Genomic DNA, 144,179 nt, shown 5'->3' with positions numbered 1-144,179 from the left:
GAGCAACGTGGCCCCAGCCTGCTCCACTCAGCCAGCTCCCAGCCACGTGCTCTGCTTCCTGCCACCAGTGAGTACGGGGAGGTTGAAGAAAGGACGCCTGCTGTACTCACCTGCGTTGGGAAGTGGAGCGACGTGGCTCCAGCCCGCTCGGCTTTCCTTGCCCCGGCCCGAGCCGCATCGCACTCACCTTGTTGCCAAGAAGGCCAATGGCATTTTGGGCTGTATAAGTAGAGGTATTGCCAGCAGATCAAAGGACGTGATCGTTCCCCTCTATTTGACATTGGTGAGGCCTCATCTGGAGTACTGTGTACAGTTTTGGGCCCCACTCTAGAAGAAGGATGTGAAAAAATTGGAAAATGTCCATCAGAGGGCGACAAAAATGATTAGGGGACTGGAACATGTGTTTCTGTTATAAAGTAAACACAGAACTGGTGAAAGATTCCTTGAGAGCTAGATGCCTCTTAGACTTATTTCTGTAGATTCAGTATTTGCATCAATGCTTACAATGAAGCTGTTGGTAAAGGATCTATTTTCTTTGGAAAGCAAGTGTAGAGAGAAAATAAATGAATGTCACATCCAAAAAAAATCCGTTCTCAAAATTTTGCTCATTTACTTCCCAGCCAAACCACTTTCAAATGATGCTGACAGTACAGTACAGACTGTATTATAATGCACATGTTGACCGAATGCAGTAGTTACTGAAATTTATTGTTGTTATTGTGTTTGTTTGTATTATCATAGAGTGCTCAGGATATTGGCTTGTCAAAAAATCAGAGAGGCCTAACTAAAATAGGGTGCCTAAAGATTTGATTTGTGTTTATTACTACTAGGAAAGGAAAATAGTCTCAGGACCTTGTACTGTGTTTATATGGAAAAAACACTATATGGTTCAGAAGCTATTATGAATATGAGAGCAGAAATATCTTCAAATAAAGGTTGAATAGGGAAAAATTGGTGCATTAGGATTACATAAAGTCTAGACTGTGCCCCTGTCTTCATCAGCTGAGCAAAGCCAAACTTATTCTGTGCTTGGCTCTGAGTAAGGACTGCTCAAAGTGCAGATCTAGTTACAGAATGGAGAGGAGGTAGAAAGAAGAAGCAGGAACTAGACCTCCACATGCTCTCTTCTACCAGCAATAGGGCAGGGTCTAGGCATATTTCACAACACTACTTGTTGGCTGGGTTGCAGGGGGTTGGGAGTGCGGGGGGAGGGCGTGTAAGTAAACTGTGCCATTGCAAGAAGTGCAGAAACTAACTTCTATTTGCCCTATAGAGTGGAGCAGGGGAGGGATTAAGCCAGAGGTAATCAATTATTTTTTGTCAAGGCCCAAATTTCTTGATCAAGGTTCAGACTCCAGAGAAAATAATAACAACAATAATAATAATTATAAGTACATAAAAAGATTCCGCTGACTGTTCAAAAGCATCTGGCAGTCCAGATTTGGCCAACGATCGACTTGTTGACTACCCCTGGATTAAGACTTAGATTCTCCTAGTCATAATGCCTTCCAGGGCAGTGCCGCTTCCATACAATCTTTTGTGAAGGCTGTGCCACACTCAGCTGTGACCCCAGGGGTAGTTGTATTGACACTGGCCTCTAGGCCATGCTGCTTTCAGCCATGTTGGACTAAGTATTGTGTAAATATTCTCATTTCTCTCTCTCATACATACACTCTCTTAGCACAGGCCTTTAGTGTTGTTTTATTGTGGAATTTATTTTTCAAGAACCTGAGAGTATTTTCTATGGACCAGTGGTTGGATTTTTAACTCTTTGACCGTATCTGAATTGTCTAGATAGGATGCAAAAGTGGATGGGAATCTGGGAGGCAGTGACCATGAGTTGGTTGAGTTCAGGATCCTGACACAGGGAAGAAAGGTAAGCAGAAGGATACGGACCCTGGACTTCAGGAAAGCAGACTTCGACTCCCTCAGGAAACGGATGGGTAGGATCCCCTGGGGGACTAACATGAAGGGGAAAGGAGTCCAGGAGAGCTGGCTGTATTTCAAGAAATCCCTGTTGAGGTTACAGGGACCAACCATCCCAATGTGTCGAAAGAATAGTAAATATAGCAGGCGACCAGCTTGGCTTAACGGTGAAATCCTAGCGGATCTTAAACATAAAAAAGAAGCTTACAAGAAGTGGAAGACTGGGCAAATGACCAGGGAAGAGTATAAAAATATTGTTCGGGCATGTAGGAATGAAATCAGGAGGGCCAAATTGCACCTGGAGCTGCAGCTAGCGAGAGATGTCAAGAGTAACAAGAAGGGTTTCTTCAGGTATGTTGGCAACAAGAAGAAAGCCAAGGAAAGTGTGGGCCCCTTACTGAATGAGGGAGGCAACCTAGTGACAGAGGATGTAGAAAAAGCTAACGTACTCAATGCTTGTTTTGCCTCTGTCTTCATGAACAAGGTCAGCTGCCAGACTGCTGCGCTGGGCATCACAACATGGGGAATAGATGGCCAGCCCTCTGTGGAGAAAGAGGTGGTTAGGGACTATTTAGAAAAGCTGGACGTGCACAAGTCCATGGGGCCGGACGAGTTGCATCCGAGAGTGCTAAAGGAATTGGCGGCTGTGATTGCAGAGCCATTGGCCATTATCTTTGAAAACTCGTGGCGAATGGGAGAAGTCCCGGATGACTGGAAAAAGGCTAATGTAGTGCCCATCTTTAAAAAAGGGAAGAAGGAGGACCCTGGGAACTACAGGCCAGTCAGCCTCACCTCAGTCCCTGGAAAAATCATGGAGCAGGTCCTCAAAGAATCAATCCTGAAGCACTTACATGAGAGGAAAGTGATCAGGAACAGTCAGCATGGATTCACCAAGGGAAGGTCATGCCTGACTAATCTAATTGCCTTCTATGATGAGATTACTGGTTCTGTGGATGAAGGGAAAGCAGTGGATATATTGTTTCTTGACTTTAGCAAAGCTTTTGACATGGTCTCCCACAGTATTCTTGTCAGCAAGTTAAAGAAGTATGGGCTGGATGAATGCACTATAAGGTGGGTAGAAAGTTGGGTAGATTGTCGGGCTCAACGGGTAGTGATCAATGGCTCCATGTCTAGTTGGCAGCCGGTGTCAAGTGGAGTGCCCCAGGGGTTGGTCCTGCGGCCGGTTTGTTCAGTATCTTCATAAATGGTCTGGAGAATGGTGTGGATTGCAGTCTCAGCAAATTTGCGGATGATACTAAACTGGGAGGCGAGGTTGATATGCTGGAGGGGAGGGATAGGATACAGAGGGACCTAGATAAATTGGAGGACTGGGCCAAAAGAAATCTGATGAGGTTCAATAAGGATAAGTGCAGGGTCCTGCACTTAGGACGGAAGAACCCAATGCATTGCTACAGACTAGGGACCGAATGGCTAGGCAGCAGTTCTTCGGAAAAGGACCTAGGGGTGACAGTGGACGAGAAGCTGGGTATGAGTCAACAGTGTGCCCTTGTTGCCAAGAAGGCCAATGGCATTTTGGGATGTATAAGTAGGGGCATAGCGAGCAGATCGAGGGACGTGATCGTCCCCCTCTATTTGACATTGGTGAGGCCTCATCTGGAGTACTGTGTCCAGTTTTGGGCCCCGCACTACAAGAAGGATGTGGATAAATTGGAGAGAGTCCAGCGAAGGGCAACAAAAATGATTAGGGGTCTGGAACACATGACTTATGAGGAGAAGCTGAAGGAACTGGGATTGTTTAGTCTGCAGAAGAGAAGAATGAGGGGGGATTTGATAGCTCCTTTTAACTACCTGAGAGGTGGTTCCAGAGAGGATGGTTCTAGACTATTCTCAGTGGTGGAAGAGGACAGGACAAGGAGTAATGGTCTCAAGTTGCAGTGGGGGAGGTTTAGGTTGGATATTGGGAAAAACTTTTTCACTAGGAGGGTGGTGAAACACTGGAATGCGTTGCCTAGGGAGGTGGTGGAATCTCCTTCCTTAGAAGTTTTTAAGGTCAGGCTTGACAAAGCCCTGGCTGGGATGATTTAATTGGGTATGGGTCCTGCTTTGAGCATGGGGTTGGACTAGATGACCTGCTGAGGTCCCTTCCAACCCTGATATTCTATGATTCTATGATTCTATGATGCATCTGCTCTGCTGATGCAGATATTGGGTATGTTACAGATATTGGTTATGTTAAGTGCTAACATTCCACGGATGGTGGCACCACAGCAGGTGCCATGGAAAGGACAGGGAGATGGGGTGTGCATATCCCGCACTGGGCAAGAGGGGGTTAACTCCATGCTATGGGCAGCAGAAGTCCCACCCCTCAGACCATAGTGGGCATGCTCCAACTGATATCTTAGTATAAAAGGGAGCAGCCCAGCTCATTCTAGACCTACCACCAAGGTGAGAGGACGCTTGGTGGAAGCTCTAGGCCAGGAGCTGCTAGAGCCACGGACTGCAGGAGGCCAAGAACCCGGAGACCAGACTTGTGACATGCTACCCTCAGCGAAAGGCCAGGAGTTGGACTTCCAGAGAGATATCCCCCAAGGGAGCCCAGGAGTCCCAATGGCATATCAGCTGCTACCTCAGGAGTCACATTAGGAAGTTGCTCAGGGAGGCTGGGGGAGTGGTATCTACTGCCTGAGCAAGGTCAGCATGTTGCGGTTGGGTACCCTGCTGACTGGGTGACAATCACTCCAGTCATCAACAGGGCCCTGGGCTGGGACCCAGTGGAGAGGGAGAGCCTGGGTCCTTTACCACGGCCGCCACCCGCCCCTAGGTGGCAGCCCACTCCCCTGGCACTGGCTGCTAGGCCACACAGCCCTGACCCTAAGGGCAGTTATATTGATGCCAGCCACTAGGCCACACTCAGTTGTGACCCCAGGGGTAGTTGTATTGACACTGGCCTCTAGGCCATGCTGCTTTCAGCCGAAGGACAGTCTGGTAGACTACAAGCATGGTGGTATCACACTCCACCCCACCCCAAAGAAAGATGTGGTGTGCTTATCCCTCAACATGTGGTGGAGAACATGGGCAGCGACTGTTCCTTGCTGAAAGGCCCTAAGAGGAAGATTTTGTTAGCAGCGTAATCCTCCTTTGCCTGCCTCCTTGTCGTTCTGCCCAAGATGGAGACTGTCAAGATTCTGCAATGATTGTTGGAAAGTCAACAGCAACAGGATACCCAACATCAGCAACACCAGACACAGCTGTTGCAACAAATCACGGCCCCATAGCAACAAATGATTAAGGAGCTGGCATTGCAAACCAGACCCAACAAGAACACCTGATCCAGCAAATGGCCACCCTGATGCACCCAACGGGCATGCCGAACCCTGGCCCAACTGGGCAGGATGTGGGGGGCCCTGCCCCCCAATCTGCCAATATGACTGTCAAAAATGAGATCCAGCAATGACCCCAAGGCTTTTCTGGTGATGTTTGAATGGCTAGACACCACCGCCAAGTGGCCACCAGAGAACTGGGCTACAATGTTAGCTCCCTAACTGATGTGGTCAGCCCAGGCAGCCTACCGGGGGTTGGACCCACAGGATGCACTAGTGTATGAAAGAGTAAAGGCTGCCATTATGGACTAGGCAGGAATTAACCTTGACATGCATCGCTGGAGCTTCCAGTAAGAAAGGTACCCGCCAGGGGCTAGACCCCGGGTGGTAGCCCAGTGCCTGCAGGATAATGCCTGGCAATGGTTGGAGTCAGAGAAACCGTCAGGGGCCCAAGTAGCAGAGGTCGTTGTCCTTGAACAGTTCACTCAGATCCTCCCGAATGCAGGGAAGGAGTGGGTGCAGCAGCACTGACCGACAACGCTGGCAGAGGCCATAGAACAGATGGACGACTACTTGGAAGCCAACGGGTTGGAGGCACGGCCTCGGAAATCCGGGAGCCTGAGGAGGAGAGATGGGCTGGCTGGGGGATTCCTCCCAAGATGGACCCAGAGGAATCCCGACCCCTCTCCCGACCACCCCTCCACCCTCGAATGCCAGCGTCCAGTCAGTTGGACTTGGACCAACAGGGAAAGAGACCCTCAGGAGGGACAGAGCCTACCAAAGGTGGACCTTGGGACTGGGGGAACCCGAGATGGCTGCTGGGAGTGTGGCCAAGAGGGAGACTTTCGGGGGGGACTGACCCTACATGGATTGTAGTTATGGGCAAGTCTGCGTAGCCAGCCCTCAAGCCCAGAGGAAAGGTCCGGAAAAACTTGTAGTCCTGGTTCTAGTGGAAGGAATCTCCACAACAGCCTTAGTAGACTCAGGCTGTAGTCAGACAATTATTTGGGAGGGACTCGTTCCCGACCTTGAACTCTCCAGGACAAGGATACACCTACAGCATCCATGGGGATATACGGCCTTAAACAACCACCTGAGTAAGACTTGAGATCTACAGCTGGGAAGAAACCCTCCAAGTCAGCATAGCTCCCAGGTTAGCCTACCCCATGACATTGGGGTAAGACTGGCCGGAATTTGGGGAAATCCTGTGAGACCATGGTCGACAACATCTGGGAGGAGAGGAAGGAGGATCAATGAGGGGGGAACTCTTTGGTCACCCCTCAGAACCCAACCCCAGTGAAGGGCCGTCTAACCCCCCTGAGCGACCCATCAAATCCCCTCCAGGCGTGGAGCACCCCGTCAAAGATGCCCAGGTGGAGTTGGAGTGTGACGGGGACTTTGTCCAAGAGCAGAGAGAGGACCCGTCTTTAAGTCAATCCTGGGAGCAGGCGGTGACCCCAGACCAAGAAGGAGACAATCATAGAATCATAGAATAATAGAATATCAGGGTTGGAAGGGACCTCAGGAGGTCATCTAGTCCAACCCCATGCTCAAAAGCAGGACCCATACCCAATTAAATCATCCCAGCCAGGGCTTTGTCAAGCCTGACCTTAAAAACTTCTAAGGAAGGAGATTCCACCACCTCCCTAGGCAACGCATTCCAGTGTTTCACCACCCTCCTAGTGAAAGTTTTTCCTAATATCCAACCTAAACCTCCCCCACTGCAACTTGAGACCATTACTCCTTGTCCTGTCCTCTTCCACCACTGAGAATAGTCTAGAACCATCCTCTCTGGAACTACTTCTCAGGTAGTTGAAAGCAGCTATCAAATCGCCCCTCATTCTTCTCTTCTGCAGACTAAACAATCCCAGTTCCCTCAGCCTCTCCTCATAAGTCATGTGTTCCAGACCGCTAATAATTTTTGTTGCCCTTCGCTGAACTCTCTCCAATTTATCCACATCCTTCTTGTAGTGCGGGGCCCAAAACTGGACACAGTACTCCAGATGAGGCCTCACCAATGTCAAATAGAGGGGGACGATCACGTCCCTCGATCTGCTCGCTATGCCCCTACTTATACATCCCAAAATGCCATTGGCCTTCTTGGCAAGAAGGGCACACTGCTGGCTCATATCCAGCTTCTCGTCCATTGTCACCCCTAGGTCCTTTTCCGAAGAACAACTGCCTAGCCATTCGGTCCCTAGTCTGTAGCTGTGCATTGGGTTCTTCCGTCCTAAGTGCAGGACCCTGCACTTATCCTTATTGAACCTCATCACATTTCTTTTGGCCCAATCCTCCAATTTGTCTAGGGCCCTCTGTATCCTATCCCTGCCCTCCAGCGTATCTACCACTCCTCCCAGTTTAGTATCATCCGCAATATGCCACACCATCCCCAAGGACCACAGTTTGAGATCTGGGGAGACTGCCTCTACCAAGTGGTACAGGAACCCCGAACACGGGAAGTTATCTGACAGCTCTTGGTGCCTCAGAGTTTCCTGCAGCTGGCTCATGCAGTACCCTGGGCAGGACATCTGGGTAGAGAGAAGAACCTCCATAGGATAGCACTCAAGTTCTTTTGGCCAGGCATACACCAGGAGGTAAGGGTTTATTGTGCATCCTGCCCTGAGTGCCAGCGGACTGGACTGAGAGGGGTACCCAGACCCCTCTTGTATCTCTCCCCATGGTCAGCATATCATTCAAATGAGTTGGCATGGAACTCATCAGACCTCTAGAGAAGAGCCAGACAGGGAATTAATTCATCCTTGTACTTGTCGATTATGCAACACGCTATCCCGAGTCCATCCACTTGTGTGTGGCCATGGCCTCTAACATCGCGACATAGTTAGTGAAGATTTTCACTTGTGTCAGGATATCCAAGGATATCTTAACTGATCAGGGCACCAATGTGTCCTCCAAACTGATAGCCAAGTTATGCCACCTCATGAATGTGTAAACCCTCAGGACTTCAGTGTACCACCCACAAACTGATGAGTTAGTCAAATGCATTAACAGAACCCTCAAGTCAATACTCCACAAGTTTGTAGAAGATGATCCCCGACATTGGGACTCATTGCTGCCTGATCTACTGTTCACCGTGTGGGAGGTCCCCCAAGCCTTGACCGGGTTCTCCCCCTTTGAGCTCCTCTATTGGAAACAACCTTGGGGCATTCTCCACCTCCTGAGAGAGGACTGGGAGTCACAAGAGACACAGGTTCTGGGAACCACCCACTATGTGTTTTGACTCCGTGAACGTCTCCAAGCCTTGGGAGTCTTCGCTATTGAGAACCTGTTACAAGCCCAGCGAACCCAGGATCAACAATACAACAGGGGACTAAGGTACACAGCTTTGAGCCTGGGGACTGGGTCCTACTCTTATTGCCCTTCACTGAGTCAAAGCTATTAGCCAAGTGGCAAGGCCCCTTTGAGGTGTCTCGTGGGGTGGGACCAGTAGATTACGAGATCAGGTTGCCGGGACGACAGAAGGAATTACACACACATCACATGAACTTGTGGAAGGCCTGGAAGGACAGTGAGGCCTTATTCATCTCACCTTCACCCCAGAACTGGAACTGGGACTACTAGTGGGAGAACCTCTGGACCCGAAGTCAGTGGCAATGGGAGCAAATCTTAGTTCCACACAATGAGAACAGTTACAATATCTCATGCAGAACTTCCCGAATGTCCTGTCAACACACCCAGGGTAGATCAATATCATAAGTCACTATACTGCAACAACCCTGGGACAGAGGGTGAGGGATGACCACCAGTCCCTTCCCAGGAAGATGTGGGATGTTGTCCGCCAGGAATTAGAGACAATGCTGGAGATGGGGGTGATAGAAGAATCTCAAAGTAAATGGCAAAGCTTGATCGTGCTGGTTACGACACCAGATGGGGCCATCTTGTTTTGCATTAATTTTCAAAAGGTCCATGCCATCTCCCATTTTGAAGCATATCTAATGCCCTACTACAAAGAGCTCCTGGAATGACTGGGGGGATGCAAATATTTGTTGACACTGGATTGAACAAAAGGGTATTGGCAAATACCCCTGATGCCTAGGCCCGTTGATAGCAATTCTGGGTGCCAGGGCCAGGGCCTTCCCAAGAGGGTGCAGGGCCCGGGGCGGAAATGATGAATCTGTCACTTCTGGGATCGACCCATCATTTCCGGGACCAACTGGACTGGCCCACAGGATGCCCCCAAAGTGCAGATCCTGGAGCAGTCGCACGCGCCTAGGAGCCCTGTGGCCCACCCAGGCGATTTAAAAGGGCCCGGGGCTCCCGACAGCCACCACTGTTTCTGGCGTGATGTTGCAGTGTGGGGGCTTGCCCTGCTCCATCCACCCAATCTCAGCAGGAGCGCCAGGGGCTGGGGTGTGGGCCTGGATGCTAAGTGGATGGGCCACGGCCAACCAGGCCCGCTCATGGCTATGCTTCATGGCCACACAGCCCTGACCCTAAGGGCGGTTATATTGACTCCAGCCACTAGGCCATATGACCCCAGGGGCAGTTGTATTGATGCCAGCTTCTAGGCTGTGCATTTGGCCAAAGGATAGTCTGGTAGACTGCAACCGTGGTGGTATCACATCCTGCCTCGCCCCAGAGGAGGACAGGTTGTTCATATCCCTTGACAGGCAGTGAACAGGTTCAAGGTCTGAGTTAACTTTTAAAACAAAATTAGTAACTAAAAAAGTTTCAAAGCTTTAAAAAGAAATCTCTCTGAATCCCTTGGTCAGTAACATCATAGAGGTAGGTCTAAAAATGAAAACAAAACAGTTAAAAATCAGTTTGCCCTTTGCATAGTTCTCCAAACAACTGATTGCTAATTGGTTGGTTGTGAAGCCTTTCCTGTACCATCAGCAGCATCTGAAAGACAAACACACCACCTGGAATCTGTGATTTGGGCCCATATTCAGGAAAGCAACCCAATTCAGGACCACAGGTTAGCACATTCTTAGCTTTAATGTCAATGCAACTTAAGCACCTTTGAAGTTAAGCTTAGGTTTAAGTTCATGCTTAAGTGCTTTCCTGAATCAAGGCCTTGACCTGCAAATGAAGTTGGATCTGTATTTTGATGACCATCTGAAACATTCACAATTTGTTCTACAACTTACAGATCCCTGCATTTTTCCATTACCTGAACTATTGTCCTGTGTCTTGGCTTGTCTTTTGGATTCTCTTAGATTGGAAGAGGAATGGAATGTGTTTTAGTCTATTTGTAAAAATGAGAATTTTGTGACTCTGTTACTCTGAGAAAGGCCATATACATTTATGGCACTGTATGGATCGTACAAACATCTGTGCCTGCAATTATTTGAAGGCGTGCCAGGTTCTCAATACAGGCTCTTCATTTTCTAAAATATTTCATCAGTGATGTGAAATTCTTCAAAGTATCCAGAAAACAGACTAGCATGAATACAGGACATGACACTACAGCATATTTTAAACATGATCCAGCAAATCCTAGTTTAATAACAAAATTTCCTTGCAGTCTGCATGCCCCGTAACGATGACTGAACTGGCATGAGACTAAGTTCACTTGTGTCAAGGTTCCTCCCCCACTCTGAACTCTAGGGTACAGATGTGGGGACCTGCATGAAAAGCCTCCTAAGCTTATCTTTACCAGCTTAGGTCAAAACTTCCCCAAGGTACAAAATATTCCCCCCGTTGTCCTTGGACTAGCCGCTACCACCACCAAACTAATACTGGTTACTGGGGAAGAGCTGTTTGGACGCGTCCTTCCCCCCAAAATACTTCCCAAAACCCTGCACCCCACTTCCTGGACAAGGTTTGGTAAAAAGCCTCACCAATTTGCCTAGGTGGCTACAGACCCAGACCCTTGGATCTTAAGAACAATGAACAATCCTCCCAACACTTGCACCCCCCCTTTCCTGGGAAATGTTGGATAAAAAGCCTCACCAATTTGCATAGGTGACCACAGACCCAAACCCTTGGATCTGAGAACAATGAAAAAGCATTCAGTTTTTTACAAGAAGACTTTTTAATAGAAAATAGAAGTAAATAGAAATAAAGAAATCCCCCCTGTAAAATCAGGATGGTAGATATCTTACAGGGTAATTAGATTAAAAAAACATAGAGAACCCCTCTAGGCAAAACCTTAAGTTACAAAAAAGATACACAGACAGAAATAGTTATTCTATTCAGCACAATTCTTTTCTCAGCCATTTAAAGAAATCATAATCTAACACATACCTAGCTAGATTACTTACTAAAAGTTCTAAGACTCCATTCCTGTTCTGTCCCTGGCAAAAGCAACATACAGACAGACACAGACCCTTTGTTTCTCTCCCTCCTCCCAGCTTTTGAAAGTATCTTGTCTCCTCATTGGTCATTTTGGTCAGGTGCCAGCGAGGTTACCTTTAGCTTCTTAACCCTTTACAGGTGAGAGGAGCTTTCCCCTGGCCAGGAGGAATTTCAAAGGGGTTTACCCTTCCCCTTATATTTATGACACGCCCCCCAAATCTCAGCTAGGGTGAAACACTGGCTGGGATTTCTTCCTGGAGCTCTAGGAAAAACAGAGTTAATAAGACACATGCATCTCTAAATATACTACCAAGTACATAAAGACTAACAATATTTTCCACATCTTAAGGACGATTTTAACCAGTTGATTCTGGGAAACTTTCACGGGAGAGTGCATCAGCCACTTTGTTAGAAGCTCCTGAGATGTGTTGGATGTCGAAATCAAAATCTTGGAGAGCTAAACTCCACCGAAGAAGTTTTTTGTTAGTTTCTTTGACGGTGTGAAGCCATTTTAGTGCAGCATGGTCGGTTTGCAGGTGGAAACGCCGTCCCCAAACATATGGGCGTAGCTTTTCCAGAGCGTAGACAATGGCATAACATTCTTTTTCAGTGACTGACCAGTTGCTTTCCCTCTCAGACAGTTTTTTGCTGAGAAACACTACAGGGTGGAATTCTTGATCAGGTCCTTTTTGCATTAAAACTGCTCCCACACCACGCTCGGATGCATCTGTGGTTACTAGGAACGGTTTGTCAAAGTCTGGGGCCCTTAGTACAGGGTCAGACATGAGTGTCGCTTTAAGCTTGTTAAAGGCCTTCTGACACTTTCCAGTCCACTGAACAGCATTTGGCTGTTTCTTTTTGGTTAGGTCTGTCAGTGGGGCAGCGATTTGGCTGTAGTGCGGTACAAATCGTCTGTAATAACCGGCCAAGCCTAAGAAGGATTGAACCTGTTTCTTTGACTTTGGGACAGGCCACTTTTGGATAGCATCCACTTTGGCCTGTAGGGGGTTGATAGTTCCTTGACCCACCTGGTGTCCAAGGTAAGTCACTCTGTTTAGGCCTATTTGACACTTCTTAGCCTTAACAGTTAGTCCTGCCTCCCTTATGCGCTCAAGGACTTTTTGTAGATGTTCCAGGTGGTCTGCCCAGGAATCCGAAAATATGGCCACATCGTCAAGGTAGGCGACTGCATATTCTCCTAATCCCGCTAGGAGACCATCTACAAGTCTTTGGAAAGTGGCGGGTGCATTTCGCAGCCCGAAAGGGAGTACATTAAATTCATACAGCCCGAGATGTGTGATGAAGGCTGACCTTTCCTTGGCAGATTCATCTAGCGGTACCTGCCAGTACCCCTTGGTTAAGTCCAAGGTAGAGATGAACTGGGCCCGTCCCAGTTTCTCTAATAGTTCATCTGTGCGTGGCATTGGATAGTTGTCTGGGCGAGTTACAGCATTTAGCTTACGGTAGTCCACGCAAAAACGTATTTCCCCATCTGGTTTGGGAACTAGAACCACTGGAGATGCCCATGCACTTTCAGAGGGGCGGATTACACCCATCTGTAACATATCCTGGATCTCCCATTCTATAGCAGTTTTAGCTTGAGGAGACACCCGGTAAGGTTGGACCCTAATTGGGTGAGCATTACCTGTGTCAATGGAGTGGTATGCCCGTTCAGTCAGTCCTGGGGTGGCTGAGAACGTTGGCGCGTAGCTAGTGCACAGCTCCTGGATTTGCTGTCGCTGCATACGCCCAAGGGTCATGGAGAGGTTCACCTCTTCCACACCACCAGCACATTTCCCTTCGTAGTAGACACCTTCAGGCCATTCAGCATCATCTTCTCCCTGGGCTGTAAACTGACAAACCTTTAATTCTCTGGAATAAAAGGGCTTTAGAGAATTAATATGGTACACCTTAGGCTTTCGGTTGGAGGTGGGGAATGCTATGAGATAATTAACAGCTCCCAGGCGCTCCTGGACCGTGAATGGCCCTTCCCACGATGCTTCCATTTTATGGGCCTGGAGCGCCCTTAAGACCATGACCTGGTCTCCTACTTTGAAGGAACGCTCTCTGGCATGTTTATCATACCAGGCTTTTTGCTCTTTTTGAGCATCCTGTAAGTTTTCTTTAGCAAGGTCTAAAGAGGTTCGGAGGGTGTTTTGTAGGTTGGTTACAAAGTCCAGAATGTTAGTTCCTGGAGAAGGTGTAAATCCCTCCCATTGCTGCTTCACCAACTGCAATGGCCCCTTAACCTCACGGCCATATACAAGTTCAAATGGGGAAAACCCTAAACTGGGATGTGGTACAGCTCTGTAGGCAAAGAGCAACTGCTGCAACACTAGGTCCCAATCATTGGAGTGCTCATTTACGAATTTACGTATCATGGCCCCCAAAGTTCCATTAAACTTCTCCACCATGCCATTTGTTTGATGGTGGTAAGGAGTGGCAACCAAGTGATTTACCCCATGAGCTTCCCAAAGGTTTTTCATAGTTCCTGCCAGGAAATTAGTCCCTGCATCTGTGAGGATGTCGGAGGGCCAACCTACCCTGGCAAAAATGTCTGCTAGTGCCTGGCATACACTTTTAGCCCTGGTGTTGCTTAGAGCTACTGCTTCCGGCCATCGGGTGGCAAAATCCATGAAAGTCAGTATGTACTGCTTTCCTCTGGCTGTCTTTTTCGGAAAAGGACCCAGAATATCCACAGCTACTCGCTGAAATGGAACTTCAATGATGGGGAGTGGTTGTAGAGGGGCTTTGACCTGGTCTTGGGGTTTTCCCACTCTTTGGCACACCTCACAAGACTGGACATAGGTAGAAACATCCTTGCCCATTCCCTCCCAGTGGAATGACCCCCCCAAACGGTCTTTGTTCCTGTTCACCCCAGCATGGCCACTAGGGTGATCGTGGGCTAAGCTCAAGAGCTTGGCCCGGTATTTAGTTGGAACTACCAACTGTCTCTGAGGATGCCAGTCTTCCTGGTGTCCACCAGAAAGAGTTTCCTTGTATAAAAGTCCTCTTTCTACAACAAACCTGGATCGATTAGAAGAGCTGAGAGGCGGTGGGTTGCTCCGTGCCGCTGTCCAAGCTCTCTGGAGGCTTTCATCTGCTTCCTGTTCGGTCTGGAACTGTTCCCTTGATGCTGGAGACATCAGTCCCTCATTGGATTGTGGACCTAGGCTTGGTCCCTCTGGAAGCAATATAGGGGATGGAGCTGTTTCTGTTGACTGTGAACCGCTCTCCGCTGGTGCACTATGTTGGGATTCAGGCTCCGGCTGAGCCTCTTGTGTAGGGTTATCGGCTGCTGCCAGTTCAGGTTCAGTGGGGCCCTCTGGTGTTGAGGTTGCAAGTACTGGATTCAGTGCTGACACAGGGTCTGGTGTTGGTTGTTCGGCTGGTTCCGGTTCTGGGACTGGTTCCGTCTGGGTCTCTGGGACTGGATCCACTACTGCTGTTGCAGACATTGGCCTAAGGTCCAGGTCCATCACCTCTGACTGGGTCCTGATAGCAGTTTCCGGAACAGAGCTAGGCCTCACGGCTTGTTTAGCCTGGCTGCGGGTGACCGTTCCCACCCTCTTGGCCTGCTTCACATGTTTGGCCAAGTCTTCCCGCAACAGCATGGGGATGGGATAATCATCATAGACTGCAAAAGTCCACATTCCTGACCAGCCCTTGTACTGGACAGGCAACTTGGCTGTAGGCAAATTGAAAGAGTTGGACTTGAAGGGTTGAATCGTCACTTGGATCTCTGGGTTGATTAAATTGGGGTCCACTAAGGAAGCATGGATAGCTGACACTTGTGCTCCGGTGTCCCTCCACGCGGTGACCTTCTTCCCGCCCACACTCACAGTTTCCCTCCGCTCCAAGGGTATCTGGGAAGTATCTGGGCCTGTGGACCTCTGGTGTGATTCCGGTGCAATGAACTGTAATCTGTTGGGGTTCTTGGGGCAGTTGGCCTTTACATGCCCCAGCTCGTTACATTTAAAACATCGTCCAGCTGACGGGTCACTGGGGCGAGGAGGGTTGCTGGAGAACGGGGTGGCAGGACAATAAGGGGTCTGGAGGGTTCTTTGGGAGGTAGGTGGGGCCTTGGGCGGCCCCCGGTAATAGGGTGTGGTCTGGGGTGGTCCCTTCTGGTCTCCGCTCCAACTGCGACCAGTTTTCTTCTTCTCTGCCACCTCCACCCATCTGGCTCCAATCTCTCCTGCCTCGATTACAGTTTTGGGTTTCCCATCTAGGATGTATCTTTCTATTTCCTCAGGAACACCCTCTAAGAATTGTTCCATTTGCATTAGGAAGGGCAAATTTACTGGAGATTCAACACTTGCTCCTGATATCCAGGCATCCCAGTGTTTCACAATGTGGTAGGCATGTCGGGTAAATGACATGTCTGGTTTCCACCTTAGGGCTCTGAACCTCCGACGAGACTGCTCGGGTGTTATCCCCATTCTGACTCTCGCCTTGGATTTAAACAGTTCATACTTGTTCATGTGTTCTTTAGGCATTTCAGCTGCCACCTCAGCTAAGGGTCCACTGAGCTGCGGCCTCAGCTCTACCATGTATTGGTCAGTAGAGATGTTGTACCCAAGGCAGGCCCTTTCGAAGTTTTCTAGGAAGGCCTCAGTATCATCGCCTGCCTTGTAGGTGGGGAACTTTCTGGGATGGGAAGTGGTACTTGGAGAAGGATTACTAGGGTTTGTTGGGATATTCTGCTGAGCCTTTATCTTCTCCATCTCCTCCACATACTTCCTCTCTTTTTCCTTCTCCTCCAGTTCTTTGTCCCTCGCTTCCATAGCTCTCCTGTGAGCAGCCGCTTGGTGTTGTTCTGCCTCCCTTTCTTGTTCCTTCTTCAGCTGCATGAGTTCTATCTGTCTTTCATGTTCCCTTTGTCTTTCCTCAGCCTGAAATTTGGCTAATTCGAGCTGTAGTCGAGCCGCGGATTTTGCCATTCTAACCTCTCTGTTTTTAACTAACTTTACAGCCGAGGTTTAGAAATAAACAAACAAAACTTGGCTGTAAAATTTTGCTGTGCTGGAATAGAATACCTATTCTCTGATAGTGATTGTCAGCCTACAGAAAAAGACAATTCCCTTGTCTCTGCTCTGGGCCCAAATTAAAGCAAAAAACCTCCAACTACTTGGAAACCTGCTTACCCAGCCCAAAGAAAAAAAAATTCCCTTTCAAACCTGTGCTCCTTGTAAAACAAAAAAATCAAAATCCTAAAAAAAACACCCTGCCACTTTTGTCTCCAGGCAAATGGGTAGAGCACACCCCCCCTATTTACTTTTTGGAAGAAAAGAAAAAAAAAACTCTGGGTTGGAAGACTGTGAATTTCCCTGCAGGAGTTAAGTACCCTGCCTCCAGGCAAAGAAAACCTGCAATTCACAAAGATAATCCCCTTTTGTCTCTGCTTGGCCACAAAGCAGGGAAAACCCAAGCTGCTTTCAGTTTCAAAGCTGCTTCAAAGCCACAGGAAAAAAAAATTCCTTTTTAAAATCTGTATTTCTAGTTCAAAAAATCTCAACTGGATCTCAAAATGATTTCAGGTTAATCCCACCACTATGCCACCATGTCAAGGTTCCTCCCCCACTCTGAACTCTAGGGTACAGATGTGGGGACCTGCATGAAAAACCTCCTAAGCTTATCTTTACCAGCTTAGGTCAAAACTTCCCCAAGGTACAAAATATTCCCCCCGTTGTCCTTGGACTAGCCGCTACCACCACCAAACTAATACTGGTTACTGGGGAAGAGCTGTTTGGACGCGTCCTTCCCCCCAAAATACTTCCCAAAACCCTGCACCCCACTTCCTGGACAAGGTTTGGTAAAAAGCCTCACCAATTTGCCTAGGTGGCTACAGACCCAGACCCTTGGATCTTAAGAACAATGAACAATCCTCCCAACACTTGCACCCCCCCTTTCCTGGGAAATGTTGGATAAAAAGCCTCACCAATTTGCATAGGTGACCACAGACCCAAACCCTTGGATCTGAGAACAATGAAAAAGCATTCAGTTTTTTACAAGAAGACTTTTTAATAGAAAATAGAAGTAAATAGAAATAAAGAAATCCCCCCTGTAAAATCAGGATGGTAGATATCTTACAGGGTAATTAGATTAAAAAAACATAGAGAACCCCTCTAGGCAAAACCTTAAGTTACAAAAAAGATACACAGACAGAAATAGTTATTCTATTCAGCACAATTCTTTTCTCAGCCATTTAAAGAAATCATAATCTAACACATACCTAGCTAGATTACTTACTAAAAGTTCTAAGACTCCATTCCTGTTCTGTCCCTGGCAAAAGCAACATACAGACAGACACAGACCCTTTGTTTCTCTCCCTCCTCCCAGCTTTTGAAAGTATCTTGTCTCCTCATTGGTCATTTTGGTCAGGTGCCAGCGAGGTTACCTTTAGCTTCTTAACCCTTTACAGGTGAGAGGAGCTTTCCCCTGGCCAGGAGGAATTTCAAAGGGGTTTACCCTTCCCCTTATATTTATGACAACTTGTATGAAAAATAATAACATGAATTGTGAGAGGGGTTGCAACCATGTTATTGCCAGCATTGGTTTGCATAGAAGTACTTACAGCGTTTCATTGGACTGTTTCCTCACTGTCACATTGCTGGGAGAAGCTGTCAAAAATGAAAAGTGAAGAATTTTGTCTGAAGGGCAGAGGGAGGAAAAAAGAGAGTTGAGTTTTCAGTCTGGATGTGGATCCTGTTTGCCTTGCCCTTGCAAATGACTTCAGTGGGATTACTCATCTGATAAGGGGCGCAGGTTTGGCCTCATGTCTAGTTATGTCCAATTAACCCAAATTCTTTTACCTATTATATCATTGTGGGTTTTTTTTTTCTGATTCATTGTCCTAAAGTAAATAATTCAAGTTGTGGAAGCTTAGGGTATGTCTATACTAGAAATGCTACATTGGCACAGTTGCAGCATTGTCAACATTTATGACAGAGGCAGAAGGGATTCTTCCGTTGCTGTAGGTAATCCACCTCCCAGAGAGGCAGTAGCTAGGTCAACGGAAGGATACTGCCATTGTCCTACCACTATGTACACCTGGGCTTAGGTCAGCTTAATTACATCACACAGGGAGGAAATTTTTCACAGCCCTGAGCCATGCAGTTTGCTGACCTAACTTTGTAGTGTAGACCAGCCCTTAATGTTAGCCTGGTTTTCCTGTTTAGATACACCAGTCCTGTGTGTATATACTTTGTAGACCTCTCTGGGGGGGAAAATCTTACACCTGTCATAAAAAAACAAATTCTTTACTGTTGACCAGAAAACTCAGTAGCTCAGTAAGTCTCATGCTTCCCAGTTCTCCTGTCTGACATCAATGGCTCCTGGCTGTGAATGCTACTCTGTGTTGTGAACACTCCATAAAAAGTTATAGGCTGAGTGTTACTAACCACAAAAATCATGAGATTGGCATAGTCATGAGATTTTAAGAGCAGGATGTGGTGGGACATGGGAGAGTGGAGAGGAGGAGAGGGAAGCAGTAGCAGTAGGGGATGGAGGGTTGAAAGGAAAAGTGGGAGAGTGGGGTAGCCATGGAGATATGAGAAGCAGGCCACGGAGACAGACTTGGGCATGATCCCCCCCCGCCCAAAAAAAAATAAAAATCAGCCCGAGGCAGACACCTGATGTGTAGAATTGCAACCCAAATGGTTAAAGTTTGGCAAAATTATCAGCAACTGAAAACAGGGATGCGATGTGACAGGCAACCTTAGGAATAGTTAGTGCTACCAGCCCCACCTATAATATATATTCTCACCTTTTGCATTACTTGGTGTTATACAAACACACAAGCTCCAGTCAGCTGTTTGTTATAAATAGGATCTCACACATATATTCTTTAGCATATATTTTTAATAACGTCACTTTCATTTAAAGCAGCGTGATTGGCTTGAGTGCTCTGTTTTCTATTGGTTTATGTTAAGGATGGGGGCATAGATGATTAATTGAAGGTGTACCCTGTTTATCAGATCAAAATTTTGATTGTCACTAAATAAACTCCAAGACTGAATGTTACAAGAAGTCCTTTGTTTAGGATAATATCCTAGTAAATTGTGATGGAAATTGAACATATGAAACGTTTTCAGTGAGCTAAAGACTCTTTTGATTGAGATACTGGAAAAAGCCACATATTAAACACAATCAGAATAGTCTTCTTACTGTGTTACTAGGTGGCTATAAGACAGATGAAGCCAAATTCAGCTCTGACATAACTGGGCATATGTCAATTGTCTTCCATAGTGGTGTGCTTACTTTCATGCCAGGGTTGTATAGGGCCCATACTGTTTTGGAACTGGACTACTTGTCATCAAAGTTCATGAAAGTCAGAATGCAGAGGCACTGTTCTGGAATTTCCAAATTGCTGTGATACAACAGCATACTATTTACACTTACTCTTACATCCTTAGGTTTCTAAAAGCACAGCAGTAGTTGGGATAGGTTAAAACAGCTTCCAGAAAATTAACAAATTTGTCCAATGGTGGTAGTCTCTTTAGAGAGTAAGACGATATTGCATTTAAGACTTGAATGGCCTCCAGTCCATAAGTAGGTAGTTATTCCAATGATGTTGAAGAAATATCCCTGGAAATAAGGAGAAATCTCTCTTTTCTTCTGATACATATAAAATACCTTAAGAAAAAAAAATCCTATGTATCATAGGGCCTAATCTCAAAAATTCTTTCACACAAAAGAGATCCTTACTCGTGAAAACAGTCCCATTGACTTCAATGGGTCTACTCATGGGAGTAAAGACTGTTTACCTAAGTAAGAATTTGCAAGGTCAAGCTTTTAACTTTTTAGCAGAAAAATATATATAAATAAATCTAATTTAGAAAAGGCTAAAAATGCTACAGTATTATTAGGTATGCCACATACTGTAAAGCACCAGTAAACAATAAATTTACAAGCATGATACAGAATGCACGTTTTACAAAACTATCTATTGTATTTTACTGTACAGAAAACAGTCCATTGAGTTATATATAGTAAGGGCTATCCTCTATTGAGTTCCATCTCTGATCAATAAAGCATGATAATGTGATTTTATAATTTTTTTCAGTACACGGCTAGCACATATAATTAGGCTTGGCAGAATTTTACTTTTATTTTTTTGACACATAATACCAATATTTATTTTAAAGCATTTCTAAAGATTTTAATTTATTTAAATTTTCACAGTTGCGTGAAATTATAGGTTAAGCATTTTTTAATTTTTATCAATTAAAATTTTCACAGTTGCAAGAAATTATGGGGCCATCAGACAATGGGGGGGGGATCAGACAGTAATTATTTAGTGACTGTGGATGTTGAGATTCAAATAGTTAAAACTTTATAACTGTTAAACCACAAACTATCAACATCTCATATCAAAATATACAAAGTAAATATCCTTAAATCAAATTCTAATAAGTTCTCAACCAGTATTTCTCTTACTTTTCCTATCTGTAAATTTTAGTTATTATTGATGGAATATTTTTTCATGTGTGTGTACGGTGAAATCAATGTGTATGATGAAACCAACATTTACCAATACAAATCTAATCCTTCCGAACATATGTATAATTAACTATTTATTTTTATAAGGAATAATAAAAATATACATAAAATAGTAAATTATGCTCATTATCCCAAAAGCCAAATTACTTTGTAGCCTCAGAATCCACAACATAGAGGTGGGAAAACTTAGAAAAATTCATCTGAGGCCAAAATTAGTTATGGGCACATGGCATCCAGAGAGGTCAATACTAATGCTGCTTGGAATTGCTTGGTAGATATCTATCATTGTACAAACACTGAGCCCTCTAATTCTATCGCATGACACCTCTATCAAAATAGATCAATTCAGGAAATCAGAGATCCAAGGTCCTTCCTCAATCAAAGAAACAAAATCTGTCTCTCTACTGAAATTAGATACTTCATTTGTTACAGTACAGTTCACTTGCAACCTATGTAAAAGTGAAGAGTAAAACATACAAAATATCTGGCTCAGTGGCCCCCTTCAGAGCATCATTGTGTATTCTTCTGAGGTTTATATTGTTCTTTAAAATCCTGTGGAATTGAATATGTTAATTCTTTACTTTACCTTTTAAAATTTCCCTTTTTTAGGTCTGCTCTTACTGTGTACTTGCTGTGAGTCTCTTTTCCAATCATAGCTAGCTGTTGCCTTTGTGCTACTCTAACATGAAGATACTCATATTTCACAACTGATAATTCATTTCTCTTCGACCATCAAACAACATTCATTTGGCAATAGTTCTGATCACTACCAGTTTAGGTTGAATTTGAACCAGTGACAAAGGTGAGAGGTTTGCTTTTTAACTTCCTTAACTACTGCAAATATCATTATTGCCAACACCAGGAGTCAGGCACCAAAAATTAAGAGATTATTTTAAAAATCATGAGGTTTTAAAAAAGTAATAATTTGGAGTTCTTTTATTTGACTTCTATAGAGTTTGAGTATTTTGGGTCACATTTTCAAAGTTTTCATTGCAAACTTGAAGCCTAGAAACTTTATATATTTCTTTTTAAACTAAAGATGAGATTCTCTCAGAATCATAGAATCATAGAAGATTACGGTTGAAAGACATCTCAGGAGGTCATCTAGTCCAACCCCCTGCTCAAAGCAGGACCAACCCCAACTAAATCATCCCAGCCAGGGCTTTGTCAAACTGGGCCTTAAAAACCTCTAAAGATGGAGATTCCACCACCTTCCTAGATAACCCATTCCAGTGCTTCACCACCCTCCTAGTGAAATAGTTGTGACGGGTTGGATCACAGAAACCACCTTGGGGCTGCCAACTGATGTGCCAAGACTACTTCTGCCCCTGCTTTCCCTGCCAGCTTGGGCAGAAGTAGTCTCGGCACACCTCCCTTTCCAGCACCCTGTCTTGCTGAGCCAGACACACCAGTCTGCTCCAACCCAGACCCAGGGTCTGAACCACATGCCCCAAAGCTGCAGACTTAACTGAAAGCAACTTAAGAAGTGATCCTGTCTTTAACACTCAGATGCCCAACTCCCAATGGGGTCCAAACCCCAAATAAATCTGTTTTACCTTGTATAAAGCTTATACAGGGTAAACTCATAAATTGTTCACCCTCTATAACACTGATAGAGAGATATGCACAGCTGTTTGCCCCCCCACCCCAGGTATTAATACATACTCTGGGTTAATTAATAAGTAAAAAGTGATTTTATTAAATACCAAAAGTAGGATTAAAGTGGTTCCAAGTAGTAACAGACAGAACAAAGTGAATTACCAAGCAAAATAAAATAAAACATGCAAGTCTAGTCTAGTACAGTAATAAAACTGAATACAAATAAAATCTCACCCTCAGAGATGTTTCAATAAGTTTCTTTCACAGACTGGATGCCTTCCTAGTCTGGGCACAATCCTTACCCTGGTACAGCCCTTGTTCCAGCTCAGGTGGTAGCTAGGGGATTTCTCATGATTGCTGCCTCCTTTTTTCTGTCCCACTCACTTATATATCTTTTGCATAAGGCAGGAATCCTTTGTCCCTCTCAGTTCCCACCCCTCTTCTCAATGGAAAAGCACCAGGTTAAAAATGGATTCCAATTCAGGTGACATGATCACATGTCACTGTAAGACTTCATTACACAGCTGCCAGCCCACAGATATACAGGAAGACTTACAAGTAAAACAGAGCCATCTACAGTCAATTGTCCTGGTTAATGGGAGCCATTAAGATTCCAAACCACCATTAATGGCCCACACTTTGCATAACTACAATAGGATCTCAGAGTTATATTTCATATTTCTAATTTCAGATACAAGAGTGATACATTTATACAAGTAGGATGACCACACTGAGTAGATTATAAGCTTTGTAATGATACCTTAGAAGAGTCCTTTTGCATGAAGCATATTCCAGTTACATTATATTCACACTCATTAGCATATTTTTATAAAATCATATAGAGTGAAATGTCACAATCATTTTTCCTAATATCCAACCTAGACCTCCCCCACTGAACCTTGAGACCATTGCTCCTTCTTCTGTCATCTGCCACCACTGAGAACATCCTAGCTCCATCCTCTCTGGAATCCCCTTCAGGTAGTTGAAGGCTGCTATCAAATCCCCCCTCATTCTTCTCTTCAACAGACTAAATAAGCCTCTCCTCATAAAAGTCATGTGCCCCAGCACCCTAATCATTTTTGTTGCCCTCTGCTGGACTCTCTTGATTTTGTCCAAATCCTTTCTGTAGTGGGGGGCCCAAAACTGGACACAGTTCTCCAGATGTGGCCTCACCAGTGCTGAATATAGAGGGGAATAATCACTTTCCTCTATCTGCTGGCAATGCTCCTACTAATGTAGCCGAATATGCCATTAGCCTTGGCAACAAGGGCACGTTGTTGACTCACATCCAGCTTCCAGATTGGACAAATGACCAGAGATGAGTATAAAAACATTGCTCAGGCATGCAGAAGTGAAATCAGGAAGGCCAAATCACACCTGGAGTTGCAGCTAGCAAGAGATGTTAAGAGTAACAAGAAGGGTTTCTTCAGGTATGTTAGCAACAAGAAGAAAGTCAAGGAAAGTGTGGGCCCCTTACTGAATGAGGGGGGCAACCTAGTGACAGAGGATGTAGAAAAAGCTAATGTACTCAATGCTTTTTTTGCCTCTGTCTTCACAAACAAGGTCAGCTCCCAGACTACTGTACTGGGCAGCACAGCATGGGGAGGAGGTGACCAGCCCTCTGTGGAGAAAGAAGTAGTTCGGGACTATTTAGAAAAGCTGGACGAGCACAAGTCCATGGGGCCGGATGCGTTACATCCGAGAGTGCTAAAGGAGTTGGCGGATGTGATTGCAGAGCCATTGGCCATTATCTTTGAAAACTCATAGCGATCGGGGGAAGTCCCGGACAACTGGAAAAAGGCTAATGTAGTGCCCATCTTTAAAAAAGGGAAGCAGGAGGATCCAGGGAACTACAGGCCAGTCAGCCTCACCTCAGTCCCTGGAAAAATCATGGAGCAGGTCCTCAAGGAATCAATTCTGAAGCACTTAGAGGAGAGAAAAATGATCAGGAACAGTCAGCATGGATTCACCAAGGGCAAGTCATGCCTGACTAGTCTAATTGCCTTCTATGACAAGATAACTGGTTCTGTGGATGAAGGGAAAGCAGTGAACGTGTTGTTCCTTGACTTTAGCAAAGCTTTGGACACTGTCTCCCACAGTATTCTTGCCAGCAAGTTAAAGGAGTATGGGCTGGATGAATGGACTATAAGGTGGATAGAAAGCTGGCTAGATCCTTGGGCTCAATGGGTAGTGATCAATGGCTCCATGTCTAGTTGGCAGCCGGTATCAAGTGGAGTGCCCCAAGGGTCGGTCCTGGGGCCGGTTTTGTTCAATATCTTCATAAATGATCTGGAGGATGGTGTGGATTGTACCCTCAGCAAATTTGCAGATGACACTAAACTGGGAGGAGAGGTAGATACGCTGGAGGGCAGGGATAGGTTACAGAGGGACCTAGACAAATTGGAGGATTGGGCCAAAAGAAATCTGATGAGGTTCAACAAGGACAATTTAGAGTCCTGCACTTAGGACGGAAGAATCCAATGCACTGCTACAAACTAGGGACCAAATGGCTCGGCATCAGTTCTGCAGAAAAGGACGTAGAGGTTACAGTGGACGAGAAGCTGGATATGAGTCAGTGTGCCCTTGTTGCCAAGAAGGCCAATGGCATTTTGGATGTATAAGTAGGGGCATTGCCAGCGGATCGAGGGTTGTGATCGTTCCCCTCTATTCGACATTGGTGAGGCCTCATCTGGAGTACTGTGCCCAGTTTTGGGCCCCACACTACAAGAAGGATGTGGATAAATTGGAGAGAGTCCAGCGGAGGGCAACAAAAATTATTAGGGGACTGGAACACATGAGTTATGAGGAGAGGCTGAGGGAACTGGGGATGTTTAGTCTACAGAAGAGCAGAATGAGGGGGGATTTGATAGCTGTTTTCAACTACCTGAAAGGGGGTTCCAAAGAGGATGGCTCTAGACTGTTCTCAGTGGTAGCAGATGACAGAACAAGCAGTAATGGTCTCAAGTTGCAGTGGGGGGGTTTAGGTTGGATATTAGGAAAAACTTTTTCACTCAGAGGGTGGTGAAACACTGGAATGCGTTACCTAGGGAGGTGGTGGAATCTCCTTCCTTAGAAGTTTTTAAGGTCAGGCTTGACAAAGCCCTTTCTGGGATGATTTAGTTGGGGATTGGTCCTGCTTTGAGCAGGGGGTTGGACTAGATGACCTCCTGAGGTCCCTTCCAACCCTGATATTCTATGATTCTATGATTCTCGTCCACTGTAATCTCCAGGTCCTTTTCTGCAGAACTGCTGCTTAGCCACTTGGTCACCAGCCTGTAGCAGTGCATGGGATTCTTTGTTCCTAAGTGCAGGACTCTGTTGTTCTCCTTGTTGAACCTCATCAGACTTCTTTTGGCCCAATCCTCTGATTTGTCTTGGTCATTCTGGACCCCTATATCTACCCTCAAGCGAATCTACCTCTCCCCCACAGCTTAGTGTCATCCGCAAACTTGCTGAGGGTGTAATCCATCCCATCATCCAGATCACTAATGAAGATGTTGAACAAAACCAGTCCCTGGGGCACTCCGCTTGATACGGCTGCCAACTAGACATCATCTGGCTCAATGGGTAGTGATCAATGGCTCGATCTAGCCAGCTTTCTATCCACCTTATAGTCCATTCATCCAATCTATACTTCTTTAACTTGCTGGCAAGAATACTGTGGGAGACCATATCAAAAGCTAAATCGCAGGATTCTAGCAGCTTCAGTTTGAAGAAAACCACCAAATATTACAATATCACAAGAGCTGGCAACAGTGAAATATGCATGGGATCTGCAATTTTCTATTGGATATCTATTCAAATTAAGATAGTATCAGGAGATACAAGGTACAACCAGTTGTGCTGGACAAGGTTCCTTTGGTTGTATTTTAAGGGTAACAGAGTACTTTGTAGTCAAATAAATGTATCTGTTCATTAACAAATGGGGGAAATGTATGCTCACAATTGATTCAGTTTTGTCCCATTGAATGCATAGTTAGAATATTTTAAAATCCATTTTTATAGAGTTTGCTGAGAATAAAAACAACATATAAGGAAAAAAGATTTGAAAAAAGGAGAGATTATAGTACTGAACTGCAGATTTTAATTATCAAAGCCAGACTTATTTTCCTTAAAGATCCAGTTCAAGATCCCCTATTGAGTCAGATCCATTTGATCTACCAAGTTGTGGGTTCGAAAATGGTTTGAGTATATTGCTTTTTCCCCTTTAAATTAGACATGATAAAAATTGTCTACATTTTGCACCTGCCCATTTTTGTCTGTTGTGGGGACAGTTTGACCGTGTGCTTGACTGTTTGAAAAGTGTGAATTGGGAGTGCTTTGTTCCAGGTGAGCCGTGAGTGGGCCCGACTGTTATTAAAAGCCAGTCCGTTGCAAACCAGCTGAGCGGTGAACAGCAGAGAGGCTAACAGAGGGAATTTGCCTGGGATCTGCCTCAGAGGAGGTACGCTAAGGGCTGCATTAGGGAGGCTGTGTTGGTGAGTATCCGAGTGTCTGTTGTGGGGACAGTTTGTCAGTTTGACCATGTGCTTGATTGTTTGAAAAGTGTGAATTGCGAGTGCTTTGTTCCAGGTGAGCCTTGAGTGAGCCTGACTGTTATAAAAAGCCAGTCAGCTGAGTGGCAAATAGCGGACAGGTGAACAGAGGGAGTTTGCCAGGGAGTTCGCCTGGGGAGAGCCCACTGAGGTTTTCATCTTGCAGGCTTCTCTGAGTAGTTACTACAACACCTGAGGAAGCTCGTAGAAGGAAGGTAATATGGATGGTGAGCGTTCAGCTGTTGTTACCTGCACAGGATGTGCCATATTTGTCTTTCTTCCAAGGGACAGAAGCGACTTTGTGTGTACAAAGTTCAAGCGGGTCTCCATATTGGAAGAGAAGTTTCAAGGTCTGGAGAAACAAGTATCGACCCTGCATTGCATAAGAGAAACTGAAGATTTCCTTTACAGAGGTCAGGATATGCTTCTACAGACACAACATTCTGAAGATTCAGAGCAGGCTGTGCAGTGGGGACAGAAGGACGGTGAAAAAATTTGGCAGCATGTGACTCTAGAAGAAGAAAGGGGAGCGTCCATGTACCAGCAATGCAGATACAGGTAAGCAACCGTTTTCATGTTCTCTCCACAGGTACTAATGCGGAGCGTGGACTAGATGATACATCTGAGGGAAGGGAGAAGAAGGAGACTCCATCGATTGGAAGGCACGAGATGCACTGTCCTAGGGATGGGGGTTCCCAAGAGAAGGAGGCGGGTGGTGGTGGTCGGGGACTCTCTCCTCATGGGGATTGAGTCATCTATCTGCCGCCCCGACCGGGAAAACCGAGAAGTCTGCTGCTTGCCAGGAGCTAGGATTCACAATATGATGGAGAGACTGCCGAGACTCATCAAGCCCTCGGATCGCTACCCCTTCCTGCTTCTCCATGTGGGCACCAATGATACTGCCAAGAATAACCTTGAGTGGATCACTGCAGACTACATGGCTGTGGGAAAAAGAATAAAGGAGTTTGAGGCGCAAGTGGTGTTCTCGTCCATTCTCCCTGTAGAAGAAAAGGCCCGGGTAGAGACCATCTAATCGTGGAAGTCAACGAATGGCTATGCAGGTGGTGTTGGATGGAAGGCTTTGGATTCTTTGACCATGGGATGGTGTTCCAAGAAGGAGGAGTGTTAGGCAGAGACGAGCTCCACTAAATGAAAAGAGGGAAGAGCATCTTCGCAACCAGGCTGGCTAACCTAGTGAGGAGGGCTTTAAACTAGGTTCACCGGGGGAAGGAGACCAAAGCCCTGAGGTAAGTGGAAGTGAGAAAAAGCACAAGCAGGAGAGTGCAGGAGGGGAGGGCTCCTGCCTCATACTGAGAAAGTGGGATGATCAGCAAGTTATCTTAAGTGTCTATACACAAATGCAAGAAGCCTGGGAAACAAGCAGGGAGAACTGGAAGTCCTGGCACAGTCAAGGAATTATGCTGTGTTTGGAATAACAAAGACTTGGTGGGATAACTCACCTTAATGGAGTACTGTCATGGATGGATATAAACTGTTCAGGAAGGACAGGTAGGGCAGAAAAGGTGGGGGAGTTGCATTGTATGTAAGAGAGCAGTGTGACTGCTCAGAGCTCCGGTATGAAACTGCAGAAAAACCTGAGAGTGTCTGGATTAAGTTTAGAAGTGTGAGCAACCAAAGTGATGTCATGGTGGGAGGCTGCTATAGACCACCAGACCGGGGGATGAGGTGGACGAGGCTTTCTTCCGACAACTAACGGAAGTTACTAGATCGCTGGCCGTGGTTCTCATGGGGGCTTCAATCACCCTGATATCTGCTGGGAGAGCAATACAGCGGTGCACAAATAATCCAAGACATTTTTGGAAAGTGTAGGGAACAATTTCCTGGTGCAAGTGCTGGAAGAACCAACTTGGGGCAGAGTTCTTCTTGACCTGCTGCTCACAAACTGGGAAGAATTAGTAGGGGAAGCAGAAGTGGATGGGAACCTGGGAGGCAGTGACCATGAGATGGTCGAGTTCAGTATCCTGACTCAAGGAAGAAAGGAAAGGAGCAGAATACGGACCCTGGACTTTCACAACCTCAGGGTACTGATGGGCAGGATCCCCTGGGAGAATATCATGAGGCGGAAAGGAATCCAGGAGAGCTGGCTGTATTTTAAAGAATCCTTATTCAAGTTACAGGGACTAACCATCCTGATGTGTAGAAAGAATAGTAAATATGGCAGGCAACCGGCTTGGCTTAATGTTGAAATCCTCACAGATCTTAAACACAAAAAAAGAAGCTTACAAGAAGTGAAAGATTGGACAAATGATCGGGGAGGAGTATAAAAATATTGCTCAGGCATGCAGGAGTGAAATCAGGAAGGACAAATCACACTTGGAGTTGCAGCTAGCAAGAGATGTTAAGAGTAACAAGAAGGGATTCTTCAGGTTTGTTAGCCACAAGAAGAAAGTCAAGGAAAGTGAATGAGGGAGGCAACCTAGTGACAGAGGATGTGGAAAAAGCTAGTGTACTCAATGCTTATTTTGCCTCTGTCTTCACGAACAAGGTCAGCTCCCAGACTGCTGCACTGGGCAGCACAGCATGGGGAGGAGGTGACCATCCCTCTGTAGAGAAAGAAGTGATTCAAGACAATTTAGAAAAGCTGGATGAGCACAAGTCCGTGGGGCCAGATACACCACATCTGAGGGTGCTTAAGGAGTTGGCAGATGTGATTGCAGAGCCATTGGCCGTTATCTTTGAAAACTCATGGTGATTGGGGGAAGTCCCGGACGACTGGAAAAAGGCTAACGTAATTCCATCTTTAAAAAAGGGAAGCAGGAGGATCTGGGGAACTACAGGCCAGTCAGCTTCACCTCAGTCCCTGGAAAAATCATGGAGCATGTCCTCAAGGAATCAATTCTGAATCACTTAGAGGAGAGGAAAGTGATCAGGAACAGTCAGCATGGATTCACCAAGGGAAAGTCATGCCTGACTAACCTAATTGCATTCTATGATGAGATAACTGGCTCTGTGGATGAGGGGAAAGCAGTGGACATGTTATTCCTTGATTTTAGCAAAGCTTTTGACAGTATTCTTGCCAGCAAGTTAAAGAAGTATGGGCTGGATGAATGGACTATAAAGTGGATAGAAAGCTGGCTAGATTGTTGGGCTCAACGGGTAGTCATCAATGCGTCTATGGCTAGTTGGGAGCCGATATCAAGCGGAATGTTCTAAGGGTCGGTCCTGGGGCTGGTTTTGTTCAATATCTTCATAAATGATCTGGAGGATGGTGTGGATTGCACCCTCAGCAAGTTTGGAGATGGCACTAAACTGAGAGGAGTGGTAGGTACACTGGAGAGTCGGGATAGGATACAGAGGGACCTACACAAATTAGAGGATTGGGTCAAAAGAAATCTGATAAGGTTCAACAAGGAAAAGTGCAGAGTCCTGCACTTAGGATGAAAGAATCCCATGCTCCGCTGCAGACTAGGGACCGAATGGCTCTGCAGCAATTCTGCAGAAAAGGACGTAGAGGTTACAGTGGACGAGAAGCTGGATATGAGTCAACAGTGTGCCCTTGTTGCCAAGAAATCTAACGGCACTTTGGGTAGATCGGGCAACATGATCGTTCATCTCTATTTGACATTGGTGAGGCCTCATTTGGAGTACTGTGTCCAGTTTTGGGCCTCACACTACAAGAAGGATGTGGAAAAATTGGAAAGCATCCAACGGAGCTCAACAAAACTGATAAGGGAACTGGAACACATGATTTATGAGGAGAGTCTGAGGGACCTGGGATTGTTTAGTCTGCGGAAGAGAAGAATGAGGGGGGGATTTGATAGCTGCTTTCAACTACACCTCTACCCTGATATAACATGGTCCTTGGGGGACAAAAAGTTTCACAACCTTATAGGTGAGACTGCATTATATCAAACTTGCTTTGGCCGCCCCGTTCCTTGTTCCCTGCCTGTCCCCTCCAGAGACCCCCATCCCTAATCACCCCCAGGACTCCACCCCCTACTGAACCCCCCTGCTCCCTGTCCCCTGACTGCTCCAACCCCTATCCACACCCTCCACCCCCTGACAGGCACTTACTGGTAGTGGCGGGAAGTGGAGCAACGTGGCCCCAGCCTGCTCCACTCTGCCAGCCTTCAGCCACGGCTCTCCAGCAGTTCTGCAGAAAAGGACGTAGAGGTTACAGTGGACGAGAAGCTGGATATGAGTCAACAGTGTGCCCTTGTTGCCAAGAAATCTAACGGCACACTGTTGACTCATATCCAGCTTCTCGTCCACTGTAACCTCTACGTCCTTTTCTGCAGAACTGCTGCAGAGCCATTTGGTCCCTAGTCTGCAGCGGAGCATGGGATTCTTTCATCCTAAGTGCAGGACTCTGCACTTTTCCATGGAGGTTGAGGAAAGGGCACTTGCCGTACTCACCTGCGTCGGGAAGCGGAGCAACACGGCCCCAACCTGTTCCGCTTTCCTTGCCCCGGCTCCAGCTGTGTCACTGACGGGCGTTGGGGGCGGTGGGGAAAGGTCCTGTGCTCACCTGCGGTGGGAAGTGGAGCGCCATGGCTGGGAGCTGGCGGAGTGGAGCGGGCTGGGGCCGGGCTGCTCCGTTTCCACTGCTGTCAGTGAATGCAAGGGGATCTCTTGCCCCAAGCCCCCTCCCCCGAGAGACATGGCTGGGGCCAGGGTGAGGGAAGCAGAGCGGGCTGCTCCCAGCCCCCCTAATCCCCTGGGCCACTCTGGGACTGCAGGGCTCTCAAAAGTGCCCCCCCCCACAGCTCCTTCCTCCCAGACCTTGGGGAGGCGGGGAGCCCCTGACCACCCCCAAGACCTTCTGCCCCTTATCCAACCCCTTGGCCCCAGCCTGGCCCGGCACCCTTAATACACTGCTCAGAGCAGCTTGTCGGAGCTTTACTGTGTTGTATGCGAATCCGCGTTATATGTGGTCGTGTTATATCGGGGTAGAGGTGTACCTGAAAGGGGGTTCCGAAGAGGATGGATCTAGACTGTTCTCAGTGGTAGCAGATGACAGAACAAGCAGTAATGGTTTCAAGTTGCAGTGGGGGAGGTTTAGGTTGGATATTAGGAAAAACTTTTTCACTAGGACGGTGGTGAAGCACTGGAATGCCTTACCTAGGGAGGAGGTGGAATCTCCTTCCTTTAAGGTTTTTAAGGTCAGGCTTGACAAAGCCCTTTCTGGGATGATTTAGTTGGCGATCGGTCCTGCTTTGAGCAGGGGATTGGACTAGATGACCTCCTGAGGTCCCTTCCAACCCTGATATTCTATGATTTGGCATGTTGCTCTCAAAGTCATTTTATAATGGGAGTGGAAATCAGGAGCAAGGTGCAACAGTGGCCTGAAAACACAAAGAGAAAACACCATTCTGAGCATTTAAGACCAGTGGGCCCAATTCTTTGCTAGCATCAATAGAAGTTTATACCAGAAATGAGTCCATTCCTTTGAGCAATGTGCCTCTGAGCTTACTCATAAGCATACATGCATCATTCCTTTTATTACCAGCCAGCTGGAGGGGACTGTACTAACTTTTCATTATAGAACAATAACACTTGATGTTAGCACATTTTCTATTGGTTCTGCATGCCTTAATTCCTTTAGCATGTAGCACTGTAACTTGAGGGTGGCTTGCCCCATGGGCTAGAGACCCTGGGGCTAAACTAGCTCTGATTACAGGGTGAGCCACACCTGGCTTGAACCTGGAGTTCCCAGGATACAAAGAGCAAGCAGTTGCGGAAAAGTGGGGGAAGTTCAGGCAATTGCACCTAGGTCTGTAACTAGTGCAGGTAGTAAGGAGGCTCTGAGTGAGCAGGGACAGAAGCTGAAGAAAAATAGTTTCCAGAAAGGGAGGCCTGGGAGAGACTGTAAAGGCTAGCTGGGATGAAGACTGAATGAGTTTGTATTTTGTGTTATTTTGGATTAATCAGAATACACTGGACTGCTTGGGGTCTGGAGGGCCAGTGTGTGTCAGAGAACTAAATAAATAGGACCCCTTGTGAGGATTGTTTGAACCATCTTTGAACTGTGAATTAATAAAGGCTCTGAAGAAGGGGAAACTAGGCAGTGTGCTGCAGAGTGACCTCTGGCCACCAAAAGGTGACTAATATTAGAGGCACCAAATTTTTTTTATTAAACAAATTATTGTACCGGTTTATGTAGATCAGGAGGCAAACATAGCCAGAGTTGATGGCTGCCCTGATTTTTAAACATGCAAACTGTCAGCTTTGTCTTCATTGGGCCATGTACCAGACCCCCAGTGCAAACAGAGTATATGTGCATGACCAAATCACTGTAATTACCTGATTTATATATGCAGTTAGCTAACTTGTACACCTAATCTAATCATAATAACTGCACTTGCATTTTATTTGCAGCTTTGTACCTAAATGGCTTATAAACCAGGACATCTAGGTCTTTGTGTATCATCCAAAATCTGTATAAACTGCTGTAGCAAGTAAAAAAGTATGGATTGGATGAATGGACTATAAGGTGGTGGATAGAAAGCTGGCTAGATCGTCAGGCTCAATGGGTAGTGATCAATGGTTCGATATCTAGTTGGCAGCAGGTATCAAGTAGAGTGCCCCAGGGGTCGGTCCTGAGGCCGGTTTTGTTCAACGTCTTCATTAGTGATTTGGAGGATGGGATGGATTACACCCTCAGCAAGTTTGTGGATGACACTAAGTTGGGGGGAGAGGTAGATATGCTGGAGGGTAGGGATAGGATCCAGAGGGACCTAGACAAATTAGAGGATTGGGACAAAAGAAATCTGATGAGGTTCAACAAGGACAAGTGCAGAGTCCTGCACTTAGGATGGAAGAATCTTATGCACCGCTACAGACTAGGGCCCGAGTGGCTAGGCAGCAGTTCTGCAGAAAAGGACCTAGGGGTTACAGTGGATGAGAAGCTGGATATGAGTCAACAGTGTGCCCTTGTTGCCAAGAAGATTAATGGCATATTGGGCTGCATTAGTAGGAACATTGCCAACAGATCAAGGGAAGTGAGTATTCCCCTCTATATTCAGCACTGGTGAGGCCACATCTGGAGTATTGCATCCAGTTTTGGGCCCCCCCACTACAGAAAGGATGTGGACATATTGGAGAGAGTCCAGCGGAGGGAAATGAAAATGATTAGGGGGCTGGGGCACATGACTTACGAGGAGAGGCTGAGAGAACTGGATTTATTTAGTCTGTAAAAGAGAAGAGTGAGGGGAGATTTGATAGCAGCCTTCAACTATCTGAATGGGGGTTCCAAAGAGAATGGAGTTAAGCTGGAGTTTTGCTAATGGGCTTGCAATTTCATGTGCCTGTTCCTTTAATATTCTTGGATGAAGATTATCTGGGCCCCCTGATTTAGTCCCATTAAGATGTTCGAGTTTGGCTTCTACCTCGGATGTGGTCATGTCTACCTCCATATCCTCATTCCCATTTGTCGTCCTACCATTATCCCTAAGCCCCTCATTAGCCTCATTAAAGACTGGGTCAAAGTATTTGTTTAGATATTGGGCCTTGCCTAGATTATCCTTAACCTCCACTCCATCCTCAGCGTTTAGCGGTCCAGCTTCTTCTTTCTTTGTTTTCTTCTTATTTATATGGCTATAGAACCTTTTACTATTGGTTTTAATTCCCTTTGCAAGGTCCTTCTCACTTTATCCCTACATGTTCTGATCTCAATAAGATAGCTTTCCTTGCTGATCCCTCCCATCTTCCACTCCTTGTAGGCTTTCTGCTTTTTTTTAATCACCTCTCTGAGATGCTTGCTCATCCAGCTTGGTCTACAACTCCTGCCGATGATTTTTTCCCCTGTCTTGGGATGCAGGCTTCTGATAGTTTCTGCAACTTTGACTTGAAGTAATTCCAGGCCTCCTCCCCCTTTAGATCCACAAGTTCTTCAGTCCAATCCACATCTCTAACTAATTTCCTTAATTTTTTAAAGTTAGCTCTTTTGAAATCAAAAACCCTAGTCGCAGATCTAGTTTTGTTTATCCTTCCATTTAGTTTGAACTGAATTAGCTCATGATCGCTCAAACCAAGGTTGTCCCCTACAAGCATTTAATCTAGGAGGTCTTCAGTACTCACCAAAACCAAATCTAAAATGGCATCCCCTCTTGTTGATTCAGGAACTACTTGGTGAAAGAATCCATCAGCTATCGCATCCAGGAAAATCTGAGCCTATTATTATTACTAGCACTTGTCCTCCAGTCTATATCTGGGAAGTTAAAGTCTCCCATGATCACACAATTCCCATTAGTATTTACTTCCTTAAACACATAAAAGAGGTCTCTATCCATATCGGATCCCGGCAGTCTATAGCACACCTCAAGCACTATCCCTGGGGAAGAAAGCTACTAGAGCCTCCCCTATGTGATTTTTCCCCAGACAGACTCTGTCTTATCCATTCCATCACTTCTTATTTCTTTACAGTCTACCACAGCATTGATATACACCACCTTTGCCTTTATTTCTGTCTTTCCTAAACAGCACTTACCCTTCAATACCTGTACTCAAGTCATGACTACTATTGCATCATGTTTCTGTTATCCCTATAATATCTGGTTTCACTGTCTGCACCAGTAGCTCTAGTTCCTCCATTTTGTTACCTAGGCTCCTCGCATTAGTGTACAAACATCTTAATTTTTGCTGTTTGGTCTCACTCACATTCTTTACCCGATTAGGCACAGACATTCTACCACCAGTATCACCTGTTAGATTGGTACATACACTACCCTTCCTCCTTATGTCCATTCTCCTACCCACGACTGTATCCTTTCTTACTTTGTTTTCTTCCCTTTCAATGTTAAAATCCGGTGTGGAGATTGCCTGGACATCTCCCAACCATCTCCCCCGAATGCCTAGTTTAAAGCTCTCTTGATCAGTTGTGCCATCCTCCATCCTAGAAGTCTATTTCCCTCCTTACTCAGGTGAAGTCCATCCTGAGAGAACAGTCCTCTGTCCGTGAATGCTTCCCAGGTGCCATACAATCCAAATCCTTCCTTATAGCACCAGGGCCTGAGCCATCAGTTGAGCATGTGGTGGAAAATTAACCACGTTTTGTGTTTGGATCAGAACAAATCTGAGGCTCCTTTATTCAAGCATGCGCATACAGGGAGAGTCAGCAGGAGCTGCTCTGGCGTAAACAGAAATACAGGAGCTTATATTGCTGAAAACCACAATTTGTCAAACCCACTTCCTTCAACAGCATTTTCCTTATTTGTCATATAGTGCAAGCTTCAACAGTAGCTTTGCCTTACTTGGAGTTTAGCAAAGCAAACTTTACCTGTTATTGACAGGTGTTTCCTTTGCAGTTAACGGTTTTTTCTAACTTCTAGCAGTTATGGTTACATTTCTTAAGCTGTGCTGTTGCAATTTCCCCTTAATGGAATTTTCCTCACTCTTCTTATGCTTCATATACACAGTTAGCTTGACCAAAGGTTTAGGCCTATTAGTTTAGGCCTACTAGATTTTTCCTTCACAAGCCTCATAATCTTATCACACCTTTGTTGCCCTTCTCTAGGAACAGGCAGAATCCCACTGAAGATCACCTGAGCCTTGATTTCCTTAAGTGTCTTCCCCAGCCTGGCACAGTCTCCCTTGATACGTTCCAGCAAGAATCTAGCCATATAATTTGTTCCCACATGAAGGACAATCAGTGGATTCTTTCCCACTCCCATTAGGATCCTCTTCAGCCTCAGGTCCACATCCCATATCTTAGCACCCAGCAGACAGCACACCCTTCTGTTCTCTGGATCAGCTCTGGTTACAGGCCTGTCTATTCTTCTCAGTAAGGAGTCCCCAATCATGTAGACCTGCCTTTTCCTGGTGATGGTGCAATTCTCCGGTCTTATCCCCTGTTCCCTCTGGCTGCAAATCCTCTCGATTCCTATTGTCCCTTGAAATCCTCTGCAACCCATCCCATATTCTCCTGAGGCTCATATTTGGTGTTGATATCTCCATTGACTCTTGCCCTCTTTCTATAGGACTAGCTGCTCCTCTCTTCTTCCTTGCCCTCTCACCTTCAGTGACCACCTGCTGTGCCCCTTCATTTTCCAACTCTGCAAACCTTTTCCTGAGCTCTGTTTCTCCTTCACTAGCCTGTCTTTTCCTCTGCCTGGTTCTTAGTCACATGCTTCCACTGTCCACTTTCCTCACCCAGCAATCTCCCCTCAGAGTTCTTTGGTCCTGCTTCCAACTGCAAGTCTGAGCTTTTCCCTTCAGCCTCCTCATGTCTTTGCTCCATCATCTGCTCAAACCCCCTTGTAAACTCAACCAGAGTTTCCACCTGCATCTCCAATCCTCGGATCTTTTCTTCCATCAGCTCTATCAGGCTGCACTTCATGCAGACTAAACTCTTTTCAGGTACCCCCTCCAGGAACAAGTATTTTCTTCATCCAAAGTATCTTAAAAAAAAGCAGGGCATATTAAACCTAAAACCACATCTAGGTAAGAATGAAGGATATTTTCTAAATAATTTGAAGGTATTTGTCATATCAGAGTTGGTTGTGTCACCATATCCTATAAGGTACCTCATTTGGATTATAATTTCAGCAATTCCTTTGGGGGCTGAAATGTGGTAGAGGATTCTCAACACAATTTATCAAATAAAGACTAGAGTAAAAAAGTATTTTCTGAAATATATTTATTCTTATAGTAAGTCTGGTCTTGCTTTGTTTCTTCAATAATCAGAATTTGCTGACAGCTTTTCACTTAGAATGCGGCTTTTGATATTTGGATAGTTTAATGTGAATGAGAAACCAATGTAGAAGAAGTGGCACACTGAGGCCCTGATCCTGCAAAGACTTACCCAGATTTTTAACTTTATGCATTGGGTCTACTCAGTGTGTAAAGTTAAATGTATACTTGCAGGATTGAGCCCTGAATTTTGATCATTCCACACAGTTTCCAATGTCCTTGCAGCCTTGCATTCCTGAGTACTTTGAGGCAGTGGGGATGTTATATCATCCAATTTGGACCTGTCAAACAAATGCTAATATGAGATGAATGGCCAAATATCTGACTTACAGAATGTATAGGGTTTTTTTTTTAAATTGCATCTTTTTCAAGTAGCATTAAATCTTGATAAAATTATGAAGTGCTAGATTTTTCTTTCACTTAAAAGCAATGAATTCTAACATGCTCATTCTCTGAATTATATTAAGGGGACATGAAAAAAAAATCAGCCATATGATCTCTTATCATATTATCTCTTTGTATGATGGTAAAATGTCAATATACACAACACACTAAGTGTGAAGAAGAAGCAAAAGTGTTATAAATATTGTTCAGGAAAAACATCAAACCCTGTATATTAAATAAGCTTTACAGGTTTACATAGACCTCCCTCCTGAAATGGTAAATTCTAACTCCAACATTAAGCACAAAACTAAAATACAGTCTAGTTGAGATAACTCATTGCTGTTAGTAATTGATTAAAATAGCAGTCATCACGTATTAAAATGCTTTATGGTAATTAATACAAAGGAGCAAATTCTATGTTGCTTTACACCCTTTGGGATTGCAAGGGGTAGATTTTGGTGAATAACTTGAACAAAATATTCAACCAGTAAGCAGTAAAAGCAACTCTATGTAGAATATAAAAAATGTAACAAGTGGAAGAAAGGGGCAGGAGATAGTCATGAATATAAATCAGAAGTAAGAAATTGCAGAAAATTGATAAGGGAAGCAAAGGGATATAAGGAGAAATCTATGGCCAGCACAGCTAAGGACAATAAGGAGTTTTTAAAAGTATATTAGGAATAAAAAGAACCCTAACATTGGTATTAATACATTGCTAGATGGAAATGGTAGAATTATTAATAATAATGCAAAAAAGCAGAAGTGTTCAATAAATATTTCCATTCTGTATTTGGGGGAAAAGATGGATTCATATCACACGATATACTTTCCACTCCAACAGTAACTAAGGATGATGTTAAACAACAGCTATTAAAGTTAGATATTTAAAAGTCAGCAGATCCAGATAACTTGCACCCAAGAGTTTTATAAGAGCTGGCGAAGGAGCTCATTGGACCATTAATGTTGATTTCTTTTTTATTAATAAGTTTTGAAATGCTCAGGAAGTTCTGGAAGAAAGATAATGTTTCACCATTTTTTAAAAAGGGTAAAACAGGATAACTTAGGTAATTATAGGCTTTTAAGTCTGACATTGATCCCCGGAAAAATAATGGAGTGGCTGATACAAGAGTCAAATAAAGAATTATAGGAGAGTAATATAAGTAATGCAAATCAACAAGGGTTTATGGAAAATAGATCCTGTCCAAATTAACTTGATAATCTCATCCGAAAAAGTTACAAAATTGGTCGAAGGTATTAGTGTTTATACTTATGTAAGGCATCATGATTTAAAAAAAACTAGAATGATATAAAAGTTACATGGCACACATCAAATGGATTAAAAACTGGCTAACTAATAGATCTCAAAATGTAATTGTAATTGGGAAATTATCAAATACATATGTTTCCAGTGGAGTTCTGCAGGGATTGGTTCTTGGCCCTATGCTATTTAACACTGTTATTAAATACCTGGAAGAAAACATAAAATAATCACTGATGAAGGTTACAGATGACCCCAAAATTGGGGGAGTAATAAATAATAAAGAGGACAGGTCACTGATATCACTTGGTTAACTGCATGCAAGCAAACAATATGCATTTTAATATCACTAAATGTAAATATATACATCTAGAAACCAAGAATGTAGGCCATACTTGCAGAATGGGGGTCTCTATCCTGGAAAGCAGTGATTCTGAAAAAGATTTGGGGATTGTAGTGGATAATCAGTTGAATGTGAGCTCCCAATGCGATGCTATGGCCAAAAGGACTAATGCCATCCTTCGAGGCATAAACACTGGAATCTCGAGTAGGAGTAGAGAGGTTATTTGGCACTTGTGCTACCACTGCTGGAATACTGTGTCCAGTTCTGGTGTCCAAAATTCAAGCAGGACACTGCTAAATTGGAGAGGGCTCAGAGAAGAGCCACAAGAATGATTAACAAATTAGAAAACATGCCTTATAGTGATAGGAGGGACCTCAATTCTTTAAGCTTAACAAAAAGAAGGTTAAGAAGTGACTTCATCACATTTTATAGGGGACTATAAAATAATCCAATAGCTGGAAGCTGAAGCTAGACAAATTCAGACTGGAAATAAGGCATATATTTTTAACACTGAGGTAAATTAACTATTGGAACAACTGACTGAGGGTTTTGGTGGATTCTCTGTCACTGGCAATTTTTAAATCAAGATTGGATGTTTTTCTAAGAGATCTTCTCTAGAAATTATTTTGGGGAAGTTTATGGTCTGTGCAACACAGCAGGTCACACTAGATGATCACAATGGTCCATTCTGGCCTTGGAATCTATTCTCTTCAGGCTCTTACATTTCCCTCATCACTAGTATCTGAGCACTGTTCAGGAAGTGCATTAAGTGATGTGACTAGCATTTGTTACATGTGGGTCTCTTTTTTTCCTCTCTCTCTTTGTCCTCCTCTATGGGGAACTTATGGGAGAGTTTTTATTCGTGAAAGCAGGCCAAAAAGTGCACCCTTGTATCTGGAATGGAAAGTGCTGAGGTTTCTGCTAGTTCTTAGATTCTGTAGGAGTTCATTCCTCAGTCTCTTGCACAGACAAATGTTACCTGTGCAGTGGACAGCTCCATTGTGCTTGATGTGTAAAAAGATAAAACCTGAAAAAGTAATAATGGCTGCAACCTTTCAGTTGGATATAGGGTTGCCAATTTTGATTGGACAGATTCCTGAAGGTTTCATCACATGACATCTTTGGTAAAAAAAAAAAAATCTTTAATTCCTGAAGATTCCAGGACAAAACTGTTGGCAACTAATTGAACTAATGATGTGAACAGAGTTGCAAGATTGGAGCCCTAAGATTTCAAACATGTTTTAAAACTACCCAAAGAATCTGACAGAGGAATGGCAAAGAATTAAAAGTTTAACCAAGCATGGACTAAGTGTGCACAGTCATTGTACTTGGGAAATACAAACTGAAGGTGTTGGAATTATAATTACTCCACTGACACTAACCATAAATTTTTTTATTAAATCCAAAGGCAAATGGTATTTGTATAATTGCTCTAAGCATATCTAAAAGCCAAAATAATAAGCAATTTACTACATCCAAACAGTAACAAAACATTCATAAGCATTTGATCAAGATATTTACAAAGGGGCTAAGACCCATATTGGTCAGCTCCACTATGGTCAGGCAGGTATTAGCAATGAACCTTCAAGAGTTCACTTTTTTATACCCTTAACAACAAAGTGATGTCACTGCTAAGATCAGATGAAACAGTTTCTTATAGCCAATTATTTACTGCCCCTGGTACCTCATGAACCATGTGTTTATGTCTATTACTTCAGTCCAAACCTTAAATAAGATAACTCTGGTGTTCTGAAGGGTCACTACAAGTTTAACACAACAACTCTTACTTCTTATGATCTTATTCTTTTTGGTCACATGTTTAGGATCAATTGCTCATGCTAATGTCCCAACTCAATTTAAAACCACAGTTCATCTAAATCTAATGTGGGCCTACATTCTACAGAAGGGTCAAAGGGCTCATTCCTGACAATCTTTGCCCATATGAGTAGTCTTGAATATCCACTGAAATGAATATGCTACAGACATCAGTCAGGACTACTTGCTAGGGTTGCCAGGGGTCTGGTTTTTCACTGAAATGCCTGGTTGAAAAGGGACCCTGGCGGCACTGGTTGGCACTGCCGACCGGGCCATTAAAAGTCCGGTTAGTGGCGCACCAAGGGCCTGGGGCTAAGGCAGGCTCCCTGCCTGCCCTGGCTACGTGCTGCCCCTGGAAGCGGCCACCAGGTCCCTGCAGCTCCTAGGCAGTGGGGAGGCCAGGGACTGGGAGGCTCCGTGTGCTTGCCCCCACTCCTAGCGCCAGCTCCACAGCTCCCATTGGCCAGGAATCGTGACCAAACTCCAAACCCTTTCCTCAGCCTGGAGTCCCCTCCTGTACCCCAAGCCCCTCATCCCCCACCCCACCTCACTCCCGAGCCCACAACCCGAGCCGGAGCCCTCACCCCCTGCTGCACTCCAATCTGCTGCCCCAGCCTGGAGCCCCCTCTTACACCCCAAATCCCTCATCCCAAGCCCCACCCCCAGCCAGAGCCCTCAGCCTCACCACACCCCAACCCCTTGGCCCAGACTGGAGCGCTCTCCTGCACTCCAACCCTCTCATCCCCAGCCCCAGCCCAGAGCCTGAACCCCCAGCTCAGAGCCCATATCCCTTCCCGCACCCCAGCCCCAGCCCAGTGAAAGTGAGTGAGGGTGGGGAAGAGTGAGTGATGGAGGAAATGGGGATGGAGCGAGTGGGGGTGGGGCCTCAGAGAAGGGGTGGGGCAGGGGTGTTTTGTTTTGTGTGATCAGAAAGTTGGCAACCCTACTACTTGCATAGTTAGGAGTTGTCAGGCTTGGGTTCAGAGTTAGCAAGATATAGTCTAATGTCTGGACTCTGCAAAGATTTAAGCGTATGCTTAAATTTAAGATGTAAATACTCTCACTGAATTCACTGGAACTACTTATGTGCTTAAAGTTAAACAAATATGCTCTACTCTTGCAAGTATTTTCCCAAGGAAGATTCTAAATCATGACTGAATTGTCTGATTTTATTTCATTTTTGAAAAATTACTGTAATCAATAAAGCTATTAATACTTAAGGCTATTTGTTTTCATTTTTTTCCTGATTTTAATGAAAACTTCCTGGGCTTTAGAAAAGCTGCTATTTGTGTTTTTACAAACTTTCACCTGAATTTTAGATCACTCAAGTATATGAAAATACTGATTATGTTAAAATCAGTACATTGCATTGGTAGATGACTATGTTAATAATAAAATCTAAGTGTAAACAGGAAGCTGTCTATTAAAGTAAGGTAACGTGGTGGAAGGTACACATGCATATGTGCATATATATGTACTGTTAATTTACACTTATGAAATAACCATAGCATTAACTTACTTTTCTCTGTGTTGCTTTTTTCTGTTTTCCTGTCCCCCACTATTAGCCCTGAAAACTGTGAAGTTAATATTTTGTACCAATTTTCAACAAATTTTTAATTTTTGTAATAAACACTGAAATTCCTGGGAAGCTTTAAACAAAATAAAATCTGAAAACAAAGGGCCTTGTTAATATTGGACACGATTTTTTTCTTCACAAATTTATTTTATTGTGCATACCAATATTCTCTTGATGCACAATAGAAACTTGTGGATATTACAAGGGGTGAAAGTAACTTAAAAGTCTTACTGATACGGGGGCCCAGCTCTGGGCCCCCGGAAGAGGCAGGGCCTCAGGCAGAAGGGGCAGGGCCTCAGGGTCAGCCTCTCCCAGCCAGCTCTTCAGCACTGCCCGGCTCTGGCTGCTGTGGTAGTGGCGGCGACAGCCGGAAGCCCCGGGCCCTTTTAAATCGCCAGGCCCTTTGGCGGCTGCCCCTTTTGCCCCCCCCTCGGCGGCCCCAGGTTGGGGGTGGGCAAAAGGGGCAGCAACATTAAAGCACTGACATGACAACGCTTTAACGTTGGCTGTGTACAGGCCCGTACTCACAGCCACTTCTTACCGGTATGCTGCGCCGACCACTTTCACCTCTGATATTACATGAAAATGTATAGTGATGGAATGTAACTTAGCTATCATTGGAGCAATAATATTTTATTATTGAAATCTATCTTCTGTACCACTCAAAATGCCTATCGGTTATCAAAATGCATCCAATTCTCTGAAACATGATTAATATTTCATTATCTGCTCTTAAACCACTATTAAAAAAATCATACCACTTTCCAAGAACCTTTTATGGTATACATATTTTAAATAGCATTTTTAGCCACATTTCTCACTTACTGTAAAAGAACGACATTATGGGGTTATTCATAGAATTTCTTTTGAACAATTAATGGAAAAAGTACATTAACATGTTTTCCATATACAACTTACATTATAAAGGCCTCTCTAAGTCCCTTAAAACATGTGATGGGATTACTCTTACAGGGAGATGGGTAAGTGATCTGGGGGTAAAAACGGTAGGACAAGTTTTTTTAGAAAGTGTACTTGTTTACAAATCATTTTTCTACCTAGTTATTGTGTTTTCAGTGTAAGGCTACCATATCTGCAGTAAAGTCTTACAGTATAGGAAAAAAAGCTACTGTACTCTGGCTACAGTCTACTTGTACTTAAGGATCAGAGGGGTAGCCATGTTAGCCTTTAAGGTGCCACAGGACTCCTCATTGTTTTTGTAGATACAGACTCATTTATTTGGGCATAAGCTTTCATGGATATACATATTATATATATATTGTGATGGACTCAGACCAGAAATCTATAAAAAAGTAGTCCTGTTGGGATCCAGGAAGTGGGCTTCTGACTGCCCACTACTAAAGGACCTCCCCCCAGCCTAAGGGGGGTATCCACTGGTCCGGGATTTCAAATAATTGCAGGGAACAACTAATGATATAACAGGAATGGGAGTAAGGTCACAGGCCTAAATGCAGGGCACCTGATGGGGACACCGAGCAGAGAACCCCGGACAGCGCCCACTGCTCCTCGGAGGTGTCAATGGAGCCAGTGGATGCCACCCAGAGGAACTCTGCCCAGATGCGTGAATGGACTGAGGAGCAGCAATAGGCCCCACAGTCGCAGGAAACCCTGTCAGCCAACCTCCCCTCCCTGGTTTTGTAAATAACCATTTTGGCCAGAGCTAGGAGGAGATTGACAAGAAGGGCCTGCGACTTTGTGGAGCCACAGATAGGGAGTGCGTAAATGAGAAGGTGAGGGGAAAAATGCAACCAAAAACATAATAAAATATCTAATGGAGCCGAAATAGGGGCTGCAACCTGGCACACTCCAAATAAACGTGCGCCAGGGTCTCCCTCACACCACAAAAGGGGCAGGTGTCTGGGAGGGGAGTGAACCATGCCAAGTATACGCCCATGCTCATGGCTCCATAAAGGAGCCACCAGCTGTTTTCCCAGCAGGCCTCGGGACTAGGGTGGAATATAGGCTGGCCCACCGGGCCGGCTCCTCACACTCCAGAGGTGGCGGGAGGTCCTGCCACTTTGTCTCAGGGCAGGACGTGAGGGTGAGGACATGAAGGGTGTGGCGCACGAGCGTGTACAGATGTTTTCTTCGCACAGTCTGGAACCGAACTGGCTGCAACTCATGCAGCTGGCTCACAGTAAAGGGGCGGGATGGCTGGGAAGGTCCACGGGGCAGGGGCCCAATAAAAAGGTCCAGAGGGCCTTGGGTGTCGGGTGGGCAGGGCATGCCCTCTCACAGGACCCGGTCGAGGAAAACCGGAGCAGTGGGCAGTAAAGCAGCCCTCACCTCCTGAAGTATGTGCCAGGGAGTACGAGGTCTGCAGATCCCATTCGCTGAGCAAGTGTCAGGGGATCCAGCCAGTCTCCCCGGTTGTAGTCCAGCAGGTCTCCGACCCTGATGACTTCTGCCAGGACCAACCTCTGGCACACCGAGGGGGACTCCGCCATCTGCACACGGAGCTGGGGGTTGTGTAGCAGGGGCTCCACGAGGAGATCCTCCCCCTCGGTGGCCGCCACAGACCTGGTCGCCTAGAGCAGTTTCCAGGTCAGGAGGAAGTCCTGGTAGAAGACCGGCAGCCTGGAGAGGTCTCGCAGAAGACCTCTTGGCTGGAGATAAAGCAGCTGCCAATCATATCAGAGACCTTGGAAGTGGCATAGGAAGGTGTGCACCAGTGTGCTCCAGACTACCTGCACCATAAAGGAGCCTCTGCAGGGCCTGGAGGCGGAAGACATGGACCTGAGTGCGCAGGCACTTCAGGCCCTGTCCTCCCTCCTCCAGGGGCAGGTGGAGGACTCCTGCAGAGACGCAGTGAAGTCCTGGCCAAAGGAACCCCAGAACCAGCCTCTGGAGATCAGCCAGGAAACCCAGGGCCAGGACCAGGGTGTTGAGCTGGTGCCAGAGCATGGACAGGACTAGATGATTAAGCAACCAGTGTCCTCCCTCGAAGGGAGAGGCACCGGAGTAGTCCTGTCCATTTCTGGAGCCGCTCTGTCACCCTACCCTCTAAACCATACCAGTTCTCTGGCGGAGAAGGATGCGTGGCAGAAAGGTAAACGTGAAGATAGAGCAGTGGACCCATGCTCCACCAGATGGCTTGAAGCGTGGGTGGGAGGGAGCTCGCCTGCCACCCATCCCCGACCACCAGGCCAGAGCTCTTGACCCAGTTGACCCGGGTGGAGGAGGCCTCCGAGTAGATGGCGATGGCCTGGCAAGCCTCCACCCGCACCAGGTTGACCGGGTCCTGGACCATGAGGAGTATGTCGTTGGCATATGCTGACAGGACCAACCGCAGCTCTGGCTCCCAGAGTGCCAACCCCATCAACCTCCAGCGGAGGACACAGAGGAAGGGCTTGATCACGAGAGCATACAGCTGGCCTAACAGCGGACACCTCTAATGCACCCCGCGCCCGAAGCTAACTGGTTCAGTAGGGGTCCAGTTGAGCTCACCAGACACTCTGTGGAGGCATACAGCACCCGTAGAAAACCCATGAACTGGGGCCCAAAGCCAAAAGCCAGCAGAGTGCCCAGGAGATACCTGTGCTCCACCCTGTTGAACGCCTTCTCCTAATCCAGGGACAGAAGGGCGAACAACAGACTGTCCCTACACCCGAGTTCCAAGAGATCCTGGACCAAGTACAGATTATCAAAGGTGGTCCAGCCTGAAATGGTGCAGGTTTGGTCGGGGTGGACTACGACTACCAGCAGCCCCACGGGGTGGACTACATTCCCAGCCGCTGCAAGATGGCCTTGCTACGACCTTATAGTCCATGCTGAGGAGCAAGATGGGACGCCAATTCCGAAGGTTGCGGGGGTCCCCCTTCTTTGGGAGCAAGGCGAGCAGGGCTCGCCTGCATGACAAGGGGAGGACCCCACTCTCCAAGGACTTGGCCCAGACGGTGACAAGGTCTGGGCTGAGGATGTCCCAGAACACGTGGTAGAACTCCACGGTCAGCTCATCCATGCCTGGGGATTTATTGGTGAGCATGCAGCAGAGGGCTTCTGAGAGCTTGGCCAGAGCGAGAGGCAGCTCCAGCCGGTCTCGGTCGCCCACGCTGGCCATCACGAGTCTGTCCCAGAGCACTCTACAAGCGTCAAGATCTGTCGGATCCGGGGAGAAAAGGCTCATGTAAAAGGCCCTGGCCCTCCCACACATCTCCTCCGGATCTGTGAGGGGCGCCATCCTCTGCCAGAAGGCAGGTGATATGCTTCTTAGCCCCCCTCTTTTTCTCCAGGGCATAGAAGAAGCAGGAGCCGCGATCCATCTCCCGAAGGAGGTGGATATGGGATTGAATGAAGGCTCCTCGGGCCCGATGGTCCTCGAGGGCCTGGAGCTCCTCCCGCTTCTCCCGGCACGCTCTGCAGAGGAATGGATCCTCGGGCTGGTGGCCAGATGCCTCTCTAGCTCCAAGACCTCCCATTCCAACAGCTCTATAGACACATCCCTCTGCCGGCTGGCGCCCCAGGTGTAGTCACGGTAGAAGAGCTGGGCGTGCACCTTCCCCACGTCCCACCACCGCCGCGCTGAGGGAAAGGTGCACCACTGCCCTAGTCAGGCCAGCCAGAACTCCTGGAAGGACACCACAAAGCCCACCTCCTCCATCAAGCTGTTATTAAAATGCCAATAGGCTGGCCATGCTGAGAGAGGCCATCATGGTCATCAGATGGTGATCTGAGAATGTGGCTGGCTGGACGCTGGAGGAGTGGGCCTGTGAAAGGTGACAGCATGACAAGAAAATGCTGTCCAACTGGGAGTGGGCATCAAGACGTTGTCTGGGTGGTGGTCACGCCCGACATCCACCAGGGAGTGATGGTCGACGATCTCCCGGAGGACATCCATGGTGGCTGGACACTGCTCCATCCAAGTGATCCTGCTCCTTGAGGATGGTGTTAAAGTCCCCTCTCAGGACCAGACACTCGCAAGGATCCAAGGAGCTGAGGAAGGTGGATGCCTGCTGAAAAAAACTGCGGCTGTTCTGGGCCCGAAGTTGGGGCATAGACGTTAATGAGATTGACCACCAGCCCCTCCACAGCCTGGCCCAGCACAGCCTTGGCAACCCCCAGCACCTCGGGCCATAGGTCGGGGGAGAACAGGATAGCCACTCCAGCTGTATGTCCCCTGACTCCAGCTGCCAACTGGCTTTGGCGGCCGGATCCGTACAGGTCTCCTGCAGGAAAACCACAGAGTATCCCCCCTCCCGAAGGAAGGGGAGCACCTGGCAACTGCGGAGACCCACCCTACAGCCCCAGGTGTTTAGTGCAGTGAAGGTGGTGGGTGCCATAGGGAAGGCTGGGGGGGAATCCTCACCAGCAGGGACGCTCGTGGCCACCATTGGGACACGCAACAATCCGTGACCGACCCCATAAGTAAGCAGGGAGTCATGGAAGCAGTAGGTCCACTGGTAGGCCGAAGCGCCCAGCTTCCTCGGCCCTCTACCCTCCCCCAAAATGGCCCTCACGGCCTGGAGGATCTCATGAAAGTTCCCCCAGAACTGGAGAGCGAGCTGCACCTTGTTCCAGGACTCACGGGCATCCTGGAGGAACTCTCACAGCTCGTCTCGTAGCCTATTGGGGGTGGGGTTGCTGGCTGCCCTCCAGCAGGGCCCCTGTCGAAGCCCTGGGGCCTACCAAGATGGGCAGGAAGGGGACAGACCCCCAGCGTGGCACCTGATGTGCCTCGGACCCCAACTCAGTGGGGAGTGGCAGAGAGAAAATAGCAGGCCGTAGGGGGTCGGGACAAGGGAACACAAAGACCACTCCCCGGGGGTCATCCTCTGGGAAGGAAATGGCCCCAGGGGCAGCAATAGCAACACTGGAGGTGGAGGGGAAGGGGGCGGCATCAGGGGCAGGGGCAGGGCAGGGGTCGGGCAGGGGTCAGGAGCAGGGTTGGGTAGAGGTGTGGAAGCGGGAATGTGGGCCCCCAACAGCCGAGCTACTGGGCGGTGGCACCTCTCAGTCAAGCTTAAGGGTCTGTGGAGCGGGAAGGGGGCCCTTGGTGGTGCTAGGCTCTGGCTCTATGGCAAGTGTTTCAGCCATGGCATCGTCAGATGGACAAGCAGCAGTGGGACCTTGTCAAGGTTCCTTCCCCACTCTGAACTCTAGGGTACAGATGTGGGGACCTGCATGCAAACCTCCTAAGCTTACTTTTACCAGCTTAGGTTAAAACTTCCCCAAGGTACAAATTAATTTTATCCTTTCCCCTGGATTTCCACTGTCATCACCAAACTTTAACTGGGTTTACTGGGAAACATAGTTTGGACACGTCTTTCCCCCCAAAATCCTCCCAACCCTTGCACCCCACTTCCTGGGGAAGGTTTGGTAAAAATCCTCACCAATTTGCATAGGTGACCACAGACCCAAACCCTTGGATCTTAGAACAATGAAAAAGCATTCAGTTTTCTTACAAGAAGACTTTTAATAGAAGTAAAGGAATCACCTCTGTAAAATCAGGATGGTAGACACCTTACAGGGTAATTAGATTCAAAACATAGAGAATCCCTCTAGGCAAAACCTTAAGTTACAAAAAAGACACACAGACAGGAATAGTCATTCTATTCAGCACAGTTTTTTCTCAGCCATTTAAAGAAATCATAATCTAACACATACCTAGCTAGATTACTTACTAAAAGTTCTAAGACTCCATTCCTGTTCTGTCCCCGGCAAAAGCAGCATACAGACAGACACAGACCCTTTGTTTCTCTCCCTCCTCCCAGCTTTTGGAAGTATCTTGTCTCCTCATTAGTCATTTTGGTCAGGTGCCATGAGATTACCTTTAGCTTCTTAACCCTTTACAGGTGAGAGGATTTTTGACAGGCCTCCTCCCGGGAAGGAGGTCGGCCACCATGCATTGGCGAGGGATACTCCTAGTAACTCTGGTCCCGGCCGTGTGGCACTGGCTGTCACCTCGAGTGGCTCGGTGGCTGGTAGTGGGGTGCCATCCATGGCTGGGTTGGTAGAAGAGTCCAGAGGCCCCTCAGAGGCAGGAGCAGAAGCAGTGCTTGGGGGGAGGGAGCATGGGGAGAGGGGGGCCGGGGTGAGGTCGCCCAGATCAAGGCCCACTGGCAGAGGGTCGTCCGCCCCCTGGGTGACTGGGGTCAGACCCAGGGACTCAATCTCCTCGAAAATGGAGAGAAGATCATCACCCACCACCCCGATGACCTCTTCGCTGGTGCCCGAAGTGATGCTCGCCTTGGGGCTCGCAGGGGCCTTAGGTGGCAAGGGGGAAGGAGGGGCTATATCGGAGGCCCCCTCCAAGAGGGACTCCGGAGGAGGGGCAGTGCTACCCTCCATTGCTGCCACATCATCCCCAGCCAGCTCTTGCAGATGGGATGCACCCAGGGGCAAGGTAGAAGGCTCGGTGTCAGTGGCCCCTTTCCAGGTCTTACGAGGGGCCTCCGCATCAGATGGGAGGAGTAGAGCTCGAGCCTTCTGCTTGCCCTGTTTCCCCTGAACTTGGATCCAGCCCTCCATGGTATCGTCAGTGGGCTGGTGAACAGGGGTTGGGCCAGGGGGCAGGGGCAGTGGCATGGGAACTCAGGGAGGTAGAGGTGGGGTGGCATGAGGGAGGGAAGACTCCCCCTGGGGTGGGTCCTCTCCCATGCCCGGCGGTAATCCCTCCGCACCCTCCTCCACTGGCCCTGCCAGACTGCATGCAATGGAGGTGGGGCCCTGCTGCTTGTCTGGACTCACTGAGGGGGGTGTCCCCAGGGCCCAAACAAGAGCAGTGGTGGGCTGGGGAGGAGGAGGGGCAGCTCCAGGTGCCGGGCAGCCAGGGGGGCTGGCAATGATGGGGCTAGTGCCCTGCCAGGGCTCGGGGGTCCTGGATGCTCCTCCGTGCTGGGCCAAGGGGCAGTCCCTCCAGATGTGCCCCATTGCCTGGCAGAGGTAACACCAGGCCTCCCCCGTAGAATAATACACCCAGTAATGGGCCCCCTGGTAGGGGACCAGAAAGGACCCCTCGAGCGCCTCTCTCTCATGTGCCACCAGCAGCAGTTGAAGCTGCACCTGCCAGCAGAACGAGAGGACATGATGGAGGGCAGGGTCTTTGCAGCCCAGTGAGAGAGGACTGACTACAGAGAGGGGTTTCCCCAGGGTAGAGAGGCAAGGCAAGAGGGCAGCATTAGGGAGGAACAGAGGGATGGAGGTCAAGACCAACTGGACGCCCAGGTCCTCCAGTGGCTCCAGGGGGACGAACACGCCCCCCCACCACCAAGCCCTTCTCCACCGCCTCCTGGGCGGCAGCCTCCGATGCCAGGAAGACGACAACCTTCCTGTACATTTTGGAGGCCGCCACGATGGCCGTGGGCCCCAGCATCCTCACCAATGCCCTCACGTAGGTCTCCACGTGGGGTGACACGGACACCTGGAGGCAACGGACATGGTGCTTCCTGGTCAAGGTCAGGAAGGGGCCCTGGCTGCCAGAGATGGTAGCAGAGGTGGTGGCCAGGAGAGATGATGTAGCGGCAGGTGGGGGAGCCACCGCCGCCATCTGGGCTTATGCCCTCAGGACCGGGGGAGGGGCATCTGCAGAGCTGGTGGAGGGAGCAACAGGGAGGGATGCCACGGCTGGTGGCGGGGGGCAGCCCCTACCATGGAGGGGTTCACTGTTTTGGTGGGGCCCTTGCCCTTCTTTTTCCCTTGGCCTGTACTGCCAGCTAGGGGGGCAGAATTGGAGGGGGCAAGGGAGGTGGCAGCAGTGGAGTCCACCCCTTTGCCCGCCTCTGCCTCAGTGGGGGCTGTAGCAGGTGGTTTGGCAGTGGTGGGTGTAGTGGGAGCCACAGGGAATGACGGGGGGGCAGGTGGAGGAGGGACCGTGGGAGGTGACCGAGGGGTCCCTCCCACCTTGTCCCCCGCCATAGTGAGCAGGGATGGAAGGGAAAACACCAGGGGGGAGGAGGGGAAAGGGGAACAGGTCAACCACTCCTCCCTCTAGGCTGCAGGCAGGGGAGGAGGGCGCTGGAAGGGGAGGGCTGGATCTGGGGGCAGAATATCAAAGACGGGGGGGGGCCAGTCACCAACACAAGATGAAATACCGTCTCCTCTAGCTCTAGGGGAGGGTGGCTAGATTAGTATGGGGGGTGCAGTGAGACAGGGGTCAACTGAAATGGGAGGAGCACAAGCCCATGGGAGGGGGGCATGGGCACACAGAGTGAGGGGCTAATCAGGGCAGAGGGACCGCAGTGTGTGTGTGGGGGGTGGGGGGAACAACCAGGCTGGAGGTAGGACAGGGAAGCCAAGTGGCTAGCCTCAAAGGCTAGCCTCAGAGGCTGGGCGGGGGCAAACAACAAAAACCGCAGGGGGAAAAGAGCAGGGCAGGTAAACAAACTACAGCTGCTGTAGGGCTAGGGCAAAGGGGGGGGAAGCAAATGCTGCAAGGGGCAGGCAGTAAAGGGAAAAGCTGGGGGTCTGCTGTGGGGGGGGGTCAGTCCAAGGGGAGGGGTACGTGTGCTTGCAAAATGTCAATGTTTGTTGACTGCTGCTCGAGGCCCAAACAGTGGTAAAAGGGCATGGCAAGCCAGGTAAGCAACTGAGTCCCAGAGGCAGGAGCTGAGGCAGATGGTAAGTGGCCAGTAGGGGCAGTGGAGGGGGCAGCGGTGGTGGTGGGGACACATGGATGAACCAGGGGGCAGACTCCACACCCACCCCCTGCGTCCCCACAAACACAGTCAAGACCCCCCACTACAAGAGCACAGTTGGAAAGTTACTCAGACCTTTTCTCAGAAAGTTACTCAGACCTTTTACTCAGAAAGTTACTTGACCTTTTCTCTCTCCATAGTATAATAAAAGAGCTAATTTAGACTCAATTGAAAGTCTTGTTACATACTACAGAGCTGAAATCACTGATATGTAGATCTAAGTATTAGACCTACTTTGGGACAGTGTCTCTATTGCAAGAGATTGCCCAGTGAGCACTAGCAGTGAGGCTTCCCCACTAACAGCTAAAATCACTGAGAGCTGTGTTAAGTGGAAGGGGGCCCTGAAGACATCTTGGCATGCAACCAGCAGGGAATCTGGTGGACAGGCATGGCAAGCAGCCAACAGAGAAGCTGGTGGAGAAGGCCAGAGGAGAGCCCCACAGGGGCTTGGCCTTTGTGGTGACAAGTGAATGCCCAAGTAGTGGAGCATGTAAGGTGCCTTCTTACCCTCCCCCTGCCTTCCACACAGGGTGGGAGGTGAACTCTGTGGCTGAACCTCTGAGCTCTGGGGCTGCACTGGCCAAGGACAGTAACTGTGAGAAGGGTACAGAGAAGGGACTTTTGGGTTGCTGGATTTAAGACCCTGAGGGGGAAAGGACACTTTTTTTACTTGGGGGTGGGTATTTTGCTCATGGTTTGTGTTTATGAGCCCTAGTTGCAGTGTTTTCCCAAATTAATGCTGAGTTAATTCCCTCCTCTTATTAAAAGTTTTTGCTGCACTCCAACTCTGTGCTTGCGAGAGAAGTATTGCCTCTTAGAGGCGCTCAGGTCACTGAGTGGGGGCTTGAGCCAGTTTTGTGTTGTATTGTTGAAAAGGAACCCCTAGGTACTGAACCCGGCCCTTGCTTTTGCTGGCTTCACCTGGCAGAAGGGTTACACATGATTTAAACAACTGACTTGAGCAATGTATTAAGTCCATTTCTGAAAAGTGTACAATCAGTTAACACTGCAGTAGTTCTTGAGGTTATTTAAACAGCACCCCACCAATACTAGGCTATTTGGCATGTTATTCTCAGATTTGTGCTATAAAGAGAAAATTCAGGGCCTTCAAAATTCCTTTTGAAGTCAGTGGGAGTCTTCAACGAGTTCATTGATAGTTGAATCAGACAACTATGGGTATATCTACAATGCAATTAGACACCCCTGGCTGGCCAATGCCAGCTGACTTGGACTCACAGGAATCTGTGGTTCCAGAGCTTGGGCTGCAGCCTGAGTGCAAAGGTCTACACTGTAATTAAACAGCCCCTTAGCTGGAGCCCTCTGAGCCCAAGTCAGCTGGCATGGGCCAGCTGCAGGTGTCTAAGTAGGGTTGCCAATCCTCCTGGTTTTTCCAGGAGTCTCCCAGAATTGGGCTATATCTCCTGGAGGCTACTGAAGCCAAACCGAGAGATTTTAGGCCACTAAAAGTCTGGCAGCGTAGTGGGGCTAAGGCAGGCTCCCTGACTGCCTGGCCCCATGCTGCTCCTGGAAGTGGCCGGCATGTCCCTGCAGCCCCTGGGGAAGGACCAGGGGGTCTCTGCGCCCTGCTCCCGCCCTGAGTGCTGACTCCGCAGCTTCTGGACCAGAGGCTGCAGGGTTAGCTAATTAGAAACAACTTGTTTAAAACTACAGTGTTCTCACTGGAGACCTCACAAAGCTGTGGAGGATAGAAGTGTATTATTGAGCAGCATTTTGCCGAAACGCTATAGTGTTTCTGCAGACTAATTTATCTCACCATGTCCACACTTCATCTGATACATAGGAAAATATTTAGCATAATTTAGAACACTAACTTTGCTGCAAATAGAGAAGTTTTTTTTTTTTAAATTAAAGATATCCAGTCACAGCCAGTTTTCTGTCTTTAAAAACACATGGTGTTGGTTCCTGGAGTAAAATGTCTATCTGCTGTGTCTTTAAAGTTTTTCTTATGGGTCATGATCCCTCAAGAGAAGATAAAGCAAAAAACAAATGTATCTAAGTTCTTACATATACATACTGTCCATATGATAAAATAATGTAGGGTGTCTGTATAGTCTTGCGGCTAAGACTCTGGACTGAGACTCAGGACTGGGACTGAGTCTACTGGAGTTCAGTTGCCAGATTTGCTGCAAACTTCTTGAGTGACCTTGGGCAAGTCCCTTACTTTCTCTGTACTTCAATTCCCCATCTGTAAAATGGAGATAATACTTTTTCAGGGATATTGTGAGGATAAATATATTTGTGATACCATGAAAATAGGGGGTCATATCTGTCCCTAGGCAGATGATAGCATGTTCTGGTGTATGCATACAAGGGCTTTGTTTAAATGAGAAACTAAATTGTTATACATTTTTCAAAATATAGATCACTCCTCCACTTACAGAGAACCCTGCAGTGGGAATCACTAATTTGAGCCAGCAGGATAACCTCCGAACAAAAGGGAAAGTAGTGCTTGAGAGATGATTATTTTACAGCCCTGGAAGACAGAACCTCTTTATAACAATACCTGGAGGAATCTCCACTCTCTTCTCCATACTCTGAGGAGATCAACATTGTGCTGTCAGAAACCAAAAGCCAGAAAGGTGCAGGAGTTGTTGGCATTCCTACAGAGTTTCTCAAGAACCTGGGGAGACGGGGATGGGAATAGCTGGCAGCCCTTTTTACCATTGTGCATAGAACCAGAGAAGTGCCAACAAGCTGGCAATAGGCAACAGTTGCCCTTCTGAAACCTGGGAAACCTCCAGAGGAGGCAGCCAGCTGCCATCACATTGCTCTCCTTTCAACCACCAGCTAGCTCATGGAACAAGCACTGCTCTGCCATCTGTTTGCAATTATCAAAGACATCCTCACAGCAGAGCAGACAGGATTTTGCCCGAAGAGGAACTGCTGTGACCAAGTAGCTGCACTCACTGGCCATACTGAGGCAGGATGCCAATATAAGTTGAAGACAGGGATCACCCTTGTTGATTTGACCTTGGCATACAACACTGTCTGGAGACAAGGCCTCCTCCTCAACGTCTCCTGCATCATTCACTGCCGGCAAATGATCTGTCTCTTGGTGGTGATGACCAGGTGGGCACTGTTTCAAGGTACACCTTAATGGCCAGGTCAGTAGACCAAGAACTCTTAACTCAGGCAACCCTCAGAGCTCCATCCAGGCCCTGATACTCTTTAATCTATACACTATGGATATACCAGCAACAGTGTCAAGAAAATTCATGTATGTGAATGACCTTGCCCTAGCTGTTCAGCACACGAGCCACCATACCACCAGCTGCATCCTAACCTGAGATCTTCGCACAATGGCTGATTCTAGCATTGGAAATAGTTTTAGGCCTAACCTGAAAACTGCTTTCAATCTGAACAATAAAATGGATAATACCAAACTTGATGTGCTGTTCTGCAGTGAGAGCGTCAGCCATGAGGCTAACCCAAAGTATCTCAGTGTTACATTGGACTGGAGTCTGACCTTTCAATAACACCTCGAACACCCATGATAAGGTCAGGTCTCATGTCATGCTTATCAGGAAATTGGCTGGAACATCATGAGGATCCAGTTCACAGACCTACAAACTGCAACAATTACCTTGGTATAGTCTGTGGCTGAATACTGTGTGCCAGAGTGGTTTCACAGCAGTCACACTAAATTCTTTGATACTCAACTCAATAATGCCATGCACATAGTATCTGGGATACTTAAATCAACTGGCTCCTGTAGTCCTATAGCACATCCAGCCTCCACAGATTAGAAGAGCTGCCCAGACATCTCGCTTTCTCAAGCACGTCAATGCAAACACCAGGATCCCACTGCACCATGACCTGCAGAACCTACCAAAGACAAGATTAAAATCCCACAACCCTATGAAACTGCATCAAGACCCTTACACTCAAGTTTGTCACTGAGTCTCACTGGAGAGTGACCTGAAGCATTTCGACCACTAAAAATAAGCAGCTTCTTGTTGATGCTTGCTGAGGAACCACTGGGTTTTGATTTATGTTGAAAAGACTGGTGCCGATTGAATCACATCAGGACATCTTATGGGAGATGTGGACAAACCCTCTTAAAATGGAAAATGAGGAAAATGAAAAACAAAGTGACTGAGGTCACCAGGCACAAACAATGGAGCCCCTTCATTCTTTTGCTGGGGGCTGCAGCAATGTTCTGGCTAGCAAACATAGATATAAATTTGCAATCATTGCTATATACCCAAGCCATAAGAAAGACACTACTATCTGTGTTCTATAATATTTGAAGCCCTCCCCATTTGGAGGGCTGAAGTAGCCTACACCAGTATTATATGCTACCATTGAAAGGCCCTCTGTGCAACAATGTAAATTATAGATTGCTAATGAGGCCTCTTTCCTAATTCTTGTAATAGAGGTACTTCCAGTTTAAAAGGTATACTACCCAGATCTTTTTTTAAATTGAAAGAGATCAAAGTGGGCCCCAACAGATTCCTCATGCAAAATAAGAATACAAACAGCACATTTCCAGTTTATATACCACACAACTATATATGAACAACATGCACAGATTTAGAAAGTGCTCTCTAGGATCCTTGTGCATTTGTAGTTTGTGTATAACCCTGTTTGCGTTAAGCCAAACTGTTCTTCATTTAAATGGATCTTGTTTGAACCCATGTATTATAAGGTGGATCCTTTAAAAATACAGGGCCAAATTAGCCTGGATGTAAACATTTTAAGTTAATGGAGTTTTGTCTGCTATTTCAGGCTTAATTTGCCCCCAAACACAGGGTGAACTTGGCTTTGTCCCATCTGTTAAGTCTCTTTGATTAACTAATGCTTATGACAGCACACATTGACACCCAAGCACATGCTGGAAGGAATAAAATATAAATTGCTTTCTAATAACACAATTTGTGACATTCAGATGTGACCAGATCTGCCAATGCTAAGAAAGCTTTAGAAAAAAGAAACTAAATTGGTTTTAGGAAAGCCACAAAGTCTTTATAGGTCCAAACTTATTTTCACCACTAACCTGGACTCCATAGCCCACTAGCTTTTTCCTTAGACATACTGTCCCTCTTTGGGCCATGTTGTGGTTTTAGCGCTGGAGCGGGATGTGTGAAACAAAGAGGAGTTACATGTGGAATGAGTATATCGTCGTCCATTGAATGCAATTTACTAATATAATAATAGAATCATAGAAGATTAGGGTTGGAAGAGACCTCAGGAAGTCATCTAATCCAACCTCCTGCTCAAAGCAGGACCAACCCCATCTAAATCATCCCAGCCAGGGCTTTGTCAACCTGGGCCTTAAAAACCTCTAAGGATGGAGATTCTGCCACCTCCCTAGGTAACCCATTCCAGTGCTTCACCATCCTCCTCGTGAAATAGTGTTTCCTCATATCCAAGCTAGACATCCCCCACTGCTCCTTGTTTGTTCATCTGCCACTACTGAGAACATCTGAGCTCCATCCTCTCTGGAATCAACTTGAGGTAGTTGAAGTCTGCTGTCAAATCTCCCCTCACTCTTCTCTTCTGCAGACTAAACAAGCCCAGTTCCCTCTGCCTCTCCTCATAAGTCATATGCCCCAGTCCCTTAATCATTTTCATTGCCCTCCGCTGGACTCTCCAATTTGTCCACATCCTTTCTGTTCTGGGGGCCCCCAAAACTGGACGCAATACTCCACAGGTGGCCTCACCAGTGCCAAAAAGAGGGGAATAATCACTTCCCTCAACCTGCTGGCAATGCTCCTACTAATGCAGCTCAATATGCTGCTGCTTTGGCAACAAGGGCACACTGTTGACTCATATCCAGCTTCTCATCAACTGTAATCCCCAGGTCCTTTTCTGCAGAATTGCCAGTCACCCTGTAGCAGTGTATGGGATTCTTCCATCCTAAGTGCAGGACTCTGCACTTGACCTTGTTGAACCTCATCAGATTTCTTTTGGTCCAATCCTCCAATTTGTCTAGGTCCAACTGGACCCTATCCCTACCCTCCAGCATATCTACCTCTCCTCTCTCCCACAGTTTAGTGTCATCTGTGAATTTGCTGATGATGTAATCCATCCCATCATCCAGATCACTAATGAAGATGTTGAACAAAACTGCCCTTAGGACCAACCCTTGGGGCACTCCACTTGATACCAGCTGCCAACTAGACATCGAGCCATTGATCACTATCCATTGAGTCCGACAATCTAGCCAGCTTTCTATCTACCTTATAGTCCATTCATTCAATCTATACTTGCTGGCAAGAATACTGTGGGAGACCGTGCCAAAAGCTTTGATGAAGTCAAGGTATATCACATCCACCTTTTTCCCCATATCCACAGGGTCAGTTATCTCATCCTAGAAAGGCAATCAGGTTGGTCAGGCATGACTTGCCCTTGGTGAATCCATGTTGACTGTTCCTGATCCCCTTCCTCTCCTTCAAGTGCTTAAAAATGGATTCCTTGAATTGCTCTATGATTTTTCTTGGGACAGAGGTGAGGCTGACCAGTCTGTAGTTCCCCAAATGGAGGAGACCCGTTTTTAAAAGATGGGCACTATATTTGTCTTTTTTCAATAGTTTGGGACCTCCCCTGATTGCCACAAGTTTTCACAGATAATGGCAAATGGCTCTGCAATATCATCAGCCAATTCCCTCAGCACCTTCGGATGCATTGCATCCGGCCCCATTGGACTTGTGCATATCCAGATTTTCTAAATATTCCTTAACCTTTCTTTCACCACTGAGGGCTGCTCATCTCCTCCCCATGCTGTACTGCCCAGTGCAACAGTCTGGGAGCTGATCTTGTCTTTGAAGACCAAGGCAAAAAAAGGATTGAGTACTTCAGCTTTCTGCGTATCTGTCACTAGGTTGCCTCCCCCATTCAGTAAGGGTCCCACACTTTCCCTGATCACCTTCTTGTTGCTAACATACCTGTTGCCATAAATATAAAGGGAAGGGTAACCATCTTTCTATATACAGAACTATAAAAAAAATCCCTCCTGGCCAGAGGCAAAACCCTTTCACCTGTAAAGGGTTAAGAAGCTAAGATAACTCCGCTGGCACCTGACCAAAATGACCAATTGGGAGACAAGATACTTTCAAAGCTGGAGGGGGGGATGGCAGGGGAAACAAAGGGTCTGTCTGTGTGATGCTTTTGCTGGGACCAGAGCAGAAATGCTCTTCAGAACTTCTGTTAAGTTAGTAAGTAAGCTAGCTAGAAATGCATTAATTTCCTTTTGTTAAATGGCTGGTAAAATAGGTTGTGCTGAATGGAATGTGTATTCCTGTTTTTGTGTCTTTTTGTAACTTAAGGTTTTGCCTAGAGGGATTCTCTGTTTTGAATCTGATTACCTTGTAAGGTATTTACCATCCTGAGTTTATAGAGGTGATTCTTTTACTTTTTCTTTAATTAAAATTCTTCTTTTAGGAACCTGATTGCTTTTTCATTGTTCTTAAGATCAAGGGTTTGGGTCTGTGGTCACCTATGCAAAATGGTGAAGATTTTTATCAAGACTTCCCATGAAAGGGCGTCTAGGGCTTGGGGGGAGGGATAGTTGGGGGGAAGACATCTCCAAGTGGGCTCTTTCCCTGTTCTTTGTTTAACAAGCTTGGTGGGGGGCAGCATAGGGTTCAAGGACAAGGCAAAGTTTGTACCTTGAGGAAGCTTTTAACCTAAGCTGGTAAGAATAAGCTTAGGGGGTCTTTCTTGCAGGTTCCCACATCTGTACCCTAGAGTTCAGAGTGGGGAAGGAACCTTAACACCTGTAGAAACCCTTCTTGTTATCCATCACAACCCTTGCTAGCTGCAACTCCAATTGTGCTTTGGTCTTCCGCAATATTTTTATACTCCTCCCTAGTCATCTGTCCAAGTTTCCACTTCTTGGAAGCTTCTTTTTTGTGTTTAAGATCAGCAAGGATTTCACTGTTAAGCCAAACTAGTCTTCCATATTTGCTATTCTTTCTACACAGCGGGATGGTTTGTTCCTGAGCCCTCAATAGGGTTTTCTTTAAAATACAGCGAGCTCTACTGGACTTCTTCCCCCTTCATGTTATTCTCCCAGGGGATCCTGCCCATCAGTTCCCTGAGGGGGTCAAAGTCTGCTTTTCTGAAGTCCAGGGTCTGTATTCTGATGCTCTCCTTTCTTCCCTGTGTCAGGATCCTGAACTCTACCATTTCATGGTCACTGCTGCCCAGATTGCTACCCACTTCTACTTCCCCTGCCAATTCTTCCCTGTTTGAGCAGCAGGTCAAGAGGAGAACAACCCATAGTTGGTTCCTCCATCACTTGCACCAGAAAGGTGTCTCCAGCACTCTCCAAAAACTTCCTGGATTGTCTGTGCACTGCTGTATTGCTCTCCCAGAAGATGTCAGGATGATTGAAGTCCCCATGAGAACCAGGCCTGTGATCTGGATACTTCTGTTGTCCAAAGAGAGCCTCATCCTCCTGGTCTGGTTGTCTATAGCAGATGCCCACCACACCATCACCCTTGTTGCTCTCTCCTCTTGTCAGGGTTCCTTCCCCACTCTGGGGTACAGATGTGGGGACCCACATGAAAGACCCCCTAAGCTTATTTCTACCAGCTTAGGTTAAAAACTTCCCCAAGGCACAAATCCTTCCTTGTCCTTGGACGGTATTGCTGCTACCATCAAGTGAGTTAGACAAAGATTCAGGAAAAGGACCACTTGGAGTTCCTGTTTCCCCAAAATATCCCCCGCAAGCCCTTTCACCCCCTTTCCTGGGGAGGCTTGAGAATATACCAACCAATAAGTTAACCAAGTGAGCACAGACCAAACCCTTCGGTTTTTAGTGTCTTAAAAAGTCATCAGCTTCTTAAAAGAACTTTATTATAAAGAAAACAAAAAGAAGCACCTCTGTAAAATCAGGATGGAAGGTAATTTTACAAGGTAATATTTAAAACCTAGAAGATTTCCCTTCTAGGCTCAACTTCAAAGTTACAAAACAGGAATAAACCTCTCTCTTAGCATAGGGAAAATTCGCAATTTAAAACAAAAGATAATCTAATGCATTTCCTTGCTTTAATTACAATTTTTGTAATCTTAGATGCTTATTTCAGATAGGGTTTTAGGAGAGGTGTTTTTTCCCCTGCCTGGTCCCTCTCTCTGTCCCAAGAGAGCACAACAAAGAGCACAAACAAACCTCCCCCCCCCAAAAGACTCAAAAGGATCATCTTCCCTTATTGGTCCTTTTGATCAGGTACCAACCAGGTTATTTGAGCTTCTTAACCCCTTACAGGTAAAGGAGGGATTTTATGCTACCCTTAGCTGTATGGTTGACACCTCTAAACTTAACATGAAGACTCTCAACAGGCTTTTCTCCGGTTTCATACTGGAGGTCTGAGCAATCCTACTGCTCTCTTACATAGAGTGCAACTCCTCCACCTTTTTCTCTTTCACCTGTCCTTCCTGAACAGTTTATACCCATCATGACAGTACTCCATTCATGTGAGTTACCCCACCAAGTCTCTGTTGTTCCAATCACATCATAGCTCCTTGACTCTGCCAGGACTTCCAGTTCTTCCTGCTTGCTTCCCAGGCTTCTTGCATTTGTGTATAGGCACTTGAGATAACTCGCTGATCATCCCTCTTTCTCAGTATGAGGCAGGAGTCCTGCCCTCTCGCATGCTCCTGCTCGTGCTTCCTCCCGGTATCCCACTTCACCACTTAACTCAGGGCTTAGGTCTCCATCCCCCAGTGAACCTAGTTTAAAGCCCTCCTCACTAGGTTACCTAGTCTGCATGTGAAGATGCTCTTCCCTCTCTTCGTTAGGTGGATCCCATCTCTCCCTAGAAATCCTTCTTCCTGGAACAACATCCATGATCGAAAAATCCAAAGCCCTCTCTCTGCCACCATCTGCATAACCACACATTTACTTCCACATTTCGATGGTCCCTGCCTGGGCCTTTTTCTTCAATAGGGAGGATAATGCTCTGGGCTAGCTTAAGGCTAAGTGGTCCATTCTTAGCTTTAAAAAATACAATTATAATATTTGAAGTATACCATAATTCATTATTTGTATCATTTCATTACCAATAATAGTTATTTCTAGTTGACAGATGGCAAAATGGAGGCTAATGCTAAACTTTTCAAACTTGGGCACAGGGAGCTAGCAATGGGAGGTAGCAAGCAAATGGGAGCCAGACTTTCTTAGGAGTAACGAATGCTCAGTGCCTCTGAAAATAAGGCTTCTTTAAGTGTGTCAGGGTTCCTTCCCCACTCTGAACTCTGGGGTACAGATGTGGGTACCCGCATGAAAGACCCCCTAAGCTTATTCTTACCAGCTTAGGTTAAAACTTCCCCAAGGCAGATTCCTTTCTTGCCTTGGGAATGCTGCCATCACCAAGTGATTTAACAATCAGTGAAAGGACCACTTGGAGTCCTATTCCCCCCCAAGCCTACACCCCCTTTCCTGGGAAGACTTGAGCATATATCCTTCGCTACCCCTTCCTGCTTCTCCACGTGGGCACCAATGATACTGCCAAGAATGACCTTGAGCGGATCACTGCAGACTACGTGGCTCTGGGAAGAAGAATAAAGGAGTTTGAGGCGCAAGTGGTGGTCTCGTCCATCCTCCCCGTGGAAGGACAAGGCCGGGGTAAGGACCGTTGAATCGTGGAAGTCAATGAATGGCTACGCAGCTGGTGTCAGAGAGAAGGCTTTGGATTCTTTGACCATGGGATGGTGTTCCATGAAGGAGGAGTGCTGGGCAGAGACTGGCTCCACCTAACGAAGAGAGGGAAGAGCATCTTTGCGAGCAGGCTGGCTAACCTAGTGAGGAGGGCTTTAAACTAGGTTCACCGGGGGAAGAAGACCAAAGCCCTGAGGTAAGTGGGAAAGTGGGATACCGGGAGGAAGCACAGGCAGGAACATCTGTGAGGGGAGGGCTCCTACCTCATACTGAGAATGAGGGGCGATTGGCAGGTTATCTCAAGTGCCTATATAGAAATGCACAAAGCCTTGGAAACAAGCAGGGAGAACTGGAGGTCCTGGCGAAGGCAAGGAATTATGATGTGATTGGAATAACAGAGACTTGGTGGGATAACTCACATGACTGGAGTACTGTCATGGATGGTTATAAACTGTTCAGGAAGGACAGGAAGGGCAGAAAAGGTGGGGGAGTAGCACTGTATGTAAGGGAGCAGTATGACTGCTCAGAGCTCCGGTATGAAACTGCAGAAAAACCTGAGTGTCTCTGGATTAAGTTTAGAAGTGTGAGCAACAAGAGTGATGTAGTGGTGGGAGTCTGCTATAGACCACCGGACCAGGGGGATGAGGTGGATGAGGCTTTCTTCCGGCAACTCGCAGAAGCTACTAGATCACACACCCTGATTCTCATGGGCGACTTTAATCTTCCTGATATCTGCTGGGAGAGAACTACAGCGGTGCACAGACAATCCAGGAAGTTTTTGGAAAATGTAAGGGACAATTTCCTGGTGCAAGTGCTAGAGGAGCCAACTAGAGGAGGAGCTTTTCTTGACCTGCTGCTCACAAACCAGGAAGAATTAGTGGGGGAAGCAAAAGTGGATGGGAACCTGTGAGGCAGTGACCATGAGTTGATTGAGTTCAGGATCCTGACACAAGGAAGAAAGGTAAGCAGCAGAATACGGACCCTGGACTTCAGGAAAGCAGACTTCGACTCCCTCAGGGAACGGATGGGTAGGATCCCCTGGGGGAATAACATGAAGGGGAAAGGAGTCCAGGAGAGCTGGCTGTATTTCAAAGAATCCCTATTGAGGTTACAGGGACAAACCATCCCGATGTGTCGAAAGAATAGTAAATATGGCAGGCGACCAGCTTGGCTTAACAGTGAAATCCTTGCGGATCTTAAACATAAACATAAAATAGTAGCTTACAAGAAGTGGAAGATTGGACAAATGACCAGGGAAGAGTATAAAAATATTGCTCGGGCATGTAGGAATGAAATCAGGAGGGCCAAATCACACCTGGAGCTGCAGCAAGCAAGAGATGTTAAGAGTAACAAGAAGGGTTTCTTCAGGTATGTTGGCAACAAGAAGAAAGCCAAGGAAAGTGTGGGCCCCTTACTGAATGAGGGAGGCAACCTAGTGACAGAGGATGTGGAAAAAGCTAATGTACTCAATGCTTTTTTTGCCTCTGTCTTCACGAACAAGGTCAGCGCCCAGACTGCTGCGCTGGGCATCACAGCATGGGGAGTAGGTGGCCAGCCCTCTGTGGAGAAAGAGGTGGTTAGGGACTATTAGAAAAGCTGGACGAGCACAAGTCCATGGGGCCAGACGCGTTGCATCCGAGAGTGCTAAAGGAATTGGCGGCTGTGATTGCAGATCCATTGGCCATTATCTTTGAATACTTGTGCCGGACGACTGGAAAAAGGCTAACGTAGTTTCCATCTTTAAAAAAGGGAAGAAGGAGGATCCTGGGAACTACAGGCCGGTCAGCCTCACCTCAGTCCCCAGAAAAATCGTGGAATATGTCCTCAAGGAATCAATCCTGAAGCACTTACATGAGAGGAAAGTGATCAGGAACAGTCAGCATGGATTCACCAAGGGAAGGTCATGCCTGACTAATCTAATCACTTTCTATGATGAGATTACTGGTTCTGTGGATGAAGGGAAAGTGGTGGATGTATTGTTTCTTGACTTTAGCAAAGCTTTTGACACGGTCTCCCACAGTATTCTTGTCAGCAAGTTAAAGAAGTATGGGCTGGATGAATGCACTTTAAGGTGGGTAGAAAGTTGGCTAGATTGTCGGGCTCAACGGGTAGTGATCAATGGCTCCATGTCTAGTTGGCAGCCTGTATGAAGTGGAGTGCCCCAAGGGTCGGTCCTAGGGCTGGTTTTGTTCAATATCTTCATAAATGATCTGGAGGATGGTGTGGATTGCACGCTCAGCAAATTTGCGGATTATACTAAACTAGGAGGAGTGGTAGATATGCTGGAGGGCAGGGATAGGATACAGAGGGACCTAGACAAATTGGAGGATTGGGCCAAAAGAAATCTGAGGTTCAACAAGGATAAGTGCAGGGTCCTTCACTTAGGACGGAAGAACCCAATGCACTGCTACAGACTAGGGACTGAATGGCTAGGCAGCAGTTCTGTGGAAAAGGACCTAGGAGTGACAGTGGACGAGAAGCTGGATATGAGTCAACAGTGTGCCCTTGTTGCCAAGAAGGCCAATGGCATTTTGGGATGTATAAGTAGGGGCATAGCCAGCAGATCGAGGGATGTGATTGTTCCCCTCTATTTGACATTGGTGAGGCCTCATCTGGAGTACTGTGTCCAGTTTTGGGCCCCACACTACAAGAAAGATGTGGATAAATTGGAGAGAGTCCAGCGAAGGGCAACAAAACTGATTACGGGTCTGGAACACATGAGTTATGAGGAGAGACTGAGGGAACTGGGATTGTTTAGTCTTCAGAAGAGAAGAATGAGGAGGGATTTGATAGCTGCTTTCAACTACCGTAGAGGTGGTTCCAAAGAGGATGGTTCTAGGCTATTCTCAGTGGTAGAAGAGGACAGAACAAGGGGTAATGGCCTCAAGTTGCAGTGGGGGAGGTTTAGGTTGGATATTAGGAAAAACTTTTTCACTAGGAGGGTGGCGAAACACTGGAATGCGTTACCTAGGGAGGTGGTAGAATCTCCTTCCTTAGAAGTTTTTAAGGTCAGGCTTGACAAAGCCCTGGCTGGGATGATTTAATTGGGGATTGGTCCTGCTTTGGGCAGGGGGTTGGACTAGATTACCTCCTGAGGTCCCTTCCAACCCTATATTCTGTGATTCTATCCTCACCAATTGGTTACAAAGGGACTATAGACCCAAACCCCTGGGTCTTAGAACAATGGAAAAATCAGTCAGGTTCTTGAAGGATTTTGTTTAAAGAGAAAAAAGGTAAAAATCACCTCTGTAAACTTAGGCTGGTAGTTAACCTTAGAGTAGCAGAAAATTCAAAGAGCACAGAGGAACCCCCTCTAGCCTTAGTTTCAAAGTTACAACAAAACAGGGATAAACCTCCCTCTAGCAAAGGGAAAATTCATAAGTTGAGAAAACAAAGAAACTAATACGCCTTGCCTGGCTGTTTCTAAATAAGTCTCTCATATTTCAAACTTGTAAGTAAGATTTGGAGAACCTGGATTGATGTCCAGTCCCTCTTAGTCCTAAGAGCAAACGGCCACAGAAACAAAGAACCCAAAACAAAACCTCTTCTCTCCCCATCCCCCCACAAGATTTGAAAGTATCTTTTGTCCCCATGGGTTCCTTTAGTCAGGAGACAACCAGGTTACTTAAGCTTCTTAACCCCTTACGGTTAAAGCGAAATTTAGGCTACCCATATAGTTATGACAAAGTGCCTAACTTTTTCAAGCCTGGGGGCCCAATGTTGGCCCAAGTGAACCCAACATTGCACAAGAAGACTGGTGAGATAGTAATAGTACCCAGATCCTGTACCCATTCTTTAGCTGGAAGACTATCTCCCCTTTTAGGCAGTAATTTTGTCTCTTTATTTTCTTTTTTGAAATGAGTGGTTGATATATTTTGTCAATGAACTGCCTCTTTCTCCATTACAACATATTTCTTTCATTTTTATACCTGCAATCACACAATTAGCAGCCACTGAGGACCTCAAGGAGAAGGCATAACAAAAGTTTGGGATTTCCAACAGTAACTATAAAGGTTGGAAAGATCAGTTTAAAAACTCAGATGTTTATTGCAAAGATACACTGGCATCAAGCCGCCATATTCCTTTCCTGGGTTCCTACTTTACTCAGTTCTATAATAAGCATTCTTTTTACAACATGAACATTAAAACAAAGTTGATATAACAAGTGCAACCTGACTATACTTGGCAATAGTGCCTTTTTATAAAAGGCACTATCTTCTAACTGTTAAAAGAAATCCATGAGCCTGACCCTTCTTTTCTTACCCAAAACGCCTACAGAAGCCAAGAGAGGTGCACAAGGAATGCAGGATCAATTGCAATCTTACTGATTAAGAATCAAAGCCTGATTCAGAGCTAGTCATTAGAAAGACTGAATTTTTGGAAATAGATGGGATTAGTTCATATAATAACAAAATCAAATGATCAAAGCATATTACTTTCCTGCTTGTTTAATCAGACTTGTGACATTTACTATGAATGTTTGTTCTAGTTGAAACAGTTGTCAAGACTTTGGTATTAATATTTTATAGGGCTGTACTAACTCTAAAACCAATAGACAAGCACATGAGAAGTTCTCAATAAAGGTGACATGGATTTTATTCTCTTGCATCCTTGAAACTTAACTCAAAATAAATGGTCATTTTCAATATTGTATCATGTTTTCCTGGCTTATCAGCTTCTAGGTACAATGTAAGGGGTTGGTATTAGTGTCTTTTGAAAGCCCTATATGAATTGTAAGCTAGCTACCTGAGATACCAGTTCCTTCCCTGCGCCATAACATAGTGGTATGTCTTGCTAACAGCCACTAGATATTTTCAGCTGAGGACTGGTAAGAGGGTGTCTTCTGTGGACAGGAACTTGCTTATGAAACTCATTTCCTCTACTGCTCCAACTAAGTCCAAGTTTGTTAATGTTTAGAGCACGATACAGAGTGTGTCTGTTCAGGCTTTGGTCTGGAGGATCTGGGGTGGTATATTAATTCTAATCAGGTTTAACTCACTCTAGTGCAGAAGGCCAATGTGAGGCCCTACAAACAAACCACAGAGCCTGGATACAAGTGCTAAGAGTCTGTTTGAAAAATGTGAATCAGGAGGGGGGAAAAAATCACAAATTTGGCTAAGGATCATGACTATATTTAAAACACAATGTATTTTGGATTCTTCTTCTTTGCCTGCTGGTTTCCAAGCCTTTATATTACAGTTGGTCATGTTTTCAAGCTTTTTCTTCATCCATGAGGAAACACTTCCTTTTCTAAAGAAAATCTGAGATTTCCTCTACTATCAGGGGCTGTCAGTAAAACCAAATGTTGTGAGACTTGTGATAAAATTGCAAGAGTTGGCAGTACTGCTTGTATATGGGCCTTCTGCACAGAGGTGAACTTTAACCCAACATTTTATGAGGTAAGGCTGGAATTTTCAAAGGTACTAAGTGTAATAAGCCCCCACCTCTCACTGACTTTCAACAGTAGTTGGGTGCCTAACTCATTTAAACTTTTTGATAATCTCATTCTACATATTGTGCAAAGAGACTCATGATGGGTACACTTCAAATGGGGAAAAATAAGGAAAGTTTTTTGTTTAATACACCATTATATTTTAAAGATCTTTCTGCAGTGGGTAAGAGCCCGTTATTAATGTACCCAAAGTGCTATACAAATAATGGAGTTTCTAAGTTTGTAAGATCTAAATTTAAAACCTGAGCCTGGGAGCAATGTGATCAATTGTGTGTAAAGCACATTATTCTGCAACCTGCTGTAGTCTAATCAGTCTGAAAACTCTTCTAGCAATAATATGACCAGAATAAATCTGGTAAATAAGAGCTACTGAAACTTCACTGGGGGACAAAAGTTCATTTGGAAACACAAAGTGCTACAGCATGAGGGCTTGAATTAGTCTGGTATAGCTAGTATCTCATACTGGCGCTCTTTTCTGGCTGATTATATTAGTTATAACTGGGGCTATTCTGAAACGCCTCATATGATCTAGCTTTTGCACGATGATGGAGCCAATGCTAGAACAGAGACACCCCAAGCCCTTTTATGGGAGAAGAGATGCTTGCAGACAGTAGAAATCTGAAGTGGGCTGGATTCACAAATCATGAAGGTAGCAACAGGAAAGAAGGGGGCCTTGCAGCGCTTGGAGAAATACTTATTCTAGATGTTCTAGACCTCTGGAAGATGGGCAATGAACTTGACTTGAGAAAAAGAGCATGAGACTAGGAATTTGTCTGCATGGGGAAATTGACTAGAATAACTACTGCAGAATAAACTATTCCACAGTAGCTATTCCAGGATAGTTCCCTATGTGGGCACTTTATTCCAGAATAAAAGTATTTTTACTCTGGAATAATTAGTGCACTTTTTGATTAGGGTATGCTCTAACCACCACTCTCTGGAGCTGAGTGTGGAAAAGAGGCCAACATCAACACTAAGAACATTAGCTGATGAAGTGAGCTGTAGCTCACGAAAGCTTACGCTCAAATGTTAGTCTCTAAGATGCCACAAGTACTCCTTTTCTATTAGCCAGGATAATATCTTTTTTCTGAACTCCTAAATCATCTGGTCTTCTCCCTTCTCCCAGTTTGAACTCTTGCTTAAAGTTAGGCTGACTGGACCCATCTTCTTCCATTACTGGTTTCCAGCAAGGATGTCAGATCTGGGACAAAGTCTATGCTGAGAATCACTCCATGCGGAGATGGGGGCAAAAGAAACAAGGAGCTAACTTCTGTGCAGGGGTGATGTCAATCCTGCTGTTTGTTGGGGTGGAGACTAAGGACCTGCTTGGAAAGGTCTTGTTGCGGAACTGAAAGGAACTAGACTTAGGGAGGAATACTGGGGCTGTCGCCAGGAAGAAGAATGAAAAGAGACGACATTAGGGCCCTAAAAATGAAAGGTAAGGGATCCTGTGATTCTACTCCTGCTCTATTTAAAAAAAAGATGGGCAAATTTTAATATTTACTGAACAGTATGAATATTATCTTCAAGCTAATTATTTCCAAATGTCTACTGGAAAATGTTTGGCTGCTGGATATTTGAGCGTGCATGCTACTGTAAAATGAAATTAAGATTTCCAGCTCTGGTTGTAAAGTATTGCATCGTTAAAAGTAACTTGATCTCAGCCAGACATCTGAGGTAAGTGGGATACCGGGAGGAAGCACGAACAGGAGCGTGCGAGAGGGGAGGGCTCCTGCCTCATACTGAGAAAGAGGGACAATCAGCGAGTTATCTCAAGTGCCAATACACAAATGAAAGAAGCCTGGGAAACAAGCAGGGAGAACTGGAAGTCCTGGCACACTCAAGGAATTATGATGTGATTGGAATAACAGATACTTGGTGGGATAACTCACATGACTGGAGTACTGTCATGGATGGATATAAACTATTCAGGAAGGACCGGCAGGGCAAAAAAGATGGGGGAGTTACCCTGTATGTAAGGGAGCAGTATGACTGCTCAGAGATCAAGTATAAAACTGCAGAAAAACCTGAGAGTCTCTGGATTAAGTTTAGACATGTGAGCAAAAAGGGTGATGTGGTGGTGGCAGTCTGCTATAGACCGCCGGACCAGGGGGATGAGGTGGACGAGGCTTTCTTCTAGCAACTCATGGAAGTTACTAGATCACAGGCCCTGGTTCTCATGGGAGACTTCAATCACCCTGATCTCTGCTGGGAGAGAAATACAGCGGTGCACAGACAATCCAGGAAGTTTTTGGAAAGTGTAGGGGACAATTTCCTGGTGCAAGTGCTGGAGGAACCAACTAGGGGCAGAGCTCTTGACCTGCTGCTCACAAACTGGGAAGAATTAGTAGGGGAAGTAAAAGTGGATGGGAACCTGGGAGGCAGTGACCATGAGATGGTCGAGGTCAGGATCCTAACACAGGGAAGAAAGGAGAGCAGCAGAATATGGACCCTGGACTTCAGAAAAGCACACTTTGACTCCCTCAGGGAACTGATCGGTAGGATCCCCTGGGAGAATAACATGAGGGGGAAAGGAGTCCAGGAGAGCTGGCTGTATTTTAAAGAATCCTTATTGAGGTTACAGGGACAAACCATCCCAATGTGTAGAAAGAATAGTAAATATGGCAGGTGTCCAGCTTGGCTTAACTGTGAAATCCTTGCTGATCTTGAACACAAAAAAGAAGCTTACAAGAAGTGGAAGGTTGGACATATGACCAGGGAAGAATATAAAAATATTGCTCGGGCATGCAGGAGTGAAATCAGGAAGGCCAAATCACACCTGGAGGTGCAGCTAGCAAGAGATGTTAAGAGTAACAAGAAGGGTTTCTTCAGGTATGTTAGCAACAAGAAGAAAGTCAAGGAAAGTGTGGGCCCCTTACTGAATGAGGGAGGCAACCTAGTGACAGAGGATGTGGAAAAAGCTAATGTACTCAATGCTTTTTTGCCTCTGTCTTCACGAATAAGGTCAGCTCCCAGACTACTGCACTGGGCAGCACAGCATGGGGAGCAGGTGACCAGCCCTCTGTGGAGAAAGAAGTGGTTTGGGACTATTTAGAAAAGCTGGACGAGCACAAGTCCATGGGGCCGGATGCGCTGCATCCAAGAGTGCTAAAGGAGTTGGCGGATGTGATTGCAGATCCATTGGCCATTATCTTTGAAAACTCATGACGATCAGGGAAGTCCCGGAAGACTGGAAAAAGGCTAATATAGTGCCCATCTTTAAAAAAGGGAAGAAGGAGGATTCTGGGAACTGCAGGCCAGTCAGCCTCACCTCAGTCCCTGGAAAAATCATGGAGCAGGTCCTCAAGGAATCAATTTTGAAGCACTTAGAGGAGAGGAAAGTGATCAGGAACAGTCAGCATGGATTCACCAAGGTCAAGTCATGCCTGACTAATCTAATAGCCTTCTATGATGAGATAACTGGCTCTGTGGATGAGGGGAAAGCGGTGGACGTGTTGTTCCTTGACTTTAGCAAAGCTTTTGACATGGTCTCCCACAGTATTCTTGCCAGCAAGTTAAAGAAGTAAGGACTGGATGAATGGACTATAAGGGGGATAGAAAGTTGGCTAGATTGTCGGGCTCAACGGGTAGTGATCAATGGCTCCATGTCTAGTTGGCAGCCGGTATCAAGTGGAGTGCCCCAAGGGTCGGTCCTGGGACCGGTTTTGTTCAATATCTTCATAAATGATCTGGAGGATGGTGTGGATTGCACCCTCAGCAAGTTTGCAGATTACACTAAACTGGGAGGAGAGGTAGATATGCTGGAGGGTAGGGATAGGATACAGAGGGACCTAGACACATTAGAGAATTGGGCCAAAAGAAATCTGATGAGGTTCAACAAGGACAAGTGCAGAGTCCTGCACTTAGGATGGAAGAATCCCATGCACTGCTACAGAATGGCTTGGCAGCAGTTCTGCGGGAAAGGATCTAGGGGTTACAGTGGACGAGAAGCTGGATATGAGTCAACAGTGTGCCCTTGTTGCCAAGAAGGCCAATGGCATTTTGGGATGTATAAGTAGGGGCATTGCCAGCAGAGCGAGAGATGTGATCGTTCCCCTCTATTCGACATTGGTGAGGCCTCATCTGGAGTACTGTTTCCAGTTTTGGGCCCCACACTACAAGAAAGATGTGGAAAAATTGGAAAGAGTCCAGCGGAGGGCAACAAAAATGATTAGGGGACTGGAACACATGACTTATGAGGAGAGGCTGAGGGAACTGGGATTGTTTAGTCTATGGAAGAGAAGAATGAGGGGGGATTTGATAGCTGCTTTCAACTACCTGAGAGGTGGTTCCAAAGAGGATGGATCTAGACTGTTCTCAGTGGTAGCTGATGACAGAACAAGGAGTAATGGTCTCAAGTTGCAGTGGGGGAGGTTTAGGTTGGATATTAGGAAAAACTTTTTCACTAGGAGGGTGGTGAAACACTGGAATGCGTTACCTAGGGAGGTGGTGGAATCTCCTTCCTTAGATATTTTTAAGGTCAGGCTTGACAAAGTCCTTTCTTGGATGGTTTAGTTGGGGATTGGTCCTGCTTTGGGCAGGGGGTTGGACTAGATGACCTCCTGAGGTCCCTTCCAACCCTGATATTCTATGATTCTATGATATGATGAGAATACATAGTGTCCCCCCCAGTACAGTACAGAAATATTTATTGAACACTTCTGCCTTTCTGCATTATTATTGATAATTCTACTATTTCCATCTAGTTATGGACCAATACCATGGTCAGGATTCTTTTTGTTCAAAATATATATATTTTTTAATTCCTTGTCCCTTACTTTGCTGGACATATATTTCTCGTGTCCCTTGGCTTCTCTTATAAATTTTCTACAATTGTTAACTTTATTTATATTCTTCCTCCTTCCATTTGTTATATATTATGTGTTTATTACAGCTGCCTTTATGGCCCCTCTAAATTAGGTCATTTTTAACTAGTATGGCCTTCCTCAGTTGTGGCTTTTTGCGTATCTAGTAATGTGTTCTTAAATTATTTGCAATTCACATTTTTGTGATTAAATTCTTCTCCCCGCTGATTTGGCTCATAATTGATTTCAGCTTTGTGAAATTGGCACCAAGTTTTACTGGTCTGGACTTTTTTCTGCTTGCACATTATAGATGTGATAAGTCGTAATTACTTGTACCTATGCTACTGTGACGGTGCACCCCATAAGGCTTTATGGAAATATGCTTATGAGTGTGTATATATGACATAACTGGAATATGCTTTATGCTACATATGCCATATAACATCTCTGAAAAGATTATTATCTACTGAATCTGTTCTTCCTATTTGTATGCATGTATCATTTTTGTATTCGAAGTTATGAATATTGACTGTGTACCTGCTTGACTTTAAGTAGCCTAGTAGAGCATTTTGTCAGCTTCTTGAGAAAGGAATAGGCAAATTAAGTGCCCAATCAAGAACCACTTAAGCCAACAATGAACTTGAACATCAGAGCTTTCCCAGGAATGTGGCTTGGCTGGTAAGAAACTCAGTCATGCATCGACATGTGACTTGCCCATTTGACTCCAAAACTCCATCCTATCCCTACCCTCCAGCGTATCTACCTCTCCTCCCAGTTTAGTGTCATATAGTGATAACACTTTCCATTCCACTCATGTTTCTGGTGGATGTTAAACAGAAGCTAGTAAATTTAGACATTTTTAGGTCAGCAAGTCCAGATAACTTACTTCCAAGAGTTTTAAGAGTTGGCTGAGGACTGTTAGTGTTGATTTTGCAATAAATCTTGGAGTACTGGGGAAGTTCCAGAAGACTAGAAGAGACCTAATGTTGTGCCAACTTGTTTAAAGGGTAAACAGGATCACACGGGTAATTAAAGGCCTGTCAGTGTGACATTGATCCTGGGCAAGATAGTGGAATGGCTGATAAGAATTAAAGGAGGGTAGTGTAATTAATGCAAATCAACAGGGGTTTATAGAAAATATGTCAAGTTAGATTGACACAATCTCTTTTCTGATTAGCTTACAGGTTTGGTTGATAAAGATAATGTTGATGTAATATACTTAAGTCAAACATCTTATGGTAGCTTAGTACCTCATTCCACTTTGATTAAAAAAACTAGAACAATATAAAATTAACATGTCACTTTAAATGGATGAACAAATGGATAACTGATATGTCTCAATTGTAACTGTAAATGGGGAGTCGTCATCAAGTGCATGTGTTTCCAGTGAGGTCATGCAGCAGTTGCTTCTTGGCTCTACTATTTAACTCTTTTTAAAAAATCAATGACTTAGAAGGAAACATCAAATGATCACTGCTAAAGTTTGCAGATGACACCCAAATTGGGGAGTAGTAAATAATGAAGAGGACAGGTCACTGATTCAGAGAAATCTGGATCTCTTAGTAAACTGGGCACAAGCAAAACAGTATGTGTTTTAATATAATGTAAATGTATACTAAAGAAAAAGAATGTTGGCTATACTTACATGTTGTGGGACTCTATCCTGGGAAGCAGCAACTCTGAGAGACTTGTGGGTCATGGTGGATAATCAGGTGAACATGAGCTCAGACTGTGATGCTATGGCCAAAAGAGTTAATGCAATCCTGGGATGCAAGCAGAAGCAGAGGTTATTTTACCTCTATATTTGGCACTAGTGTGACTACTGTTGAAATACTGTGTCCAATTATGGTTCTCAAAATTGGAAAAAGGATTTTGGCATGTTGGAGAGAGTTCAGAGAAGAGCCATGAGAATGATGAAAGGATTAGGAAATATGCTGTATAGTGATAGATTCAAGGAGCTCAATCTATTTAGCTTAAGAAAGAGAAGGTTAACGGGTCACTTGATTAGTCTGTAAGTATCCATGTGGAGAATAAATATTTAATAATGGGCTCTTCAATCTAGCAGAGAAAGGTATAACATGATCCAGTGGCTGGAAGTTGAAGATAGAGAAAATCAGACTGAAGGTCAGGGAAAGTGTGGGACCCTTACTGAATGGGGGAGGCAACCTAGTGACAGATGTGGAAAAAGCTGAACTACTCAATGCTTTTTTTGCCTCAGTCTTCACAAACAAGGTCAGGTCCCAGACTGCTGCACTGGGCAACACAGCAAGGGCAGCAGGTGAGCAGCCCTTAGTGGTCAAAGAATGGTTAAGGACTATTTAGAAAAGCTGGAAGTGCACAAGTCCATGGGTCCAGATCTAAAACATCCAAGGGTGCTGAAGGAATTGGCTGATGTGATTGCAGAGCCATTGGCCATTATCTTTGAAAATTTGTGGTGATCAGGAGAGGTCCCGGACGATTGGAAAAAGGCAAATATAGTGCCCATATTTAAAAAAGAGAACCTGGGGAACTACAGACCAGTCAGCCTCACTTCAGTCCCCAGCAAAATCATGGAGCAGGTCCTCAAGGAATCCATTTTGAAGCACTTGGAGGAGAGGAAGGTGATCAGGAACAGTCAACATGGATTCAGCAAGGGCAAGTCATGGCTGACCAATCTGATTGCTTTCTATGATATAACTGGCACTGTGGATATGGGGAAAGTGGGGGATATGATATATCTTGACTTTAGCAAAGCTTTTGATACAGTCTCCCATAGTATTCTTGCCAGCAAGTTAAGAAAGTATGGATTGGATGAATGGACTATAAGGTGGATAGAAAGCTGGCTAGATTGTTGGGCTCAATGGGTAGTGATCAATGGCTCGATGTCTAGTTGGCAGCCGGTATCAAGTGGAGTGCCCCAGGGTCAGTCCTAGGGCTAGTTTTGTTCAACATTTTTATTAATGATCTGGATGATGGGATTAATTGCATCCTCAGCAGGTTTGCAGAGGACACTAAGCTGGGGGGGAGAGGTAGATATGCTGGGAGGGTAGGGATAGGGTCCAGAGTGACCTAGAGAAATTAGAGGATTGGGCCAAAAGAAATCTGATGAGGTTCAACAAGGACAAGTGCAGAGTTCTACACTTAGGAAGGAAGAATCCCATGCACTGCTACAGGCTGGGGACTGACTGGCTAAGCAGCAGCTCTGTAGAAAAGGACTTGGGGATTAGGGTGAACAAGAAGCTGGATATGAGTCAGCAGTGTGCCCTTGTTGCTAAGAAGCCTAACAGCATATTGGGCTGCATTAGTAGGAGCATTGCCAGCAGATCAAGGGAAGTGATTATTCCCCTCTATTAGGCACTGGTGAGGCCATATCTGGAGTATTGTGTCCAGTTTTGGGCTGAGGGACAGTTTGTTTAACTGCAGCGTCCGCAGGTTCAGTCAATCGCAGATTCCACTGGCTGCGGTCCCCCGTTCCATGCCAATGGGGGCTGTGGGAATCAGCGTGGGCTGAGGGATGTGCTGGCTGCTGCTTCCCGCAGACCCCATTGGCCTGGAGCAGCGAACTGTGGCCAGTGGGATCTGTGATCGGCCGAACCTGTGGATGCTGCAGATAAACAAACCAGCCCACGAGTGGATTTCCCTGATGGGCCACGTGCCAAAGACTGCCTATCCCTGGACTAGACGATCACAGTGGTCCCTTCTGGCCTTAGAATCTATGAATACAAGCCTAAGATGTCTGTAGAAACCTGACTTCAGAGGAATTACTCCATGAGCAAGGGTTTTTAGAGCCAGGCTGTAAAGTCATATTCTTGCTTAGCCATTAGGTTAGAAAGGAAGGAGAAGGTCAGAGTCAGAATGGAGAGGTAAAGGGTCACAAAAATATCTAACGTCCCCTGAGTTCAGAAAACCTATTGGTGATTCTTGCTAGATTTGTCATTGCGTCTTAGGGTTTTATACTGATGCCCATCACTGGAGTATCTGAGCACAAAAATACAGAGTATCTTATCAGTTTACTGTGCAGACAGGAATTGAACTGAATGGTCTGTAATAATTTTCATTAACGAAAAGTTAAACATTTGCCCTCAGTCTGTCTAAGAGGAATTGCCCTCTGCAGAGAATGCCAGGAATCTGTTCGATTTATTAACAAATTGCATGTAACTGGAAACACTAAGCATTTCTGGGCAATGGGCACATAGAAAGGAAATTATTAAATTTATGCAAAATTACTGATGTAGTATGGAGCCTACAGCTATGAACACTATTCCTTCAAAGCCATATATGAACACAATTCTTTATAACATTAATGCTTCAGATTGTAAGCATCAAAACATTTAAATATATATTTCTAAGAAATGTCTTATCTGTTTTACTAGTGTATACATACCAATTTATGAGAACATGAAAGGATCACTAGGCTGGGGCAAGGTCAAATGTGTGGAGCTTCTGTGAATCAGATTTGGTTTAAGTTAATTCTAATCCCCTGCAAAGCATTCATAGGAAGAAAGCCATTGGACTGCTCTACTAAGAGCTCTGTCCACTATCCAATGAAATCAATCTGAGAGTTTCAGCTACTTCAGTGGGAGATGGTTTGGGCCCTAACTCACCAAGGTGTTGGATCCACAAAACAGGCAAAGTTTTACTCTGGGAATTCTGCACCACTGTGCATGTGCAGAATTCATGTCCCCTGCAGATATTTTTCTCTGCAGAAAATACATTCTTCCAAAGAGGTGCTGCAATTAAGCCTTTTGCCCACCAGGGGCTGCTGTGGCACCAGAACAAAGGACAGCCAGCTCAGCCAACCCCAGAGAGGGATGGGGAAAGGCTGCATTCCTCATAAGACCCTGCCTGCGGGGCCAGGTGAGGAGGCATGGGATATGGGGGGACAGACAGAGCAGGGCATCTGGGGCTGCTGGTGGGGTCACAGACTGGGGTTCAGAAGGGCTAGTGGGGGGGTAGACTGGGACAGAGGCTGAATGGAGTGGGGGTGCAGGGCCACATGGGGATGGGGGAGACGGGGTGGTTGAGTGGGAAGTGCAGGGACACATGGGAGTATAGACAGATGTGCCTGCCTGAATGAGGTTAGCCAGGGTCTGCATGGGGGAGGCTCCCCAGCTCCCTAAAAATCTCTCCTTCCCAACCCCCCCAAAATCTGTCCCATACTTCCACTCACACCCAACAACCCTCCAGGTTCACTCCCAGCCTCCTGCCCAGCAATTACTTCCCTCTCCCTCAACTCCTCTGTTACTCCAGACTCCTGCATACCTTTGCACTGCTTCTGAAGGGTGCAAGAAAAATGTTACTGTATTGTAGTCTAAATGCATTATTACTCAAAGTTCTGAATTAATATGCTTAGTAAGGAATCAGTTTGTCAAAAAACATTTCCCGAATCTTTTGTTGTCTGCATTGTTAGACATATTTGCTTACAGGTATTTTGAAATACATTACCAACATAATTGAAACTAGCATGATTATATTGTGTTATTTTGACATAAAATGTGCAGAATTTTAAAATATGGTGTGCAGAATAAGTAGCAAAGTAAGACTTAAGAACTGACAGGAGGACTCTCAAATATTAACATTTCAGTTGGCTTTCGATTGCATGGCTCTTTTGTGAGGAGGGCCTGTGGATAGACAAAGACAGAGATTTCACACAGAATAAGGAACTGACAACGATTGAGCACAAAGCTTTGAACAGTTTTTGGAACAAAAAGACTAAACTGCCTTTTTTTGCTGCAGCAAAAAAATCAACATTTTTCATTGTCAGTGCATGGGACAGAATATATATTCCTTTGTATGGTTTCAAGAGTGATTCAAAATTTTTCAAACAGCTTTACTTTAATGATCTCTTTTTCCTAAAGAAAAGACTATTGGTTTTAGATCTCAAACCTCTAATATGGGTGTGGTATATTTTAAAGTCAGACATACCTGAATCAAAACCGTGGATCTCAGTGTCAGTGTGAAGAGGGGAATGTTTGAACCCAGTGCCAAACTTTGTGGCTTGGGTTCATTGCTGTTTAAAATGATCTGATAAATCCATTCCTTGATATGTACATAACAATGTTATTTCAGAATTACATGCTTCAAGAAGGTTTAGTCTAAAAAATATCATATTACTATATTGTATTATATTGCCAATAAAGTTTGTTAAATACTATATGCCCGTAAAGCACTACATAATGTGCTTTATTTATACTGCTAACAAGGCCTAATCTTTAATTGCTCTTGATGATGCATCAGAGATGCATTCTGTATGCATTAATATTTATCTGTATGAAGGTGGATGCCATACCTTGGAGACTGTCTCCTTACTCATTTATCCACAAAGATCACAGTGTCCTTCATTTTATGTAATCCTGTGTGATGCCTGTGGGAGTCTTTCCAGTCATGTCAATAGACTTTGGATCAGGCCTGATGTGTGAATTAGCCAGATTTTAATAGATAGCCCTGGAATAATTAGAGAATTTTCTTTATCCACTATTTATTAGCCAGCCCTTCCTTCCAGAAGCTTTTTAAAAAAGACCAAAAAGAACACACCTGTTATTTACTGTGTTAAAACCTATTACTAAGCTGTTTTGCTGTGAAATAAAACTGCACATTAAGAAGACATTACATGGCAAACATTTAACTCTATTAGTGTAGTCTAATTTGGTGCCTAGCTATCTTTTAAAGAAGCAGTTTGCTGATCTGATAAATCCATAAACAAAGTTTGCACAGAAAAAAATTCTAAACAATTTGGAACTCCTTAGAATGTATTGTATAAACATTAACACATAAGTTATGGCTTGCAGTATGATATACTCAGCCACAAGATACACATACTCAAGAAGTATGGGGGCTACCTCCCATCACTAATCTAAGCAAGATCACTTTTAATTTTGGTTACATTTTATAGGGGCAGCTAAAGCATTTTTAATCTCTGCTGGATTACTCTCAATTAAAAGTCTTTCTTTTCCTTCCCCATACCTCTTTTCATAATTACCAATCTTTTGCATCTCTCCATGTCAATTAGCTAAATGTTCACTTGCATTACAAGAGAAACCTTACACTGAAAAATGATTTTAGCATTATCTAACTCAACCACACTGAAATTCCAAGAGATCATGTCAGTACAAGACCACATTTTAAGGTGACTGCACAACCAGTACACCCAAACTCACCACTGCCAAAAGACTTTTTTCTTTTCAATGATCTTGTGATTTAGAGTTGGAAATGAAATGAGACATCCACTGTACCCATAAGCTTAGGAACTTGCATAATAAAATTGGTGTCTAACCAATTAGCTATGAGTCAGAAATAAAGTGTGTAGTAGTGGCACTGACCGAAATATTTACAGCAGGCACTTTGCCTTATTTGTTCTTTAAGATACTGAAGGAAAAATATATACCCGTCTCACCGGAACTGACTGGGGAGGACAGGGTATTTACTGGAACTGTAGCTGCCAAAGAGAAAGAACTGCAGTTTTTCTGAAGCTTCTTGGAGCATGTTAAAAAAATGAGGAGTACTTATGGCACCTCAGACTAACAAATTTATTTAACATTGGCATCCAGTTTGTAGTGTGTGCTATCTCTTGCTTAAATAGAAAGTGTGATGCAACAACCATGTTCATATAAAACTGAGTTGTGTCTCCAGCATTCTTAAAAGCTTCATTAAGTTCTTCTAAAATTAGTTTTGACAGTGACTGGCTTATAAGACTTTCTGCATGTTGATACAGTCCAGAGGCATGGTGTTTTGCAGCCTTTTCGTATAGGTTATCAGTATTGGCTTAGCTGATCAGTCTGGCAAACCAAGCTCTTCCACTTTTACTATATAAACCATGATATGCCCACATCTTGAATACTGCATGCAGTTTTGGTCACCCCATCTCAAAAAAATATATATATATTGGAATTGGAAAAGGTACAGAAAAGGGCAACAAAAATAATTGGGGGTATGAACAGATTTCATATGAGGAGAGATTAAAAAGCTCTGGCCACTGTTGTTTGTCATGCCACTGTTCACTCTACTGCTCCGTTCTCAATGGCCCTCCGCTGTCACCTTCTGCTGCCACCTGCCACTGTGACCTCTGCGAGTCGGGTGTCTTGAGGTTCCTCTCAGCAATTTCAGCTCCCAGCGGAGGAACCTTGTTGCTAGTGCAGGCTGGGCTGTCTCTTCCACAGAAACACTATCCCTCAGCAGGTCTAAGCACTTAGACCTGATTATTAGTGATTTCAGCTCCAGTGGTCACAACAAACCAAAAGACTCTCTATGGCGCCTAATCAGCTCTCTCTCTAAACAGGAGAGAGGAGACGGTCAAATAGTGCCTGTGACTCTTAGGTAGAGCCCACACCACCAATCAAAACACCTGTGCCCCCCGCCCTCCTCCACTAGGATATGGCATCCAAACCTCCTGCTTAGGGCGTGCAATTCAGTTGAGGATGACTAGTGCATAATTTGTAATGAAAGGGGCTCAAGCAAGTTTGTTACTTTCATAACTGATGTGGCATGCTCAGAGGTCCTAGAGCTATGAACGGCCAAGCCTAGAGATGCTGGGGCTCAGCCCGGGCAAGCCCTAGCACAAATTAAGCACTGAGGGAGACCCACTCATTCAGTCAGGCTAAGCACAGTTCTGCTGCCCTTTACTCATACAATACGGATAACAACATTTCATGACTCCCACACTTAACACTTAAGTGATTTGTAACCCAACACTAGCCAAAATTGATTACTTGGGCAGCACAGCTCTGTCTGGTGGATACCTAGGCAGAGTAGGTGTGTTCACATAAATACTATCTGTCCTGAAGCCTTTCCACCCACCATTGGCTCATCACTAGCTGTCATGGGAGAGCTCATTCAGACCTTGCTTACAAATAATAATTTATTAGGTAGGCCAGTATAGGCAAAACAAATGTGCCGACATTGTCATAAACAACAGCTGAATGAGGAAGATAGTCTTTGTTCATACTTTTCAAACCCAAAATGCTTTCTCAGATACAAGTATTTTCTCAAATATTGTATATGCTTTTAAAGTGTGTATTGTTTCAATTTCAATTCAAATTTCCAACCAACAACTAAATTGACAACACTGCATGTAACTGGGGTCGGGGGTGTTGAATTAATTCAGGGGGTAGGGGTGTACACACTCCCTGGGAGGGTCTAGGGAAATCCATTTTCCTCTCTGTTCCCCCATGATAGGGATCTGCAGCACCCACCTCTCTCTGCCGGCAGGGATCTGCCCTGGGCCGGGCTCCCCAGAGCCCCCTGCTGCTGGGATCTGCCCTGGATCGGTCTCCACATAGCCCCTGCTGCCAGCATCTGTCCTGGGCTGGGATACACAGAGCTCCCAGCCAGCTGGGATCTGATCTATATTATGATCTTCCATCCCTGGACCTTCCTGTAGAATCTGATCTACACCTGTGAACCTCATCTCCAGTATTTAATTTGTGTTAAGGCTTGCCAGGGCTGAGCCTTGGCAGCTGTAGGCTTGGCAGTTCATAGCCCCAGCACCTCTGGTCTTGCTGCATCAGGTATGAAAGTAAGAAAGTTGCTTGAGCCTCAGCATCTCTTCATTACTCTGCCCATCTCTATTGCTACTCCCCTGCTAGGATCTGGTCTGTGCCAGGATCCAGCAGCTAGGATCCCACCAACATGCCTGGCTCTCTAATTCCTCTCTTCTCTGTGCCTGCTTTTTCTCCTGCTTGGATCTGATGTATGGCTAGGTTCTCCCCTATGCTTATCCTCTCTCGTGCCTCTCAACTAGGCACTCTGCGGGAGAGTGCGAGTCTGTGCTTGGGATCTCCAGCACCTGTTCCCCTAGCTCAGATGGGCATTCCATAGCTGTGTAGGACTGGAAGTGGGCTATGGACCCTTCATGTCAGGAAGTCAGGGAGTTCTATCATCCCTAGATTATATTAATGGCCCCAAAACGTCATTGATGCAAAGTTAAATTTGCTCAGTGCTGCCTCCTGTCCATCCAGAATGTGGAGAATGGCTAAACTTAAACCTCTGAAAACCAAGAAATACAAAGTTAAGGTACACACCATCTGTTCTTTTTGAGTGATACTCTGACATGCCCATAACACATATAGTAGTAGTATACCATTGCAGAATGCTCAGGGAACAGGGCACATGAGGTATGTAGGACACGTCTGACATACCTTTTCTTTGCTAAAGAAACACTAAATGTCTAAATAAGGATTTAGGACCTAACTTTAGGCACCCATTCTTGAAAATTTTGGCCATATATAATAAAATCAATATCAGTAGGAAAGAGGTCATGATAAGAGTAATATCCTCCTTCAGCTTGCCATCACTGACAAAGCAAAAATAGTCACTTATAAGACATGATTCAAAGCCCATTGAAGTCAATGGGAGTCTTTCCATTTACTTGAATGGGCTTTGTGTCAAGCCCATACAATACAGTGCTATTTTCAAAGCAGTCTGCAAATACAAATGAATGGATCTATTTCTGGAGAAGATGTGACCGAGGTCCCAGGGGGACCATACCGAGATTGTTCAATCAGAGCAAACTGCAAAGAATGGGATAGACAATTCCCCAAACTGGTGGTTATTCTGATAATTAGATTCACCAAGCCAGCAACAAAATAGCTTCTACAATACCTTACTGGTTACCCAGAAGCCAAAAACACAGTTCCCTTAAAACAACCCAGCCTTGGGCTCCTACCCAGAGAGCCAAGTCAAATGTGATGGGGAATACTGAAAATCTTATTCATCATGATTGTAGGGAGCCAGGTGGCTCCCCTCCGAACCAGAGGGTAAAGAGCCACCCTCTGAGCCTGAGTGGGCGGGGCCAGGCCAAGCTTCCACCAATCCCTGGAAGGGGAAGGGTGGGACAGGAAGTACAAAGGGCTGGGCCCTCTGCCCAGTGAGGAGAGCACCAGGGATGGAGACAGACACAGGCTGCTCCCTCGCGATCCTGCTGCTGACCCAGGCGAAACCCTGGGCAAGGAGGAGCCTGACCGGAGGGAAGGCCTGTGGTAACCAGGGCTGCTGGCCGCTGAATACCCAGAGGACCTGGAGGGGCCTGACTGCAGCCCGGGCCAGTGTGAGTCCGATACCGAGGGGGAGCAGGACTGGCCCACAGCGGAATACCTGGAGGAACCGGAGCTGCCCGCAGTGGAATACCCGGAGGAGATGGAGGAACCGGAGCTGCCCGCAGCGGACTACCCGGAGGAGATGGAGGGACTGGAGTGACCCGCCTGAGAGAGACCGGGTAGGAAGTAGCCCAGGGGCCCAACTGCACCGTGGGGTGGGTGTGTTTGGTCAGCGGGCGCGGACTGCCCCGCTGACCCAGCGGCGGGACCTTTGCCTCCCGCCACTGTTAGGGCCCTGGGCTGGAACGCAGTGGAGTTGGGTGGGCCTGCGTTCCCCTACCCCGGCGCTCCCCTGCCTGAGGGGCGCGCTACTGACGCTTGCCGGTGCTCCCCTGCCTGAGACTCCAGCTGACTCCAGCTGGCACACCTTCCCGCTAATTCCCCAACACCCGGGAGGTGGGGCCAAGGCCTGCCACGGAGACCATTGCTCTCCATTGCCCCTAGGGGTTCGGGGGACCGACCGACGCCTGTCACAAGTGGTGGAGAATGCAGGCAAGCGATCCCAACCCCTGCTGAAAGGGGTAAGTGCGAGGGCACCTCTGAAGCTCCCCTACTGGAAAGATGGAGATGGAAAGGCTTATCAAGTTCCTAGCTGAGAGCCAGCAACAGCAGCAGCACCAACTTGTGCAACAGCCAGGCGCCCACCAGCAGCAGTTGCTCCAAACCCTGGGGGCCCAGCACCAGGAACAACAAACCCAGTGCTTCCAGCAGCTTGCAACCCTGTGGTCGGGCCATGGTGGCGCTCAACCGGAGTGGGCAGCCACCCCGACCCCTCCTGCCCCACCGATTCGTCTGGCCAAGATGGGGCCTGAGGATGACCCGGAAGCCTACCTAGTGACCTTCGAGCGAGTGGCCTCAGTGGCTGGTTGGGCGCCTGACCAATGGGCGACACTCCTCACCCCATATCTGACGGGGCTAGCCCAGAAGGCTTACCATGGGCTCCGAGATGATGAGGCCCGCATTTATGCTCGAGTGAAAGCGGCTATCTTGGATGCCTTCGACATTACCCCGGAAACCTTTCGGTGACGGTTTCGGGAAAAGGTCTATCCACTGGGCGCCAGACCCCGGGTGGTGGCCCAGGAACTGAAGGACGCGGGTACCCGATGGCTCCAACCCGAGCATCGAACCGCAGCTGAGGTGACAGAACAGGTCATCCTCGAACAATTTGTGCGCATCCTCCCACCCCAGGGGAGGGCTTGGGTGTTAAGGCACCGGCCAAAAAGTCTGAGCTCGGCCATCGCGCTTATGGAGGACTTTCTCGAGGCTGAGGCCCCGATAGGATCAGCCGCCCGCCCCCCAAACCCTGGACCCAATGCACAGAAACTTGAACGGAGGGGGCCCGCCTCCCAAACCAACGCACCCCACCATACCCGACGCCAGAAGGCAGCAGGACCGAGTTTTCCCGACGGCCCGAGTCAACACCACTCTCCGGCCCCGGACGCTTAACCTGACCACCAGGCCCCAGCCCACTCTGCAGCCCCACCAGTGCCCCCATGCGGACGGCGTGCCCAGAGGTAGGACCTTGTTCCTGATGTGGCGAGGATGGGCATCTGCAACGGGACTGTCCTGCAATGGACTGCAACTTTGGCCTGGTGTGCGCCGGGGAGCGACGGGCCCATCTGCCCTCCGTGGCCAAACTGACAGCTCCCATGGAAGTCGCCGGGGTCCCCGTGGTGAGTCTAGTCGATTCGGGCTATGGGCAGACCCTTGTCCGCCAGGCACTCTTCTCGGACCCCCAGCAGACCGTCGGGGAAGTATGGATTCAGTGCATCCACAGAGAGGTAAAATCGTACCCCACGGTGCGGGTCCCCATTACGGTGCATGGAGTAACGCAGTTAATGAATGTGGCAGTAGCGTCATCCCTCGCCTATCCAGCGATCCTGGGCCGGGACTGGTCAGATTTCGTCGAGGTGCTCCAATCGCTACCCACCAAAGAGGTGTTCGAGGGAGCCCCGCCTGAGAAGAAGACAGGACCTGACTCGAGCTCCGACCCTGGAGCAGAACCAGGCCCCACCCCTGGGCTGGAGGGCCTGGAAGTGGCGGGTCCCCCTCCTGACCTGGTGGACTTTAGCCGAGATCAAAGGGAGGATCCTACGCTCCAGTTTGCCTACGAGCAGCTGACCTGGGTGGGTGGTGAGGTCGTGGAGGAGCAGCGCACCACCCAATGGCCCAGGTTTGAACTCAACCACGAGCGACTCTACTGCCTTGACCGAGACCCCCAGACCCAAGAGGTCCGGATGCAACTCGTGGTCGCCCGCATCCATCGTCGGGCTGTCCTGAAGCTTGCACATGACATCCTGGCTGCCGGCCATTTAGGGCAGAAAAAAACTGTGGCCAGGGTCCTGGCCAGGTTCTTCTGGCCCAGCGTCCACCGTGAGGTGAAGGAGTATTGTGCGTCGTGCCCAGACTGCCAACATGCAGTCCTGGCTGGGGTACGGAAGGCCCCCCTGGTCCCGTTACCAGTTGTAGGTGTGCCATTTGAGCGGGTAGCAATGGACCTGGTCGGGCCTTTCACAGAAAGCAAGGCGGGCCATCAATACATCCTTGTCCTGATGGACTATGCCACCCGCTTCCTGGAGGCCATCCCCTTAAGAAGTATCACTGCCCGCACTATAGCTGCAGAGCTTTGTGAAGATCTTCGCAAGGGTGGGCCTCCCACGGGAGATACTCACTGATCAAGGGACCAACTTCACATCTAAGCTGTTCCGCCAGGTATGTGCCCTATTGGGGATTAAGAAATTGCAGACCTCGGTCTACCATCCCCAGACTGATGGATTGGTCGAGCGGTTCAACCGGACCCTGAAGGGGATGTTGCGGCGTTTCCCCACCCAGGATCTCCGCCAGTGGGACCAGCTGCTCCCTCCTTTACTACTGGCGATTCGAGAAGTCCACAGGCGTCCACGAAGTTCTCCCCATTCGAGCTCCTCTATGGGCGGCGACCCCGCGGGGTGTTGGACCCCTTGAGGGAGACTTGAGAACACAACCCGTCCACAACCCAGGGTCTCTTGCAATATGTCTTACAACTGCAGGGGCGGCTGGCATGGGCGGGCGAGCTCGCGAGGGAGAACTTAAACACCGCCCAAAGAGCCCAGGAGCAGCACTACAATCGGGGCGCCCAGGCTCGATCATTCGGGCCAGGGGACCGAGTGCTCCTCCTGCTCCCCTCGGAGGAATCAAAGCTTTTTGCCCGCTGGCAGGGTCCATATGAGGTCCTCCGCCAGGTAGGGCCGGTAACTTATGAGATTCGGCAACCTGGTCACCATAAGGAAAAGCAGATTTAAACCTCTTAAAACCTTGGCAGGACCGGGAAGGGCTCCTAGTGGCCCCATATCCCCCCGAACCGGAACTGGGGGCCCCAACCACCCGAGGAGTCGGATAATGGTGAACCCCAGCTAGCAGAGACACTCACCGTTGAGCAGCGAGAACAGGCACTCTGCTTAGTGAGGGCGTTCCCCAAGACGTTCACCACGAAACCCGGGCGGACTACGCTCACCTACCATGTGATCCAGATGGAACCCGGGGTGGTGGTCCGAGAGACAACCCGGCCATTGCCGAGGCAAATGCGGGAGGCCGTAGAGGAGCAAGTCCAGGCGATGTTGGAGCTGGGTGTTATTGAGCCCTTCCAGAGCGAGTGGCGGAGCCCCATCGTCCTCATACCGAAGCCCGATGGGAGCCAGCGGTTTTGCACTGACTTCTGGAGGGTCAACGCCATCTCAAAATTTGACGCCTATCCGATGCCCTGCGTTGATGAGCTCCTCGACCGGCTCGGGGAGGCCTGTTATATCACCACTTTAGATCTCACCAAAGGGTACTGGCAGATCCCCTTCGATCCCAGGTCCAAGGAGAAGACCGCGTTTGCCACCCCTTCAGGGTTATACCAGTTCACCCGGATGCCTTTCGGCCTACATGGGGTCCCGGCAACCTTCCAGCGTTTGATGGACCAGGTGTTGCAACCACACACGAAATACGCGGCAGCCTACCTGGACGATGTGGTCATCTATGGCAATAACTGGGAGGAGCATCTTAACCAAGTAGCGGCAGTCCTCCGGGACCTCCGCGCAGCCGGGCTGACAGCCAACCCAAAAAAATGCCGAATCAGGCGGGAGGAAACCACTTACCTGGGGTACACCTTGGGTCGGGGACAGGTCTGCCCCCTCATCGGGAAGGTCCAAGCACTCCAGGAATGTCTGGTGCCGACCACGAAGAGGCAAGTACGTCAATTTTTGGGCTTAGCTGGTTATTACCGGTTTGTTAGCTGGTTATTACGGTTTGTACCCCACTTCGCAAGCATTACGGCCCCGCTAATGGAGCTCTTGACCAAGGACAGTCCCCTCCGGGTGCATTGGTCCAACGAGTGCGAGACGGCCTTTCGAACCATCAAAGAACGGCTGTGTAGCAATCCAATACTCTTCAGCCCCGACTTTCATCGTGACTTTATTGTCCAGACAGATGCCTCAGGCGTTGGGCTTGGGGCAGTTCTCTCGCAGGAGGTGGACGGGGAGGAACACCCGATTGTTTACCTCAGTCAGAAGCTGTTCCCCAGAGAACAGAACTACTCTATCATGGAGAAAGAGGCCCTAGCCGTTATGTGGGCAGTTGATGCTCTCCACTACTACCTCCTTGGGGCCCCTTTATACTGGTTACGGACCACGCACCCCTGAAATGGCTCAATAAGATGAAGGACAATAATGCCAGGCTGATGCGATGGTATCTCGCTCTGCAGCCCTATGCCTTCACGATCCACCATCGGGCGGGACAAGACAACGCCAATGCGGATTTCCTATCCCGCCTTGGAGAAGGTGAGGACGCCAGCTCCGAAGATCGGGAGCTGGATTTGAGGGGTGGGGTATGTAAGGAGCCAGGGTGGCTCCCCTCCGAACCAGAGGGTAAAGAGCCACCCTCTGAGCCTGAGTGGGCGGGGCCAGGCCAAGCTTCCGCCAATCCCTGGAAGGGGAAGGGTGGGACAGGAAGTACAAAGGGCGGGGCCCTCTGCCCAGTGAGGAGAGCACCAGGGAGGGAGACAGACACAGGCTGCTCCCTCGCGATCATGCTGCTGACCCAGGCAAAGCCCTAGGCAAGGAGGAGCCTGGCCGGGGGGAAGGCTTGTGGCAACTAGGGCTGCCGGCTGCTGAATACCCAGAGGACCTGGAGGGGCCTGACTGCAGCCCGGGCCAGCGTGAGTCCGATACCGAGGGGGAGCGGGACTGGCCCGCAGTGGAATACCTGGAGGAACCGGAGTTGCCCGCAGTGGAATACCCGGAGGAGATGGAGGAACCGGAGCTGCCCGCAGCGGACTACCCGGAGGAGATGGAGGGACCGGAGTGACCCGCCTGAGAGAGACCGGGTAGGAAGTAGCCCAGGGGCCCAACTACACCGTGGGGTGGGTGTGTTTGGTCAGCGGGCGCGGACTGCCCCGCTGACCCAGCAGCAGAACCTTCGCCTCCCACCACTGTTAGGGCCCTGGGCTGGAATGCAGTGGAGTTGGGTGGGCCTGCGTTCCCCTACCCCGGCGCTCCCCTGCCTGAGGGGCGCGCTACTGACTCCGGCTGGCACACCTTCCCGCTAATTCCCCAACACCCGGGAGGTGGGGCTGAGGCCTGCCACGGAGACCATTGCTCTCCATCGCCCCTAGGGGCTCAGAGGACCGACCGTCGCCTGTCACAATGATATATAAAAAGTTCTACCAATCCCAAAGGATTGAACACATTACCCACAAGGTCAATGAATATTTCAGATCTTACCCAAATACACACTTACAGTCAATTCTAAACTAAGGTTTATTAAAAAGAGAGAGAGAGTATAGGTTAAAAAATAACAGAACACATACATGTATGAATAGAGTTCTTAGGTCAGTTTCATACTACAGATGATAAGCTTTAGAGTTGCAAAATGTTCTTTCAGAATAAGTTCCATAGGTTATAGTCCAATGTCTAATATCAGGGTGACCCAGACTGGAGCTGGGAACTTCAGTCTTGAGACTCAAATTTCCCCTAATGAAGTGTAAGCAGATCTGAGATACAGGATCAGGGCCCAAGAGTTCTTTATATAGTTCTCTGGCAGCTTCTTGACAGCTTGCAGTCCTTGGGTGAAGCATTGTGGCTTTGAAGTAGAATCACCTATTTCCTATGAATACACAGGTAACTAGTTGTGTTCATCTGCATAATGTAATTATCCATTAAGCAATTCATAGACAGTTTACTACAGACTTTAAAGATAAATATAGATAATGATATTCTTGCACCCAAGTTCCATCTAAATGTTATATTCCCTTTTGATCTCTGAATCCAATAGATATAGTAACAGACAGGAACCGTGTGTTTACATGGTTAACAACTAACACGATATAAGTAAACATCTACATTTACCTGTAATTCTGCAACAACACAGGTTTGTATTTCAAAGTTCTAGTCCTATCTAACATGGCTATGTTAGGTATTTATGAGTAGCCCTTAAAGCCATTTATATACTTTTCTAATATGTCTTTAAAGGTTGAATTTGGGTTATTTAGCTTGCTAGTCATTTAACCCTTTCTGGGTCAATATCACAGAGGGGACACGTGATTTTCTACTTCCTTGTCCCTTGGCTAAGGTCTATACTAGGTGCGGTCAAACTGCAGCTCATGAGCCATATGCAGCTCTTTTACAGTTAAAATGTGGCTCACAGAGCCCCCTATGCAACCCCCCATTCTCCACCTACCAGACTGGGGGGAGCTCAGGGATTCTTCCCTGGGGTGGGGGTGGGCTAGCGGCTTTTGCCCTTTGGGAAGGAGGGTCTCAGGTTTTAGCCCCACAGGGGGGCATTGGGGCAGAAGCCCTGTGCCCCAGCAGGCACCACCCTGCTTGGCAGGTTGTATGTGTCTTGTGGCTCTCAAACTTTTGAAGGCCATCGTATATGGCTCGGAGGGCCAGTAAGTTTGGCCACCGCGGTCTATACTGTGTCAGTGAGTCTCGCTGGGTTTCAGAGCCCATTTTTAGACCTCTAGCATGAGCCTGAGTCAATTGACCTGGATTCTGAGACTCATTGTCGATATATTTTTTTGCACTGTTAGAGGTTCGCTTACACCAGTGCAAAGTGTGTGTAAAATGCTACAAAATCAGAACTCTGACAACTTAATTTTTCCATTATTTGTCTATATTTTAAAATTAATGGGAGACTCAACCTCACAAAGCTCACTGCAAATCCTACACTCTGTGTTAGTACTGTGGTTTGACAGTCTCTTGGTGAGACCTGTTTGTCATCACATTTTCTTCTGCTGACAGCACCATTCATGCACTTCACCTTTGCAGAGATTAATTTGATCCAAGACATGGATGTCAGTAACAAAAGCAAGCAGGGTCATGCACAGCAATATAAATTTCACTGCTTTTGGAGGGGCACATTATGTGCTCCCACTGGGGCCCAGAGGAGCTTGTCTTCCCCATCCCAGCCCAGGGAGCCAGAAGAGCTCGTTCTCCCAGCCCCAGCCCCTATGTCTTTGCCATCTGTACATTAACCTATTTTCTACGGTGCAGTATCCATGTTTAATTGCAAGCATTGATCACAATTGAAGTTTTGCTTTTGCTCTTATTACAATGGATTGTTGGCTCTGTTTGAATCAATACCTTACTGTTTTCAATATTTAGTGAGTTGCATGTTGATTTTTTTTAAAATCAGTATATGTACTTGTATGGTAGTGGGGGGCATAAACTACTAGAGACACAAAGAAGAGGGGTGCTGTCAAAGAAGTTTGAGAACCACTAGATAGTCCTTGCCTGCAGAACTCCTATGGAACCCATGGCAAGTGTCAAGGGTACTCTAGGGTACAGATGTGGGGACCTGCATGAAAGCCTTCTAAGCTTACTTTTACCAGCTTAAGTTAAAACTTCCCCAAGGTACAAACTATTTTACCCTTTGCCCTTGGACTTCCACTACCACCACCAAACATTTATCTGGGTTTATTTATTAGGAAAGCATTGTTTGGAAACGTCTTTCCCCCCCAAAACCTCCCAACCCTTGCACCCCACTTCCTGGGGAAGGTTTGGTAAAAACCCTCACCAATTTGCAAAGGTGACAACAGCCCCAAAGCCTTGGATCTTAAGAACAATGAAAAAGCATTCAGTTTCTGAAAAGGATTTTAATAGAAGAAGAAGTAAAAAAGAATCACCTGGAGCTGCAGCTAGTGAGAGATGTCAAGAGTAACAAGAAGGGTTTCTTCAGGTATGTTGGCAACAAGAAGAAAGCCAAGGAAAGTGTGGACCCCTTAATGAATGAGGGAGGCAACCTAATGACAGAGGATGTGGAAAAAGCTAACGTACTCAATGCTTTTTTTGCCTCTGTCTTCACTAACAAGGTCAGCTCCCAGACTGCTGCACTGAGCATCACAACATGGGGAATAGATGGCCAGCCCTCTGTGGAGAAAGAGGTGGTTAGGGACTATTTAGAAAAGCTGGACGTGCACAAGTCCATGGGGCCGGACAAGTTGCATCCGAGAGTGCTAAAGGAATTGACGGCTGTGATTGCAGAGCCATTGGCCATTATCTTTGAAAACTCGTGGCGAAGGGGGGAAGTCCCGGATGACTGGAAAAAGGCTAATGTAGTGCCAATCTTTAAAAAAGGGAAGAAGGAGGATCCTGGGAACTACAGGCCAGTCAGCCTCACCTCAGTCCCCGGAAAAATCATGGAGCAGGTCCTCAAAGAATCAATCCTGAAGCACTTACATGAGAGGAAAGTGATCAGGAACAGTCAGCATGGATTCACCAAGGGAAGGTCATGCCTGACTAATCTAATCGCCTTCTATGATGAGATTACTGGTTCTGTGGATGAAGGGAAAGCAGTGGATGTATTGTTTCTTGACTTTAGCAAAGCTTTTGACACTGTCTCCCACAGTATTCTTGTCAGCAAGTTAAAGAAGTATGGGCTGGATGAGTGCACTTTAAGGTGGGTAGAAAGTTGGCTAGATTGTCGGGCTCAATGGGTAGTGATCAATAGCTCCATATCTAGTTGGCAGCCGGTGTCAAGTGGAGTGCCCCAGGGGTCGGTCCTGGGGCCGGTTTTGTTCAATATCTTCATAAATGATCTGGAGGATGGTGTGGATTGCACTCTCAGCAAATTTGCGGATGATACTAAACTGGGAGGAGTGGTAGATACGCTGGAGGGAGGGCAGGGATAGGATACAGAGGGACCTAGACAAATTGGAGGATTGGGCCAAAAGAAATCTGATGAGGTTCAATAAGGATAACTGCAGGGTCCTGCACTTAGGACGGAAGAACCCAATGCATAGCTACAGACTAGGGACTGAATGGCTAGGCAGCAGTTCTGTGGAAAAGGACCTAGGGGTGACAGTGGATGAGCAGCTGGATATGAGTCAGTAGTGTGCCCTTGTTGCCAAGAAGGCCAATGGCATTTTGGGATGTATAAGTAGGGGCATTGCCAGCAGATGGAGGGACGTGATCGTCCCCCTCTATTCGACATTGGTGAGGCCTCATCTGGAGTACTGTGTCCAGTTTTGGGCCCCACACTACAAGAAGGATGTGGATAAATTGGAGAGAGCCCAGCGAAGGGCAACAAAAATGATTAGGGGTCTGGAACACATGACTTATGAGGAGAGGCTGAGGGAACTGGGATTGTTTAGTCTGCAGAAAAGAAGAATGAGGGGGGATTTGATAGCTGCTTTCAGCTACCTGAGAGGTGGTTCCAGAGAGGATGGTTCTAGACTATTCTCAGAGGTAGAAGAGGACAGGACAAGGAGTAATGGTCTCAAGTTGCAGTGGGGGAGGTTTAGGTTAGATATTAGGAAAAACTTTTTCACTAGGAGGGTGGTGAAACACTGGAATGCGTTACCTAGGGAGGTGGTAGAATCTCCTTCCTTAGAAGTTTTTAAGGTCAGGCTTGACAAAGCCCTGGCTGGGATGATTTAGTTGGGGATTGGCCCTGCTTTGAGCAGGGGGTTGGACTAGATGACCTCCTGAGGTCCCTTCCAACCCTGATATTCTATGATTCTATGATCTCCTCTGTAAAATCAGGATGGTAAATACCTTACAGGGTAATTAGATTCAAAACATAGAGAATCCCTCTAGGCAAACCCTTAAGTTACAAAAAGACACACAGACAGGAATATCCATTCTATTCAGCACAACTTAATTTCTCAGCCATTTAAAGAAATCATAATCTAACGCATATCTAGCTAGATTACTTACTAAATTCTAAGACTCCATTCCTGTTCTGTCCCCGGCAAAAGCATCACATAGACAGACACAGACCCTTTGTTTTTCTCCCTCCTCCCAGCTTTTGAAAGTATCTTGTCCTCATTGGTCATTGGTGCCAGCGAGGTTATCCTAGCTTCTTAACCCTTTACAGGTGAAAGGATTTTTCCTCCGGCCAGGAGGGATTTTAAAGGTGTTTACCCTTACCTTTATATTTATGACAGCAAGTATTAAAGCTGCAGCCCTGAGGGAAGACAGAGGATGATGCAGACAGGAAGGTGCAGATTGGAAGCCTTTTCTTGCTGTCCCTGTGGAGGGAACTGCCCATTAGTTCACCTCTTTTTCCTGAGAATTATCCATTGTTTTAACTGGTAGTGATATTAATTTTTGTTCTAACCTTGAAATAGTTATGAAGTGCTTGCTATCACTTTGCCTTGCTATGCTTGGCATATTTTTTTTTCTCCACCATTACAACACCATTATTCTGATGGATGTTCTGCATAATTCTTTCAGTTAGAATGCACCTTTATCTTGATCCTTATTTTTTTTCTTTGAAATCCAGGAAATTTTAGTGGATTTGGAAGCAAGACACCACAGCAAAATATAGGGCAAAGTTGTGCCTTTCAAAGATCTTCTCATACTAAATGTTATATTTCTCCTGAAGTCTTCACTGTGCGGCAAGTCCCTGCAGCCCCTGGGGAGGGGGTCTCCACGTGCTGTCCCCGGCCTGAGTGCCAATTCAGCAGGGAGCTGTGGGGGTGGTGCCTGTGGGCAGTGGCGGGCGGAGACCCCTGCCCCCCATGTCTGCCAGAGGGGTGTGCCAGTCACTTTTGGGACCTGCCTGAGGTAAGTGCCCACCCCCTGACCCCCTCTTGCACCCCACCCCCCTGCCCCAGCCTAGAGCACGCACCCTACACCCAAACTCCCTCCCAGAGCCTGCACTCCCCACCGCCTCCCACACTCAAACTCCCTCCCAGAGCCTGCACCGCACACCCCAACCCGCTGTCCCAGCATGGTGAAAGTGAGTGAGGCGGAGCGAGCGATGGAGAGGGGGGGATGGGGAGTGCACAGGAGGCCTGGCCTCAGAGAAGGGGCGGGACAAGGGTGTGGTCTCAGGGAAGGGGCAGGGCAGGGGGCGGGGCAAGGGTCTTTGGGTTTGCACAATTAGACTGTTGGCTGAGCCGGAAGAGCACACCCAGCAGCACAGCCAGAAGCTCGCTAGGCACCAGCCAGCACTTGCACAGAATCTCCCAAATGTCAGGTGAACCGCATTCGCGTGGGTGCAGCTTGTGCATGAGTGGGGGCCCATTAACTGTTCTGCCCTGGGGCCTGAAATTGCTTTCGGCAGGCCTGAAGCAAATCCTTTTGCTGCCCTTTCTTCTCAAAGTTGTCTACACACAAAAACATTATGTAACCTAAAACTAAATAACAGCATAGCATGTCTTCTTGAGAGTCAAAACTTGCTTGAATGCTAAGAAAAATACTTGGAAGACTACGTGCAACACTACCATTCAGTGACACCTGCCATAACAATATTGGATGGCAGATATTTAGTATGTTTGGAGGCATAGATCAGCATTCACAGTGCACTCCCCATCATACCTGGCCCAAGCCGGGGAAGCTAATGATCCAACCAGTGATCCAAATTCCATGATGAATCTTGGTCACGTGAGGCATGTTGCACATACGTTAAGTAAGAGAGTATATTGTTCATACTATCTGGAAGATCTGGCAGTGAGCAGAATGTCTTTTTTCTCAACCACATCCATACATAATTCAGCCTGCCTGTTGGGAAATTAATAAGAGGGGTTTCAGAACAATGTGTGATCTTTAAGCACACACACTTAAGTGCTTTCCTGAATCAAAGCCTCAATGCCTAATTTACAAAAGTGTTTGTGCAGACATGTGCACACGTAATTTGCACATATGAACTGTGCAGATTGGTGCACAGTTGTAGCAATTGCATATTTGCATTGTGTGGACCAACATATATATTTGGTAAGAAATACAAACTAGTGGTCAAATCCTGCAGCCCTTAATCCATTAAATCTCCCATTGATCTAAAAGGGAGACTTGACAGAGCAAGGACTGAAAGATTTGGTTCACGGTAAATATTACACAGCCTCCTCACTGTGGGAACTTACAGGACCTTCAGGTATGTGGGCACCTGTGGCTAGCCTGTGTCAGCTGATGAGGGGCTGTGAAGTTATAAAATTGCGGTGTAGATGTTCAGGCTTCAGCTGGAGCCCAGGCTTTGGGACTTTCCCCCCTCCTGGTGTCCCAGACCCGGGGCTGCAATAAAAGTCTGAACTTCTACATGACAGTGCTATAGCCCTGCACTCTGAGCCCTGTGAACCTGAGGCAGTTGACACAGCCATCCACAGGTGTTTTATTGCAGTGTAGACATACCCTCGGAGTCTTACTCTGACTGCACTGGAAGTACATACGATTTTCAGTGATCTGAGAGCCAAATTTAGCCCAGTGGTTTTGACTCAATACCTTTTTCTGTCTCTCTTCATCCATTAACCTTTACAAGCCCATTTACACTTCCTTTGAGAGTAGTGTCAGTGGAGCACTCATGTAAAGAGGTTTGCTTCAAGATTCAGACATTGCTAATTACAATGTTAGAATGACATGGATGCCCTTAACAGAGACAACAGGGGGAAATCATAGTGCAGCACGTGCTATGCCATATGCTTTTCCAGCTATCAGAAGATAGCAATGGGCACCTCACACTGCAATGGATCATGCTCTGGGCATGAAGAGTGGAGCAGTCCACAGACTCTCCAGTATTTCTTTAACCCAAGCTCAGTAAGAGAGCTTACATCTGTCAAGCTCATTTATGCTTTTCTGTTGTCAGACTCTACTATGCAAACAAACAGACTGATAATGGAGTGGCAACATATATCACATTGTTCACGAGTAACTACTTACCTCATCCTGAGGCTAAATCTCTTTCAAAGTATAGTTTAGAAGTGACAAGTGACACTACACCCTTGTGTATGTGTGTGCTCAGCTCCAAGTTGTTGGCTGAATCATCATATACAAAGCAGCAAAACTGCTTCACCTCCAAGATTTCCAGGTAGATTGGTATTAGAAACTGTAAGTGCACTTCTGTGAATTATCTACTGACCCAAATCTAAACCAATTCATTATTACCTGTTCTACAAGAACCTTGCCCTGCCCACTCAGAAGCTATTTTCATAACCTCTTTATCTCTCAATCTATTCAAGATCCCTGACAGTAATAATTACAGTTAGATTAGTGCTGACAGTGGTTCAACCATTTCAATAAAAAAGTCAAATCTTTTAATACTATTTCAGGCTTAATCCAGACTACTTGCTTCCTGATCTCAGCTTAGTTTTTATCAGCATTATGCACATATCAACATTAACCAAGGCTGGGACTCCAATAAAAATTGCATTTACAAGATCATTATTAAATGTGACACTCTAGTCACATAGCAGCAAGTAATAGCTAACTTTGGGTCAGTTCCATTCCATTCCTTGAGGCACTAATTGATTAACAGGAGATGTTGTTTATAGAAAGCTTGTCTGTATTATTTAAACAATTACATAATAATTGATTCTGTTGTCTTTGTCTTGCAGCAAGAGTTGGTGGCTGCACTCTGAGGCACCAAAAAAATTGTCCTAAGAACCCTTGCCTAGACAGCATGGAACCCAGCCCTAGTAATTGCCACTGCCATCTGGCAGCAGCATTACACTTAGAAGAATTAAGTATAGCACTTTTCCATAAGTGAATGCTTTTTCTGAAGACTTACCTTAACCTTCTTATCCACTTACCTTTTGATTATTTTAGCTCTTGTTTTCAAAATTAGGCAGTTACAACTATGTGCATACATTTACACATATACCTAAGGGACATACGCTTACCTTGGAGAGGCCTGATTTGTCTCTCACTTTAAAACTCGTGTAAATTGTAAACTCCATTACTCTTGCTGTAAAAAAGTTGTGAGGCAAGAACAAGGTCCACTATGTTTAAATACCTGATCTACACATGCTCATCATGCATCTGCTCAGGTGAAATGCATGCAAATGTGATTTGCGCATTTGTGAACTTCTGTCTTTGAAAAGCTGGTCCTTTATTTATCTGTTGCTTAAAAACATAGAAGGGAAACTGCATCTATTTTATTTAGCTGCAACATCCTGAGGGCCAAAATCTGTTTTCAGTTATGTAACATAAATTGTCATTTCTAAATGTTTTCCATATTTTATCATACTTAGCTCTTATATCAGGGGTAGTCAATTATTTTTTGTCAAGATCCAAATTTCTTGGTCAAGGTATAGGCAAGGTCCAGACTCCAGAGATGATGATAACCCCCCCCCAAAGATATTAAATAAGATTTTGGGGTCCGTTCAAAAGCATATGGTGGTCTGAATTTGGCCCACTGTCTGCCTATGACTACTCCTCTCTTGTATAGTATTTATAGATCTCAAAACTCTTTACAGAGGCAGGTAAGAATCATTATCCCCATTTTATAGATGGGGAAACAGGCCCAGAGAATTGAAGTCTGGCCCAAGGTCACCCAGCAGGACAGAGGTAGAAGGAGGCACAGAACCCAAGTCTCTTGAGTCCTAATCCAGTGCTCTAGCTACTATTCCACACTGCCTCCTCAGTTTACAAAATGGCAGCTACCTCTGGGGGACTTCTCTCCAGCTAAAGGTACAGTCCATAGGAAATGGGTCCTAGCAGATCCCAGTTACATACCACACAAAGACTCCCCATTATGATAATGTTTTGTCCTTCTGTTGTATCTTCTAATTGAGAATCTCTAAACACTTTACAGACACTGATGAATTGGACCATAGTTCCAGAGACAAAATACTAGATGTGGAGCAATGCCTGCTACTGTCTTGGCACTGAGCTGGCTATGAGATTGGCAGTGCTGCCGCTGCCAGGAGGTGGCTGTACACTCCTGGCTGTGGACTTCCAACCAGCCTTTAGAAGTGAAAACTAGTGCATTGGCTGATGATGTAGGTTTGGTGGCTGATGATGTAGACAGATTACAGGGAGTGACCTTTCCCTGCAATGAGAGATGGTTGCAAATAAGGTCAAGGAGCACATGGCCCAGCAGTGAAAGTAGCAGTGCTTGCTTGACAGCCAGCTAAGGTTACCATAGCTAAAGCAGTGTTGCTGCTACATCCATGTTATAGATGATGCCTGTTAATTAAGCTTTGTGACACCTTTTAGATGTAAGTGCTATTATCCACATTTTACAGAGAAACTGAGGCAGATACTGGTTGAGTGCCTACCGTCAAGGACTGAGCCAGTCAAGGACCGAGCCAGAACTCAGCTCTCCTGGCACCCAGTCCATTGCTCTGGCTGTGCTTCCATCTTGTTATTCCTGCTCTATATAACAAGAAACATATAATTATTGTATCTGACTGCATCACCTTTCAACTGAAACCTCAAGTATAGCAGCAATTTAATAAGTCAAACCTTTCTCCCACTGAAAGCAATGGCTGTACTCCCATTGACTTCTTGTGGGCCAAACACATCCCTTGTTTGAGCAACATCATTAAATCGCTGTACCCACTTACGACACCAGGGCTGAACTTGGCTCATGGGATCAATGTACTGCTCCTACTCATACCAAGGGTAAATCAAGCATGACTCCATTGAAATCACTAGGGCTACACAGGTATAAAATCAGTTTAGGTTAGAGTAGATCCAGCTCCGTAATCAGGTCCAACAAGTCTCCATCAAGTTACTTTACTGATATGTATAACAAAAAAAACTCTTAATTTTAAATTTAATTACCTCATTTTGAAAAAAAATCTATGTTTTTTGTGAGATGTGTGTAAGATAACAGAATGTCCGTGTTTATAATGCAATAGTTCCGTCAGTCAGCATCTCCTGGTATTTTAAAACCAAATCTTCTGTTTGTTCAAACAATTTACTATACCACAGCTGCATCAAAAGCACTGGTAAAAACGTTATCTGGGAAGATTTAAATGGGAAGGACAGCTACTATAAAGTGTAACAGGAATTCATTACACTTCACAGATGGAACAGATAAAAAATCCATAACCACAGACAACAGTGAAAGAAAAATCCTAAACCAACAAGATGCAATGAAATTCTGTGGCAAAGCATTATACAAATTGTTCATGAAAGTTTTAAATCAATTGTTTGAAGGAACAGTTGAAAAGTAGGCTTAATCACCAACAATTTCAAAAAGTTGTGTGAGGTTTTAGCTGCACAGTCCTTGTTGGACCAGATTCTGAAATCAATGGAGTTACTTTGGGTCTGCAATGGTGTAACTGAAATTAGAACCTGACTTTAATGGAATTATTGTCATCAAAACCCCTCACAGCTCTGAAAATGTAGGGAGAATAATTGCAGTGTTGCCAAACCCAACCATTTAAAAATCATGTCAGACTTCTCCCCAAATCATCAGACTTTAAAACACAATAAATGTTGGGATCTTTTTATTTTCCTTGTGGTTTTTGAGCCACTAAGATTATTTTTTTCCAAGCTTTTCTCTACAACCATGAGGACTAGAAACTTATTTTTGTAAATGACAGCTGAAATTCTCACATAATAACATGACTCCAGGAGATGAGGCTTTATGAAAAACACCTAATGTCACAAGATATGCAGTAAAGTTGTTGAAGATGACAACATGGATGTAAGGTAATGCTATTAGTGGTTACTGGTGTTAGGCAAAAAGATTCTTTTCCCCAAGAATCAGGCAGACACAGACAACACTGAAGGGGGTTTATGCATGGTACCGGGAAGACTGACAAGCAGCTTCGAAAATATGGTGCCATAGTTGCCAGTTATATACATTTTCTTATCAATTCATTTGCATTTATCTGTAAATACAGAGACAGACATTGTTACAAGTCAAGAGAGAACCCTAAACAAAGATAAAAATAAGAACAGTATATATGTGTAGAGGTCATCCTATTGCATCAAGCATCTATGGCTACCTTGCGAGAGAAAGAGGCGGGGTGTGTGGGAGGGGGGGAGGGATGAGTGCTTACAGATATCCAGTGGGCTGTGAAGGGAGAGTTTGTCCTGTTCTAACAACTGAGTTACTGGGTGGGCACCGGACCATATAAGCTTATCAGTTGTTTACAGTTGCCAGTGTCCTTGCTACTGAATGCTTATTGAAACATTCCTGCTTGTTCTGCAGTTTTTGTCTTAGCTGTTAGCTAAATTTTAACTCTTTCCTGACACTGGCAAGTAGCATGATGGGCTAAAGAATACGCAGCAGGTGATGCCCTTCAGAGATCTGCCTTACCTGTTCAATAATACAAATGTAACATGGGAAGACATAGTGAAGAGCTACAGGATTTGGGAAGCAAGTACTATGGGAACCATTGTCACAAACAGCATCTTTTGAAAGAAGTCCTCATAATCTTGGAGTGAGCCAAAGTCAAGGAAGCTATGCCAGTTTACATGAGGTAAGGATCTGGCCCAGTGCTATTTCTTAATTATGCTGTGCATGTTCTCTGGCAGCTCCCTTCCTGATTCAACAAAGGAAAGCAATAAATAGGGCCTTGCTGCTGTTCTCACTTACACAGTATAAGTCAGGAATAATTCCACTGAGTCCATGTAGTTACGCCACTCTAAAATTGGTGTGCGATTCAAATCTGCTCCATAGGCTTGTAGCATGCCTTGTTCTGGCTGGCAAGCCACACATTTTGGGGGGTGATAAAGGGAGAGAATTGTATAATACTAATTAATAAACTAGTACGTGTACATAGTATCTTTTCATTCCAAAGTACTTAAATTACATGTGCTTACTGCTCAGCTGCCCCAGCCTCAGGGCAGTTGGGGAGGGTGGCTCTAAGCTCTAGTTTTCTTTCAGTGGCAAGGGGGCATGTGATAAGGGCTGATTCTTCTGCTTGTAGGAAGGGAAAGGAGGACTTCAAACCTCCCCAAAGAGAAATAGTTAAGGGGAGGGGTGTGCACAGGGAATAGAGGCCTTGCAGCCCTCCCAAGTCTGAAGATCAAAAAGTCACTGAAGGTAGGGAGACCATGGGGATGAGAGATCAGATATAGACATAGAATGGAACTTATTGGGTGAGGGTGAAGTTGCTTCTCCAGTGGAAAAGTACCCAAAGGTCACAGGAAGCAAAAGGGGTAGTTTGGGGTGGGGGCAGAGATGGGAGGGTAGCCAGGATTGTAGAAGGGGAACCTCAAAAATGTGGATAAGGATCTGAAGTTAGGGGTGTATCTTTGAACCAAGCAGAAATGCCGAACATTTTGTGGTTCACACATGAATAGCTAATATGCTTCTCCAGAAATACACCTCCGCTAAAATCCCCAAATATACTTTGCCTCACAGGTGGTGAAGTCATGGTGTTTTAGTGGCTGGTTAATGACCTCATAAAGTACATAGATGGGCTGCTAGTTGTAGCTTATTTAAAGAAGATCCTTCCACAGAAGCAAAGTGTTTAGCTTTTAGTATCTCCTTTTTTAAGGGAGTTGAAGTGTCAGCAACTGTGATGCTTTGGGGGTTCATCCAGACCAGCAAGAGGTTCTGTCACCACCTGCCCTGTAACTTGGGGGGGCTTCTAGGCTGTGCAGCTTTGGCTCAGAGACCTATCACCAACAGCATGCCCACAGCACAAAGGTCTCACCGTGAGCTTCCACCAGCTGGGTTATTCCTAGCAGGGTGACTCCACAACACATATGGTTCCAAGTCTCCCAAAATCGTCTCCCCTGCAGTGTCCAGCCCCCCTTACTGGACACTCACAGAATGTCATCAAGTTCACTGCTTCCAAAGAAGCAGTACACACAGCATCTTGTTAACTCAGCTAGGATTATATGTTTCGCCTTAATACACAGTAATGAAATGGCTTGTAGTAAAATCAAGAGAAAGTTTATTAACAAAGAACATAAAGTTAAGTGATTTCAAGCAAGAGTGAAAGGTATGAAAAGTTACAAACAAAAATAATATGCTTTCTAGTGTCTAAAACTTAATTCTAGCAAGATATAGCTTTAGGTAACCATTTTTTATTCACACCAAGTTGTCAATGTTCTCCAGCCTGTTTAGCAGGAGGAGTCATCTTGCATAGATTCTTCTTTGTTCTCTCAGGTGATGGATACCCCAAAGTCTTATAGCATTTCCTCTTATCCCCAAAGTTTCTTGTCTTCAAAGTCAAGAGCCCTTCTGCGAGCTCAGTTTTCTATGACTACCAGGGAGCCAGCAGCATGTTAATTTTGCAGTCTCCTGTGACTTACAATGCAAAGGATTTTTCTTCAATCTCCGATGAAAATGAGTAGCCTTTCATCCCTGTCTCTGATCACACCTGGTTCGATTGGCAATTGAGCCAAAGAGGTGTTTTCCTTTCTTCTTTGTTTGGAAAACCCTATTTTACCTCCTTTGTCTGTTTCCAGACTTTAAAACATGCTATCGTGGTGTTAGTTTTCAAATAATATATTACAGGACACCTTTTAAATGAATATCGTAACAACAATGTGTGAGGTATATTGAGCTGGTCAGGTGAGCTGAGATTTACTGTTACATTCCAGGGAGGCCCTTGCCATCTGCTAATGGGTTCCTCTTAGGGTCACACCTGCTATCATTCTTCCATGGTCTCTTTTACCTCCAAAAAAAATTCTTATTTATCCAACTTCTGAGCAAACAGGGAGAAGCAGGCAGAGGGAAATCTGTTCTCCCCTTCTGGGCATTTCAGTTGGCTAAAATGAAGGAAGAGTATTCTAATGTATTTGTTTTGCTTTTGCTCCTGACATACCCTGATGGACATATATTATTGCTTTCAGGCCAGATTCTAGCTTCCCATTATGAAAATGCACATATGCTCCAAGAGATGGTACAAAAATCCACACCAACAGCTACATTCGTTGATTCTTGACAGTTACCAGACTGGATATTTATTGTGAGTAAATAAATGTAGTTACTAACCACTTATATAGAGCATCATTCCCTCTACTTCAGAGATCACTGGGTGGGATTCTGTGGCCTGTGTTACCAAGGAGGTCAGATCAGGTGCTGTAACTGTGTGAGATTCACCCCTGCAGCGCCTCCAGCTGGTCTCTCAGGGAATTAGCTCTTCCAGCCTCCGGTGCACCCTCTGCCCCTGTGTCCCTCCTGAACCCTGGTGCCCCTTTCCCTGGGGTGCTGCCCCGTGGCAGTACCCCCACAGATCTGGGTCTCCCCCTCCCAGGGGGCCCCCCACCCACTATCCTCAGCTCACTTCAGTCTTTGGCTATTGTCAATCACCATTGAGCCCCCCCGCATACTGAGACAAACTGTAGTGTATAAGCCAATCATCACAGGCAAGGGGGTTTGGACCTGCTGCCTCTGCATACCCATAGACTGCCCTGTTGCAACCCTAGTACTCTGTCTTAGGCCATCTGCCAGGCCTGCAGCCTGGGGCTTTTCCAGTCTGGAGCCTCCCAGCTCCTCTAGTCTTCCCCAGCCCTACTTCATCTCAGGTACCCTGGTATGCTCTCCAGCAGCCAGGCCCATCTCCCTCCACAGCTAGAAGAGACTCTATCTGCTCCTGCCCACTGCCCTCTTATAAGGGCCAGCTGACCCCTGATTGGGACATGGCCACAGCTGAGCCTGCTTCCCCCAATCAGCCCAAGAACTGCTTGCTCCCAGCCACAGCCCTCTCCTGAGCTGTTTTAAGCTGTTTAAGGCTGGAGAGGGGTAATTACCCTGCTCCAGGAGGGAGAGGTCAATCTGCTTGGGATGCCCTGCTGGCTGGAGCTCTCTCCCTTCCTGGGCTGCTGTTGCTGACTGGAACTCTCTCCTTCCCTGGGCTGCTACTGCTGGCTGGAGTCTCCCTCCCTGGACTGCTGTTGCTGAGTGGGGGGGCCTTGCCGGCCTCTCTTACCCCCCCCCACCTCTGGAGAGAGAAACGTGGGCCCACCGCCATCTAGGGGCTCCTCCTACTTGGCCAGCTGACTGCTGTTTGTTGCTTTGCTGGAGACGCTGCTGTTGTCGAGGAGGAGAACACCTGACGAGGGACATCGTGGAGGGGGTTTGTTCACGGACTGAGTGACTTTAACATCTCTCCTCCTGGGGTGGTGGCAACTCCTGTTGTTGTGGGGAGCATGGAGGAGAGGCGCGGAGCCCTCGCCCATCTGCTTCCCCCCTACTGCCACTCCCACCGTTGCTGTTGCCCCCTCCACCACCCTGCTTACTACCTGCTCTTCACCCCTCGACGTGGCTGTTTGTTCTCCCCCTTTCACCACCTGGGACTGTTTGCAGCAGTGAGTGGCAGAGACTGAGTAACACAGGCGCATGTGGGCGCACGTGCCCCCCACCTTGGACTTACCTTGCCCACCCAGCTGTGTTTGGCTGGTGGGGCCCTTCCCTGCAGTCCTCCCCAGCATCCCTCTGTTAGTTTGTCCCCTGCATCCTGTAGCCTGCCCCACCTGCCACTTGCTTTGACCCCCTGGGAGTTTTTCCCCTCTGTTAGTTTGCCTCCCAGGTCCTAGCCCTGCAGTGTTTGTTACGTGCCGCGCCCCAAACTTTGGGTTTTTAGTTTGGTTGCCTGCCCCACCCTTCCTCTTGTAGCTCCCATTTGTGATTTGTCTGGCCTTCCCTTTTTCCCCTGCCCTCCCATGCTCCCTCTGGTTCAGTTCCTTCTCCCTGTGCACCCATGCCCCATCCGTAAGCGCTTGTGCCCCTTTCAGTTGCCCCTCTACCCACTGTTCACAGCCTTCCTAATTCAACTGTAGTTCCTCCCCTTTCCAGTGCAGCCAGAGGAGCCGGTATCCCTGTCCCATAACTGCGCCACCCCCTCCTTTTTGCACCTGCTGGTGCCCTCCTCCCCTGTCTGCAGCCTAGCGAGGAGGAGTGGTTGCTTCTTCCCTTTCCCCTGTCCCCTGACCTTGGGACGCCCTCCTCTCCTGCCTATAGCTCAGCAGGGAGGAGTGGTTGGTCCCTCCCCTCCCGCCAGACCCTCCTCCCCTACTTGCAGCCTAGCTGGGAGGTGTGGTCACTTGTTCCCTTGTTCCCTTTTCCCCATTACCTTCCCTGTGGTTCTTCCCCCCCCCCCCACACACATATTAGGGCCTCCTCCTGTCTCTTGTTATCATGGAATAGGACCCAACCTCAACCCCTGTCCCTGTCCTAACTCCTACTCCTGCCCCTGCTGACCCCGTGGTTCCTCCCTTGCCACCGCTCCTGCCCGCCCCAGCGGATTCCCTCTTGGCCATCACTAGCCCAGACTCCGCCGCTGCCATGGTCACCCCTTCCACTGGCAAAACGGGCCAGGGGAATAAAAAGGGCAAAGGCCCCACCTGGAAAACAAAACCTCCCGATGGTGGGGCGACCCTCCCTGCTGCGGCCCTGACATCTGCTGGGGCCCCTTCCTCCCCAGCTGTTCTCTCCACCAGCTCTGGGGGCACTCCATCCAGCTGCCGCCCCCCCCCCCCCCAGCGTGCCGCCATACCATCTGCCCCGACTGCCCAACAAGGGAACAAGTGACCACACCTCCCAGCTAGGCTGCAAGTAGGGGAGGAGGGTCTGGCGGGAGGGGAGGGACCAACCACTCCTCCCTGCTGAGCTATAGGCAGGAGAGGAGAGCGTCCCAAGGTCAGGGGGCAGGGGAAAGGGAAGTACTATTCCTGGCGGCTGGGGTCCCTTCCCCTCGCTGACCAGGAGACATGGTGTCTGCTGCCTCCTGGTGCCCGCCTCGCCCCACGTTGAAATGTACGTGCAGGCGTTGGTGTGGGTGGTAGGGCCCACGGCCATCGTGGCAGCCTCCAAGATGCTAGGAAGAACACAACTTTACCATACATTGGAGGCTGCCGCTCAGGAGGTGGTAGAGAAGAGTCTGGTGGTGGGGGGCATGTTCGTCCCTCTCAAACCCCTGGAGGACTTGGGTTTATGGGTGGTATTGAGCTCCATCGCGCCCTTCCTGCCCAATGGTGCCCTGTTGCCTGCCCTCTCCACCCTGGGGAAACCCATCTCCGTCATCAGCCCCCTCCTGCTGGGCGGCAAGGACCCCACCCGCCACCACTTTCTGTCCTTCCGCCAGCAGGTGCAGATTCAAGTGCTGCCAGTGGTGCATGGAAGGGTGGCGCTCGAGGGGTCCTTCTTGGTGCCCTATCGGGGCTCATTACTGGGTCCATTATTCGATGGGGGAGGCCCAGTGCTTTGTCTACCGGGTGACGGGGCACGTCTGGAGGGACTGCCCCCTGGCCCGGCCCGGAGGAACGTCCAGGACCCCCGAGACCCAGGAGGGCACAGGCCCCGTCACAGCCAGCGACCCTGGGAACCTGGCTGCTGCTGCTGCTACCGCTGCCCCTCCTTCTGTGGAGGAGAGGGTGGCAAGACCTTTGTCAGCTGTGGGAGAGGGCCCTCCCCAGGGGGAGGTTTCCCCTCCACCCCTTGTACCGCCCCGTGCCCCAGAACCCTTGCCCCCTGGCCCTGCCCCTGCTGACCGGCCCTCCACCTCCACTTCAGAGAGCTGGGCGCTCGTCTGGGGGAAGCACAGAACCCATAAATTACTGGATCGATCCCTCCCCTCCAACGAGGAGGCCCACTGAAAGATGCTGCGGGGGGCTGATGCTGTTGCACCTTCTGCCATGCCCCCAGATGGAGCTCAGCAGAAGGCGACGGCCATGAAAGCCATGGCAGCGAACGAAGGCGATCCTGCTCCCCTTGTCCAGTCCCCACCTGAAGAGGCCTCCATAGCGGTTCCCCCAGCCTCTGTGCCACCTGTGCCCCCCGCCGCTGCTAATGCCGCGGCAATTGTTGCCCCGGTTTCTGGCGGGGAGGACTCTGGGGCCATGGGGACTGATTTTATATCTATTTTTGAGGACATCAAGGCCCTGGGTTTGACCCCAGTTACCCAGGGGGAGGATGAGCCTGCGGGTGCACCCTCCACCACCAAGACAGGGCACTTAGCCTCCCCTCTAGAGCAGGGTGCCGCTGAAGACCCCAGCAAGCCTCATGCTGTGGCTGCGGGCAATGAGCTCGTAGTGTCGGCTGTGCCCGGCGTTGGCGAAAGCCCCCATCCTGCCCTGAGCCCTGGTCTAGAGGAGCCACACCCAAGCAGCTCGGCTTCTGGGGACCGAAATCCCAGCTCTGTCCCCATTCCTGTCCCAATCCCTACCCCTGCTCTTGCTTCCACCCCTGATCCTACCCCAGCCCTAGCCTCAGTCCTTGTTCCCGCTTCGGTCCCTACCCTAGATCCCGCTTCTGTCCCTTCTCCAATACCTGTTCCCGATTCTGTTCCTGCCCCTGATCCCACTCCTGGCCCTCCTCCTGCCCCCAAAGCACTGTTTTCTCCTCTCCCTTCCACCTCCCATGCTATTGCCACCCCCGAGGTTGTCTCATTTCTTCTGTCTACGGACAACTCTCAGGGGGCAGTTTTCATGTCCCCTCTTCCCAATGTTATGAGGGCTGCACTATTCCCTCCGCTGCCCCATCCCGTGCTGGGGATGGGGATGGACTGCCCAGAGCAACCGCGCTGGGGCTCCGCTCCTTGCTTGCCCATCTCTGCAGGCTGTGAAGATATTTCAAGGGCCCCACGGGAGGATGGCAGTGGGTTGGCTGCCGTGTCCCCCTCTGCGCTGAGGGAAGAGCTGTACCGTTTCCTGCTGGACACCCATGGCTCAAAGGGCAAGGTGCAGCTTGCCCTCCAGCACTGGAGGGACTTCGGGCCATAAAGGCCCTCTTGGGGGAGGAGAGAGGGACCAGGAGGCAGGACCTCGCAACCTACTTGTGGGCCCGCAAGTTCCGTGACTCCCTGATGAACTTTGGGGTCAAACATGGGTTGTTGTGGGGCCCGCTGGAGGCCATCTATCACCCTGCCCATGAGGATTTGCCCCAGCCCTCCCTAGGAAGGACACCATCTTTGATACATTGAACACCAGGGGCTGTAGTGGGTCTCCACAGGACCCAGGTGCTCTCCTTCCTTAGGGACCGGGGGTACTCTGTGATCTTCCTGCAGGAGACCCACATGGCTTCAGCTGTTGAGGCTAGCTGGTGGCTGGAGTAGGGGGATAAGGTTTACTTTAGCCACCTTCGTGCTTATTCAGCTGGGGTGGCCACCCTGTTCTTCCCCGGGCTACCCCCAGCACCTCGGGCTGTAGCTAAGGTCGTGCCAGGTCGCCTGCTACACGTCCGGGCCTGCGTGGAGGGGCTGATATTAAACCTGGTCAATGTTTACGCCTCGAATGCGGGCCCGGAACGAGTGTGTTTCTATCAGCAGGTGTCAAGATTCCTTCTCCACTCTGAACTCTAGGGTACAGATGTGGGGACCTGCATGCAAACCTCCTAAGATTACTTTTACCAGTTTAGGTTAAAACTTCCCCAAGGTACAAATTAATTTTACCCTTTGCCCTTGGAATTTCCACTGCCACCACCAAACTTTAACTGAGTTTACTGGGAAATGTAGTTTGGACACTTCTTTCCCCCCAAAATCCTCCCAACCCTTGCACCCCACTTCCTGGGGAAGGTTTGGTAAAAATCCTCATCAATTTGCATAGGTGACCACAGACCCAAAGCCTTGGATCTGAGAACAATGAAAAAGCATTCAGTTTTCTTACAAGAAGACTTTTAATAGAAGTAAAGGAATCACCTCTAAAATCAGGATGGGAAATACCTTACAGGGTAACTAGATTCAAAACATAGAGAATCCCTCTAGGCAAAACCTTAAGTTACAAAAAAGACACACAGACAGGAATAGTCATTCTATTCAGCACAGTTCTTTTCTCAGCCATTTAAAGAAATCATAATCTAACACATACCTAGCTAGATTACTTACTAAAAGTTCTAAGACTCCATTCCTGTTCTGTCCCCGGCAAAAGCATCATACAGACAGACACAGACCCTTTGTTTTTCTCCCTCCTCCCAGCTTTTGAAAGTATCTTGTCTCCTCATTGGTCATTTTGGTCAGGTGCCAGTGAGGTTACCTTTAGCTTCTTAACCCTTTACAGGTGAGAGGATTTTTCCTCTGGCCAGGAGGGATTTTAAAGGGGTTTACCCTTCCCTTTATATTTATGACAGCAGGCATCAGCCTTCCTCGGCACCCTGGATCCTCACGAGTGCCTGGTCCTGGGTGGGGACTTCAACACCACCCTTGAGGACTGGGACCGCTCAGGAGTCGAGACATCCCAGGCAGCCGTGGGCATCCTCATGGAGATTGTGGACCATCACTCCCTGGTGGATGTCTGGCACGACCACTACCTGGATCATGATGTCACCTTTATCTATGTCCGGGTGGAGGAGGATCAGTCGTGCACTCCCGGTTGGACCGCATTTATTTTTTGCGTTTCCATCTGGCTCGAGCCCATGCCCCCGGCCGGCCTCATTCTCAGATCACCACTTGGTGACAGTGATGTCCTCTCTCAGTTCGGAGAGGCTGGGGCACATTTTAACAACAGCTTGCTGGAGGACGTGGGCTTTGTGGCATCCTTCCAGGAGTTCTGGCTGGCCTGGCGGGGGCAGCGACATGCCTTTCCCTCGGTGAGGCAGTGGTGGGATGTGGGGAAGGTGCACGCATGGATCTTGTGTTGCGACTACACCCAGGGCCCCACCCAGTGGAGGGATGCAGTGATCGGGCAGTTGGAGCGGGAAGTCTTAGAACTAGAGAGGTGTCTGTCCTCCGGCCCCGAGGATCCACCCCTCTGTGCAGTGTACTGGGAGAAGCAGGAGGAGCTCTAGGTCCTGGAGGACCATCGGGCTTGGGGCGCCTTTGTTCGATCCCGCTTCTGTCTCCTTCGGGAGATGGATCGTGGCTCCCACTTCTTCTATGCCCTGGAGAAAAAGAGGGGGGCCAAGAAGCATGTCACCTGCCTCCTAGCAGAGAACAGCACCCCCTCACGGATCTGGAGGAAATGCGTGGAAGGGACAGGGCCTTCTACACCAACCGCTTCTCCCCAGATCCAACTGACGCCGAAGCCTGCAGGGTGCTCTGGACCGAACTCCCGACGGTCAACGCGGATGACCGAGACTGGCTGGAGCTGCCTCTCTCTCTCTGGCCAAGCTCTCGGAACCCCTCCATCGCATGCCCACTAATAAATCTCCAGGTATGGACAGACTGACCGTGGAATTCTACCGCGTATTCTGGGATGTCCTTGGCCCAGACCTTGTCATCGTCTTGGCTGAGTCCTTGCAAAGTGGGGTCCTCCCTCTCTTGTGCAGACGAGCTGTGCCGAAGAAGGGGGACCTCCGTGACCTACGGAATTGGTGTCCCGTCTCGCTCCACAGCACGGACCACAATGTCGTAGCAAAGGCCATCTCGCTGCGGCTGGGGTCCGTGCTGGCAGACGTGGTCCATCCCGACCAGACCTACACCGTCCTGGGCCGGACCATATTTGATAACTTGTATTTGGTCCAGGACCTCTTGGAGCTGGGGCGTAGGCATGGTCTGTCGTTTGGCCTCCTGTCCCTGGACCAAGAGAAAGTGTTTGACAGGGTGGACCATGGGTATCTCCTGGGCACCCTGCGGGCATTCGGCTTCTGGCCCCAGTTCGTGGGCTTTCTCCAAGTGCTGTATGCTGAGGCGGAGTGTCTGGTCAGGCTCAACTGGACCCTGACCGAGTCAGTCAGCTTTGGGCAGGGAGTATGGCAGGGGTACCCCGTCTCGGGCCAGCTGTGTGCTCCAGTGATCGAGCCCTTCCTCCGTCTCCTCTGCCGGCGGTTGATGGGGTTGGTACTTCGGGAGCCGGAGCTGTGGCTGGTCCTGTTGGTGTATGTTGACGATGTGCTCCTTGTGGTCCAGGACCCAGATGACCTGGTGTGGGTGGAGGCCTGTCAGGTGTTTACTCAGCGGCCTCCTCCTCCTGAGTCAACTGGGTCAAGAGCTCTGGCCTGGTGGTTGGGGATGGGTGTCAGACGAGCTGCCTCCTGTCCATGCTTCAAGCCATCCGGTAGAGCGCGGGTCCGCTGATCTATCTTGGCATTTATCTGTCTGCCACACATCCTTCTCCACTGGAGAACTGGCGAGATTTGGAGGCCAGGGTGGGTGAGCAGCTGCGGAGATGGACAGGACTGTTCCAGTGTCCCTCCCTGTGAGGGAGGGCACTGGTGCTGAATCAGCTAGTCCTGTCCATGCTCTGGCACCAGCTCAACACCCTGATTCCAGCCCCAAGGATCCTGGCCAGGCTCCAGAGGATGGCTCTGGAGTTCTTCTGGCCAGGGCTGCGCTGGGTCTCTACATGGGTCCTGAGTCTCCCCCTGGATGAGGGAGGACAGGGCCTGGTTTGCCTGTGCAGCCAGGTCCAAGTCTTCCACCTCTAGGCCCTGCAGAGGCTCCTTTATGGCGCAGGTTGTCCGGCGTGGGGCACGTTGGCGCACGCCTTTCTCCGCCACCTCTGAGGGCTCCGATATGACCGGCAGCTCTTTTTTCTCCATCCAAGAGGTCTTCCGTGAGACCTCTCTGAGCTGCCAGTCATCTACCAGGACCTCCTCCGGACCTGGAAGCTTTTTTCGGCGACCAGGTCCTTTGTGGCCACCGAGGGGGTGGGCCTTCTCGTGGAGCCCCTGCTACACAACCTCGATCTACGTGTGCAGGTGGCAGAGTCTCCCTTGGTGCGTCGGAGGTTGGTCCTGGCAGAAATCACCAGAGTCGGAGACCTCCTGGACTACGACAGGGGGGACTGGGTGGCGCCCCATGTTCTCGGTCGAAGCATGGGGCTTTCCACCCTTCTGACCCCCAGGCTCCAGGAGGTGAAGGCCGCCTTTTTGCCCAATTCTCTCATTTTCCTGCAGCGAGCCCTCCGAGAGGGCACTCCCTGCCCACCCCTCACCCCTGGCCCTCTGGACATTTTTCTTCGGCCCCTGTTCTGCAAGCCCCCCTGGCCTCCCCGCTCCCACACTCCGAGCTGGCTGCATACCCTGGAGCAGGTCTGGTTTCGAACTACTCCCAGAAACCATCTGTACATGCTCATGCTCCACACATTGCACTTCCTCACCCTCACCCCCCGCCCCGACACCAATTGGCGGGACTATTTTCCACCTAAAGAGGGTGAGGAGCCCTGGTGGGCCAGCCTTTATTCCACCTTGGTCCCATGGCCCATCGGGGACATCGGTTGGTGGCTCCTTCATGGAGCCGTGAGCATGGGCATGCACGTGGCTTAGTTCACCCCTATACCCGAGGCCTGCCCCTTTCGTGGAGTGAGGGAGAACCTGGGCACATTCAAGATAGGCGTGCGCAGGTTGCAGCCCCTATTCTGGCTCCTCCAGAACCTTTTGTTGAGGTTCTGGCTGCACTTCTCCCCGCACTTATTCCTCTTTACACACCCTATACGTGGCCCCACGAAGTTGCAAGACCTCCTCATGAACCTCCTCCTGGCCCTGGCCAAAGTTTCCATCTAAAATACTAGGAGGAGGATGTTGGACGAGGGGGAGCTCTGCCACTTTGGGGCCTAATTCCGTTCCTCCCTAGTTTCACGTATCCAGGCAGAGTTTCATTGGGTAGCATCCGCTGGTTCCCTTGACAGCTTTGAGGAGCAGTCCAGGGTTCTCTTCTCGGTGTCCTCATCCGGTATCCTCGTTTTGAACCTATGGCCTTCGCTCCGATCCCTGTTTTTTCATTAGTTGTCCCCCGCATTTACTTGGTCCCTGGGTCCAGTGGTCCCTCCAGCTAGGCTGGGGAGGGGCCTTTAGAAGTGGGTGGGCTTGCACCTGCCCATCTCCCGGGTTTTCCAATAAGACCCCACTACAGGTGCCTTCTGGCCTTAAAAATTTATGAATCTTGTATAATGATACCCATGTATGTAACTGATTCTGTGTTAGGGCTGGCGTATTTTACTCAGGTGCTGCATGCCGGCCTATTGGCAATGTACATTTGCCAGGGTATCCTGGTTTTTAGAAGTGCCGGCACAAATTTTCAAGAGTAGCTTCTGTTTTTGCAGTTAGAATTTTGTGAGAAAAATGGCAATAAATTGCAGGCACAAGTATTAGTAGATAAATGTCTTTATTTTTTATGCAGGGCAAAATTACCCCCATCAAAATGGAGGCCAGGTTGAGGTCTAGCTTAAAATTTGACTCACTGAGCCTGATTCTCTGTTACACCAAGCTCCATTTATACATTGCTCCAGCAGTGCAAAGGGGCCTTAAAGTAAGTGTAGTTGTAACTTATATTTACTCCTGGGGAAATTGTGTCACTGTGCAAGTGTAGAATTAATGTCCCCCTACAGATTTTACTCTTTCCCTGCAAAAAATCATGTATCAGTCAAGGAGGGATATGTTTGGTTTGGGCATTGGGAACAGCCAGGGGAGACATCAATCACTGCCTCGGGGATTTTCTTTCTGTCACTATCGCAGTGAGCCTGGAGTTGGGGAGGGACAGGGCTGGGGACACCCCGCAAGTGGCTTCTGCTGTGCGCTGGGCTCCAGCTGCTAGTCCCGACTGGGCTGGGGGTAGACTGGACTTCCTCTTCCCCTGCATAAGCTGCTCCTGGGGCTGGGACTGGGTCAGACCCACCTCCGGGAACTTCTCCCAGCTGCAGAAGCTCTGTATTCCCCACATCGCTCCCCAGCTGGTGGGGGGGGTGGGGGGGGGAAAGGTCACTGTATGAGGAGCTGCTCCTGCATAAGCCCAACCTTGGTGCATCCACATCCCCACAGACCGCCAAGCCCCACCTCCCTGCACCCAGACTCCCCTGCTGAGTCCCACCCCCTGCATCCGGGGGTGGGACTCAGCAGGGGGTTGGACTAGATGAACTCCTGAGGTCACTTCCAACCCTGATATTCTATGAACACTGAGCCCCAACCAGCTGCATCCAGACCCCTGCCCCAACCACCTTCACCTGGACCCTCCACAGAGTACTATTAACCCTGGAATCCCCCAGTGAGCCCCATGTATGCAGATTGCTCTCTCATCCCACACCTGGATCCTCCCACACTAAGCCCCTCCACACTTGAATCCCACCAGGCTGAACCTGCTTGCCCCATACCTGGATCAAGGGGGCAGGGCTTAGCATGCATGCAAGACTCTGTCCCTCTGACTCAGTGTGGAACCATATAGATGTGCTAATATGCCTAGTAAGGAATCTATTTGTCAAAAAACATTTCCTGAATCTTTTTTGTTGTCTGTATTGTTACAGACCTACTTGCTGACACACATTTTGAAATAAACTACCAAAATTAATAGAAAATGGTATGATTATATTGTGTTGTTTTGACAAAATATGCAGAATTTTTGATTTTTTGGCATTGAATTTTTGATTTTTGGTGCTGAATTTCCTCAGGAGTATTATATTAAGGCACCTTTACAATGCCAGTATGTAAAGGACCAATAGTGTAAGTGAGACTTTGGTTCTGTGTTTTGAAGGACTGACTCCTCCCAGAGCCCTTGTTGGAGTTGGAGTGATCTCTGGTAAGGTAATTAGCATGCACATAGGTTATTTTATTGTTTTAATACGTTGTCTCTTTATTGCTTTCACTTTAAGAATATATGTGCTTGTTAGGTAAAGCTGTGTGGTATAACTGCAGACAGAGGCTATAAATAGCATAACTGAGGAGAGAAGCAAAGCAGGCCTGCTTAGGTGGTCTGATTTGCTAGGGAATTCACAGTGTAGGCAGGGAATTGTGCAGACTGGAAATACCCTGGGCAACAAGGAGTGAGATGCATGTCTCTGCTGAAGAGAGGTGATGGCTGGGGAGCCAGAAACCTGAGAGTGGGTACCATTACTGGACTATAGAGGGGGAATACAGGTGCAGTTGCCCTGAACTGTGACAATTTTAACAGATTGCTTTCTACTGAACACAAAAATCCCTCCCAAAAACCCACCACCCAAAAAGCATTCAACTTCAGAAGAGCCTATCATTTTAAATTGCATAGTAGGCACATGCATTTATTTGGCTCTTCTGGTTTCCAAATAGATATGTAACTGGAGCAGACAGAAAATTCCATTTTAGGTTTCATAGGCAAAAATGATTTGCAGTGGCTACAGGTTAAAACTCATCTGGCAGTCATGTGGAGATGTTTGTTTCTTTTCTTACTGTAAGTGTACAATTTGGTGTTTGCATTTTTATGCTTGGAAGGCATAGATATTTTGTCTATTAAAAACAATAACGTTTGTGAACTGAGATTGATTGGTCCATACTTCTACAGAGAGAGACTTAAGCACTGTGACTGTGGTTTTTAGCAAGGCTCCTAATGAAAGTGATGACTAATCAACTAAGATTTGGTAGCACAGCCAAAATACACATCAAAGCCCTCTAAAGTTCATCAGATATATCTTTAGGTTTACAGTAATATTGTGAGTTTACAGTCTGTGCCATATGAAGGGCAATATACAATTAGGCTGCTGCAGGAGCAGACCAGGGAGGGAATTGTGGCACAATTCTTTTCCCAGCTTTCTGTTTCTCCAAGAATCCATCAATCTGGTGGCATAAACAAGTAGCACATTGCTTTCCTGTGTGTTGGCTAAGCTATTCTGCTGGTGGGTTTGGCCAAGGCGCCATCCATTTCTGCACCTGCCCATCCATTTGCTACTTATCTGCACTGGAGGCTGTTCTCCCACCAGGCTGGAACTTGCAGGAGATAGATGGCCTGTGAAAAGGAATAGAGGAATGCCTTACTCCCCAGCAGGACAATTTTGCCCTTACTATATAACACACATTAAAATATCTAACAACCAATATGTTTGATATGTTGCACAAAATGATGGACAAGATCCTCAGCTGGTATAAATTGCTGTAGCTCTGCTGGCTCCCATAGATCTATGTTAACTTACACTAAGTGAGGATCTGGCTTGTAATTTCACAAATTCTTTGCAAGCAATTGGAAACAACTTGTGAAATAATGACGTGAAATTCATAGATATTAAAGTATATGCATTCTTTCTTGTAATGTATGTAAATCCATAGTTTTATGAATGACAGAGGTCACTTGATGAAATTCAGTGGGTAGTAAAAGTAGCACAAATAAACAGAAATGCTGCTAATGACAGACTCCTGTGTGCCCAGTGCATGACCTGAATAACTGGGCTGGTCTCAGGGAGATCTGCACGTATAAGTAGTTCTCCTGCTCCCTGGCCATGGAGTGTCAGTGGAGCTGCTCTATATCTGCAGTCTCAGTGGTGAAGCTCTACCTATGGTGAGGGATTTTGCTAGTCAATCCATATAGTCACATTTCATCAGGCTGGCTCATGGCCTTCTCCCATTCACTGCCAGCTTTTTCCAAGGCAGAGCAGAGTAAGCTGTATTTTGCAACACCCAGGAGATCTGTACCACTTGTGCATGATCCAAAAATCTTACCCTTCCTGTGCAACAGAACCCCACTAGTTCTTCCCCATCTAGGGCCTTCTGAACCTGTGGGAGCAGGATTTGTCACTTAGTGTATAAGAAACTGGTGGAATTCACTGCTGCAGGAAGTCATTGAGCCAAACATTGGTGTTGAATTTTTTAAAAAAGAGCTGAATACTTTGATGACCATAAATAACATCTCTAGGTACATGAACCAAGATAAGGGCAATAAGACTTCAGGGGGCGAGTTTATCTCCTGCAGGAGCAGATGGGAACTTTTCCACTCCTGTGAATGATTACTCAACCGAGGCCTGGTCTACACTAGAAAATTTGGTCAGTATAACAACTGAAAAATCCACACTCCTGAATGACAGTTAAACAGACCTAACCTCCAGTGTAGACAGAACAACACAATTTTCCCATCAACCTAACTACCACCACCTGGGGAGATGAAGTACCTACCATTGGCTTCACTGAAGCACTACAGCTGCAGCATTTTAAGTGCAGACAACCACTAACTTATAGCACTGGACTTGATTCTGATTTCACATCACTTTTAGGCTGGTGAAACTCTGTGGATTTTGGTTACGCTATTCTTTATTTACAACAAAGTAAGTATGAGCAGAATCAGCCCCATTATGAAGGGTTTGTGCCTTCCTCTCAAGCATCAGGGATTGGCTACTGCTAGAGAGAAGATAGTGGACTTGAGGGACCAGCAAATTCTGTATCGCTGTTGGTGTCCATTCTAGCATATTGTCTAAATAATCAGGACACTTTTGTTGTCATACCATAACCTTATTTTTTAAGAAAATTTAATCTTTAAAAATAGAGAGCATATTGACTGGAAGAAAATAGTGGCTAATCACCTGAAACTAAATGTTTAATCAGTGATGGAAAGAAGGAAAGTTACGAAAAGGTGCATCTTGCCTAATAAATAAAATTGATTATTCTGCTGGAAACTGTTAATGAATCTTAAGTAATATTATTATTTTCTGAATATGAAAAGAGGATAATACTTGTTTATGACTAATTACAGTGTAGTCTTCACTATATAAAGTTATACATGCCAAAGACTAAATAAACTTATGCTTTTGATGCTCCAAAATAAGACCATTCTGTATGATTTATTTAATTTTATAGCTAGCTTCTACCAACTTTTCTTCCTCCAGATAATCTCTAGTGAGCTCTAAGAAAATTTGTCTCCCTTAGTAATTGTTGATAGGAACTGCAGTAGTTAACTGTGCTTAAAATTAGGCGGAAACATATTCATTTGATAGTACTGAAATACTGGAGCTGTTTGCAGTGAAATGATTTTAATCCCTGCCCTTAATACTATGGGCCAAATTCTGCTGTCCATTAGAATGTAGCAGAGGGAATCATTTGACACTGCATCTACACTCACATTTATATGCTGGGCTATTGATTCTACTTTGAAATGTTTGAGATCATTTCAGTTTGAACAGATGAACTAAGGAATATGCACAAAGGGTAGGATTTTCAGAAATGCCCACCACTGGCCTAACTGCTTGGCTAATGTCCAGTGGTAGAGTTCCCAATTGGAGCAGAGCTAGGCCAATACAGCGTGCTTTTGAAAATCCCACCCATGATGCCATTCAACCTTAATGAGAAGTGTAATTTTCTCCCTTTGCATCTAAATGATGATAAATCAGGTGGAGACAGAGTAGCCCTTAGTTAGAAAAGAACCTTGAGTATTTGGCATGGCTCAGGGTAAGGGGCAGTGCAGAGCTACACTGTCCCAGGGGAAGCATGCCTGGCCTGCTACTATTCCTCTGGCTTCCCCCTCTATGCAAGTTTTGCTCCATCAGTTGGGGGCAGAGAGGGTGAGAGCCAGGCTCCACTCCCATTGTCCTTGCTAATCCCTTTCAGAGCAATGGGTGCTCTCCAGTGGAATATGGAGGAACCAATCCCTGCATTCGTCCGAGCTCAGGTCCTGCAATTCTGCTTGGTCCTTATGTAGGCCATGCAAGTGGGGCAAAACTCCTTGCACCCACGATTCTCCACTGTTTACCCACATAAAGGTCAGGCAGAACATGATGCTATATGTGTTTAAGAAAAGAAAGAGGCCACTTTCTGCTCTTGGCCACTCTTGTGTCATTGAGTCTGATCCATTGCTGTCAATGGAAAGGATCCCACTGACTTTCCAGGGCATCATATCAGGCCCACTGAGAGAAAAACACGTCCTAGTTGTTTTCACTCCCCTAACACATTTGAGTTCCAGTAGGCTCCTCCTAATCCACAAAATACACTCTCACATTACAAGTAGAGATGTCAAGTGATTAAAAATTAATCACGATTAATCGCATGATTAATTGCACTATTAAACAAGAATAGAATACCATGTATTTAAATATTGTTGGAAGTTTTCTACATTGTCAAATATATTGATTTCCACTAGAACACAGAATACAAAGTGTACAATGCTAATTTTATAATTATTTTTTATTACAACCTAATACAAGTACTGTAGTGCAATCTCTTTATAATGAAAGTTGAACTTACAAATGTAGAATTATGTACAAAAAATAACTGCATTCAAAAATAAAACAATGTAAAACTTTAGAACGTACAAGTCCACTCAGTCCTACTTCAGCCAATAACTCAGACAAACAAATTTGGTTACAATTTGCAGGAGATAATGCTGCCCACATCTTGTTTACAATATCACCTGAAAGTGAGAACAAGCTTTTGCATGGCACTGTTATAGCCAGCATTGCAAGTTATTTATGTGCCAGAGATTCATAAAGATTCATATGTTCCATCATGCTTCAACCACCATTCCAGAAGATATTTGTCCATGCTGATGATGGGTTCTGCTCAATAACGATCCAAAGCAGAGCGGACCGATGCATGTTCATTTTCATCATCTGAGTCAGATGCCGCCAGCAGAAGGTTGATTTTCTTTTTTGGTGGTTTGGGTTCTGTAGTTTCCGGATCGGAGTGTTTCTCTCTTAAGACATCTGAAAGCATTTTCCACATCTCGTCCCTCTCAGATTTTGGAAGGCACTTCAGATTCTTAAACCTTGGGTTGAGTGCTGTATCTATCTTGTCAAATCTACTGTGAAAGTGTTCTTAAAATGAACATGTGCTGGGTCCTCATCCAAGACTGCTGTAACATGAAAAACGTGGCAGAATGTGGGTAAAACAGAACAGGAAACATACAATTACCCCCCAAGGAGTTCACTTACAAATGTAATTAATGTATTTTTTTTTTAATGAGGATCATCAGCATGGAAGCATGTCCTCTGGAATGGTGGCCAAAGCATGAAGGTCATATGAATGTTTAGCATATTTGGCATGTAAATACCTTGCAATGACGGCTACAAAAGTGCCATACAAAAGCCTGTTCTCACTTTCAGGTGACATTGTAAATAAGAAGCAGTCAGCAGTATCTCCTGTGACTGTAAACAAACTTTTTCATCTTAGCAATTGGCTGAACAAGAAGTAGGACTGAGTGGACTTGTAGGCGCTAAAGTTTTACGTTGTTTTGGTTTTGAGTGCAGTTTTTTAACAAAAAAAAATCTACATTTGTAAGTTACACTCTGATGATAAAGAGATTGCACTACAGTACTTATATGAGGTGTATTGAAAAATAGTATTTCTTTTCATTTTTACAGTGCAAATATTTGTAATAAAAATAATAATATAAAGTGAACACTGTACACTTTGTATTCTGTTTTGTAATAGAAATCAATATATTTGAAAATGTAGAAAAACATCCAAAATATTTACTAAATTTCAATTAGTATTCTTGTCAGGGTTCCCCCCCTACTCTGAACTCTGGGGTACAGATGTGGGGACCCGCATGAAAGACCCCCTAAATCTATATTTTACCAGCATAGAAAAAATTACAAGCTAAAACAAAAAATAACCTAATGCATTTCCTTGTCCTACTTACAATTTCTGTGATTTTAAATTAATTATTCCAGGTATATTTTCAAAAAGTGTTGTACCTGCTTGACTTCTCTCTCCATCCATCAACATTCCACTGTTTCACCACCCTCCTAGTGAAAAAGTTTTTCCTAATATCCAACCTAAACCTCCCCCACTGCAACTTGAGACCATTACTCCTTGTCCTGTCCTCTTCTACCTCTGAGAATAGTCTAGAACCATCCTCTCTGGAACCACCTCTCAGGTAGTTGAAAGCAGCTATCAAATCCCCCCTCATTCTTCTCTTCTGCAGATTAAACAATCCCAGTTCCCTCAGCCTCTCCTCATAAGTCATGTGTTCCAGACCCCTAATAATTTTTGTTGCCCTTCGCTGGATTCTCTCCAATTTATCCACATCCTTCTTGTAGTGTGGGGCCCAAAACTGGACACAGTACTCCAGATGAGGCCTCATGAATGTTGAATAGAGGGGAACAATCACGTCCCTCGATCTGCTCGCTATGCCCCTACTTATACATCCCAAAATGCCATTGGCCTTCTTGGCAACAAGGGCACACTGCTGTCTCATATCCAGCTTCTCATCCACTGTCACCCCAGGTCCTTTTCCGCAGAACTGCTGCCTAGCCATTCGGTCCCTAGTCTGTAGCTGTGCATTGGGTTCTTCTGTCCTAAGTACAGGACCCTGCCCTTATCCTTATTGAACCTCATCAGATTTCTTTTGGCCCAATCCTCCAATTTGTCTAGGTCCCTCTGTATCCTATCCCTGCCCTCCCTCCAGCATATCTACCACTCCTCCTAGTTTAGTATCATCCGCAAATTTGCTGAGAGTGCAATCCACACCATCCTCCAGATCATTTATGAAGATATTGAACAAAACCGGCCCCAGGACTGACCCCTGGGGCACTTCACTTGACACCGGCTGCCAACTAGACATGGAGCCATTGACCACTACCCTTTGAGCCCGACAATCTAGCCAACTTTCTACCCACCTTAAAGTGCATTCATCCAGCCCATACTTCTTTAACTTGCTGACAAGAATACTGTGGGAGACCGGGTCAAAAGCTTTGCTAAAGTCAAGAAACAATACATCCACTGCTTTCCCTTCATCCACAGAACCAGTAATCTCATCATAGAAGGCGATTAGATTAGTCAGGCATGACCTTCCCTTGGTGAATCCATGCTGACTGTTCCTGATCACTTTCCTCTCATGTAAGTGCTTCAGGATTGATTCTTTGAGGACCTGCTCCATGATTTTTCCAGGGACTGAGGTGAGGCTGACTGGCCTGTAGTTCCCAGGATCCTCCTTCTTCCCTTTTTAAAAGATTGGCACTACATTAGCCTTTTTCCAGTCATCTGGGACTTCCCCCGTTCGCCACGAGTTTTCAAAGATAATGGCCAATGGCTCTGCAATCACAGCCGCCAATTCCTTTAGCACTCTCGGATGCAACTTGTCCGGCCCCATGGACTTGTGCACGTCCAGCTTTTCTAAATAGTCCCTAACCACCTCTTTCTCCACAGCGGGCTGGCCGTCTACTCCCCATGTTGTGATGCCCAGCGCAGCAGTCTGGGAGCTGACCTTGTTCGTGAAGACAGAGGCAAAAAAAGCATTGAGTACATTAGCTTTTTCCACATCCTCTGTAACTAGGTTGCCTCCCTCATTCATTAAGGGGCCCACACTTTCCTTGGCTTTCTTCTTGTTGCCAACATACCTGAAGAAACCCTTCTTGTTACTCTTGACATCTCTTGCTAGCTGAAGCTCCAGGTGCGATTTGGCCCTCCTGATTTCATTCCTACATGCCCGAGCAATATTTTTATGCTCTTCCCTGGTCATATGTCCAACCTTCCACTTCTTGTAAGCTTCTTTTTTATGTTTAAGATCCACTAGGATTTCACCGTTAAGCCAAGCTGGTTGCCTGCCATATTTACTATTCTTTCGACTCATCGGGATGGTTTGTCCCTGTAACCTCAACAGGGATTCCTTGAAATACAGCCAGCTCTCCTGGACTCCTTTCCCCTTCATGTTAGTCCCCCAGGGGATCCTACCCATCCATTCCCTGAGGGAGTCGAAGTCTGCTTTCCTGAAGTCCAGGGTCCGTATCCTGCTGCTTACCTTTCTTCCCTGTGTCAGGATCCTGAACTCAACCAACTCATGGTCACTGCCTCCCAGATTCCCATCCACTTTTGCTTCCCCCACTAATTCTTCCCGGTTTGTGAGCAGCAGGTCAAGAAAAGCTCCCCCCCAGTTGGCTCCTCTAGCACTTGCACCAGGAAATTGTCCCCTACGCTAGAAAAAATAACCCTCTAGCAGAATGAGTGAACTAGGACTAAAAAGGGAAATCAAACGTCATTGGTCTCATGTTGCTGCTTATAAGGTCCTTGACAAGGAACATTTCAGAAAAGTGGGTAATTTTATAGTATCATAGAAGATTAGGGTTGGAAGAGACCTCAGGAGGTCACCTACTCCAACCCCTTGCTCAAAGCAGGACCAACCACAACTAAATCGTCCCAGCCAGGGCTTTGTCAAGCCAGGCCTTAAAAACCTCTAAAGATGGTGTCATAAATATAAAGTGAAGGGTAACAACCTTTATATAAGCAGTAACATCAAATCCCCCCTGGCCAGAGGTACAGAATCACTTACCTGTAAAGGGTTAATCAGTTCCATTAACCTAGTTGGCACCTGACCAGAAGAACCAATGGGGAAAGAAGATACTTTCAAATCTGAGGGGGCAGAGGAAGGTTGTGTTTGTGCTCTTTGTTTAGTTCCCTCTTGGGACAAAGAGAGAGACCAAGGAGGTAACCTAGCTTCTACTGAAATGATAACTCTGAAATTGGAAATGGCCCAACTTGATTATCATTCACATTGTAAGGAGAATGATCACTTTAGATAAGCTATTACCAGCAGGAGAGTGGGGTGGGAGGAGGTATTGTTTCATGGTCTCTGTGTATATAATGTCTTCTGCAGTTTCCACAGTATGCATCCGATGAAGTGAGCTGTAGCTCACGAAAGCTTATGCTCAAATAAATTGGTTAGTCTCTAAGGTGCCACAAGTACTCCTTTTCTTTTTGCGAATACAGACTAACACGGCTGTTACTCTGAAACCTGTCATTATGCAAGGCACTGCATTTAGCCGTATGGAGTGGAAATCTATCAACTGCATGAAAAAACTTGTACAGATACAGACAGACATCATCTTCCTTTCCAAATGCAAACAGATGGACATCGTACCAAAAGGACTGAAGGTAAAAAATCCATTACAATCTACATACCACACAGACTATGCTGACAGCTTGTGCCACACGCTCTCAAAGAAACTGCGGAATCACCTGATCAACATCCTCTACAGCAAACAGGGAAAGATTAAGAATGAGCTCTCAAAAATGGATACTCTCATAAAAAACCAACCTTCCACACAAACTTCCTCGTGGCTGGAATTTACTAAAACTAGACAAGCCATTTACAATGCACACTTTGCTTCTCTACAAAAGAAAAAGGACACTAAACTTTCTAAACTACTACATGCTACAAGGGGCCACAGCAATGGTTCCCTCAACCCACCCAGCAAAATTGTTAACCTATCCAACTATACTCTCAGCCCAGCAGAAGCAGCTGTCCTATCTCGGGGCCTCTCCTTCTGCCTCTCCACCCCCACAAACATGATACAGTTCTGTGGTGACCTAGAAACCTATTTTCAACATCTCCGACTCAAGGAATATTTCCAAAATACCTCTGAACAACATACTAATCCACAGAGGCCTCCCTACCAACATTACAAAAAGAAGGATTCTAGGTGGACTCCTCCTGAAGGTCGAAACAGCAGACTGGACTTCTACACAGAGTGCTTCCGCCGACGTGCACGGGCTGAAATTGTGGAAAAGCAGCATCACTTGCCCCATAACCTCAGCCGTGCAGAACACAATGCCATCCACAGCCTCAGAAACAACTCTGACATCATAATCAAAAAGGCTGACAAAGGAGGTGCTGTTGTCATCATGAATAGGTCGGAATATGAACAAGAGGCTGCTCGGCAGCTCTCCAACACCACTTTCTACAAGCCATTACCCTGTGATCCCAATGAGAGTTACCAAAAGCAACTACAGCATTTGCTCAAGAAACTTCCTGAAAAAGCACAAGATCAAATCCACACAGACACACCCCTGGAACCCCAACCTGGGATATTCTATCTGCTACCCAAAAATCTGGAAATCCTGGGCACCCCATCATCTCAGGCATTGGCATCATGACAGCAGGATTGTCTGGCTATGTAGACTCCCTCCTCAGGCCCTACGCTACCAGCACTCCCAGCTACCTTCGAGACACCACTGACTTCCTGAGGAAACTACAATCCATCGGTGATCTTCCTGATAACACCATCCTGGCCACTATGGATGTAGAAGCCCTCTACACCAACATTCCACACAAAGATGGACTACAAGCCGTCAAGAACACTATCCCCAATAATGTCACGGCTAACCTGGTGGCTGAACTTTGTGACTTTGTCCTTACCCATAACTATTTTACATTTGGGGACAATGTATACCTTCAGATCAGTGGCACTGCTATGGGTACCCGCATGGCCCCACAGTATGCCAACATTTTTATGGCTGATTTAGAACAACGCTTCCTCAACTCTCGTCCCCTAACGCCCCTACTCTACTTGCGCTATATGGATGACATCTTATCATCTGGACCCATGGAAAAGAAGCCCTTGAGGAATTCCACCATGATTTCAACAATTTCCATCCCACCATCAACCTCAGCCTGGTCCAGTCCACACAAGAAATCCACTTCCTGGACACTACGGTGCTAATAAACAATGGTCACATAAACACCACCCTATACCGGAAACCTACTGACCGCTATTCCTACCTACATGCCTCCAGCTTTCACCCTGACCACACCACACGATCCATCGTCTACAGCCAAGCTCTACGATACAACTGCATTTGCTCCAACCCCTCAGACAGAGACAAACACCTACAAGATCTCTATCAAGCATTCTTACAACTACAATACCCACCTGCGGAAGTGAAGAAACAGATTGATAGAGCCAGAAGAGTTCCCAGAAATCACCTACTACAGGACAGGCCTAACAAAGAAAATAACAGAATGCCACTAGCCATCACCTTCAGCCCCCAACTAAAACCCCTCCAATGCATTATTAAGGATCTACAACCTATCTTGAAGGATGACCCAACACTCTCACAAATCTTGGGAGACAGGCCAGTGCTTGCCTACAGACAGCATCCCCAACCTGAAGCAAATACTCACCAACAACCACATACCACACAACAGAACCACTAACCCAGGAACCTATCCTTGCAACAAAGCCCGTTGCCAACTGTGCCCACATATCTATTCAGGGGACACCATCACAGGGCCTAATAACATCAGCCACACTATCAGAGGCTCGTTCACCTGCACATCCACCAATGTGATATATGCCATCATGTGCCAGCAATGCCCCTCTGCCATGTACATTGGTCAAACTGGACAGTCTCTACGTAAAAGAATAAATGGACACAAATCAGTTTTCAAGAATTATAACATTCATAAACCAGTCGGAGAACACTTCAATCTCTCTGGTCACACAATTACAGACATGAAGGTCGCTATCTTACAATAAAAAAACTTCAAATCCAGACTCCAGCAAGAAACGGCTGAATTGGAATTCATTTGCAAATTGGATACTATTAATTTAGGCTTAAATAGAGACTGGGAGTGGCTAAGTCATTATGCAAGGTAGCCTATTTCCCCTTGTTTTTTCCTACCCCTCCCTCCCCAGACGTTCTGGTTAAACTTGGATTTATGCTGGAAATGGCCCACCTTGATTATCATACACATTGTAAGGAGAGTGGTCAGTTTGGATGAGCTATTATCAGCAGGAGATTGAGTTTGTGTGTGTGTGTGGGGGGGGGTGAGAAGACCTGGATTTGTGCTGAAAATGGCCCACCTTGATTATCATGCACATTGTAGGGAGAGTGGTCACTTTGGATAAGCTATTACCAGCAGGAGAGTGAGTTTGTGTGTGTGGTTTTTGGAAGGGGGTGGGGGTGAGAAAACCTGGATTTGTGCTGGAAATGGCCCACCTTGATTATCATACACATTGTAAAGAGAGTGGTCACTTTGGATGAGCTATTAGCAGCGGGAGAGTGAGTTTGTGTGTTGGGGGGCGGAGGGTGAGAAAACCTGGATTTGTGCTGGAAATGGCCCAACTTGATTATCATACACATTGTAAGGAGAGTGATCACTTTAGATAAGCTATTACCAGCAGTAGAGTGGGGTGGGAGGAGGTATTGTTTGGTATGGTCTCTGTGTATATAATGTCTTTTGCAGTTTCCACAGTATGCATCCGATGAAGTGAGCTGTAGCTCACGAAAGCTTATGCTCAGATAAATTGGTTAGTCTCTAAGGTGCCACAAGTACTCCTTTTCTTTTTGCGAATACAGACTAACACGGCTGTTACTCTGAAATCTGAAATTACAGAAATTGTAAGTAATAGCAAGGAAATGCGCTAGATTATCTTTTGTTTTATCTTGTGAATTCCCTTGCAGGTGGCAGCAATACCATCTAAGGACAAGGGAAGGAATTTGTGCCTTGGGGAAGTTTTAACCTAAGCTGGTGGAATATAAACTTAGGGGGTCTTTCATGCAGGTCCCCACATCTGTACCCCAGAGTTCAGAGTGGGGAGGGAACCCTGACATGGTGGCAGTGCGGTGGGATCATTTTGAACCAGAAGCACAGACCTCAGGATATTAAAAGGACATTTTTTTTTCTTTTGGGCTTGAAAACCAGGGAGGTTTTTTTGGAAAGGACCCTTTTTTTTTCTTTTAGCTGAGAGCGGGTAGAGGTTTTTTTCTTTGCCTGAGGGCAGAGTAGTTAAGTTCCTGCAAGGGAATTCACAAGATAAAATAAAAGATAATCTAACGCATTTCCTTGCTATTAGTTACAAGTTCTGTAATTTTAGATGTATCATTTCAATAGGAGCTGGGTTACCTGCCTGGTGTCTTTCTTTGTCCCAAGAGGGAACTAAACAAAGAGCACAAACAAAACCTTCCCCTGCCCCTTCAGATTTGAAAATATCTTTTTTCCCCATTGGTCCTTCTGGTCAGGTGCCAACTTGGTTAATGAAACTGATTAACTCCTTACAAGTAAGTGATTCTATACCTCTGGCCAGAAGGATTTTGATGTTCTTGCATACATAAAAGTTGTTATCCTTCCCTTTATATTTGTGACAGATGGAGATTCCACCACCTCCCTAAATAACCCATTCCAGTGGTTCACCACCCTCCCAGTGAAATAGTGTTTCCTAATATCCAACCTAGACCTCCCCCACTGCAACTTGAGACCATTGCTCCTTGTTCTGTCATCTGCCACCACTGAGAAAAGCCAAGCTCCATCCTCTTTGGAATCCCCCTTCAGGTAGTTGAAGGCTGCTATCAAATCCCTCTTCACTCTTCTCTTCTGCAGACTAAACAAGCCTAGTTCCCTCAGCCTCTCCTCATAAGTCATGTGCCCCAGCCCTCTGATCATTTTTGTTGCGCTCCACTGGACTATCTGCAATTTGTCCACATCCTTTCTGTCGTGGGGGCCCCAAAACTGGATGCAATACTCCAGATGTGGCCTCACCAGTGCCTAATAAAGGGGAATGCAGTAACTCCTCACTTAAGGTCGTCCCAGTTAACATTGTTTCGTTGTTACATTGCTGATCAATTAGAGAGCATGCTCGTTTAAAGTTGTGCAATGCTCTCTTACAACGTTGTTGGCAGCTGCGTGCTTTGTTCACTGCTTGCAGAAAGAGCAGCCCATTGGAGCTAGCTGGTGGGGGCTTGGAACCAGGGTGGACTGGCAGCCCCACTATCCGCTCCCCCCTCCCGTAAGTTCCCTGTGCAGGGGCAGCCACACAGCAGGCTATCAATTGCTGGCAGTTCAGCTGTTCCTCCCCCTATGGCCATGTGCTGGTCCTGCCCTTTGCCTTGGAGCTGCTTCCAGGAGCCTCCTGTTTGCTGTGCAGGGTGGGGAGAAGAGGGTTGCTAATGTCAGGGTGTCCCATTCCCCCCTGCTGCTGCCCCCCACTTACCCCATCAGCAAAGGGGGGATATGACAGGGTTCAGGACGGAGGGAGCTTGCTGGCAGCAGCTGCTGTTTCAACTTGCTGATCTACTTAAAAGGGCAATGTACTTAGAGTGGGGTCAGTGTACTTAAAGGGGCAATGCACATCTTTCTCTCACACACAGGGTGTTTGTCTCTGTCTCTGTCTGCCATGCTGTCTCCCCTCCCTCCATGCGTGCTGTCTTGTAGAGTGTGAGCTTACATTAACAATGTGTTAACCCTTGAGGGCTCAGCTGAGTGCTAGTTCATCATTTAGCAATAAGGGAAATATCCCACCCTCTTCCACCCTCTGACTTCACTACCTCAACCAAGCTTAACAATCATCATTGCTGTGTACATAATTAAATTGTTTGTTTAAAACTTATACTGTATATCTATATCTATATCTATAATACAGTCTTTTGTCTGGTGAAAAAAATTTCCCTGGAACCTAACCCCCCATTTCCATTTATTCTTATGGGGAAATTGGATTTGCTTAACATCATTTTGCTTAAAGTCACATTTTTCAGGAATATAACTACAACGTTAAGGGAGGAGTTACTGTAATCACTTCCCTTGATCTGCTGGCAATGCTCCTACTAATACAGCCCAATATGCCGTTAGCCTTCTTGGCAACAAAGGCACACTGTTGACTTATATCCATCTCCTCATCCATTGTAACCCCCAGGTCCTTTTCTGCAGAACTGCTGCTTAGCAAGTTGGTCCCCAGCCTGTAGCGGTGCATGGGATTCTTCTGTCCTAAGTTGAGGACTCTGCACTTGTCCTTGTTGAACCTTACCAGATTTCTTTTGGCCCAATTCTCCAATTTCTCTAGGTCACTCTGGACCCTATCTCTACCCTCCAGCGTATCGACCTCTCCCCGCAGCTTAGTGTCACCTGTGAACTTGCTGAGGGTGCAATCCACGCCATCCTCCAGATCATTAATAAAGATGTTGAACAAAACCGGCCCCAAGATTGACCCCTGAGGCATTCCGCTTGATACCGGCTGCCAACTAGACATTGAGCCATTGATCACTACCCATTAAGCCCGACAATCTAGCCAGATTTCTATCCACCTTATAGTCCATTCATCTAATCCATACTTTTTTAACTTGCTGACAGGAATACTATGGGAGACCGTACCAAAAGCTTTGCTAAATTCAAGATATATCACATCCACTGCTTTCCCCATATCCACAGAGCCAGTTATCTTATCATAGAAGGCAATCAGGTTGGTCAGGCATGACTTGCCCTTGGTGAATCCATGTTGACTATTCCTGATCAGCTTCCTCTCCTCCAAGTGCTTCAGAATGGTTTCCTTGAGGACCTGCTCAATGATTTTTCCAGGGACTGAGGTGAGGCTGACCAGTCTGTAGTTCCCCAGGTTCTCCTTCTTCCCTTTTTAAAAGATGGGCACTATATTTGCCTTTTTCCAATCATCTGAGACCTCCCCTAATCACCACGAGTTTTCAAAGATAATGGCCAGTGACTCTGCACTCACATCAGCCAATTTCCTCAGCACCCTCGGATGCATTAGATCTGGACCCATGGACTTGTGCATGTCCAGCTTTTCTGAGTAGTCCTTAACCTGTTCTTTCACCCCTGAGGGCTGCTCACCTCCTCCCCATACTGTGTTGCCCAGGACAGCAGTGTGGGAGCTGACCTTGTCTTTGAAGACCAAGGCAAAAAAAGCATTGAGTACTTCAGCTTTTTCCACATCATCTGTCACTAGGTTGCCTCCCCCATTCAGTAAAAGTTCCACACTTTCCCTGACCTTTTTCTTATTGCTAACATACCTGTAGAAACCCTCCTTGTTACTCTTCACATCCCTTGCTAGTTGCAACTTCAGTTGTGTTTTGTTCAATCAATAGTCTGTTTTGCCTTCAAGGCTCAGTCCAATATCCATTGAATTTTATCTGAGTTTTGCCATTGGCATCATTTAAGCAGGATCAGGCTGCAAGTGTATGTCTGACTTCCATTAACATCAATAAATAACATTCGTCCATGAGCAAACATATTTCACAATCTCTATGGACCACTTAAGTTCCACTTAAGCCTTCAAAATAGTGGTGAAATCACCTAATGGAAATTATGCAAACATAATTACTGTAGAATATAACTCTGTGTAAACTGTAACACCCAGTGGTCTCCTAGCAGCCTTAATTCAGAGTTTCTTTGCTTGAGTGGGCTAATATCTGACCTTTAATTTTATTTTATTCTATATTTCATATGACAACATATGTGAGTCAATAACAACGGTTTACTTTTTTACCAGAAAAAGTATATTCATTTTACTGCTAATTAAAGTCAGTTTAAATGGAGAGGAACCTGGAATTTTTTTTTACTACGATTCTCACCTCTCACCCCCGGCTCCCTTATTATAAATAAACAGCTGTGAAATGAACATAAAAACTAATGGCATTGAGTGTAATGAAACAACATTGAGTCTAATGAAGTAGAATTGCTATGTAAACAGGTGCTTTTATCTCACTGGAATGTTTGTGTCTTTGCATGTCTCTTAACCAGGGATGCTGGAACCAAGGGGCCATGGCTCTCCCACTTTTTGAAACTGGACAGGCCTGGCCCATCCACTTTTTGCCATGGGCCCCACCCCTGCCCCTCCTCTTCCCCCCAAAGCCCCACCCCTCAGCCAGGCCAGCAGATGGAGGTCAGCTGGGGAGCTATGTACCCTCCACCTCCCTGGGCTGGGGAGGCCCAAGAACAGTCCCCGGCCCATGTCCCCACCCCCTGGGCTCCCCTGACAGCATGTGGAGGGTCTGCAGCTCCCCACAACTGCCTGGGAGGCTCTTACCATGGCTGAGCTGCAACTTGAAGGCCCTGCCCCTCAGCCAGACCCGGGTTGTGGTAAGAGCCACAGACTCTCCACCTGCCCTGGTCAGGGGCCCAGGGTGTGGGGACAAGGGCAGGGGCTGCTCTCTGGCCCTTCCACCGTGCTCTGGCTTCCTGCTTAGCTGGAGGGGGGGGCCTTGGGGGCAGATGAGGGGCAGGGACGGGGCCACAGAGGGGATGGGGCCCCTGTCACTTTTGGGATGGCTCCACCGCCTCTGCTCTAAACCACATTTTTTGTAACCTCTTTCTTAGAAAATGTCTATCTCCTTAGGATGGCCAATGGGGATCAAAAACAACATTGTCCTATACGTTTCGGGGAATGATATGAAAGTAATGTAGAGTTTGTTGTTCGAGACAAAATCACAAAAATGTACAGTGAGGGCAATCATTCTATCCTTAGCTTACCCTGTTGCATATCATTATCTGTAACAATGAGTCTTTTGGGGGACCTCTGACATTTCTAGGCATAATAGATGACAGATAAGTCAAGAATCAAGGGAAAGTCTCTCTCTGGAATTTCCTTGATTTTTATGTTGGCTGCTTCTTCATATGCATGTTCATAAGTGTGTATATATAATAATTTTATTTTTTTAGCATCTCTGACTAGACACCAACAATGAGACTACATTAGACCACTCCTGCTCAGAACCATTCCAAAAGATGTATTCTAGTTCCTTCATTGAGACCAAAACTGCATAGAAAAATAATGGAGACCCTTTCCAAGGTTTATTGAAGAACACACACTGTTGGGACACATTACTTACCTCATAGAGTAAAAAGAGTTCAGAATTCCTCCAGTGACTCCCACTGTGCCTCGAAAAACAACTACTTTTGCATGCACCTTCTTCTGGCTTCTTGGGGCATAAATCAAACAAGCTTAAATTCCCTTAGACTCAGCTTCTGACCAGTATGTTGCTTTTGTCCTTTTATGCAGCACCTTGAAAATTAGTCCTTGGTGTTCATGTGACATAGCTCCTTGTATATTATTGTTAATGGAAGTGTCACTGCTAGACAGCTAGTTCTGAATCTGAAAATGTTTTCTGTTACTCCACTAAAATCACATTGGATTCTTTGGAACTCACTTGAAGTAGAAAAATGCCAAAAGACTGCTAAGGCTTCTTGACTTAAGATATCTTTGTCAAGTAAGCGGTAGAAATGGAAAATTATTGTTAAAAATAAATCACTCAATAATTTCTTAGTCTGTGGTTCATCACCAGTGTCACCAGCTCCTGAGATTTTATCATGAATCTCTTGATATTTGATGTTTTCCTTAAAGCCCCAGCTCCTGGAGTCATGTAATTACATGACAATATCAACTTCCATTTTAAAAAAAAGTTTCTAACTTTCATATTTGAACAGAAAAGCCAGAAACCCTAACCCAAGTGTAACACGTAGCCTGAACCTAACCTAAAGGCTCAAAAACAGGAAGGGAGAAACCCCCCATATTTATTATTTTAAAAATCTCATGATTTTAAAGCTAATCTCATGCTTTTTTTGAGGCCTGACTCATGTTTTCAAATGCTTGAGGTTGTCAGTACAGTGTCATCAGCACAGGCTGAAGTGGCTACATTGAATCCACATAGTCTGTGGTAAGGGCTCACTTTCTATGTATATTACTGACCCTACAGATTGACATTTTGTCAAGGTTCCTCCCCCACTCTGAACTCTAGGGTACAGATGTGGGGACCTGCATGAAAAAACCTCCTAAGCTTATCTTTACCAGCTTAGGTCAAAACTTCCCCAAGGTACAAAACATTCCCCCCGTTGTCCTTGGACTGGCCGCTACCACCACCAAACTAATACTGGTTACTGGGGAAGAGCTGTTTGGACGCGTCTTTCCCCCCAAAATACTTCCCAAAACCCTGCACCCCACTTCCTGGACAAGGTTTGGTAAAAAGCCTCACCAATTTGCCTAGGTGGCTACAGACCCAGACCCTTGGATCTTAAGAACAATGAACAATCCTCCCAACACTTGCACCCCCCCTTTCCTGGGAAATGTTGGATAAAAAGCCTCACCAATTTGCATAGGTGACCACAGACCCAAACCCTTGGATCTGAGAACAATGAAAAAGCATTCAGTTTTTTACAAGAAGACTTTTAATAAAAAATAGAAGTAAATAGAAATAAAGAAATCCTCCCTGTAAAATCAGGATGGTAGATATCTTACAGGATAATTAGATTCAAAAACATAGAGAACCCCTCTAGGCAAAACCTTAAGTTACAAAAAAGATACACAGACAGAAATAGTTATTCTATTCAGCACAATTCTTTTCTCAGCCATTTAAAGAAATCATAATCTAACACCTACCTAGCTAGATTACTTACTAAGTTCTAAGACTCCATTCCTGGTCTATCCCCGGCCAAGACGACTACAGACAGACACAGACCCTTTGTTTCTCTCCCTCCTCCCAGCTTTTGAAAGTATCTTGTCTCCTCATTGGTCATTTTGGTCAGGTGCCAGCGAGGTTACCTTTAGCTTCTTAACCCTTTACAGGTGAGAGGAGCTTTCCCCTGGCCAGGAGGGATTTCAAAGGGGTTTACCCTTCCCTTTATATTTATGACACATTTCTTGTCTGCACATACTAGTACCAATATTTAAGAAGTCTGTAACCTGTAGATTTATTCACTAGTACAACAGAGATAGACTTAAAAAGGGAAAGTTTGGTACTGGATGCAAATTTTGTTTCTTGAGACCATTTATTATGCATTTGTTACTTGAGAGCAACAACACTTTTAGCTCCATTTTATATTCTCTTCAATATCTTCATAAATGATCTGGAGGATGGTGTGGATTGCACCCTCAGCAAGTTTGCAGATGACACTAAACTGGGAGGAGAGGTAGATACGCTGGAGGGTAGGGATAGGATATAGAGGGCCCTAGACAAATTAGAGGATTGGGCCAAAAGAAATCTGATGAGGTTCAACAAGGACAAGTGCAGAGTCCTGCACTTAGGACGGAAGAATCCCATGCACCGCTACAGACTAGGGACCGAATGGCTCGGCAGCAGTTCTGCAGAAAAGGATCTAGGGGTTACAGTGGACGAGAAGCTGGATATGAGTCAACAGTGTGCCCTTGTTGCCAAGAAGGCCAATGGCATTTTGGGATGTATAAGTAGGGGCATTGCCAGCAGATCGAGGGATGTGATCATTCCCCTCTATTCGACATTGGTGAGGCCTCATCTGGAGTTCTGTGTCCAGTTTTGGGCCCCACACTACAAGAAGGATGTGGAAAAAGTGGAAAGAGTCCAGCGAAGGGCAACAAAAATGATTAGGGGACTGGAACACATGAGTTATGAGGAGAGGCTGAGGGAACTGGGATTGTTTAGTCTGCGGAAGAGAAGAATGAGCAGGGATTTGATAGCTGCTTTCAACTACCTGAAAGGGGGTTCCAAAGGGGATGGATCTAGAATGTTCTCAGTGGTAGCAGATGACAGAACAAGGAGTAATGGTCTCAAGTTACAGTGGGGGAGGTTTAGGTTGGATATTAGGAAAAACTTTTTAACTCGGAGGGTGGTGAAACACTGGACTGCGTTACCTAGGGAGGTGGTGGAATCTCCTTCCTTAGAAGTTTTTAAGGTCAGGCTTGACAAAGCCCTGGCTGGGATGATTTAGTTGGGGATTGGTCCTGCTTTGAGCAGGGGGTTGGACTAGATGACCTCCTGAGGTCCATTCGAACCCTGATATTCTATGATTCTATGATTCTGCAAAATAATACTATCTACAAGTGTCATAATAGGGGGCGGGGGTGGTGGTGGTGGGATAAAGGTTGGTACTTTCCTGAACCCTGAAGACTTGTTGCACCAAAATGAGATTTCTTACAGTAGATTACTTTGATCTCTGTAATGTGGTTTCTCTATTTTTTCTTGGTTGCTGTGATCAGCAGTGAAATAGTTACGAAAACTGACATTCAAATTGAGCATTATTAGGCTTAACAGTTAATATCCAATTGAGAGGAACAGGTCAGGTCACACCTCTCAGAGCTATTGTTTCAGGCTGTCTCTACCCTGAGATCCTGGGCTGGGCTGCCTTAACTAATGTACCACAAGGCAATCCTGGAGCCAGTGTAGTCAACCATGGCAGGTCCTTCCAAGGGGAGGAGGATAGTCCAGTGGTATGGTCAGTATTGTGGCTTTCCACTCCTTCACTCCTACTTTCCTGCATACAGCATAATAGATGAGGCTTGGACATCTGTATGACCAACTGCTACTGTCTCTAGCAACATAGCCTTTTTGTGGGTGCTGCATACAGCACAGTTACTTTCTGTGGTTTCTCCTATATGCGTGTTTATAAAGGCTGGGGACTTTTACTTGGATCTTAAAATACATTAATTAACACCACAGGTATTTATGTCAACTATAATTAAGAAATATGCTTTGATTAGCAGGGCATTCTATTCCTTTCCCATGGATTATTGAGTCTGTAATCAGAAATGCAGAATTGCAAGCTAGTCCAAGTAGCTAATATTGAAAAACTTAAAGTAATGTGACAAACCCAAACTTTATGTGATGCTAGTTATGAGGACTGAAATTTCTGACACCTAATTTCCATTACAAAGATGGTAACAAGAATGAGAAATGCCATGAGAAGAATTTATTTATGTTCAGTCTTTTGGGCAATAATCATCCAGCCCTTCTCAGTGTGGATTCCTCTTTTCCTGAATAGCTTTGCAAGTGGTATGCTGCTGGGGTGGCACAGGTGCCAGAAACAGGGGAAGCCAGGGAGCCATCCCCCCACTTTTTAACAGAATTCATGTCCCCCACAGATATTTTTTCCCCTGGCAGAATAATAGATTCTGATGGGGAGGCGCTGCAGTTACACCTTTTGCCTACCAGTGACAGTGATGCCAGAAGAGAGGGCAGATAGCTCACCACTGGAACAGCCAGCCGCGGAAATGGAGGGGGACTTTGGCCTTGCTCCCCTGCCCACTTCTACAAAGGTTCTGGTGCCTTTGTGGTGTGGTTATTCTTTTTATATTTTAATAAATAAAAGTAATAAATCATGATTTGTTTAATCATGAGTGTTTATGAACTGAAAGGTCAGGTGAGGAGAATATGAATATAGGTGAGGTGATTGTCATCAAAAGCCATCTCCTACTGGAAGAAACACAGCACTTTAAATAAGCATAAAATCAGCTGAATTGGCTTTTAGCCCAAATTAAAACAGAAAAGAGTTAATATCTAACTTCCACTGATTCTGGAACTGAGAGTTTAAAATTGTCTCAAAGAAAATCTGGGGAGGGAGGCAAAATCCAAGACTTTCCATAGATCCATTGCATTAGGGATCATCATATGCTTTTTTTTTTTAAAGGACTAAGGGCACAGATGGTACTGATCAGATGATACATAATAATATAAGGTTATGGATCATATATCAGATCAAGACACTGATTCAGCAAAGCATTTAAGATCAGGCTGTAAATTAAGGATATGCTTAAATCCAATTGAAGTCAATGAGACTTAAACGTGTGCTTAAGTGCTCTGCTGTGTCATGTTTTAAACAAGTCCATTGTTCACATTCAAATTGGAATTTTAGTAATTAAATGTCAACCTTTTATTAAATGTCTTAGTAAAAGATTGCCTATCTAATAATGTACCAGAAACCTGTAAGCCACTGAATTCTGTTAGATACAACTTTCTTACAGCAAGCCTCCCAAGTAATGACACCAATGTAGGTGGGCATTGGTATGTTATTCTTCAGTCTGATTTTCTAATGGTACATTGTAGGAAGTTGAATGGAGACCTTTTGATCAGTATGATAAAAGGATACCAGAGTAGGAAAGACAGTCTAGAGGACTGGGATTCAGGATGCCTGAGTTCAATTCCTGGGTCACCCACAGACTCCCGCTGTGTGATCTTGAGGAAATCACTTAATCTTCTCTGTGCCTCAGTTCCTCCTCTGTAAAATGGGGAGAATAATCCCCCTCCTGCCCTACAGGGATGTTGTGAGGATATAATTTATTAATGATTTTGAGGTGCTCTGATACTAAGGTGATGACAGTCATATAAGTACCTAGAGATATAAGCTGTTACACTAGAGAACAAATATCATACTTATTGGGAACCTTGCTGGCACAAAATATGCACTCCATGTACCTGTGGGGTCTGTGGCACACCAGGGGGAAAGGCAGGTGATGTTTACACTGCCAGCTTGCCCATGAATTCCATCAGCCAACTTTCGTATGTAGCCAAGGCTCCATGTGAATCCCCCTTTTCTCTTCTGGTCTCAGCACATAGTCCATTTACCACAATAGCTGTTTTTAAAAACACCTTGTTTAATAAAAGTTCTATTGAATATTGGATAAAAATGGATTACATTACACAGTGAGGGTGATCCACTATGAGAATAAATTATGAAGGGGAGTGATGGATTCTCCATCTCTGGTTATTATCGAATCAGGACTGGATGCCTTTCTGGAAGATATGCTTTTGTCCAACACAAGTTATTGGGCTCCATACAGGGATGACTGGATGAAATTCTGTGGCCTGTGTTATACAGAAGATCAGGCTTGATGATCTAATAGTCCCATCTGGCGTTAAACTCTGTGGATCTACTACCATGCAATGGATAGTTGTACTAGCTGCGCTTTCAGTGGCAGAGAATAGAATTAATGACCAAATATTGTGAGACTCAACTTTAAAACTGATGAACTTGGAATCAAAAGCAAACTGTACTGTGATGAAAGTGTTCTAGGAAAAGTGTTTGCATTCCTGCTTTAGTTCTCTAAGGGGAAAATGCCAATTTATGGCTAATCAAGTGGGCCCATGAATAGCTGAAGGTTAGTGATTAGCAGGTGTGATTATTTGGTGCTAAATATCTTATTATTACCAAGTATGGTTTTTTTAAGTATTCAGGATGGAAGTGTAGTGTACTTCTAATTATTGCTGCCTTTCTTAAGGAAATAAATGTAATAGTATTAGATCACTGTGACCTTCTGCAATAGAAAAAGAAAAAGAAATGGTATTTAGTATTTTTATAGCTCCTTAACAAAGCCTTTTTCCCCCCTGGGATGATATGAACACTTAACCAGCCCTCCTATAGTATAGGGCCAAGCTCTCCTTATTTTGTTATCACAAGAAAGATTTACAATATACTATAGCAAATCATACAATCAATCTTCAAGCTAATCATTCTCTGTTGGAAACTATTGACTACAAAAAGCTCTGAAATTCCCTCACTTGCTGGAGAGCACAAAGGCACAGCCAAAAAAAAAAAAGGGGGGGGGGAGAGGGAGGGGATTTCTTTTTTTAAAGATCTGAGTATTTCAGTTTAAAAGTGTAAAGACTGGCAGAAAGTCAATAATAGTTTTTCTTTTTCACCTCTGTGTCCCTGGTTCTCCTTTCATTAAGTCACATCTCAAGCAACTGAAGTCAATGGGCCAGATTCTCAGTTGGTGTAATGTGGTGAAGTTCTATTTAAATTAGTGAAATTGTGGTGATTTACACAAGCCAAGGATCTGGATCAATGACTTCAGTTCTTATTTATACCAGGTGTCAAGATTCCTTCCCCACTCTGAACTCTAGGGTACAGATGTGGAGACCTGCATGAAAGACCCCCTAAGCTTATTCTTACCAGCTTAGGTTAAAAACTTCCCCAAGATACAACTTTGAACCGTATGCTGCCACCACCAAGCATTTTAAACACAGAACAGGGAAAGAGCCCACTTGGAGATGTCTTCCCCCAAAATATCCCCCCAAGCACTACACTCCCTTTCCTGGGGAAGGCTCGATAAAAATCCTCACCAATTTGCATAGGTGAACACAGACCCAAACCCTTGGATCTTAAGGACAATGAAAAAGCAATCAGGTTCTTAAAAGAAGAATTTTAATTAAAGAAAAGGTAAAATAATCACCTTTGTAAAATCAGGATGGTAAATACCTTATAGGGTAATCAGATTCAAAACATAGAGAATCCCTCTAGGCAAAACCTTCAGTTACAAAAAGACACAAAAACAGGAATATACATTCCATCCAGCACAGTTTATTTTACCAGCCATTAAACAAAAGGAAATCTAACGCATTTTCTAGCTAGATTACCTATTAACTTAACGGGAGTTGTAAGGCTACATTCCTGATCTGTTCCCGACAAAAACATCACACAGACAGACAAACCCTTTGTTTTCCCCCCTCCAGATTTGAAAGTATCTTGTCCCCTCATTGGTCATTTTGGGTCAGGTGCCAGCGAGGTTACCTTAGCTTCTTAACCCTTTACAGGTTAAAGGGTTTTGCCTCTGGCCAGGAGGGATTTTATAGCACTCTATACAGAAAGGTGGTTACCCTTCCCTTTATATTTATGACACCAGGCAAGAGGATAGTCAGGCCCATAATCTATGGATGTAGAGTGAAATCATCCTTGTGCAGAGGGCCAAAACAAGGCCTTGTCACCCAAAATAGGACTTAAATGGCACACAAATCTTGTGCTTGCCATCTGCACAGGGGTGAATTTTCCCATATTGTGTTATATAAATACTATGGCAACGAGACAGATATATTGAAATTTCATAAAGTCTTTTAGGTCCTAGAAGCAAAAATGACAAAAATACTTTAATGTTCTATGTGCTTTACATAAAATAACCAGTATATTTTGATTTCTTATATAAAGCTAAATTCAAAAAATAAATGCTCAATCTACTGGACATGCACATTACCACTGGGTTTTACCATACAATAATCCTCCTGCAAATGATGCCTATATGAAAGGAAGACAACTTCCATTTAACTATAAATATGCCAGATTATTTTCATTTCTCATTGTGGGCTATCTGATTCTTGAGAATTCTGCAACATATATAGTATGAATAGAAGTTCAAGAATCCTTTTTGATATCCATTGGTAGCTAAAATGTGCTGCAGATGTGCATAGCCAATCAATATTAAAGTGAAACATCAGCTTATGACATAAAACCATTTGTGACTTGCTCATGTATTTACATGTCCTCAAGTGTTATCATGAAGCAGAGTATGGAGCAGAGTATATTACTGATTTACCCTTTCCCCCCAAGATTTGTGGAAAGCACACTTTGGTTGCTAAAGTTCTAAGGCCTCCAATAGGCCAAATTGTCTCCATGGAGATTTTGTGTGCTCCCTTGGAACCCTATCTTTGTATATTCTTGAATTTGGGAAAATTTTGGATCTCTAACTGAACTTTGTAGTGTTCCACATCATCTTGAACATGCTTACCTAGTAGTTTACAAAAGCTTTTATATTGAAAGTGTCATCATGTTTGCTGTTGCTATTTGGCATGTCAGTACTCTTGTATTGTAAACTGGAATTAGCAGTAGGCCATTTCAGCAAGGAGCTGGGAGGAAGACAAAACAAGTAAAAAGGATTGGGTTGCATTGCCTGGAAAGAAGCAAAGAAATTGCTTTACACTATGATTGGTGGGATCCTCTGGCTTTCCTCATCCTCTCCTGCCCTATATATTTCATTTGCTTTCAAAAATGTAGCAGTTTACGGTTCTGTTTAACTCCCATTAAATTAAATTGAATGAAGATTCCAATGACTTCAACTGGAGCTGGATTGGGTCCTTAATTGGGAGAAAAATATTGCTCCCAATTGAGATTGTTGACACAAAGTGAAAGCGTGGAACTGATCAGTGAGTGAAAAGAGTTCTGAGGAATGGGAAATTGTTGCAGCCCTGTCTAGGCTGGGGGAGAAATGCTGAACAGGGAAAGGAGATGGAGGAACTGGAAAACCAGTGTCTTTAAAAAGCAATCTATTTAGAGACCCATTTGTAATGTTAAAATGTTGCTATTTATTTTAAGTGTATTTTGTAGTTTGTCTTTTACAATACTCAGAGAACATTGCAAAGCCATGTAACATCTTCACAGGAGGTGTAATAGCCTATTTCATCATTAACCTCAAAACAGGCATTACAACCAAAACTACCAAAGGAGAGTGCAGTTTTTAGATCAGCATTGGTTTCAGAAGTATCTATCAGTGAAACACAGTTTCGGTCCACTGTTATCTAGAATGGAGGTGGGGAAGGATTCTCAATAGTATTTTATATAATACAGTCAGCAATTCCTGACTCAGCCTGCTTCTGATAATTACTGGCTACTTTCTCCATCCACCCCAAATTGCTGGAGGGAAAGGATCTAGCCAGCCAGTTCAACATTCAGCCAGTAGAAAGCTCCACAATGCCAAGAGAACAGGACAAGAAGGGAACATCCTGAGGGCAGGGATCAGGCTGATGAAAGCCCCTCAGGTTTTGTGTGAGCAGACAGCTAGACTGAGAAGCAGCATTTTGCCAGCAGGGAACTGGTAGTAGTAGCAGCAGCAGCAGAAGCATACAGTCCAGGAGCTTGCAAACAGGGCATGGGCCAACCGCACAGGAAGAAGATAGCACAGACAAGCTGCAACAAGGTGATAAGCTATAGAACTGAACTCTGGCCAAGTTCCTGTACTAGACTGGTTCTCCATTGCCTTTGAGAGATGAGTGGTCTAGATGGCACTAGGTCTACAAGTCCCATGAGGCCGTTACCTACCTCCAGGGTTAGGTTCTGTTGGGTTTATCTTTAGTTGAGGTCATTTTGTATGTACTCTCTATTCACACTCTTTAAAAAAATCCTCTGTTATTCATGTGAAATGTGTAAATATTAATTCAGACCTGGGGAGGACTAGAGTCTGTAGATTCTTGGGCTTACAGCACCTTCAGCACTTGCCTGTGAGCTTGTGGTAAACAGAGTGTATTACCAAACATCTAGATGGACCTGGTATACCACAGCACTTTCAGCATCACCCACAGTGGGGTGGATTACACTGGTGTGGAAATAGGATCCCATTATATTTCTAGTGATGTGAGGAAGATGCCAATTGGCTGGTGGTAGTAGGGGTGCAGGTGACCCACATGTGAGAGTTTTGGTAGTGATAAGGTGCCAGAAGGCTAGTAGGTGGGTAGAAGCGAGTTACCCTGATTATCCAAGTGTTTCTTTGAGCCCTGAAGAGGGAGAAGTTTCTGGGAAGTTGTAAGGGCATTGGGGTCACCTGTTGGTGGGAGCTGTGTGGGAGTTGCTGCTTTGGAGTGCTTATTGGGATCCACTACGGGGTGGAACCTCTGGAATCTAGCAACGGAGGCACCTTTAAAAGCTTATTGCTGATTTGTGTTACATTTTATCATTTCCAAGCAGTGTATTAGAAAAAAAGTTTGGCGATCACAGCACTCCAGTGACCGCACAGGGGATGACGAAGACAGCTAGATAAATAGACATACTTGCTAATCAAACACAAAAATCCCCAAGTCCTTTTTGTTTCTGGCATGAAATA

Source organism: Eretmochelys imbricata, chromosome 3, assembly GCF_965152235.1.
Source record: "Eretmochelys imbricata isolate rEreImb1 chromosome 3, rEreImb1.hap1, whole genome shotgun sequence".
NCBI classification, from domain to species: Eukaryota; Metazoa; Chordata; order Testudines; family Cheloniidae; genus Eretmochelys; species Eretmochelys imbricata.
This window is presented reverse-complemented; position numbering follows the sequence as displayed.